At 42.4% G+C, this 116,087-nt stretch overlaps 3 protein-coding genes and 3 long non-coding RNA genes across 14 annotated transcripts; 3 read left to right on the top strand and 3 right to left on the bottom strand.

Annotated features, from left to right (window-relative positions):
* The first annotated feature begins 704 nt into the window (after window positions 1–704).
* Window positions 705–31,791, top strand: SLC22A16 (solute carrier family 22 member 16). Of its 4 annotated transcripts, XM_068184242.1 has the most exons (9): window positions 15,169–15,223; window positions 16,246–16,323; window positions 17,905–18,381; window positions 20,945–21,062; window positions 22,954–23,503; window positions 25,350–25,477; window positions 25,872–25,981; window positions 26,497–26,596; window positions 31,520–31,791. In XM_068184242.1, exons 3-9 carry the CDS (start codon window positions 17,945–17,947, stop codon window positions 31,730–31,732), a joined length of 1,656 nt encoding a protein of 551 aa, XP_068040343.1. In that variant the 5' UTR covers window positions 15,169–15,223; window positions 16,246–16,323; window positions 17,905–17,944; the 3' UTR covers window positions 31,733–31,791. The 4 variants fall into 4 exon arrangements, with proteins under 4 accessions (XP_068040342.1, XP_068040345.1, XP_068040344.1 ...); XM_068184241.1 differs by lacking the exons at window positions 15,169–15,223; window positions 16,246–16,323 and adding an exon at window positions 705–863; XM_068184244.1 differs by lacking the exons at window positions 15,169–15,223; window positions 16,246–16,323 and adding an exon at window positions 2,082–2,195.
* Window positions 30,186–31,626, bottom strand: LOC137470663 (uncharacterized). Its single transcript, XR_010997186.1, has 2 exons — window positions 31,492–31,626; window positions 30,186–31,166 (listed from the first exon to the last, which is right to left on the bottom strand). It is a non-coding gene; the product is annotated as an uncharacterized lncRNA (long non-coding RNA).
* Window positions 31,792–34,581: 2,790 nt separating the features above from the next.
* On the bottom strand, window positions 34,582–39,695 carry LOC137470671 (uncharacterized). The gene is made up of 2 exons (XR_010997193.1): window positions 38,459–39,695; window positions 34,582–36,136 (listed from the first exon to the last, which is right to left on the bottom strand). It is a non-coding gene; the product is annotated as an uncharacterized lncRNA (long non-coding RNA).
* Window positions 39,696–43,581: 3,886 nt separating this feature from the next.
* On the top strand, window positions 43,582–49,502 carry DDO (D-aspartate oxidase). Its single transcript, XM_068184255.1, has 4 exons — window positions 43,582–43,789; window positions 43,984–44,092; window positions 44,902–45,078; window positions 47,603–49,502. The coding sequence occupies exons 1-4, from the start codon at window positions 43,618–43,620 to the stop codon at window positions 48,141–48,143; spliced, it is 999 nt and encodes a 332-aa protein (XP_068040356.1). The 5' UTR covers window positions 43,582–43,617; the 3' UTR covers window positions 48,144–49,502.
* Window positions 49,503–49,820: 318 nt separating this feature from the next.
* LOC137470670 (uncharacterized) lies at window positions 49,821–62,565 on the bottom strand. Of its 2 annotated transcripts, XR_010997191.1 has the most exons (4): window positions 60,495–62,565; window positions 60,284–60,408; window positions 51,232–51,383; window positions 49,821–50,582 (listed from the first exon to the last, which is right to left on the bottom strand). It is a non-coding gene; the product is annotated as an uncharacterized lncRNA (long non-coding RNA). The 2 variants fall into 2 exon arrangements; XR_010997192.1 differs by lacking the exons at window positions 60,284–60,408; window positions 60,495–62,565 and adding an exon at window positions 51,812–53,331.
* Window positions 62,566–64,997: 2,432 nt separating this feature from the next.
* On the top strand, window positions 64,998–109,486 carry METTL24 (methyltransferase like 24). 5 transcript variants are annotated; one of them, XM_068184236.1, is made up of 5 exons: window positions 64,998–65,390; window positions 85,004–85,102; window positions 88,905–89,044; window positions 94,579–94,807; window positions 109,162–109,486. In XM_068184236.1, exons 1-5 carry the CDS (start codon window positions 65,094–65,096, stop codon window positions 109,474–109,476), a joined length of 1,080 nt encoding a protein of 359 aa, XP_068040337.1. In that variant the 5' UTR covers window positions 64,998–65,093; the 3' UTR covers window positions 109,477–109,486. The 5 variants fall into 5 exon arrangements, with proteins under 5 accessions (XP_068040337.1, XP_068040338.1, XP_068040339.1 ...); XM_068184237.1 differs by lacking the exon at window positions 64,998–65,390 and adding an exon at window positions 65,792–65,821; XM_068184238.1 differs by lacking the exons at window positions 64,998–65,390; window positions 85,004–85,102; window positions 88,905–89,044 and adding an exon at window positions 92,235–92,762.
* The last annotated feature ends 6,601 nt before the right edge of the window (window positions 109,487–116,087 follow it).

The raw sequence follows: 116,087 nt of genomic DNA, 5'->3' as shown, positions 1-116,087 counted from the left end.
AACTCGCTTTGCTAATCCTCAAACAAATTCAAAGTGATTATCTTGGCCTCCTATGGGCAAGGCACAAAAGTAAGTCCAAATGCTTCGTTACAAATTTGAGAACTAATGACGGTCAAGCAGATATGGGACATGTTACATATTTTACTTTTATTAAATGATAATTCTATTTTACATTGTGTGCTAAAACTTTGGGGGCAGGGGAGAAAGGTGATGTATCCAAATAGCAGTGCAGATTGTAAGGCTACTAAAAATTATTCTGATATTGCCCTGCGGAAAAAAGAAATGGTTTTACCCTCCTTTAATTCAAAACGTCCATATGAAATACACTCCAGCCTAAATATATTGGATTATTGGATTGTAACAGGAGGATGGTAAGCACATAACTGCCTCCTTTAGTTTCGTTTTAACATGAAAAACATGAAGGGGCTGAGGCGCTCGGTCATGCGGGAGGTCGAACCGCTCGCCCGGGAGCCAAGGCTCCACAGTGGCGACACGGGGGCTGGCACTGGCCCGGAGCCAGCCCGGGGCGCGCAGGGCCGCCACCAAGGGAGTTGCCAGGTCCGGCTCCCGGGTCCCGCTGCCGGGGCCGGCTCCCGGTTCCAGCGGGGAGCTGCTGGGCACGCCCGTTATTCCCGCCCGCCCGCCCGCCCATTCCCCTCGCGGCGGGCGGGGCGCTGGGGCCGGGCGGGCGCTGGGGGCGGGCTGGGGACGGACGGGACGGGACGGGACGGGACGGGACGGGACGGGACAGCGCCTCTTCCCCGCACCGCCGGGACAGCGACGCGGAGGCTCCCGGCTTGCAGCCGCCCCGCCATGGCTCTCAGCTCCGAGCGGCTCTTCGACTCCCTGGGACATTTCGGCAGGTACTGCGGGTGCCCCGCGCACGCGGCTGTCGCACCCGGACATCCCCGTGCGGGGACCGATGGCTGCCCGCGCTGGCCGGGTGTCACGGCTGCCCCACGGGGAGACAGCACCGTGCGCCCGTGCGCTCCCGGCATCGCGCAGGCTGCGGGGCGCTCGCCCAGACACGCCGCGGCCGCCGCACGGGGACCGTCACACGCACGCAGAAAATGACACACGGCACCGCGCTGTATGAGCACACGCGAAACTGACAGGACTGCTGCTTGTATTTGCAGCACTCGACACTCCCCCGCAATGCACTTTTCCACACAGCGCAGCGCTCCACGCGTGTGCTCACTCACACCGCGCAGCACATCCCCGTGTGTGCCGCGCTCGCACAGGCACCACACAGCACCGATCCCACATGGCCTCACAGACCTGCCGGCACCACGTGCGTGCAGCCACCCCGTCACGGCCATGCACTCCTAGACACTTAAAACTCACCCATTTCTTGCACACACACACAGACACACAGACACACAGACACACAGACACACAGACACAGAGCCCCAGGTCTGGAACAGCCTGCACACTTGAGGGGTGACAGAAGGACAGAAGGGCGGGCACAAGCAGTATGCAGGGGAGCACTGTGTGACACTCAGGCTGTTTCTGCTTAGGGACGCAGGGTTGCTGAGTGCAAGAGATGATGTGTTTTTTATTGAGGCTGGGTTTGTTGTCTGTGTTACAGGCATATGGAGCATGTGCATGCATCCTTATCAGCAAGGGTTTACCTGTATGGTAAATGATGTGTGCCTGGTGGCGAGTTTCCTTGATGTGCCTTGTGGCTGTGGGGGGTGTGTGTGTACAGAGGCCTGGGTTTGTTGGATGGATACACAGACATGGCATGTGTGCGTGTTTGTGCTTCTGTAGCTCTGGATGCAAGGCTGGTATCTGAGACTGCTTATAGCAGGTAAAGGAGAAGAAATGTTAGGCAAGGAAATTAAGTTTTAGAGGATATGAATTTTAAGGCTTATGGGTGCACATCCTCACAGTGAGCTCTCTCCTGCACTTCCATGATGTGCTGATCATCACGGGGTTTGCAGGCACACGCTCCTCAGAGCAGATGGCTGGAATAGACCCATGTGCCACAATTTGGCTATGAGTTCAAGCTGTTGAACTGCAGTGTTGTGCTTTCTAACTCGGTGACCAGTGAGCCAGCCTAACCCACAATGTTGGTCTTCTCTCAGGGGCAGGCAGGAGCAGCATTTTGGACAAAGCCTGGGAGCTCCTTGTAATGGTTGAAGTGCCTGAACTGCAGCAGGAGAGGCTCTTGATATCATGTGCAAGCAGTAGTGGTGGGTATCAATAGCCTCTTCAGATGGTTAGGATGGAAAGACGTTTTCTTGCTTAAGTGGCACCTGTGCTTAAATTAGATATTTGGCTAGGCTGTGACTTACAGGCATGCGTATCTGAACAAATCTCATTTGTTATCAATTCTGGGTCAGCCGCAAAAATACCTTCTTCTGTGTGAACTAGGAGAGAAATCCTAGCAAGCAGTTGATTTTGCTGCTGCTGTTGTTTTTCTATTTTGTGCTCTCTGCGGAAAGCAAGCACTTGACACTGAATACTGAAATAACACAAAAGTAGGTATTTTTAAAAGTAGGTATTTTAAAAACTACTCCTTGCAATTAAAAGGAGACCAATTCTACAGCAATTACCTGACATCTAGGGACCAAATTGTTTTGAGATGCAGTTCAATAAGAGCTGCTTTAAGTTTAGGAGCTTTGAGATGAGATGCAGGCTACCAAAATTTGCATAGTCCTGTTAGACTTATGGCTGCTTGAGATTTCAAAGGCCACACTTGTGGTATAGTATAACAGTAATTATAATAGCAGCTTATGGTGGGTGGAGCTATTTAAAAATATCGTAAAAACTTTTTAAAATCCCTTGATAGTGCTAGATAAATTATCCTATTTCATATGAAAAGTTGTTAATAACGGTGACCATTGGGTTAGTTCTGTTCAGTTTGCAGCATCCTGGCACTGAGAGATAATCAGTGATTCATTTCTTCAGTTCAAGCAATTCCCATAAGGCCCATATAACCTATGCACTATATATAGATTCTATAGATTTGACACAGGCAGCTTCTGAGCAATCCAAGCATGACTGTTAGTATTTTGATACTGTTTTGATTTTCTTAAAATCTGAAAGATGCAGTAGAGAATGAGCAGCTGTTCATACATATATAAATACAGAGATAGTGTGCATGCATTTTATATACATGTAATATATAATACCTAGCTGTATATAAGTTATTAATATACAGATAATATAGCTGTATTTATATATAAAATACAGCTATAGCTGTATGTATAGCTGATAATATAGCTGTATTATATATATTATGCCTATATATAAGTTATTAATAGGCAGATAATATTAATAATATTCATTGATTAAGGTTGTGAATTTTACAGAATTGACATTCACATGGATGCTGACAATATTTTGCTTTCCGTTTGGGCTCTCTTTCACAAGCCTCAGTGATGCCATTGTTCTTAATAGGGTCTTGAGACATGCATGAGCAACCATAAACATGCCATGGCTCCTGTGGCCTATGCCATTGGAGGAAGACTTTATGCCTCTGTTTGAATTTGGGCATGGGTAGCATCTGTGGCCTATAAATTCAAGCAGGTTGTTTTAAACATTGTTCTTGAGTCTGTGGAGCATGAGATCACTGGTCACTATTGCAGAGATTGGGTGACAGACAAATAGTGCTGTCTGACTCAGATGGCCTCATCACTAAAGGGTTGCCAAGCCTTAAAGCTCCCAATGTATCTGCAGTGAACTGCACCCTTCTCCCATGCAGCAGATCCTGCCAGACTGCACCTATGGGCTCTCCCTCTCAACCCCCTGCCTCAGCCCCTCTCTGCCCACCCACTCCAAGTCCAAAAACCCTCTCAGGGGCCCATCAGGTAAAGTCAGGTGCAGTCAGACACTGGCTGTCCCTTGCAGGCCCTGTGCTGGGAAAGGAGAGACACGACCAGTGGGCATAAGGCTGGTAGCACAGTGTAGGCATAGTGGGTGGGTGAGCCTTGGGAGATGGCTCACACTGCCTGCACGCTGAATTCCCAGGTAAACTAAAAGACTTCTGATAACTTCAGTGCCTTTAATCTACCAGCAGGACACAAAATGTACGTATGTGGTTGCTGGTGAGAAACAGGCTATGTATTCTGTCACTCTCATCTGCAGCACGGCAGTGTGCTGAGTGGAGACATGATCTAACCAGGAATGACTGTCTAAAGAGAGATCTGGTAAGTGTGGATGAGCGTAAGGATTTGATTTCCCAGCTGGAACGTCTGGTAGCTCTGAGATGCAGCTTACATGGTACGCAGCGTTTTCCTTGTGATTAACAGTTTTCAAATCTTGGCTTATACTTTAGCTAAAAGCAGGTGGTGAAAATTGTCGGGGAGAGAGAGGAAGATTGGGTGTCACTGACACTATTTCCAGATTTTGTAATGAAGTATTTCCAGAATCTTTTAAAATATTGCCTCTTCTTTTGAAATATTCTGTCTTTTACAAAGTTGAGTATGTTACCTAGATTTTCAAATGTTGGTTTTATAAAGAATACATTTTACTAGCAGCTAGACTATCTAATAAATTAAAAATTACTGCTATTTATCTTTACTGAGATATTTATGCATTTATTCAGGTTTTGACATCTTTGCACTGTTGTCTTCTATGAACTTTTTGCTGGAGTTGTGGAGTTGCTACTGCTTGGACTTTAGAAGCAAGCAAACCAAAGATTAGCAATGGCTATTGTGAGGAGGAGGGAAGCAGGGCAGGCTGCCTGTTTGGATAGAGCAGTCACCTGTTCCAGCTAAACATGGGATTTAGTAGACATTAATACACACAGAAACAGTTTCAATGTCTCTTTATTACCCTGGAACTTTTCTAGTGTTTATAAATATATGAGAGAGTCTACTTAGCTAAAAAACTTGCTTGACTTTTGTAGAAATTCTTTGTATTGGACTTCTGCTGACTGCTGCTCAGTGCCATGGTAGCAATATTTGAGTGGCCAGTGCTAACACTGTTTTTCTTCTCCCTACTTTGCAGAGCTTTGGTTCGCTTCTAAAGCTCTCCACCGAACAGTCTGTCTTCTTTTCACATCTTGGAACTTTTCCAGGCTCCTCTTTTCATGCTGTTGCCCTTATCCTCTCTCTTGTTTCACAGCTCAAAGCTTTTGTGATCAGATTACATCTGCAAATTGTGCTGTGTACATTTTACTTCCAGAAATTCTTGGTTTGTGTCAATTAAGAAGGAGTCCCAAGTATCTCAAAGATTGTGCTCACCTCTTCTTTTCACAAAAAGAACACTTTCAAGCAATGATTTTTCACACTCATGTGTTTTACAGATACCTTGAAAGGCTCTTACCCAGCAAAAATATATTTTTCAAGCGAAGAAGTGTGCTTGTTAGATATGGAAAGAAATGGGGTTTTCTTTTTCAAGTTAGTATGGAGAAGCAGGCCATAGTATTAATATTCAGCATTTGAACAGTCAAGTTTAAATTTAAAAAGTGGAAGCATTACAAATTTTTCTCAACTACTAATACATTTAATACTTAGTATAGTCTACGCAAAATTAATATTTTTAAATTATATAATGTGAATTTCTGCTTAACCTTTGAGTAGTTTGCTGAAGATGAACAAAGTGCCGTGGTTTGGAGATTGTTTTCAAAAAAAAAATCCTTTTTTTCCCCCATGTGCTACCTTATACAGTGGAGAAATTCATTGCAACATATCTGTCATTCTGTTTTCAAAATGTACCAGTGGACAGCTGTCGGTCAGAAGAATCTCATATCTAGGTCCTCATTTGGCTCCTAGTCAGGGGTGATGTTTGACAGAAATGTTTGATATGCATTCTTACAACTATGCTATATTATAACATCTGAGTCAGCCTGTACTCATTTCAGATGTTCATAGGATGAAACAGGGGGACTTGGCAGCATTTCTTTTTTCCTCTTTTTTTTTTTTTTTTTTTTTTGTCTGTGTAGGGGGGATATTTTGCTAATAGTACTTAACCTTGTTGGTTGGAAGGCATCGTAATAGCTTTGGAGAACCGAGACAGCCCATGTGTTTTCAGAGAGCAAACTCTAGCAGCCTAAACAAAGGCCTTATTATCTATGCCTGACTAGGCAAAAGTAGAAATATTCTCAAGACTCAGAACCAAAGCTGGATACTGGCAAGTGCTGCAGGACAATGGTGGCAATGTACCAGCAGCATGGTCGGCAGGAGGTTCTAACAGCATTTGCTGGGATCCAGGTCATACTGGGGGCAGTCTAAAGCAAGATCTGCATAGATAAAAGTGTTCTGCCACAGAGCATGCTGGCATCCTCACCCTGGATGTGCTTGCCTGTTTCTGGCTTGAAAAAGTAGATTATAGTAAGAGAAGCAGATGAAAAAGTTGATTGCCATAATAAAAAGATGACTAAATAAAAAGTGGGGTGAAATTGCACCTTTGCTATCCATTTCTTCTCTAAGGCTAGAACCTGCAGTGCAGGCAACACTGAAACTTAAAGCTGGTAAATCAATTATGATTAGTAAACCAGACAGCTGAGATTCACCTCTAAAATGTTGCCAACACCCTAGGGTGGCTTCTAAACCAAGTTGTAGCATAGACACAGTTATGGCAGCATAAGGCAGTTATCACACACATCAAGGAGGTGATGATGAACTCTTTCATCCTAAAATATTATGGTGTGAATGAATATGAAATATGTAGGGCACTGGACAGTGTGTTCCCTGTATTACAATGTCTAGGACAGGGATACCATTCCTATAAAAGCTGTATCAGTAATTTTCTTGCCATACTAAGATATCGCTAAGTTGGAAGGAAATTTTTATTAAAGGCCTTACTCATGGAAAGTTTGAATTTCTTGCAGAAAGTAAAATCATGCAAGCTGAAAACACCTTTAAATTTAGGGAATTTTTGGAAGGCCCCAGGAGCCTTTAGCACATTCTGTGACAATTTCTGTGCCGCCATTTTGCTATACACAACAAGGATGGTACTGAGATACATACACTGCTGATGTTTTATTTATTATAACTTGAGGCACAAAACTCTAGCAGCGGAACAAGAACATGAGACCCTCAACTTATGAGGAAGTTATGTAAATATGGAAAAAAATAGCAAGCCAGAGAAGATATCAGCTGAGGTAGCTATATCTTGGTTACAATTGCAAGACTGGAAAAAGTGTGATGAAAAATTGTAGAAGACGGAGATTTACAAGTCCTAATAATGATAGTTTGTCCGTCAATGTACCATATTAAGATATACATTAGCAGATTAGCTAATGCAGAGCAGATGTTCTTTGAAAATCACATGTGGTGAAAATGTGGTTTGAGGAATCTAGAAGCACCATCCATTGGATGAACCCTTTCCTCAGGAAAATGTTTTCATCAAGAGCTGAAGTTAGGTTTCCTCTTCCTATTATCTGGAGGCATTTCCATTAGGTAGCTGCATCAAAGGTGCAGCTGCAGCAGTGGTGCTGAGACAAGAATACAGGACAAGCCCTGAAGGATAGATGGAAAAGGCCAATAAGGCAGCAAGAAGTAGAAAAGAAGTGCTGAAAAGGTGCTTCAAAGAACTGGGAATAATTTGCTGCTCTATAAAGAGCAATCAGCACCACACTTTGGATGGAGTTCAGTGCCATTTAAATGAGTTATATCCATGATGGCCTGAACTTTTCCAGCTGTGTTGTGACTTTGTTCTCCTCTCTAAGTTGTGAAAGAGATATGGAAGCATCTAAATTCCTACCTGATACATCTGTAAAAGTCTGTTCTAGCTGTGTGCGGAATCAGCTGTCCAAATCAAAGCACTAGAGAGCTCACCTCAGCATCTTTACAGGCTTGTAGTGTAAACTTCAGACGCCTGTAAAGTCACCTTGTCCAGAGGGAGAATTGGACTGTTAAGGGCATGACCCCTCTATCTTGTTTTCACTATGTGGTTTAGGACAAGGTAAATCCTGGATTGTGTGTGATTCCCCACCAAGTGGAAAGGGGATCTAGAGAAATAGTATAGATGTATATGGATTGCATACTGTATACATTATATTGCATCTACATGAACTGTGAACTGCAAGCATGGTAAAATTATACTGATTTCATTTAAATAATTTATAATTTATATTTAGGTATCATATTTCAGAACAAATTGTTGTTTGATCTTTTTTCCTGTGTCTTTAGAACTGGTGTGTGTCAGCAGAGCTGGGAATACCATAAAGTTGATACAGCTCCACCTTTCTGAGAGAGATAATACATGTTAGTTCCAGGTTCAGAGAAACTGGAACCTCATCTCATTTACATCTGTATTTTAGGCTTCTCAAAGGACTGACATCCTTTGTAGATCATGTAGCCAACCTTGGTTCTGTCTCACTCATTGAGAATAGAGGGGGCAGTTAGTACAAAAGTAGATTTATGTAGAAGAATCCTGGTAGGTCTGAGCAGAATTTGGCTTCTTTATTTTTGTGGAGAGTGGGACCTCTCAATTGCTTGTAAATATTAATGTGCAGTTAGAATATAGGATTATTCCAGATCATTCCCTTGGATGAGATACCTTAAGGAAAAGACTCAAGGAAAGAACCTGACAGTACTGTGGAAGTAAAGAATGGGTTATGCATTTACAGTGAAGAGGAACAGTTTGGAGGGAAGATGAGGCACAAACCTGCAAAAGAAGCTGAAAGTCCTCTCGCTGTCCGTAGCTGTGGACCCATCTTTTCTGTGGGTTTAGAAATAACTTTCCTTGTCTTGGGGAAGATGTGCTGTCAGGGCTATTAACCTGAGCCCTCCCAAGAGCTCCTGAACCATTGGAGGGTCATCAGCATAGACTCCTGAAGAGAGAGGAAGAAAGGAGATACATTTTACTCCTCTTCCTATCCAAACTGAGTTTTAACAAAGCCTGTAGAAGACTTTGTTACAGAGAGGGAGAAGAGCTGTCTATGTGGAGGCCATTTTATTTCTCATGTACTACATAGCCACTAAGTACAGGTGTGCTTAAACAATTCCAGAAGCTAAAGCATGCTTAACAGAAGAAAATAATTTGACCATACAAGACCCTGCATTAAATTGAATCTCTTTATTCAAGCTGTAGAGATACAGAATTGAAAATGTAGGATTCCATATAGGTAGGATTGCAACTGGCAGTATTCTCTTCAACAGAAAAGAATCTGTGGCTGACACTGAGTTGCCTTTTCTGAAGTGATGCCTTGATTTACATGTTGACTTTGTCCCAAATTTTAGAAGACAGAGTTATCTGACACTTAATTCCTTTAATGTAATGTCTTGTTATGTGATATTTTTTTTTAAATGAAATATTCAAAAAAAGCTAATAAAGCAAAGGTATCTACTTCAGCTTTTCGATTTTTCTTTTGATGAAGAGTCACTATAGTGAATGCCAGAATTAACAAAGAACATTGTGAGAGTTGCAAATGGAGCCAGAGAGAATAAAATGACACATTATCTAGTATAAACTGCTTTATGTAGCTCATAGAAATAGACTAAATTACCTTAACCGTATTCAAGGCTGCAAAAGTAATGCTATGGATAAAATCACTGCTTATATTAAGGAAGATTTACAGAATGGAGCAACCCAAAATTCCATTATATTTCTCTCAAGTATTTATAGAAATGATTCAAACATACTTTGATCCATGGAGCTAATATTCCATATTATTTCTGACTGAAAACTCAGAAGATACTCATAGGTACAGGAACAGCTACAAACATTCCCTAGGAAAGTGATGTCCAGTGTTCTTAAATTAATTACACAGACTCCTCACTTGTTTTACATTTTTCCAGAGAACTTCCAAAAATCTGTAAGAATAAGTAATTTTGCAATCATTTTCCAGGAAGGAATAAAATTTCAAATACAGAAATTTAAAACATTGGGTAGTATGCTTAACAATGTGTGGCAGGATGTGAAGGGAATTTATGTAGAATTTTTACCAAAAATGAGCGGTCTGTTTCCAGATCTTCTTGGGTTTGACTATAAATAGGAAACAACAACAACAAAAAAAGAGTGCTTAAAAGGCATAATAGACCTATGAGAACTGTAAGGCTTAATTACTCTGTAAATTAATTTTTAAAAAATAGATTGCTCATAGCTTCAGAATAGGCAGTTTTCACCACTCTGAAGTAGATATTCAGCTCATGTGTTTGTACTGTCAGCTGCAAGAGATTCAAGGTTTTGCAGAATAAATATGTAAATAGAATAACAGAGGAGTAAGAATGTAATTAGTATTACAACCAGTTAGTTTTATTTCAGGATTATAGAAAGAAAAACAAAGGTAAAATAAATATAATCTAGTTTGAGCACAGTTAGTCCATTGTGTCAGCAATGCAACCAGCAGAAAGCATCCTATTTCCTAAACAGGAAAGGAAGAATGAAATATAACTGTCTATACATTAAATACTACCTATGTCTATAGTTAGATGGAATCTCAATAAAAACACTGAAATTCTTTTAGACACTTTACAGATTATGATGGGAAATGATTTGCTTACATAAGCTGATGGAAACTATACAGTGTGGAAGGGAATGAAATACCTAATTTGGATTTGTCCATGAAAAACAGGCTGACCAAAAGAAAACAGTGTTACCAGAGAAAAACTGGAATTGAGTTTTCCCTGTGGCAAGTAATGATAGTGATACATCATGCAGAGTACATGCTAATTTTCTAAATGGTAGATGTTTATAGAAATGCCATTCCTGGAATAGAAACTTCCAAGTACAGAGCCTGAAGTGTTACTACTGTTGAAGTGTAACCACTCTGCTGTGTGTAACACTAGTCCAAATTATTCCAAAACAAAGCTAAATCACTTACAAACTGCATGGTCATGCTCTTTCTTAATTAAATTACCTGGCATATGTCCTTAACCCGTGTATAGCAGAAAGGACAAGTGGGTAACGAGAATAGAATTGTTGGAATTGCTGTTGCTCCTAGTGGTGTGCTCTCCCTTAATCAGAAGTTGCTTTCCCAGGAAAGTCGAGTGGAATGTTTATGTGTACCTTGGTTGTTGAGTGCAAATCCAAAGCCTCTGTGTCTTTCCCAGGTTCACTGCCATTGAATGAGAAGGTTGGGCATTGGGCTGGAGTGGCTGAGCCATGATCACACCATTTTCCTGGCTGGCTCTTCCCTGGGGCAGCCACCCTTGGCAGGGGGGCAGCAAGAAACTCTGGGGCACCTTTAGCAGCAGCTCCCTTTCAGCTGTGCGTGGCTGTCCATAGGTGAAAGCTGTGCTACTCAACTGTTGAAACCCAGCAATATTTATTATTTTGGCACAGGTGATGACAGGAACCTTATGTGCCTGACCTAAATAGTCAAAATGAAGAACTGTAGAACTGTTCTATTAAGTTTCAATATATATATATATATATATAAGTATAGCCCTTAATTCTGTAGCACTGTTTCTTTATTTTCATGCTGATGTGATTTCCTTCATCTGTCATACCAAATGCAGAGTAGTCAGCAGCCAATGTATTTTTCTTCTTGACTCTGGTGAACAAATGCTGAACTTGTCTTAATCAAAGGCAAATGTGCATAAGTTTAATGGGATAGAAGTGAATTCTTGAGAGAATCAGTTTTAAATGTAAGAATGATTTGGTGTCTGATGTTTGGTGACTGCACATTGGTGCACACATTGTTGTCAATGATGGTAACATTTAATTCCTGAGGTCTTCCTGATCTCCACAGTTTCCTTTATTCGTGTTTCATCTGTGCTGTTGATAGGTTTAAACTGGACATCAAACACAGCATCTTCTGCCTCTGAAAACAAATTCTGGCAATAACCATGTGGGCTGAGACTCTCAGCATAGTTCAAACTGACTTAGGAGGGAAGGAGTTTAGTTAGGAGGGAAGGAAGTTTATTCTTGACACCATTAGTCAAATAAGGTTGTGCATGTTGTATATTTAAGGCTGCTTCCAAATCTGCATCTCTGCACCATAGCAAAAATACTCTTGAGTCACATTCAGTTTCTTTCCTCTCAAAAGATAAATGTGGAAATGCATCATAGCTTTTTGGTTTAGAGTGGAAAGAATGCTGAATGGCTTTTCTCACATGAAAAAAACCAAACAAAAATCCGATCAACCCAGGATGGAATACAGAGGTTAAAGTGGTTACTGAACACAAATTCTTTCAGTAATAGTAAATATCTGGAAATTTCTTTCCACTGAATCTATCCTGTTGAGTGTACACTGCACAACAAAAACGTACTGTGTTTTCTGACTTAAGCAACTTACAGATGAGGTCGTTGACAAGACAAGCAGTAAAAAATAGTTCTTATAAAGCCTGTGGAGTAGTACGAATATTTTGCTAATCACAGAACAGTTTTGTGAGTCTATTCTACACCAAAATTATTTAAAATGTTTGTATTAGATTTTGATGAGTATCTGGTAATTTCTCCTCATCTCTTTTTGATGGACAAACAAGGAAATCAGAATCATATTTTATTTAACATAAAATTAGTGTCCAATAGCAAGTCTTGTCCCTGCTGTACACTGCAATAACTGACAATGCTAAAAGTACTCTGAGGCTGGGGATTTATTCTCTAACATATATGTGGCAATGTGCACTTCAAGTACTTTTTGTGTGCGAGATAGATGACTTTCCAAATAGACTGGTGTGGATAATTTGCATGGATGTAATATAAATTAGACTGAAAAACTAGTCTAGCTTATTGGTTTTGTGTTTCATTTAAAAAAAAATTAAATATCTATTTTGACTTTTTTATTCAAGTCAGATCAGTTTGCCAAACAAAGTTCACAGATTGTCCACAAAAGAAATACCACCACAGCTGAGGCTGGAGTGAACTGGGTCTCAAGGGGGGAATAAACAGTGGCAAAAGAGAAGGGAGAAAATATCTTGCAGTGACAGTGCCACAGAGATGTTGTACCATGAGATTACAGCCAGAGCAACAGTGGTCTGAGATCCAGTTCATTGTCTTTATGGAACAGTATTTCTCATATTCAGGTAGTGACATGATATTACCAGTTGCTTTTCTTCCTGATCTTTGAATTTGTGCAGAAGAAGTAGAAAATGCAAAAAACTTTTTTTACTATAAGCTACAGAGTGAAAAAAAAAATACTGTGGAGAAATATCACAAATATTTTGAGAGGGACTGGAATGTTTTCATGTTGTGTCTTGCTTTTGTGAAGACAATTTTAGGCTCATTTGACTTCTGGCATTCATTAGGCTTCTCTATACTGGAGCAGTAACCTATAAAGGCTTCTTGACTTCTATATTTGACACTCCTGGCAAGAGTGACAAAATGTACTTGCCAAATAATTATCTCCCATGGCAAGTCACTGAAGAGATGGAAAAACACTGAGAGAAATTATCATACCTTTTAGGACAAGTCATCATGTTCACAGAACTTTTTTTAAAATGGCAAAAAGTGGGTTTTTTAAAAAGGAAAACATATCTGTAAAATAGGTTAGATTATTTGCAACAATATATGTTTTATAATCTGTTATGTGTATGTGAAGATGACTGGTATCTAAAATCCTACTGGTAAAATCTGCACTTTTTGAGATCAGTCCTGGAAAATAAATCACAGAATTCACTTTCTTTTGTTGAATTTCAATAGTGTTTTCTGCTCCTGCAATGGTATTTTCTTACCATTTTGATGCATGAACAAAAGTATTTCTTTATTGAGGGAAATTTAACTTTTAACATTGAGTTTGGTGTGGTTAATAAAGGGATTATAGTATATATTTGTCTGCAACAGAGAGCTTTAAGCTCAGTAATAAAGGACTCCCTTATCAGTTTGGTGTTCTTAAATTAAGAGTTCGTGAAGAAGTTAATAATTTACAGTGGGGAGCAAGGACAGCCTAGACTTTACCCTGTACCAGTACAGGTCAGTGAAGTGCATGACCTGTAGATGTTGTGCCGTGACCTCCTGGCCCCGCACAGCATCCGGGGAGCTGCTCCGGGCTCCCGCAAATGCCGGAGGCTGCTGGGCCACGGCATGACCATGAGCCAAGGACCTGTCCCAGGGCTCTGAGATGGGGGCAGGGCATTCACATGGCCACAGCACAGGGTCTGAGATGCAACTCATGTACCCAGGGGTTCAAAGGGAGGCATCCCAGGTGGCAACAGAGGAGGCAGCAGCTCTATGCTCCTCCTCGCTCAGCACTCTGTCACCCCAGTCCAGCAACCCTCTGTCTCCCCTGATGCTGGACCTGTGTCTTTGTTCCTTTTCAATCTCCAGCTGGTCTGGAAAGCAAAATTCCATGAACCTGTAGTATTCTCCCGTCACCTCCTATCCCTACATACTTACATTCCTACATCCCTACACACTGACCTCCCTACACACTTTTTATTCTTTCCCTATGTTGTCTCTAATGGTCCAATTCATTCCTCTTTGGTAACTATACAGGTTAAGGAATTTCCTGACATTTATACCACTGGTCTTTCTGGAAGAAAAGCTCTTCCTACCCATGGGAGATTGCCAGAAGCTCATAAGGTGGGGCTTTTCAATCTAGGACCAGTGGGAATGCTGTTAAAACACTGCTCTAGTCAGCAGTGGGTTTTTCCTTCACAGCAAAACAGGGCTTTCAGGATCGTTTTTCTGTGTTTTGTATATACAAAAATATGCACATACAGAGTATATACAGAGAAGGGCTTAGCCAGCCCAGTGTGGAATTTTACAGGAGACAGCAGTAAATAGTTTTTGCAGGCAGGGACGCAGCCTGTTAGTGTGGTACAGAGTGCCTTCATACCCTGGTGTTTCCAAATGCTTTTCTAACTTCACATCAGGCCTTATTCCTCCCTATCCCAGCTCCCCCTGCCTGCTCATTGGCTCTTTTATTGAGCAGGTAGAGGTTAAAATCTGCAGTGCAATCCTGCCTGCAAAATTCTGATCAACATGGTCATTTTGCTGTAAAAACCCATTTTCCTATTTTTAAATGAAGTCATATTCAGCATAAATTATCTCTGTTCATGTATATCTGGTATTCTGACTTATTGTGTTTGCTTAACATTGATGCTGCAAATTAGGTAAGAAAAATAATGATGCTACAGAGTGGATTTCTTTGTTGAAACTGATTAAGATTTTCATAACATTGGAAACGGAAGGATGTTTTTACAAGAATAAGCTATATCTAATTGTAAGTGAAACTCTTGAAAGATGGGTGAAATATTGTATGACAGATATTTCTTTAAAATGAATCCTGTATTGCTTTTTACAGAGGTGGATAGAAAGGACACAAAGAAAAGGAAAGGGTAACAGACTGCAGTTAGTATGGTCATAGGCAATAACAGGAGGAGGAGGAGAACTGAGAATTCTGTACAATGAAGTGATAAAAGAAAAGGAAGATTTATTCAAGGTTGTACCAGGGTGTTTTATAAGCTAATAATAGTCTTATATTTGAAAAGGGGACATAGAGATTAGATTTAATGAGAAACTTTCCAACAGAAAGATTTGACAGTGGAGCGGTCTATCAAAATGGTCATTGAAGTATGATCACAAGAAATGTTCAGGAAGAGATAAAACTCTCAAGTGAGTAGTGAGAGCAGAGATTAACTAGACCTGCTCATAGCCTTGGTGATACTGTTGGGCTTTGAATTTGTAAAAATTTCTGTAGTGGATTGTTTCATGCCATCTTCTCAGACTGTATCCTTGATAAAGTTGTTATCTCCCTTAAGCCTCTCTGACAAAAAAAGGCATAAATATATTTTTCCTACTCACTCTTACTGAGATGAAGATAAATGATGATCCTGATATTTCTTGTATTGAAAGAACTGATTAGGAAACTTAGGAGGTGTGTATGAAAGTTTGAAATTACTTCATTCTCCCTCTCTCTCAGAAATACCAATTGGATTATTTGACACTGCAATTTTCTAATGCATAATGACAGATATTGCAAGTACTGGGGACCCTGATTCCAAGTATGCCACTTTTCACTAGCTAGTAGAAGATGCAAGTGACAGCTTCTAGGGGTTAAATTCACTATTATCTCTTTCTAGCATTCTGCATACTGCAACAGTAGCCCAGGTTGTTGAATTTGGTCATGCTCTGCTATTTTTAAAATGAATTTGTGTCTTTTGATGGGGACAGTTTGAAATGAAACTAGAGAAGAGGAACTAAAAAAACATTGTGACCATATTTGTCGGCATCAATAGGGTCTCAAGGGTTACATTTCAAAATAACCTTTGTTTTTTTTTATGGTCCAAGATAGCTCAAACACCTTTCAGCGCAGTTTCGGCCTTGCTTTGATCTATGGCTAGCTACTTAATCCCCCAAGAAGCTGTTCTCTCTCGAGAGAATTGATAGACTTAAAGGGTTGCTGTGGTTATGTTGGTTATGGTCAGTTTCTCCTGACCATATCTTTCGGTTTTGTTCGGGAAGGAGCAGCACAGCACCTGTGTGAGGATTGCCTTGCAGAATCCTCCAGAGGGAAGTGGAGCCAGATTTTGAGCTGCCACCGTGGGTTTAGCAATACAACTCACTCCTCAGACTTCTGTAGAAAAGTCAATAGAGCTGTTAGTCAAGAGAAAGGGGGATAAAAAGCACTGCAGCAGAAGGACAGCAATGTCAAATGCCATTGGAAGGACAGGATAGGCCACGGGGTTTGCATTTACCAATGAAATAAGAATCAAGCTAAAAGGCACAGGAGAATGAGGATGGTGAATGGAGGTGTGTTTCACAAGAGAACTGTTTTATTGGAAAGGTTAATTGGGTACTAAGACAATGTAGCCAGTAAATTCTGCTTCAATACTTTGTTTATAGATAGTTTCAAAATTATTTAGAAATTTTGATGATAGATTTAAAAGTCCTAGGGTATGTACTGTTGAGATCTATATTATGGGAATTCATGGCTAGATTAGAAAGATTTTGGAGAAGGAGTATCTAGAGTCTGGATTTGTTACAGGGATTGGAATTGGTCTGACTTTTCCCAAAAGACATTTCAAGGCAATAGGTTTTAGACATTATTTCCTGTAACTTCAGTAGATACCACACTGCCAAGGCCTGCTGTGTCCTGCAGTAAGAATGTATGTATAGAAGCTCATTGAATACTTCTTCAAATTATTGCAATTGATTGGCCTTCAGGAAATAAAAAAGGGAGGAGAACAAAAGCTTTTTTGTTTTTTCTGAACAGATGTTGTAATAATTATATGCATAATTTAAACATTTAATTGAGAAAATGACTCCTCATGCTTAAATTATCAGAAATTGTCTACAATTTGCATACAGTGACACTAGAGTTCATTGCAAGTCTTTTGAAATTCTGAACACGTGCAATTATTTTTACTAAGATTTACTTGCATCTCAAGCAAGTTTTAAAAGTTGTTCAAATGCCAAAATTCAGGTTATGCATAAAACATTCTTTTACTTGGTTTGCTTTATGATACAATCTTTAATGGATAACTGCACACCCTGTTTAAGCCAAAACCCAACCCAGTTCAGAGCTCTGTTTTGCTACAGAACATTTCACATTGTTCAGATTCTATCTTCTACGTGTGTCTACATGTATTCTCTCTTTGTCTTCTGGCTGCAATAAAGAGAGATGGAAAATAGATGGAATTCAGCTATAGAGATACAATTAGGTGGAATGAGGGTCATAATGTGTTTGGTTTTTTTACTTGATGCACATATTTCTATCCCCAAGAACCTGAGGTTGCAATATTTTGGTTTTTCTATGTATTCAAGTAATTTAAGGCCTTATTTTAAGGGGATGTGCTACAGAGAATTGAAGGGTGGAAGGCTGCTTAAAACTAAGTGCTTAAGGTCAGAACTGTTTCATTTTAAATTGTTTTCTCTGTATGACTGAACACATAACTAAGAGCAGCACTCATTTTTTAACAATAGATTCCTAACTGTGGATCTTTTTCTCATCTTTCTCATCTCTCTTGTAGAGATTAGCTAATACTGAAGCAGCACCACACAACAAAACACTAGACATGTTAATGATAACTCCATTTACTGATCTACCCAAACAATTATGCTGAATATTTTTTCATATATAGAGGGCTTTTCCTCAGTAAAATGTTTTCTTTCCCTTCACAGATTTCAAGCATGTGTTTACTTTGCATCTGTCTTTCAAGCTATGTCATGTGGTATCCATTACTTAGCATCTGTGTTCATGGCTGTTACTCCTAACTTTGTATGTGGGTTCCCTGGAAATGTGAGTAGTGTTCTTTTCCACAACTCCTCTGCATCGAGTATAGAGGACATCTGGACACTATGGACATCCACAGAAAACTACATTGTAGTCCAGCTGGAAAATGGAGAAATTTGGGAACTTGATCAATGCAGCAGGTCCAAACGAGAAGTCAGTTTGGATCTGGCATACGAATACAAAGGCAACAAGTCTGTATTTCCTTGTTCTGATGGATTTCTCTATGATGATACAAAGTGGAAGAGCACTGTTGTTACGCAGTGGGATCTGGTCTGTGACCGAGAATGGCTTGCAAAATTAATCCAGCCGATGTTCATGCTTGGAGTCTTGATTGGAGCAGTGATTTTTGGTGACATCGCTGACAGGTAAAGTGCCGTCCTCTGAAAATTGTTGCTTCAGACTTTAGCAACTCCATGTGTATCTACGTGTTTTTGTTGTTTCCATTCATTGTGTATTCATAACTACATATGAATACTATATTCAGGAGGTTTGGATATTGCTTTATTCACAGATCTGTTTAACTTGGTTTCTTTTTCCTACAACAAGTCCTAATTTTAAAATGTATTCTCAAGTCATTTGCTTTTAAAACTTTTTCACACTTTCTCATCCATTGTTCCAGGCCTTGATCCCTGAAATTGCCCTGTGTAGCTAGTATTTGCCTTTAAATTTTTATTTATTTGTTTGTTTGTTTACTTATTTTGACAGGAATAGCAACAGCTCATTGTAATAGCAATGGTAAAACCTGGGAGTAGATTTTTACCTCATTTTTCATGAGAAAAGGTTCCTCGTGGAAATGCAGATTTTTTTTTTTTTTTTTTTTTTGTAATATGACAAACAGCTGAAGGGCTACTAGAAGGTTAAATATCATGTATTTGAAAATCACCTTTCCTAACTTCTGTCATGAGTACAGCTCAATGGAGCTGATGCAAAGGCTTTGAAGGTTTAATCAAGTATATTCTTCTTAAAATAAATACCCATATACTATTGTTCCTTGCTGTCCAGTTGTAGGTTTTCCCTGAAAAATTAGCTTAAACTTCAGTCTCTTGAAAGCTTGTGAACATACAAGGCAAAATGGGTGTGGGTGAGCTGTGCTGTAGCTTCACTCATTTACTAGCATGTACAAAGTTCTGTTTGAGCACGAGGAGCATCAGTCCTGGAGGGACTCAACGCCAGCAGTCTCTTGCTCACAGTTCCAAGGCCCATTCCTGTCCAATGCTTCCTCCCTGAGTGTTATCTCAGACCATGCACTGAAATCCAGCATCAGAGCTGGACTGAGAAGCAACAGCGAGCCTCAGGGTGTACATCTGTGGCCTCCTGCCTCAGCTGGTTTTCTCTCTCAACACGAACAGGCATATTCCTGCCTCAGAGAGCACCCAGCCATGCCCGCCTGTCCATATGAGAATCAAATATCCAAGTTATGTTGAACTTAGCTTTGTATTGGGCACCTTCTGTACCTGTGCTTTGCTTTGAAGGCAGGTTTAGAGTTATTTATGTCCTTCTATAAAGGAGCTTGTTGACTGACAGTTCTGTTGGGTGGAGAGTGACATTTCGTCCCACATCTAAGAGTGTGAGCAGAACAAGGAGATCAGACGTGCCGTTTTCTGATTTTCCTTCATTAGCACAACACTACAGTGTGACAGTCACAACATGGGAATACAAACGCAATGATGAATTTTTCTTTTTTGGCTTTTAGAACACATGGAATCAATCTGCCTCCCAATCCCAGGCTTTGTAAAACTGTATTTAATACAAAACCAGAATATAATGCCAACATCTGGTTTTAGTCCATTTAAATAATTCATAACTTTATTAGTTAAAACTTGGATATGATTTATAAGGTTAGGATTGTATTGTTCTCATTTCCATTAATTCAACCCATGGACAACCAGTTAAGATAATACACACATTCTGAGTTACAGATTTACAGCTGCAGAATTTACAGCTGCGAGTTATTATTTTCTGACACATCCTGGCTCATGGGAAATAAGCTTGTGTATCCCTCCCATTACCAATTAACAGATTTCCCAACAGAAGAGCTCAGATAGCTAAGACTTACTGGGATCTTTCCTGGCGGGGATCAAAGACTAAATCATGACTTCAGGTCAAGGTTGGGAAAAAACAGGAGGCATTTTACTGGAGTACAAAATACTCACATAAAAAAACAGTCCAAAAGTCCTCAAACTCTCTGTCTAAAAGTAATATCCCCATTTGTGAAAAGCTGTTTGCAATGGAGGAGGAAATAAGAACCAAGGAATTATTATCAGGGAAGAAAAATAATTCCACGCAGTTTGTGTTACAAAGCATTTGTAGTTAGAATGTAGTGAATTCCCAATGAAGTCTTGTATATCTACTGCTGCAGCTAGTATTTAACATGATTTTTTTGCCATTAGTTTACTTTCCTCCTGAATTTCTGTGGTTTTATATACATGTATATGTGATGTCAGAAATCAGAAAATGATGGAGAACTGTGTGATTGTCATTTGTAAGAGAATTCAATTTTAAAGAACTGAACAAAGGTACAGAGACCTTTTATTATTATCCAAATTGGTCGTTTCTTTGACAAAAGATGGCATATGTTATCACAGCTAACTTTTGTCAGAAATTATTAACATGATGCTACTTAATATATCTGAAAAACTGATTTATGTCCTCATAAATAAGTGTAAAATTACCAATCAGTTATGTAGAAGTTAAAACTGGAGGTGAACATATGTAATCCTTACTGCACATTGCTTCCAGCCAAGAATTGTGGAATGGAAGTTCCATTTATCCTTTTTCTTGGAAGCTGGAATTATTGACAATACAGGTAACTAAACCAAAATTTCTGTGGTGAGTTATTAACTTCCATCTAGACTCTCTGGAGCTGCAGGTGTATTTTAATAGAATGCTTGTGGTTATTGATGATTTTATTACTGCTGTGATTTGCAGACTGGGAAGACAACGTGTTATATGGTTCACAAGTGCTGGTCAGTTTGTATTTGGCATTGCAGTGGCCTTCACGTTTGACTACTACAGTTTTGTGACTGTGCGCTTTCTCCTCGCTATGGTAAGAAAGGAAGTTCACCCTGGCCCTTTTCCATGTCATTTCTTACCCCTTCTCAGGAAAACCTCCCTTTTGTTATTATTTCCTCTCCTACTTCATTATTCTAAAGCCCCGTCTGTTGCACTTATTTCAGCAGAGCAGGGAGAGTCTGAATGTTCTTGGACCACAGCAGTTTTCCTCTTTGAATTAATAGAAAGCGTCTGTATGAAGCAGTGTTTGGTACTTCCTCCATCCCAACCTCTGCTGGACTGGTAATTAAATACCAAGTGTGAGCAGCAAACTCTGGATTCTGCATTGCAGCTGCTGTTGCATTTCTCCTTATTGTTAGAAATGGATTATATTTTTTCTTAAACTAGCAAATCTATAATAAGTATTATTTTTATCTCTACCATTTTGAGTGATGGAGGAGAGATGCACATCTTCTCTTCCATGCATCTCTTTGGTCTTTTAAGCTGTTTCTGGAATACTAAATACTTAGGCAGATATGTTTAACACCTAGATGTTTTATATTGCACTTAAGGGTATTTCAGTATATGTGTTTATGCAGACCCACACACACAAGTTTATCTATGTGTGGTATACATCCAATATCTGACACATATTCAATATTTATACATAATAACCAAATTTAAATAACTATTTTACAGCCCAAAGTACATTCTTGAGCTTTTCACTACATAATGCATAAAGAAATTAGAATGCCAACACAAAAAAAATCATCTAACTTATTGAACATGGGTTATTTATTTGAAAATATTCCCATAATTAATTTTGTTCCTACTGACAGTGCATTAGTCAAGACAGGACCTTGTATCTGGAGCTCCCTTTGCCTGAATTTCCTAGCAGGAAAAACTGCATCACGTCAGCCTTGAACAGTGAGATCTACAGGAGTCCCTGTGCCAACTCCCTTGGCTTTTGATGCCAAGTCCTGTGGTAGTTTAGAAAAGCAAAAAGCTCTGACCAGACTGATGCTGTAGGTTTTATCTGGCCACTGGGACTGATGTGCAAGGTGCAGTCCTAAACTCTAGCCCCATGCCACTGTGGTCAGTGCAGCTTTCCTATCAGTGGGCTCAGAATTGGAGACTATTAACTGGAATATTTTTTTAACGGGAAAATTGATTAATCAAAGCAATATACTGAAATATTTTCTAGTCTATATTCTCTAGCTGTGTTTTGCAATGTTTTAAGACACCAGGAATTTGATGTTGAGATATTTGAGAAATTGAAATATATATATATATATTCAATAATATATATATATATTCAATGAAGAAATACTATTATGCAGAACATGCCAGTAATTGCATTCACTTGATACCACATGAGAACCTGTAATTGTGTATATATTATGTATATATTCCAATATTGTAAAAAAATTTGATTTAATGAGATCATTTACAAGAGTGTGGAAGGTAATTGTTCATAAATGTGCAGTTTTTTGACATGCAGGTTATTAACGGTCTGCTTAAAAGCTGAGATCAAGATTTTCAGAAGTGACTTCAGGGGACCTCTCTTTCCCAAGTATCCAGTTTGTGATGTCATTAAGGGACCTGATTTTTGGAGGAGAAGGGCTTAATGACATCAGCAAATTAAGTTTCTTCACAGGTGTCTCTTGCTGGCTGTCCCCCACTACAGACAAGCATCCTAATTATTTTTAAATAGTGTCCAGGCAGGCTGAAGGTTTGAGTGATTTTTTTTCTCCAGCTGACTCGTTTTCATGGTTGCCTTTTCTTCTGTCAGTGTAAGACAGGCCAGTGCAGTGACAATTTAGCATACACAAATGTAGAACATTGTTAGCTGTTTCTTTTTACTGCTGGTGCACAGGGATAGTAGAAACAAACCTCACTCTGTTGTTTGTTTTTTTTTTTTTCTTTTCTCTCTCCCACCCTCCCAGGTTTCAAGTGGCTATCTGGTTGTGGCTTTTGTTTATGTGACTGAATTTGTTGGCATTAAAGCACGAACCTGGGCTTCTATGCATGTCCATGCTTTTTTTGCTATGGGAATTATGATTGTGGCACTCGTGGGATTTTTGGCTCGGACCTGGTGGGTCTATCAGATATTTCTCTCCATAGCAACTCTTCCCTTTGTCTTGTGCTGCTGGATGCTCCCAGAAACACCTTTTTGGCTGCTGTCAGAGGAAAGATATGAAGATGCACAAAAAGTGATTGATACAATGGCAAGATGGAATAAAGTCAGCACTCCCTGCAAAGTTTCTGAACTGTTCTCAGTCCAACAAGACAATCTAGCCAGTGGCAGAATGGGTGATGATGATACGTCCTCAGCAAAGAAGCACAACATCTTAGACCTGTTTTGTAACTGGCAAATTGCAAGAAGGACCATCACAGTCTGGCTGATCTGGTTCACTGGGAGCTTGGGGTACTACGTCTTCTCCCTCAGTTCTGTCAGTCTAGGAGGCAATGAATATTTAAATCTCTTTCTCATAGGTAAATATTCTTGTACCTTATTCTGTTAATGACAGAACTGGAACACAGCATTTAAAAATGTCTATAGATTTGACAGCCAGTTTTTTACTTTGTTCATTCAATTGTGAACTGTGTTTGAAAAGTTTCTTGCTAACTCTTCATAAAGTTGACTAACACAGTATCATTCACTCCAAATTTCACTGTATCTGAGAAAAAAAATAGAATTTGTTGGTGCACAGAATTCTTCTCTGTTTGTCTTTCTGAATGTAAAACCATATTCTGGCTTGTCTTCTTTTTGCCTTGGAAGCTTACAATAGATCCACACAAACACCAGGGGAAGCAGGCAGACAAGCAACACAAAATTCACACAGCTCTGTTAAAGGCACAAACTAGGAAAATGGGAGGAAAAAAATTCCTTTTATCACTTACAGTCATTATATATTGAGTTTGTCTGTGTGGAAAACATAGTCATAATTGGCAGAAGGAAGAGTCAGTTTTCTCAGAAGTGTATTTTTAATTAAGTTGTAATACTCCTTTAATTTTATCATTCTGGCTGTAATCTTTCTCTGGCGTGTAAGTTGTTTATAAAGGCAGCTCAGTGCATTCAAGGCCTGATCCAAAGTTTGTTAACATCAGTGGAAATATTCCACTGACTTCAGAAGACTCTAGATCAGACTTGCAGCTCTGAGCCAGTGAAGAATTAAATAATGTGCTTTACTTTGTGCAGCTGAGTACTCTGAGTGAAGTGAATGTGACTGATCATGTACACAGGCTCACAGAAGGACTGGGGTTCTCATTATTCCAGTTTGTTTTGTCACATATTGTTAGACTGATGTGTTGAAGAGTGGGTGCTGGTGTTGCCCAGATAACTAAACTGCTATTGTGGAGTACACTGTACTCACCTCTTCCAAAAGTGTTTTAGCAGACTAACAGACACCGAAGAATTACAACCTGCTTTTTCCAACACAACCCCAAAAGATTGCTTCCGGATATTACAGGTTTATTGACATACTATATGTACTTAATAAAGGAATCCAGGCTGTTCAGGGCTGTATCTTATGTTCTTCCTTGGACATAGCAGCATTCTTCCTGAGCAAATTCGCTTAAAACATGTCCAAACTGGCTTTGGCTCGGTATTGTTTGTCTAGGGGCAAATTACGTTTACACAGTGCAAACAGGTCTAGCCAAATGCCAGGTCCTTAGAGCAGCAGAAGTTTTTCTCTGGAAAGAAATATTAGGACAGGATAATCTGTATTACGAGTGGGATACTGTAAGCCCTCTTTTTTTATGAAGAAGGGAGAAAGCTGTATATTAGTGGGGCTTACTCAGAAAACTGGATGTGGACAGACCTTTCTTGCCTTTTACTTTGAGATGATTTTGAACTGATGCTGGGAGAGGCACCTGTGGCTACCATTCCCTGTCCAGGTGGAAGCTGGCAGATCCTGAGAGGTGTGTAGGTGTGACAGCAGCAATATTAACTCTGGGCACACTTGAGCTTTAATGTGAAAATACCTGAAGGAGAAGAGCAGCAAATGTAGAGCTTTCAGGAAGTGTCAGTGTCATAGAAACAGAACTGTGGCCTTGCTCTCTTCTGTAATTTTCCACCCCAAAGTGAACTGGAGCTGCTCTGTGCTGTGAAACCTGTTTCCCTTGTCCTTCTCCACTCCCACTTCTGTATTTTAGGCTGTTCTCTGCCTTCTGTCACACTTTCTGTAACCAAATGAACTAGCCCAACACACTGGTTATCTTTAGATTTTACTTGTTTACCACCCCCTAGATCAGATAAATTCCTCATAAAGAGGAAGTTACAGTTATGAGATGAATATGTGTAATCATGGCTTAAACTGAGATAATTTCATACTGACAGGTGCTGTGGAGTTGCCTTGCTATATCATTGCTTGCGTTGCGATGGACAAACTGGGAAGGAGAAACACACTCATTCCGTTCCTTATTTTAAGTGCACTGATCTGTGTTTTAATTATGTTCATACCTCAGGTTAGTCACGTATGGTTGGAAGTGTTCCTATAGCAGAAATTGATTTTAAAGGCTCTAAAGTCGGTAGATGCAGCTGCTCTTTCTAAATCATAGAATAGTTAATTAAAGGCTGGTTTTAAGTTGCAGCTGCCAGTCTAAGATAGATTTTTTGTGTTTTCAGTACAAATTTCAATCTCATTGCTGGAGTCACACATAAAACGCTCCCAGGGCTTCAGTGAACCAGGACTGGTAAAAAGTGATATGGAAAATAGTAACTTACTGAGCAATTTTTAAAAAGCAAGCAATGAGTATTTCTTATGTTTTAAAGAAGACTCACAACTTTTGAGGAATGTAAATTATGTTTGGAAGGGTGTAATTTTCTGGTGATATATTTATTTGTGCTCTCTTTCAATAGGATTTCAATATATTAATTATCTTAGCAAATATGGCTGGAAAATTTTCCATAGGTGTGGCATTTGGCCTTATATATCTCTACACAGCAGAACTGTACCCAACAATAGTAAGGTAAGAACTTTTGCCAGTTATGTATTTTTTATTAATTAATTAAATTTCATTAATTAATTTTCATTAATCATTTTGTTATTCTACACAAAATCCAGCAGCTCTTGGCATCAGTGGTGGTGATCTGAGAGACTTGGGATGGGACGAGTTCCTCAGCTGCCTCAGAGCTGTCTGGAGTTTGGCTGTACCATAGTTTTTTATTTATTTTGCATTCCATGTGCATTGATAGGTTCTATTGGGGAATTAGAAGAATACTCAATACTTTCTTAAACATTTTTTATGCCTTTCTTATAAGTCCTGGTTATTCATCCCATGATCTGTGCTGAATGATAATTATTTTTAATCTTAATTACAGAAGCAGCTGAATTTCACTACAATATAAATTTACATTGGCATAGCAACAGCTTCTTAGTATAATTGCTTAAAGACACAAATCTTACTGATGTTTTAAGTGTCTGTGCATTTCTAATTGTTTCCTTTAACTGCCAGAATTCTTACTCAAATTCTTTTCTGTGTAGATCACTTGCTGTTGGAAGTGGAAGCATGATGTGCCGTGTAGGAAGTGTGGTTGCTCCTTTCTGTGTATATCTGAGAAGTGTCTGGATTTTCATGCCACTTGTAGGTATTTATTTCAATGGTGAATGTTTTTTGAAAAGGCGTATGTGTCACTTTTTTTTCTCTTTAGTAACTTACTAAGTATTTTTTTCATGCGACAAAGGTACCAAAAGCTGAACATTTATTTCAAAAAGAAAATTGAGTAAACCATTCTAGTTCGATATTTTCAAGTCCCAAATTCTAGTAGCCTCATATTGTTAAAAATATGCTGCTAAAGCAAAAGGGAGACTTTGAATCACTGAAATATTCAGGAAAGTTTTTTATGACAGAAGACAGAAAAATATTTATGCTCTGAATCCTAGCATAACATTGATAAAAATATTCTGTATTTACCATGTAACATTTAGGAAGTGTTGTAGTCTAGATTTTTTTGCAGGCCTAGCAATTTTTGACCATGTTCCTGATTTAGTTTGACTTTTTTTTAAAGGCATAGTTCTTCCATTCCTGAAGTCACTGCAGGTGGCTGGATGTTCTTACATTGTGCCTTAACATTTTCCACAGCTTCTTTGGGACATTGCATCTTTGGAATAGCCTCCCAAAAGATCAAGAATGTTTTGTGCTTACTATATTTGGTCTCCACAACTGTCCCAAAGCTCCTGTTCTGTGTTTTTCACCAGAAGCATTTCATGAGATAGAAAAAGAAATGGTATATTGATCAGCTTCCTGGTGACTTTGACAAGCAACAGAACCAGGTCAGGTTACCATTAGGTTTTGTCTTTTACCACTAGTTGCCCCAGAAAAGAGAAGTGGGACCATTCCTTTGTGTACTTTGGGCATTATGTAGTAGATCCACTACCACAAAATATTTTATATGTTCCCTGCTCCCACATGAATGACATTTCTTCATTGCATTTCTGTTACAAAGCATTTGCTGCTTAGAAATCCTGCAGCAATTCAATCCATTTTTTCTCCTGAAGGATAAATTATGCCTATATATGTAAAACCAGATGGAATTACAAAATTTGTATTAAAGTTTTAAAGAATTTAAATTGTTTAAATTATTTCAAAAACCCCTTAGAATTCACTGTGACTAGGGCACTGCTGTTACATGTGTTTTATACATGTCAGAAAGTGAAAGTGTAATGGGATGTGTCTTTAACCTGGATTCCTAGTCAAATTTTATCCACCATACTGGAGTTTTGTAGCCGAGGGCATTGTGTCCTTTTGATTTGGTAACTAAAAAATCTTTAGTTTAGATTGTTTCAGAGAATTCTTCTGAGCTCATTTCATTATTTAAATTAATTACTTTTGGTTGTTTTTGATGAAAACTAAGAGGATGAAGGAGACTGCAAATGAATTTATTTTTTCAAGTTCCTAAAAATGTTTTCTTTCTTAACAATGTCTCCACATAAACCAAGATATGATCCCAGGAAAGACAAAGAAATATTTGCACAGCAGACTGGTCATGTGAGAACATTTCTCTTTTCCTCTTGTCAGCATTTTGCCTTTACTGTCTGAAATAAGATTTATCTGTGCAGAAGTGCTGCAGTTAAACCACAGATGGGGGAGTGCTCAAACATTTTGGAGAGTGGTGCAAATGTCAGTATAAACACAGGAATTATTTCAGCTGTGAACAACTCTCAGGGTACAAAAGCTATCCAGAATTTTTGTAGAGTTGAGTAGTAGTTCACAGTGAACATGTTTCCATTATTAGCTCCTGTTATAGAGCACTTGTCAATTTATTAAATAGGCTGGTCTTGAGTTGGAGCATAGCGTGCCAAGTCTCAGGTCAAGTAAGTGTTTTGGCATGGAAGTGAAATCAAATGGATTACATTTGTAAGTAAACTGATACGCATCACCCTGATCTATTGCAAACACCACACACTGTTGAACAGTTACTATTGCTATTTGTTTGGCACTCTGCCTCATGCACAGTTATGCCACCTGTGAGAACTGCAAGCATCTTGAGTGGCTATAAATCTTCAATAAGTCTATAAATTGAATAACTTGCCAAGTACGTTTTTCATGTGACAACTTTATAGAAAATGTGCAGTAAAACAACTGCTCCAACTTTATAGAAAATGTGCAGTAAAACAACTGCTCGTTATCTAACCTATTTCTGTTTCTCAGCTGTTAAGAATTATGTTGCAATAGCCCTTTAACAGGCTTGATTTTTCTCTCAGAAAAAAGATAAATTAGAAATTTAAAAAGCCCACACTGATGTTAATAATTGAATACAAACTCTCTGTCAAGTACTATCAGTTTTTCATGTCGAAATATAACCTTTTTTGTTGAAATAGGAATTTTGTAGGGATATTTAATTCAAATAATCTTTTACTCTGGAGTATGTATATCAAGTCCTAGTCTTAGGCCACTGCAGAATTATAAATGTTGCTCCAGAAAGGGAAGAGGACATAAGAAAAATTATGGTAAATATTTTCTGAAGGTTTCTTTGGTATCTGTTAGAAGCTGCTGGTTGTACTGAAGTGTTGGGAACACTCTAAGAGTTTGACTAAGCAAAAAGTCAGATTTCAAATTAACACCCTGAAAACACAATGCATTTAAGCGTATATGCCTGTCAATTTAACTTCAACATTCTTAATACCTTGTACAATAACACAAATACACTTTATTTGTACACATAAGCATTTGACCATATCAGGAGAACATTTTCTGATACTGAATTATGTATTTAAAATAGCAAATACATACATACAAAATGCACACATTTGTAGTGCGCAAGCAAAGGATTTAATTATGTCAGATGCCTTATGAAGAAGTGTGCCAAGACTGCAAGGGTTGCTTTTACTAAATGTGAGTCCCTTCATTGATAACTGTGGCTACTGCCCCTGAAAAGGTAGATCACATTTGAGAAGTCCTTGAATTAATACACTGTGACTTAATTGTTTCATACTCTGTCTGTTGTAGGAAATATTGGAAAAGGGTTTGTGGGTCAGGGAGAAGGGAAATGTACTGAATTACTCAGCATGCAGCAGCTTTCACATAGAGGGAAAAAAAAGGGAAACTAACACGGGATGAAATAGAGTTATGAGAGCTGAGATGAAAAGGCAGGAAAGGTGGCGGTGTGTACACTTACAGAATAGTGAGTGTTCTCAGGGGAATGAGAGGTAGGTTCATGACGCGGGAAAACGTGAGAAGAATGCCAAGTGTCTAAAAAGAATAACGAAAAAAGACACATATTCAAAGCACACAGTGCTCCTTTAAGCTTGTTCTTTTGAGTATCACTAGTGACCCAGTTCTCATACACTCCAAATTTATGGATGTCTATAAGATTCAATATCCTTTAAAGGCCCCAGTATCCTCAGTTATAAACTTCTGACTAAGGGTGGTGTACATAAAAGAGGATATTGTGGAATAGCTGCCATGTGTCAATTTATCCTGTCTTTCCATGGCAGAAAATCATGTCTGAATTGTAGAGAAGAAATTTGACACTCAGAGATGAGATTTTAATATTTTGGAATATATTTTTAAATATCACTCCTGCCACATACATGTCTAAAAGGATCTCGCTCAGTTTGTGCCATTTCCTCTAGTCCTATTACTGCTAGGATTATTTTTTTTTTTAACTTTCATGGTAAGACCGTGACTTATATTTTCACTGTAGTTTGTAGTATTTAACAGTATTTTGATCTTTTTTTGTCTGCCTCTATATTTATTGCAAATGCAAAAAGGAGGGTATGCAACAGTGCATTTTGCTTCTCAAAACAATACATGAAACAAACTGTCCTCTTTTCTTTGCAAGGGAAGAGAAGCAAAACCAGCATGGTACATGGGCAGGCAAATAGCACTGTTCAAGGTTACAGTAGGGAATTCGGATTTTAAAGAACCTTTCTGACTTAAAGTCTGGCTTAGCTGCAGACAGTAGCTGGGCAGTTCTTGTCTCAAGCTCTGTGTGAGAGACGTAGGCACAGTGATTCCAAATGTTCTCTCTCACCCTTGGAAAGAATGCATTAAACAAAGGACAGACTTCAGAATCAGCACAGGGCAAGATAAGGATAATACAGCATCAAAGTTCACAGTCACAGAATGGAAAAACACTGAGACCAGGCATGATGTTCTGTGTGAAAGCTTTTTATGAAGAGACAATTAGGTCATTTATAACCTAGTGTTGGAGGACTGTCAGGGGTTTAATGCTGTTCTGTACTCAGAGGACCAAAGCAGGAATTGGTGTCATTGAACAGGACATAGAAATGTCTGTGTGAAGGGAACGTGAAAAGAAAGAGTAGATATTCCTGGAACAAGTGAGTGTTTCTCTACCGACCCCACATTATCCTGATCCTTGCACCACTTATGCTGTTGCTGTGGAATTGTGTACACCATGGACAAACCCAAAATATGATCCCAGTGCATATGTCAGTAGATGCCTACACTCCTAACAGCTCTTTGAAACTGATTTTAGCAAAATACTCCTGTTGACAGCTAGCTCATCATCTGCTGAAGAGCTCTCCTGAGCACAGATGTGCACTTTCGTGGCTCTGGGCCAATGAGCCATATTGATAAATTCCAATCTGGTTGTGTAGAGCAGGAACAAGCACACAGGTACAGGTACATAGGAGCTGGAGTGTGAACTGAGATTACAGGCGGTAGGGAAATTGTAGCTCTGTGAAGATGCCTGTAAAAATAAATGTATACAATCCTAGAATCAGTTCTTAAATACACGCCTGAGACTGAAATACCGAATGAAGGTAATATGTGTTGTTTAATCAAACAGAATTATTCCTGCTTGCACTGTATTGATCTCTTGTGAACAGAACACTTCACTTGCTCATTCATTAATTCTGCTGCAAAATCTTTTCATTTATGCAACAAAAAAGGTAGATCTTTTATACAGGCAACATTTAAGACTTAAGATCTTTGCCTTACAGTTCCTTGTGCTTTATTTTAGATTTACTCTCAAGCAAGATCAAAACTATGGTTAGCTTGAAAGACTTATCTACCTTTACAGCTGCTGTTTATTTCTTCCAGTTGCTTGTTGGAATCATGGCTCTTCTGAGTGGAATATTAACCATAATGCTTCCAGAAACACTGGGAAAACCATTGACTAATACTTTGGTGGAAGCTACAGAAATGGGAAGAAACAAGAAAAGCTCTTCACAAAAGTCTCCTCCAGCACATAGTGGTGCAGAATTAGAAAAGATAGAGATGTTTGGTCAAGAAAAAGTCAGCACTGACAAATAAAGCAGCAGCAAAATGTCTGTTCCCAATTTTAATCACTATCTAATTTATAAGATCTCTGTGTTTAAGAAATGTGACTGTTATATAACATCCGTGCCTTTTACTTTGTATTTTGCCTTCCCTTTTCAATAGAGCAATTGTATGAAACCTTTTCAAAGTATTGAGTTACTGCAGAAAATTTGATAGGATTTCTAGATCCCTTGTCAAAATTACCCAGACTTTAAAACACTTGTCTGACTTGGAGTGACCAGTTGGAATGATTAGTCTAAATGTTGGAACCTATCTGAATACATGTATGTAAAAAAATATGCCAATTCTTTGCTTCACATTTTCTGCAGTTAGATTTGTCAACCTACAACAAAGTGCCCTGCCTGATCTCGTCCTCTCGCAGCTGCCAGTTACAGGCTTGAGACTTCAGAACACAGTTACAATTCAAGAGAGAAGCCTTAACATTGCATCAGGTCTTATCAATAATTTTAAACTGATTTATTATTTTCTTTCAAGTTTTCTACTAGAAGTGGTGCCATTGCTAACAAAGGAAAGTATTCTATGGCACAGCTTCTGACTGAAAAAATAATACTAAGTTTGCAAAATGTGCAAATAGTTTGTATATTCATTCTGTTGAATGGCAAATGTATTTTTATTAGGGGTTTAGGAAAAATAAAAGTTCACTGGATCTACTGCTGTTTTACTTTAGGTAAAACTAAACTGTCTGATCCCATTTAAAGTCATATTCATTCCAGACCATAATTTCAGTGCACCCTTTCTCACTTATTTCAGCTTAGATCTAGCATCAGATTTTTCATAACTTCTAAGAGTAGGCCAGCAACTTTGCCAAATGCCTCCAGCAAGGTCTTCATAGCCCTCAGTGGAAAAGAATAAATGGCATATGGCTCTTATTCAGGCTCTCTGCACAGAAGTGGATTTACTTATTAATTTTTGGTAGAAACGGTTTCCACTCACCATTTTTTCTCATAGATCAGCTGTCTGTAACTCATTTTTTCCTTATATAACACAAAACCAGTTAGAAAAACAGAATTTAAAAGATGGTAGCTGGAGGACACTGATCACTAGAAGAGTTACTAGTAGTAGTTTTAGTCAAAGTGTCAAAACATCCCACTGCTGCTACACCTTGTATGCATCAACACTTACTGTTGGTGCAGTGGTTCTGCCTTATGACTCGGGACCACAGAAAACTGATAGATAGGAATGCATCATTCTGGCTGCTTCTTTTATGGCTTTCTCCCACCTCCTCTTTTTCAGTCTGTCTCTAGACCTGGGGATTTCTTCCTTGTCTGAGGATCTGCATCTCCTTTGCTTGACCACCCTTGGTTTGAAGGGAGCAGCACAGGCACATCTGCGTGTTGAGGTTCAGACAGCCCTCTCTTGCCTGGGTTGTGTGAATTCAGTCCTCCCTGGTTTGAAATCAGTGTTTTCCCCTCTTAAGCCCCTATTCTCATGGCATGGTCTCATCAAAAAAAGTCTTCCTTGATCTTTGCCATGTACCCACCTCAAAAGATAGCTATATTACTGTAGATATTCTATATACTGTAGAAATTAATGACCACATTTTTCAATTATATCTGCACACTTTTATTTGTTTCAATGACTTCTGAAACCAGAACAATGGTTTATATCCCCTTACAAAAGATTTTATTCTTCACTGCACTGTCCTAGAATTTGGTCCTGCTATTAGGAGAAAATAACACCCTATATGAGGATTAAGATGCTTTGAAGAAAGCAAAAATCAGTTTAGGGAGTTTCTCTGAGATAATTACACAGAAAGTAGAAAGGAGTCTTCATGCTTCTTACAATTCTGTGGGTGTTCCAGTGTTTGCAGGGAAACCTCCAGAAAGACCTGCATAGAATACTGTGGCTTCTTTCCAGATATATGTGTTCAGCAAAAACACTTAACCTTCCCCCTGTGAGTAATCCCATCATTATTCTGAGAATGACTTGAATACATACTTTGATAACTGAAGATCAGATTACTCACATGCTGTGGTATTTTATTTTGCTGAAGAGCAAACCTAGTATTCTTCCACTGCTTTCAGGTTCCCTTCCACTTCCCAGAGCAGAGCAGCTCTCTTTATCTGCAAGATCTACTGCCAAATTCTGCCTGCCCTGCCTTAAATAAGGGTTTAATCATGCTAAAAACCCACCATCATGCAATACACCTAACAAGGAATTAAACTGGTACTGTCTTGCCTTACAACCACCCTCCCCACACACAGAGCTCCAAATTCCTTATTTTGTGGTTCTTTCACACTGATACTCCCTCTTCTAATATCTTAAAACTCTATCTAACTCCATCTGACTCAAAACTCATTAGTCATAACTTTTAGGAACAGTATAGTCTATTTCTAACAAGGTACTAAAGAATATTTACAATTAATTTTTCTATTTCCTTACCTCCTGAGTAACTTGATTTCGGTCTTAGAACTGAAATCAGCCAATGCATATTCTGTGTTCCTTTGGCTTGAGGGATTCAGAACCCGGTCATGTGTAATCAGTACACATAAGGTGAAGAAAAGAACAAGAAGAAAGTTAAATACACAGTGATACTGATACTGCTTACAACTAGAATTTAATTATGATTCTAGTCCACAATGTAGCTTGATGGCTTAACCCCAAAAGCCATTTCCTCCTGTCACTGAAGTCAGTTGGTATTTGATCTTTGATTCAAATGACCCCTGAATTTCCCTGAACTAATGATGTTACTGTTTTTCCTTGGAAATAAAATATTTGTTGATTTACAGGTACATCTTTTGTGATTTTATGCATCAATAGCTTAGAGATTGCCTTGGGGTATCCTATTCTTTAACCTGAAGAAGGCTATTACTTAAAAAAAAAAAAAAAGAAAATAGCATGTATCTCTATGTCTCCTGCATTTCTTTTTGCTTGTTTTTTCCATATGGGCAAAAATATGTTTAACACTAGTCATGCATTATAAATGTAGGAAAATCAGGGTGAGTTGATTTCTTTCTCTTAAACATTCATAGATTTTTTTAAATCCTCTTGCAAGACAGCACTGAATTTGAGAAGAAATACTTCTCTTCCTATGGGGCATATTTTCATTTCAATGTTCATAAAAAGAAAGAATTTTCATAGGTTCTCATTTCGGTTCACAAGTCCTTTCATGTTTGTATTTGTCATCCTTAGTGCAAATTTTCTGTGCTCATCAATATCTCTGGAGTTACACAACAGTTCTATGAGATAATGAATTAGAATCCTTATCTGTCTTAATTGCTGGTCACTATTGCATAATACCAGATGTTTTTGTCCGAAATTTGATATCTAGTTTTATTAGACAGTCTTGCAATTTGTTAAGGACATACCTTTCTGGGTTAAATATAAGAATAAGAGCAACTATTATTAGTTTAATGATAACTAAGGAAAAAAAAATAATACATGTGTTTGGTATTTCAAAATTGTATTTTTAAGCTATACGAAAAGATGTATTTTCTACTTTACCAGCTTCATTCAATTTCTCTGTGCAAAATTCTGTAATTTAAGCAACCATGTAGAAAAAAAATGCTATGCAAATCATGTTCGGTTATCATATGCTTTGGGTGGTACCCTGAACGTCTGAACAAGGGGTGAAGCCTCCTTGAAGGCTGAGGGCTTTTGTGTAGTGGCTCTGTGGAAAGATAAAATAGCCTGACATCCCAGCTCTGGGATGGAGTGAAGGACTTATTGGCGTTCTCTTGTGTCTTCTACAGGTTTATTTTACCAAACCCTTAGGTACAATCACTTAGGAAGTCTCTGTGGCATCAGGCTCAGCAGTGTGCATGGCCTGTGAGTGCCTTTTGGAAAGGCTTAGGAAAAGGTAAGCTCACTTGTGCCATGGTCTCTTGGTCCAGAAGGGCATTTATGACTGCAAAAAGGAGGCTCTTAATTCATCCAGTGCCCTTTACAAACATCTGAAAAATGTTTGTCTGAATCTTAGAACAGATTCCTAGGGGAGAAATTAGACACAAGGGCTAAAAAGAAAATAGACTGTTGACAAAAACTGAGTTTATTTTATCAGGGAAAATTCTAGTCAATGCTGACAATTAGTTACCTCTCACAGGAAGAAAGACTAAAACACATCTATGTTCTGACAGCCTAATAATTTTATACAAGATTCTCTACTACATGGAGTGCGTCTTTTGGTTACATGGGGGGAAGTACGTACTTGTAGGAAAGTTTGTTAACCCAGAATTTGTGGATTTAATACAATATATTTTAATGGGGTTTTTTTTAATGTGTATTTATTATCTGCAATTATGTGCAAGAATAAAGTCAGACACACATTTTTTAATCTTTACACCTTTACCTGATTTAATGAACTTCTACCACCAACTCTTCATTAGATTCACACTCCTTTAAAAAGTGTGGCTGGTGTTTTGGCATTCCAAGGAGATCCTACAGTTTAGGATAGCAGATATCACGTGTGTGTCTTTTCCCTGTTTGTCTTTGCAGGTGTAAGCCAAGATTTGGGTAATGTGTTTAGTGGTGACTATGACAAAAGGTGCACTAAAAATGTGACATCTTTTGCATTTCAGTTGCAGGACAAACATGATTCTTTCTTGCCTTTGTTTGTATAAGCTGACTGGAGCAGTAGTCCCTCAGACACATTCAGTAGTGACAAAAATAGCTGCAGATACTGAGGAATGGGTATGTGTTACCAGAAGAGAGAGTAGGTGACCACAGGAATGACAGAACAATGTACTTGTAAGCACGTGGTGTTCAGTGCATGTGAAGACTAACTATATCTTCCTCATGCGGGATCTGGAGTGGGCTGACAGCGCAAGGAAAGTAAGAATTGCAGCAATTTATAGCTCTATTGTTATTTTTCCCCCTAGAGCAATTCAGGAACCTATTTATTCTTCAGTTTCCTTAAATCTCTAATTAGGGCATATGACCCAACTTTCCATGCATATTTTATTAATCTTGTGTTTTCTGATCAAGTTACACCCATTGCTTTGCTTCATCATTTGCGTTTTGAAGGCTTAATGCATCCTTGCCAGGTGATTTACGTTCCTCTCTGAAAGTAACTGGAGTGAATGGTCCAAATAGTTGCTGCTAAAGCTGAGAAATTTGAATCAAGCCTGATAGACTGATTTCAAGAGCACTGAGTTCAATCAAGCTGAGTTCAATCAAGCCTAAGAAATATATACTTCATAAGGCAAAATATCTTTTTTAGTATGACTGGTATATAAACAGTGATTACAGATTCCAGTTTCTGGACAAAACAACACTTTCCAAAAAAATTACTAACCTAAATTTATGAATAATCAGAAGTAATGGGGAATATCTCATTTAGTGACAAACCCACTGTTCTGTCTCTGCATTCCTGGCTAACATACAAGCCATGATACTGCTTGGGTATTTGTTGCAGGTAAGTAGGATCCAACTATGGAATGCTCATAGGCATTTAGTTATTAACCTTGCCTCATAATCTTCCATGTGGAGATGAACAGACTTGCATAGGAATAAGAACAAAACAGCATCAAGGGGTGATTCTTGTAAAGATTGTCTCCACAGTCTTACTGCCAGTGATGAGATTAAAAAATGGTTTTGACTGAGGTAATCAGGAACATGGCGAAACAATCAGGGATAAATGGGCTATCTCTCAGTAGGTATTTTCACAAAGCTTTTCAATAGGAATGTCATCACTGCTGGTTTCTTCCACGTGGAGAGAGAATTCCCCCCAGAAATAAGTAAATAACATGGGACAACAGCAAAATGAGGCACAGCTGAAACTCTTTGCTGAAATAGTAACTTGCTATGGACACTGATGCTTGACTTGAACTGGTTAAAGAAGTGGCAGATAAATGATGCATATCATTCACAAGATGTGAAATAGGTCAGCACTGCTGTGTTCAGAGAGGTCATTTCTGCCCGTTGTTATGGCTCTGTTCAGGATAGCACACAAATGCTAAGGTAAAAGGAAACACTTCTTCAGGACTCCTTGAGCTGGGTTGGTGGTGTGCTGGGATGCCACTGCCAGTCATGGTTCAGGAAGAGCTCCAAGTACAATCAGGGCTGTGTTTGTTCTGTGCCAGAAGGCTGGCAGTCTCTTCCCAAATGCACAAATCATGAGCTGCCCTTTGCCAAACACAGTGGGTTTGTTCACCTTTGCAAAGTACTTTAGCCCATAGAAGATTATTTTCAATGATATTATTATTAGATTTGGTATCCCAAACCAGCTTGAATTTCCTGCATCTTATTCTCAGGAAAAAACACACTGAGAATTCCCTGAAATCTTCAGACTTGCACAAACATCTGTCACAGAACATTTTGATCCAAATAATTCCAATTCGGCAAAGTTCTAAGCAATAAGCAGTAGAATCTCAGGAGGAGAAGTAGCAGGCAGTTTTCATCTTAGGTGGAACTGCAACCTCTGTTTATATTTGTAGATTTCCATATGTGAAAGGATCCTCTCCAAATCTATTGCAGATACCCTGCAATGACTTAGAATAGTGCTCATTTTACAATACAGCAAGCTTATCAAAACTTTAACTTCTAAACAAGCAAACCTCTCTTCGTCTGCTGCCTTCCCTGTCTTAATCCCCTATTTTCAGAACATTCAGAAAAATTAAACTATACTATAATTTGGGAGAATTCTGCCTTGTTGAAGGGAAAACCCTTTAAAAAATATGTATCTTAAAGGTCAGTGATGTGTAATGTATCATGGCTTTAGTTTTAAGAGCACAGCTAGATTGGGAGGCAAGAACAATCCACCGTGTGTGGCACACGCTGTTGCTGTTCATACAGTTACCCTTTGGATGGCTGCTGGTCTGAATTCAAATGGCTACAGAGAAAAGGCACCTGCTTGGAAGACCCCTTGCAAATGCTGTTCGACAGGGCTGGAGGGGAGCGGTGGGCAAACACTGTCCTGATGAGTGTTCAGGGACGAATGCTCAGGCTGTCAAATATTAGCCAAAATATCCTGCCAACGGCTAATGCCCCGGAGGCAATAAACCGGGGTATATGGCATGCGATTTCATCCCAGAGCTCCTGCAGAGAGGTTTGGTTTTGACAAACTCATGTTTTTCTGCTGAAAACAGCCCTGCCTGGCAGCGCTCATTAGGGATTCGCGGTCTGGCAGGAGCCCGCTCGTTCCTCACCGACCTGCGGTGGCTGGAGTTCCCGTCCTGGCCGCTCGCGCGATTGCTCAAGCGCTGTGGCAATCCTCAGGCAGCTCCGGCAACACTCGGAACATGACTGCCTGTGAGGGAGGAAAAAGGACACTGTATTCCCTGCAGCACAGCGGGTCCCGCTGGGCCTCCCCCGGAGGGAATATCAGGGGGAAAAGTTCTGGCAGGCGGCGGAGGGCCCGGCCCCGGCAGAGGCCGCCGGGCGCTCCGGGAGCGCTGCCAGCGCCGGAGGCGGCTGAGCCTAGGCCTGGGCACAAACAGCTCCTTCATCCAGCGGGGCGCGGAGCCGAGCCCCGGGAGCGCCCCGGGACAGGGGTGCGGCGGCCCCTGCGCTGCCCCGCGCTTCCCGGGACGCCGGCTCTTCCAGGCGGGACCGGGGGCCTCCTCCTCACCAGGTATCGCCTGCTCTCCCCGCTTGGGTTGTTTCCAGACCGTACTTCTAGGTGAAAAAGTAAATGTTGGATGCCGGAGCCCTTTTGCTGCCGAGGGCCGGGGAAGAGCCCGCAGTGGCTGCGTGGGGGATTCCGGCGGGCAGATGCCATCTCCCGGAGCCGGAGCCGGAGCAGGGAGGGCTCAGCCCACACACCGGGGCGGGAGGGGTGAACCGCAGGGCTTAGCTGGGGGGGAGGTCCGGGATCACAGCTGCTCCCTGTTCCCTTCTTCCCCTCCCAGAGCGGCGACATGCCGGCCCTGGGGGAGCGAGGGTCGCAGAGAGGATTGCTTTCCTCTCCCGTTTGGGAGGAAAGCAAGAGCATCGCTCGGTGTGTAGGTGCTCTCGGTGAAGGCTGCCCTTGCAGGTAGCTGGTGGAAGAGTATACCTACCATCCCTTCGAAGGTGTGGCTCACGCTTGCAAACAATCCACCTGAAGGAGGAGCTGAGGCCTCCTGGTAGCCCCGGGGTCCCCTGTGACAGTGGCTTTCTGTGATCGCCTGTGAATCCTGCTTTCTGGCAGCGGTGCTGAGTGTGCAGAAAGGCTGAGGGGATCCCGAGAGGCCTCTAAAGTCCTTTGCTCCGTGAAGAAAGATCATCCTTGCCTTTCTCCTGCAGCACTTCCTAAATGTACATCTCACAGGGCAGCCCAAAGAGCAGAAAGGGGACCTGGCACCTGGCACCTGGCACCTGGCCAGGGTCAAAAGGCCAAAATCAGGAGCTCCTCCGCAGCAAACACCCAAGAATGAAGCAGTCTTTGCCCAGAAAAACCCCTCTCTGGGGTCGTGTGAAGGGAAGTAACACCAAGGGTGCTTGTAAACTGGGGAAGTGATGAAACAAAAGTGATCAACAAAAAAAAAAAAAAAAAAAAAAAGGGGAAGAAGTGTTCCATGGCATGCACTGACAGGGACAGTGGGTACAGCTGCCGTGGTGGATGAGGAGCCCCTCCAGCAGCTCAGAAAGACTTGAGCCTTTGCTCCCCAGTACCACAGGCTTCACACAATTCAAAACAGTGTTTCGGCACTTACTTATGATGAAAGTCAGTTTAAAAAAACCCAACAAACCAAGCCCTCCAAATATAACAGGTTTTGGTTTTCTTTAGTTACTTCCTGTTCTAACTTTTCTGGTCAACAGTTCAGCTGGGCTTTTTCCACTGTTTATTTGAGTGTGTAAATATGCTTATTTTGGTAGGCCAGCAGGATTGCGACACAAGCTAAGTGTCCAGCCTGCTGTGACTGTGGGCTGCAGCTGCAGCTGGCAGTGGATGTGCATGTTCCTCTGTGTGTGTGTGTGCTGGGGAAAAGTGTATTTATCCATACTGGCCATTTTACCCACTGCCAGAATGATGTTAGAGCTGAGGGTTAGTGGCACTTAGTGGTGACATACAGCTATTTGAGGCAGGAAAGAATAAAGACCTCCTTGTGTCACATGAGACTGACATTGTCACCTCAGCTACAGGAGTTGGGAGGTGAAGTCATGTCACAAAGTATCTTAATATTTTTAAAACTAATTCGTTCTGGCCTGGGAGAAGCAGGAGGGTGGCAGGGACATGAAACCCACATCAGGCAACTGGTGTCCTCATTGCTGGGGGATACAGCTCCAGGTGACTCTCTCTGGCTTCTGTCCTGTTCTTCATACACTGTGAAGGGACAGAGAACTAAACAATACCTGACACCATTCACCTCCCTCCCCAAGAGCTACTGCAACTGATCTGCTTTTTAAATGCTGATTTTTGCAAAACGCTCAGGCCTGAGGGGATGAGAAGTGTCAGCCCTGCTGGGACTAAGCTAGGCTGCCACATCAGCTAAAAATAGTTTCTCCTTCTCTGCCCTCCACCCAGCAAGATGCAGGCCGTGCTGCAAGGGCAGAGCCATAGGTGGGCCTTGTACTCAAAGTGGGATCAGTAGCTCTGCAAAGCCTGAGCTGTGCTTGCTCATACAAGGTGCGTGTAGCCTCTGCTTTGCACCCAGTTAGTTTTTGACATGAAGGCTTGTTGTGCTCCTGGACTGCAGCAGTAGGTGCAGGAAAAGTGGTGCATTGAACAGGTGCTTGTCATGCTCTTCTGAGCTGCTCTCACAGGCTCCAGCACTGTCAGAAGCCCCTTCCTGCCCTCGCTGGATTTTGCAGCATAGGGATCAGTTGATATCAAATTGGCTCATCTGCAAAAATCCCATCTGAACTGGGTAGACTTGTGAAACCTGAATCTCCACCAAGCCACAGCTCCCCTTTCTTCCCTGGAGACAGGGAGGTCAGTCAGGAAATTCAATCTCCACCATGGTCCAAGGGCTTCAGTGAAGGAGAGTTGTGAGGGACAACTGAAAGCACATCTCTGGCTTGTGGATAATGTACCCGTTGCATATGTTCCAGGGCAGCTGAAAAAGCAGGGCTGTGCTTGTCTGTGGACTGCTGGGAGGCTCACTGGGCACTCTGAGAGCCACACGCCATTTCCACAGCTGCCAGTTCTGAGTGAGAAGGTTTGTTCATAAAGATGTATTTAGATACATTTCTCAGAACCAGTTTTCCTCAGTAATTACAGAATTATTACCCAGCCCCCCAATTTCTTGTTACTAATATTCTTCCTTACTTTCCCTTTCCACAGCATTTTTCCAGACTGGGTTTCTGGGTGTCAGCTGTGCAGGCCAGCAGTTCTGGTCCAGGGTCCATTTTCCCCCCCTGCCCCCTGTACTGTGTCCTCTTCCTCTGCCGTGCAGGCACTTCTGTAGTCAGCTTATGAAAGAAGATGTGATAATTAGCAGAAAGAAACTTAAGCGTTGCCCAGAGAGGAAGAAGATGGGTTGTAACAACCCTTGGCTGTGATGCAGAAGGAATGCAATGACAGGCAACAGTTCCTGCTGCTCTTTCCCTTCTTACATAGCAGACATCAAATCTTAAGTTGTAAAACCTCAGGGGTAAGTGAGAAGCTGTGTGAACAGTTATGAACAAGGATCTCATAAATAAACCTGACCTATCATAATTCCAGGTTGTCTGTCTTGCCTAAATTTACATCAAAGATGCCAAAAAGCCACAGGAAGATGCTAAATCAGCCTGTCATTTTAAGTGCAGGCACTGGTTTCCAGTAAAAGTTCTCAGAAAGCAATTAGCGAGGCTGGATCTCTACAGTCACTGATAAGCAGGCCCCATAGGAGAAACCAGAACCATCAGGGCACAAAACTGAAGGTCTGTCTCACTCAGCATGCTCTCTGGGAGTGAATATTGTAGCTATTCCAGGAAAAAGTTAGTCATAGGCAGAAAGGATCCTCCCCCTACATCCTTAGTCAGATTTTGGCAGTGACCTATGGAAGGGGTGCCTGACCCAGCAGGAGCATCCCTACTCACCTGTTTAAAGCTGCTAAAGGATTTATCACCTCTGAGGTTGCCCAGTCTCTCTCTTTTGGGCCCATTTAGTCCTGGCTTCAGGCAGTTTGCAGGGTGCACGGAGCTGCCTGGTTCAGTTCTGCTTGGTGCCTTTGCCAGTGGTGCCTGAGCTGGCTATGGCCAGGAACACAGGCTGGCACCTCACTGGGATGGGCAACCAAGTGACTGTCTACCAAGAGCTGTGTGCCACTCCCCAGGACAGGTGCCAGCTCCAAAGCTTGCCCAGGACGGGGGAAAATAGAGACACTGTACTTCCTGGAGTTGCAATCAGCAGATGAGGAGTGGACTGGCGCTGCTCCAGGACATAAAGCAAGTTATAAAGAAATGCAGAAAGAGGCAAAAATACATGCCCTTGGAGCAGCAAGACTGGCTGGCACCTGGGGACTCCATGTGCTGCTGAGAGAGCATGGCAGCCTTGGATGCCCACAAATCTGTCCAAGGTAGTGAGTCATGCTGGCAGGCACAAGGACCAAGAATGGATTGTAGACCTCCAGTGGGATTTGCTTCTGCTGCCCAGGCAGTGATAGCCCTCACTGACGGAGATCACAATATTCAAGTAACCTTTAGGCTTAAAAAGCTTAAAAAAAGCCAATTTCACCAGAGCTCTGTGCCTTTTGTACCTGACACAATAGAATGGGTGCCTCACTCCCTCAGATTTTATTGAGGAAACCTTCCCCAAACCAGCCCATGCACTAGTCGTGCATGTACAGATCACTCACTTGTGCTGAAGATGAGGTATTAGCTGCTTAAAGACTTCTCAAAACTTTTTTGTCATATCAAAGGCTGATTTTTTTTAATCCTAACCACAGTCCTGGGATTATGTTACATTTCATGTGGGTATTTCATCGCCTGATACTCACCCTGGATGACAGTGACGTGTGATATGTTGTTTCCAAATGCAGGTAGGAACCTCTCTCCTCTGGCTCTGCATCCTGGAGATGGCCTCACCCAAGGTTGCAGTGGTGGGTGCAGGAGTCATCGGCCTGTCCACAGCACTGTGCATCACAGAGACTTGTCCCAGCTGCTCTGTGACAGTCCTTTCGGACCAGTTCAGCCCCAACACAACAAGTGATGTGGCAGCTGGGATGCTCATCCCTCACACCTACCCAGGTTCGTTTAATTCAGGGCAGCGCTGCCCATGGCACCTCATGCAGCTGTGTCCAGGTGTGCAGCGGTGCATAGACACTCAGGAAAAAAGTGCCTTGACCTGTGTTCCCTGTCTGTCCCATATCCTTGACACTCATTTGTATGCTTCTCTTCTTTGCATTATTCCTCTCTGCACGTTTGGTTTTGTTCACATGCAGACACACCGATCCACAGGCAGAAGCAGTGGTTCAAAGAGACCTTCACTTACCTTTTTGCCATCAGCAACTCAGCCAAGGCATCAGAGGCTGGCATTCACCTGGTCTCTGGGTAAGAGCAGCCCCTGGGGCAGCCTTTGGTACATTTGTCCTGTGTTCTGGAGCAGGCAGACAGGTTTTCTTTGCTAGAATTCAGGGGTATTCCCTTCAAGGAATAGCTTTTATGTCTGTATTCCCAAGAAACTGCATTGTAGCTGCTCACATACAATGTATTTTTAGGCAAAATTCAGGAACAGGTGTGCACAGAAAACCCACTCAAGTCTGACCAGCACCAACTATCTTTTAATAACCTATGTTTTCCACACTGTCACCCACTAGTTGTTTGCAGCAGGGAAGATCTCCGTAGGGATGGAACTGCAGGATTCTCCAGCTTCAGCAACTAGATACAGGGGTTCAACTGGGGCGTGTGTGTTGGGGGTGTTTTGTGGTGCCTATTATGTACTGAGAAATTCACCTCTTAGGAGTATTGAGACTGAGCACTCTGCAGCTTTATGGATACCCAAGGAATGGTGAACAGGTGTGCAAGTGGTCCCACCAGGTCCAGCCAGGTGTCTGCAGTTGTGATGGGGATACTGTATGAGGGCATTCTCTACATACACTATCACTGGTAGGGCTCTCTGCAGTTTATTTACCCTGGTGTGCCATCCTCACTATCAGCTGTGCTGACCTTCTGCCTGTTTGCCCAGGCAGGTATTGCAGGAGCAGGCAGCAATTTTTCCCCATTGCTGTTAGCCTTGCAGAGCTGCACTCTGCAGGGGAAAGACCTTCTTGGGCTCCTGGGTTTGTGCTAAGATTTCCATGACACATAACATGGCAGAGCAATAGCAGTGAAGTTTTCTAGATTTTTCTCTGTCTTTTTAGTTGGCAGGTCTTTAAAAGCACTCCCAAGGAAGAGTTACCTTTCTGGTCAGATATTGTGCTGGGATTCCGACCAATGTCCAAAGCAGAACTCCAAAAGTTCCCGCAGCACCGATTTGGTCAGGCCTTTACGACCCTGAAATGCGACTGCCCACCCTACCTGCTGTGGCTGGAGAAAAGGTAGGGTTTGCTGCAGGCTGGGCATGCAGAGGGAAACCCTGGCAGGGGGACTGGAGGCAAGATGGGATCTCCTTGAGAGCCTTAGATTTGAACAAAACTGGGAAAAGGCTGTTTCTCATTGCGGAAAATGCAACAAGTTCTTGCTTGGGGAGAAGCACAGAAAATAAATACAGAACTTTTCTGAAATGTGGAAGGTCCTATTTATGCAATGTCCACTTTCTCCCAGTGTATCTGCATAGTGGGACTTAGAGTGTGAGCGACCCTGGGCATAGGGCAAACATAGCCAGAGGGGCCATGCTTGGCCAGCCAGACCTTGAAGGTACATCAGGAACCTGCCATGTCCTGAGAAAACATTTGGCCGCTCCACATTTGCCAAACTTCCCAAATAATATCCCTCTGTTTTTGAAGATATATCCAGATCCTGTGAGAATAAGCACATCTAGGAATGTGTCTTATTGTGAAGACTTTGCTCTTATGAAGTAGCTGGACCAATTAATCTCAAATTTGTTCAACAATTGGAGTAATTTCTTAATCCATTTAGGTGAAAAGAAACCCAAAATGTTAAACAGCATAATCTTGTAACAAATTTTTGAAAATGTTTGCCTGCGTAAGATGGGTGATGTACTCATTCTTATGAGTTGTAGTTTCAGAGTTCATGCCTGCATTGACATCAAAGTTAGAAAATCTGCTGATTTCCAAATTTTTAAGTTTCCCCCCAATACCTCAGTTTTGGAGAACCATAGGAGAGACAGGATGCAGATCTAAAAGGGCTTTGACACCCTGGGACATACTGGGGTAAGTTTTTAATCCAAATAAATACCTCTAAAGTGAGCAAATGGCTGTATCCACTTGAGAGAAAGAGACATGCTGCAAGCTGATTTGGGGTTAAGTAGAGATGTGTACTGACACCAAGGTACAAATTGCCAGCTCAGCTGGTTACTTGGATGCCTTTCATCACACTGCAAAATGTGTAAAAGCAGTTGTGGCAGCCAAGCGAGCTGGGAGTTCTCCTGTGGCACCAGTGCCATGTGAGGTCTGTGCCATCTACTTGGTACACATGATCTGTCATGTTTCATTGCCTAACTGAAGCAAATTTCTGCTGCAGGACAGCTAAGTTGTACAACCCATTTAGTATCTGCCATGTGATTTTCTGCTCCTTCCTTATTCCTGCTGTAGTCTTCTTATTTCTCAAAGGATGTAGTCTAATGAGATGATCAAGCTCTTTTTTTCCTCTTCTCCCTGATGATAAGTGAGAGAATATTAAACATTTAACTAATTCTCAACCCCCTAGCAACCTTAGCAGTATTTATAGACAATTCTCCTGGCAATCCACAAGGAAAATTGTTGCTGTGCCCACCTTGCTTGGCCAAAAATAGACTTCAGGAATTTTTTCCTGCTTACTTGCCTAAATCCAGGAGTTTTCAGCAGTTTTTTTCACTGTGTATTATTTATGGCATGGTGACAGAGTCCTAGTTACAGCTCTTAGGAGCTCTTCCTGCGAGTTGCCCAGCCACTGCTGCTGCATGAGATCTCCCCTGTTCTTCCCAGACAGCTTCAGTGTCCTGCTACTTCAAGCCCCAGAGCATCAGCTATGCCCTTGATTCTTGGCTAACTCACTGCTTTGTGGGAAACCACTGCTTTCAGAGTAGAGTTGATGACTTTGCCAGCTGCTAGAATGTTGCAGAGGATGGGATTTTCCACTTAGTCCATCACAGACCTGTCTCCTGATTTGCTTATGCTAAAACCCCCAGCAAAAACCCCCTGCAAAGGGATCCAGCTGACGGCATGCAAGGACTCCAGTTCATACCAGTGATTTTCCACAGGAAAGGGCTTCAAAATTCAGGCAAGTTCAGGGAAGGATTTGACCTGAAATTGAGCTCAAAAATGAATCTCAAGAAAAGGTATCTTTCACTGAAGAGCAGACATTTATGTATATTGCTCTGAGCCATCCTGGGTGACTCCTGGCTGCTGCTCCAGAAGGTTATGGGCACCCTGGGGGTCCCATGCTACATATGCCCAGCCTTAGTGCAGATCTTAGGGCTTGGCACATGACACTAGATGGCTATGTAGCTCAGGAGGTGAGTTGGGAACGAAGGTGACAGCATATAACAGGCACATTAAAAGGGGTGTAGGACAATAGCTCTGCCACTAGCATGAGCAAGTTGGTAAATAAATCTGTTGTTTCCCAGCTTGCTTGGGCTGTTAAAGCTTGATACTGTTACAGGAATTAATTGGACCATGAAGACCTGACTGTTTGCCTAGGGTCTGATGCCAGACCCTTTTCTAAAACTGCTCAACTTGCTGTACTTTTTTCAGCCCAACCAGGCTAAATACTTCTGATCAAATCAGACAAATCACAAACAGAACCCCCATGGCATTTTCTTTGCTTTTTGTCCTATCTATTGTTTGGTCTTGGTCAGTATGTAAAGGCAGAGGCAATCTATCTCATTTACTTAATGTTCATAATAATTACATAAGGATTTAGGGGTTTCTTTTCTGCCTCACTTCTGGAGTCTTTTTGCAGGTTGAAAGCAGCTGGCACCCAGATGTACACCAGGAAAGTGGCAGACTTGTGGGAGCTGCACAGTGAATATGACATCGTTGTCAACTGCACAGGCATGGGAGCCCAACAGCTGGTGGGGGACAAGCAGCTCTTCCCTGTCAGGGGACAAGTACTCAAGGTTCACGCTCCTTGGGTGAAACAATTCATCCGGGATGGAGATGGCTTAACTTACATCTACCCAGGGATACACAAGGTGACCCTGGGGGGAACCAGGGAAAACGGGAGCTGGAGTCTCTCCCCTGATGCTTACACCACTAGAGACATCTTTGACAGATGCTGCTCCCTTGAGCCCTCACTGCAGGGAGCCCAGGATATCCAGGTGAAGGTGGGCCTGAGGCCATCCAGGCAGTGTGTGAGAGTGCAGAGAGAGGTTTTGAGCCAAGGAGGAGTTAAGCTCCCAGTGGTTCACAACTATGGGCATGGGGCGGGTGGCTTTTCAGTGCACAGGGGCACAGCCAAAGAGGCTGCTCACCTGGTGGAAGAGTGCATTTCTGCTCTGTAAGGCTCCTCATCGAGGGCCAAGCTTTGAATCCCAGAGGCTCCTTTTCCATTTACAGCTAGTGCTGCATCTCCTAGCAGCAGCTTGGACTTTAAGTCCATTAATGTATAGAAGGGAAGTAAGTCAACGTCTTGTTCCAGTGCAGATACTCAGTGGTATCTTTAACCACCTTGGAAAGACATGATGTGTTGATCCAAGTATTAGCTCAGCTGATCATCTCCTCCATCTGCCCTGGGCATTTGTCCTAGTCTCATGTGAAGAAGACAAGATACATAAGTACTCTTCACGTAACAGGGATCAGATTGCTGCAGTATAATACAAATAACATCAATTTAGCATTTCTGCACCTGCATCTAAAGGTTGTCAGATGCAGTAGGCTCAGATTCAGTAAAAGTAAGTTGTCTCCTCTTGTACCAAATCTAGTCTAGAATTGCCCTTGTTTCTGCCACCTTGCTAACAAATTTTTTCATTGTCTATATGATTTAAAAGGAAAAGAAAACTCCATGCATTGCTGCATTACAGTCCTCCAGTCAACTCTTACAGAAAGCAGCATTAGGTCACTGTCACACACAGTGACCAGACAAGTGTGATTTTAAGAGCAGGTCTGTGATACTCATCACTGCATTTGCTCATATTGCACCTCAGGGAACTTGAAGTTTCTGCTTATATTGCCCCACAAAGTACAATTTTGTGGTCTTTTCTCACACTAGTTTGCAAATCTGATTTTTCTTTCAAGGCCCTCAGATTTTGCTCTCAGACACCAATTATTTGCCCCCCAGCCCCTCCCCTCCTCCCCCACACAGCAACATTGATGTGGCCTTTGTTCTACTGAAGAGGATTTTTCAGTGTGGGCTGGAGAATGCAGCATCCCTTTTCTACTTCACAACAACACTGTCTGCTTTCCCTGCAACAGCTGATATGAATAAATTGGAGACAAACCAACAAGGTTTCTAATACCAGCATTAGTTTCATAGAAGAGCCATTTAAGACTAGATAAACACTCTAAGGAAAAATTTGTCTGTAACTGGACATGAGCAAGCTCCTCTGCTGTAAGAAAGCTGAGTCACCAGAGCCCAGATCCTCTCACTCCATGGCAGAGGCTATGTTGGGCTTTACACTCCCCTCAGCAATTCATGCCCTTTGATGTGTCTGAAGATAATCACTACCCAAAACTGGATCTTGCCATCAAAGCACAGGTCTGACTCTTAGTGATTAAATGACTCATTAAATCTTTAATGGCTCACTTGAGGGTGTTATCATCCTTTTTTGTCCATAGAATTACAAATCCATTCAAAAACATACAGTAATTCTAGTGATTAAAATTAACTGATAAATAAAGTTCTAATAATGGAGCAAAGGTCACTTCTGTAGTGTTTCCTTTCATAAGCAAAGGATTTTCTTTCATTTGGGATGGCTTGACAGGGCCAAGAAAGACCACATTCAGCTACCAACTCATGCTGTTCTCAGGGGCGATGAGGACAGTTATCATTTGCAAGGGACAGCTGTCAGAAGAAACATCACCAAATTAATTAAATGATGGGTCAATAAGCACCTGGGACCAGCCTAAGCCAGCACTGCCTTCAGCAGGGCTGAAGAAGAATGAAAAAGAGAATCCTCTTTTTCTCAGCTCTGAAAGCTAATTTTGCACTTCCCCCATTGTCCCCCCCCTCATTTGTCCTTTCCAGTGGTATGAGAGGGCAGAGCTGCTGCTTTTGGCAACAGTGTTGGCTTAGGGCTGGCTTGTCAGACTGCAGCTTTGTCCTCAGCTAGCACAGAACATAAAAATACATGGAAAAAGAATATAAGAATGGGGTCTTTTTCCTAATCTTTATTTTAAGATTTAGAATAGCAACCAGAGTAACTTATCCTGGAGCAAGAAATGCTACTAATGCTAATAGGGTGATCATAGTCCCATAAGAAAGCAAAGCTGTGCTTGTGCATGTCTTCTCTGCAGGGTAACGGGTTTTTTTCTAATCTACTTCTAAAAATTGTCTTGTTTATACAGTGTCAGAACAGGTTTGCCTGCAAAGCTTATCCATCTGATGTCCTAGCTCTGCTCATGGCCAGCAGGGAGGACAGCCACTTCTGGTCTAGGGTCTTCCTCATCTGAAGGGTAGCTTAGTGTTTCAGATTATTTATCTTCCACACAGTTGTTGACTTCTAAAACCATTTATAGTGCTTCTATACTCCCCAACGTCCTGTGAAAACAGGTTCTGTAAAGGAAGAAACTTCTTTCTCCAGGAGCAGAGCTTGTTGCCTTCATCTTTGTCTTCATCTGATGCCCCTTTCTTTCATGTTATGAGAGGCAGTGACTCCATGGCCCATTTGAGTTTATAAAGCTCCACCATACTCTCTCTCAGACTCTCCCACCTTGAAGAATCTTGGTTTACATAATACATAATTGCCTCACTTTCACAAGCCCTGATCCTCATGGGGACATACCTGTTGGAGAAGACAGCACAGTAAAGCATAAGCAATCCAGGAGGTTCCTTCTCCAAGTGATAGAGCAGCCAACAAGGCGAAGTGATATGCTGGACCCTGATCTTGTCAACAAGCCGGGGCTTGTGTTCCAAGTGAAGATATTTCTCAGGGATCAGTATTGGGGCTGGTGCTGTTAAAAATCTTTGTCAGTGACATGGACAGTGGGACTGAGTGCACCCTCACCAAGTTTGCCAATGACACCAGGCTGTGTGATGCAGTGGACACACTGGAGGGAAAGGATGTGATCCAGAGGGACCTTGGCAGGTTTGAAAGATGCGACTGTGCAAACCTTGTCATGTTCAACAAGGCCAAGTGCAAGGTCCTGCACCTGGGTTGGGGCAATCCCAAACACAAATACAGGGTGGGTGGAGAATGGACTGAGAGCAGCCCAGAGGAGAAGGACCTGGGGATGTTGGTTGAGGAGAAGCTCAACATGACCTGACAATGTGTACTCACAGCCCAGGAAGCCAACTGTATGCTTGTCTACAATTGAAGCAGAGTCACCAGCAGGTTGAGGAGGGTGATTCTGCCCCTCTGCTCTGCTCTTGTGAGACCCTACCTCAAGCATTGCATCCAGCTCTGGGGACCCCAACATAAGAGGAACATGCACCTGCTGGAGGGAGTCCAGAGGAGATAATGAAGGTGATCAGAGGGCTGGAGAACCTCTCCTATGTACATAGGCTGAGAGACCTGGGGTTGTTCAGCCTAGAGAGGAGACAGCTCTGGAGAGACCTTACAGCACCTCCCAGTACCTAAATGGGGCTTACAAGAGAGTTGAGGAGAGACTTTTTGCAAGGGCATGTAGTAACAGGACAAGGAGCAATGGCTTTATAGTGAAAGAGGGTGGATTTAGATTAGAAGCCCCCTGATAAGGTGTGCCCGGGGGACCGGACGCTCTCTTGGATCTTCCCCCTGTGACCCTCACCTGGAACCCTTGCTCCCTCTCTCTCCCTGGGCCTGCCATGAGTTGCAGCTGGCAACTCCAAGCAGGGCCTTTCACCCCTTTTCATAAACCACATCTTCTAAGACCTGACTTCAGAGATCTCTCATCCATCCAAACCGTCCTGGAGTCCTGCGCTCCCTACACCTTCCAACCCAAGCCATTCCATAACTCTATGACCCCTCTTCCCTTCCTAATATATTAAAATGCCTTATAGTCATTGATAAGCATTTAAGTGGCAACCAGATACCTGTCCTGAGTAGGACTAGCTGTTTCAGAGGCCATGGCTGTGGCTGGGTAGTGAGGCTGTCTTCCTCCCAGCTCAGCCAGGTGTTTTTCTCTGCTGTTAGCTATACTGATTTTCACCTGCCATTACTTTGTGCAAACTTATTAGATGGTTTTTGCAATTCCTTTCGGCAGTTTGCATTTTACTGCCTTGAACAAACCTGTACCACCAGATCAGTCATTTGCGTGACTGATGGGTCTGTGGATGAACACTGGCCCTACCACGATCCCTCTAAGATGCAATTGGTAGCTTCTCTCCACTGTGAAGAATGGGTGATTTATCCTTACCTTGTCTCTGTGCTGTATGCTGACTCATGAGAGGATCTTCCCTCTTACCCCATGCCAGATTAGCTTCTTAATGGGTCCTTGGTGACAGATGTTGTTAAAAGCTTTCCAGAAGCTGAGCAGATCATAGGGAGCAGATTTCTCTCATCTGCAGCTTCACAGTTTCCTCTGAAGCCATCAGAGGCTGGTGGAGCACAGCTTCATAGGGTCTCACTGCAAAGCTCTGCCAGTTCTCCCCTCTTGGTCTGTGTGCCTCCTTGCAACTATTCTGTTACTACGGCTTTTGCTGTTTGCCTGCCACAGGTGTCAGATTAATGGCTTGCATTTCTCTAGATCACTTACAGCACTTAAAAGAAAATAGTATCATTGCCATCCTTTTTCTTCAGCTGTTTTAAGTAAAAGCTTATACACTGGCTCTTATAGTGCAATAATTTCCATTAGCATTCCTTAACCCACAAGCGAGTAACATCTGCTTTTCATGAATTTGTTACTATCCCTTGCATTTATTTGTTCTAAAGCCTCATCTAACGACCCTGCAATCTGAGCCAGCTTCCCTGCATTATCCCTTTAACAAATGGCTCTGCCATGGGAATTTCATTAAGCTTTTCTGCACCGAACACAGACACAAGTAATCTGTTTAGCTGTTGTGTTAGGACATGTTTCCTCTCAAACTCCTTTGCCACCTTGATCATCTGCTTGACTGCACATCCTGGTCATCTGCAGAACCCTCCAGCAGGCTCCCTGCTCCTGCTAGGATAGAGGAGGCTTTTTGTCTAGTAGCAAGCTTCTTCAAAATATTTTTTTAGTCTTCCTTTCTGTTTCTGCTTTTAATTTGACAGAGTTCGTGTCCTTTTCCTAATTTGGAGGGGATCTATTTTGGTTCTTTCCCATGTAATTTTTATCATGTTATTACAATGACCCAGTAATTACCTTCCTTCTAGAATATGTCTGATATTTCTGACTTGTGATTATAAAGAGGTCAAAGTGGCAACTTTAAACAAATGTCATCATGATTCTCTGCTCCTCTCTTCCTCCTCATTTCCCCAGTTTCTAGCTTGAAATTCTTTTTTAAATCTTACTCCTTCTCACAGAGGTTTTCTCCCTGGTTAAAGTCATGCTGCACAAAGATTGAGAATTCTATTCAGAAACCTCATCTTTTTGTTCCAAAAACTTTCAATTTTCAAAGAATATGCCCTAATATTTTGGAATAACTGAACATCCTTCTGTTTTGCTTGGAAAATTTAAATAATCTAAAATTTATCCTAGATACACAGTGATGCTGCCCTGTGCCAACGATATACCTGCCTACAAAAAGGAGTCACACTATTTCAGTGCCTTCAGGCCAGCTCACTGACACTGACTGCTTTCAGGCAGTTGAAGTTTGTTGAGATGAGTCCTGGCTTGCTTCAGCTGCCCAGCCCCAGGTGTCGGTCTCTGGCAATATCTCATCAGCCGTCCCTGAGTTTCTGCTCCTCACCCAAGACTCGTGCCAGAAGCTGAAGCAAAGCTGTGGCCTCTGTTGCCTCTCCAGCTCCAGCTGAAGCTGAGCTGAGCAGCTGAGGAATTTTCAAAACTCCGTTTTGATCTTAAATCTGTCTGTGCTGCCACATCAGCTCTGTGGATTTCATCTGGAATCACAGAACAAGTGTCAGAGAAACACTCACACATGGGAGAGGATTAACAGTGGAAGGTTCATTAAACCTCCCTGACCTGCTCGTGCTGATGAAAGGTGTCCTGAAAGAAAGACTTAGCTGTCACCTGGGCAAAGCAATTTATCCCTGTGCTGTTCCTTAAGCCCATACATGTCTGGACATAAGTTATCCAAACTGTGCTTGAGTATTTCCTTCTTATCCACTCTTTCTGATCTACATTGAAGAGGCACCCCTGGCAGATGGCAACCAATCTGTCACACTCACATGGAACTTCAAAGGTGTAATTGTGGTATAGAAAGAGAACGATTATATTTTGAGACATTTTTATCAATCCTTGCGATTCCAGAGAGCAGATGACACGTGTGATGGATTTTAGAGCTTGAGCACAAAATAATAGATTTCTGCAACAGAAAATTTTGTTGATTTTCTTCACAGAAACAATGCCACAAAGTCATATTTCTGAATATAGGCTTTTGCTTCTGTTTAAAACAAATTTCTGGAAAATACAGGGAAATTGGCATTCACCATTCATTACTATTCTCTTCCAGTCAAAGATTATTTGAGATAAACTGCAGATTAATTAGGAATAAATGTAGCAATTAGAGATAACATGGACCGAGATTTTTATTGTTTTCACAGCAATCAAGTGACTATTTCATTGTCCGCTGCTCTAGTCTATCCTGCTCTATTCCCTAGTTTCCACCAGAGGGAGATATTGGATCAAGCAGTTGCTGAAAAAAACCTCACACCATCTCAAAGAGCAAATGGAGTGATGCTTAATTCAGTGGAAATCTGGGCGTCTGTCGGGCTCCTACATACCTACAGGGCTTGAGGGATTTGGGTGCTTCAATAGAGCTTTAAAAAAGGATCGTGGATCCTTTATGGATTTATGGAGAACACTTAGAAGAAGTACAATAAAATGTGAAGATAGCAGCATAGCAGAAGTGGTTGCTAACAAAAAACCCAAAGAAAAACAAAAAAAAAAAAACCCAATAATAATAAAATTAATAATAATAATCTAGGTAAAGCTGCTGCTATAGCAGCGTGTCCCAGAGTTTTTCCCCCACCAACAGGCTGGAGAGGAAACCATTGACTTGGATAGCCAAATGTCCTCAGTTCCTCGTGTTGTGGGTTCTTAGGGTCCCCCAGCCCCTCAAGTTATGCCTGGATTGGACATCCTTTGGGACAGTCCCTATGGGGCTGCACCCTGGTCCCTGTGTCCACTGGCTCCTGACCAGGCTCCTGGTGAGCCCAGACACCATTCTGGGTGCTCAGGTATTAGAAATTACTGCTGCTTCAAGATCTGAAATGGACTGGTTTCTTTCTGGGAATTTCCCCTTCATGTCTGTTTTTCTCAATGAAGAAGTAAAAATTACATATTTTGGAGAAGGAGAAGCAGACATGTGTCAAAACCCAGGCTTACTAAGAAAGGGAGGCGCTGGTGGGAAAAGAAGGGGGAAAGAAACTTTTCTGAAAGTGAACAACTTCATATAAATGGTATTTCCAAAAGTAAAAGCAGTTTCGAGAGGATATTTTCCTGTGTTCTGCTTTCATCGTTTGAGACTGTGTTACACCACTGACAGCAGCCAGCACTAGGGGCGCGCTGCCCCACATCACTTTCCTCTGCTCCTGTTAATGTCCACTACCCACCATAAGGCAAATATATTTCTCGCACAGTAAGAGGTATGTACCATGTGCATCACGTGCTGTGCTCCCACCGTTGTCACATCTCCCACTTTTTGATTCAATTTCTCCAATGTCCCTGTCAACCAGCAGATATCTAAGCCTGACATTAGCCTCTCCTTCAATTTGTGAGCCAAACAGAGGAGGGGAGGTTTGTTTATTTTCTGTGTCATTGGGCAATTAAGCAACTGAGCCAGCTGTTGGTGTTTCAGAAGCACCTGTGTGTGAGCCTTCAGTCAGCATTTTGGCTAAAACAAGGTTCTGAAAAACAACCCTTCCCCCAGGGAACACAGTAGAGCTGTGGAGGGAGCTTCTCTGTCACAAAAATTAATGGTTCAGGCTGCTTAAAGGATCACCATCAAATAAATTAGTGAAAACAAACTTTAATACAAATGCAAAAGTCAGGCAAAGCTTGATGGCAAGGCTTACTCTAATACTGCATGGATAATACATATAAAGGATAACCAATTAGAATAAATTTAGAGTGATTTATATGGAGGCCAGGGATGTAAAAAGGGGTAAGGAAGGAAAGGTTGGAGACTCTCTGGTAGGTCATGAGATTCAGAGTGAACTCCCTTGCTTGTTGGACTGCTTCTCAGAGAGATGCCCACACATGACTAGATCCAATCTTAGACTCACACATGGTCAATTGTTTATGTCTAAAGGATCTAGAAGCACTTAAATGTTAGGTTAACCAAGGATCAACTGCAAACAGTAATAACGGTTAAGGACTCAAGATAATAACACACATACTATATTTGCCTACGGAGTGTCTGAGTCAATACACACCCCCAGACACATGTATGCAAATGTACAAAGGTAATACGCACAGAGGCACAGATATGTCATAAATAAGTACAAAGGTATATGTACTAAAACATTTCCCTTAATAATCAGTGAAGCACTCATATCTAATGCCTTTTTGGCATTTCTTAACGGGGGTGAGACGGGGTGTTGAGCCTCAAGTAGTGGGATATCAATCCAGGTTCTGTTGCCAGGTGACACTTCTCTGAATTTCACAAACTTGAGAGTTTGGGCACTCTGAGAGGCATCCCACACAGAGGGAAATACTGATGCAGCCCACTGCAGTCCAGAAGAGCTCTAAGGGTCTGTCTTAGGACCACTGTTTTTAGGGCTGTGAGATGGTTGGCTTAAGCCATTGATATATTTTCATCCTGGCTGCAATCTGGGTTATTACTGGAATTTATGAAATTCCAGTGAGGATGGTACTGTTCCACTTGAGCTACTTTTTAGATAAGGAACATTCCAAGGCTGTCAGGGGTGACTGATATTCCTGCTGTCATCTCCCACCTTGATAAGGCAGCAGGAGTTCCTGGTACGGTCAGTACCGCCCCCCACCTTTGCTTTCCAAGAGTTCCCAGTATGATCAAGAGATGCTTCACCACCAGTCTCTTGTGGAAAGGCCTGAGCAGGCCAGAGGAGATGGGAAGAGGGATGCTCCCCTTGTTCACACTTGCTTTCTTCCTTGCCAAACAAGAATATGGTTGGGCTTCAAGGAGATGAAGCCTCTCCTCTGCACAGACCTTGCAGCCTGGTGAGTCAAATGATTTCTTGGTTGGTGGGACAGCTGGTCTCCTTTGAGCATCTGAAGAACTGGATTTGGTCTTCCCACATCCCATGTTGCTGTGACTACAAGAAGAGTAATCCCACTTTAATGTGTGCTTCCAATAAAAAAAGCTCAATGGGTATTTTTGAAATAAATGACAAGAGGCAGCTGAACTCCAGGGAAAGACTCCGAGAAACAACCCACTTCTCTACAGAGGTAAAGACCCTGAGAAACACTGGCTACCCTGATTCTGAAAATCCTTCCATAATCCTGGGTGGGCGCCTTTTTTTCTGTGTGGTGAGTGTATCTGCACAGTGTCAGCACTCCAGGAATAATCACAGGACGAATCGACACAGAGATTTAGAGCAGGATAATTGGCTCAAACAGAAGGATAAATAGCTTTTTCTGGCATTTAATGGGACTCTTAAGTTAATGGCAATAAACTCTATGCGAACAGCTGTTTTCCCTCTTTTTCGTCCTTTTGCATCTCATCCATAATTATGCACTAAAATGTTCTTGTCTGGGTTGCTGAGAGCAATCTTGTTGCTGTTTGTCTTTGCAGTGTAAGGCTGAGCACTTCAGCACAAAGATTGAGTAAAAAGCCCTGGATTCCTAAAGGCTCCTACCACTATATATCAGTGATCATCTTCTTTGCTTTGTGTTAAGCCTGAGGGAGAAGTGAGAAGTTAAGGGGAAAATTTGTCTCTTCTAGCTGCTGCTCTGCATATCCCAGTGTTGAGGTGTCCCCCTGCAGGTCTTGGTATCCTCGGCTCCAGCTAGGAGGTTCCTTTGCTTGCCTGGCTTCTGGCATTGACCCAGCTACAGTTCAGGAGAAGCCACGGCTTCACTTTTGCCATGCAGGAGAAGTAAGTGTCCTGTGAGACACTCCTCTCCACTCTGTGCTGACTGGACCATGGGGAGATAGCAGAGCAGGCTTTCCTCTGTAGCTGGTGGCTCTGCCTCCAGCCTTGCCGACTGGAGAGTAGGAGGCACAAAGCGAGCCCTGCAAAAAAACCTTTACGCTTTCAGAAACATGTACTTTATCTCCTGATAGAGTACAGAGAAATGACCTTGTTCCTGAGGAAATTCAATACATTCTGGCAAAGGGATCTCCTAACAAGGAGCCTGTGAGCAAGCCAGGAGCTAGGGCACAGGCATAAGCGTTAGCCCAGCTAAGTGTTCCTCACTGGAAGCAATGCCTGTAGAGGTGCCTGCATTGTCACAAACCCACTCTGTCCTTCCCAGCGCATCTTTGAAACATCCGACTGGCCTTTGCTTCCCACATTCAAAGCTGAGGATGGAGGCAGACATGCTGTAGGGAGGCACATGCTGAAAGGATGAGCCCTGTGGTAGCACCTAACCTACATACAAACTCTTGGCTGAGGAGGTTATTCCAGTTCGGATCAATACCGGTGTCTCTGCATCATTGATGCTGCTCCACATGACATTGAGGGCAAACTGCTTGGAAAAGAGCCTGAGGGAAGAACACTGAGTTTTATGCTCACCGTCTGCTCCTAGACAGGCTGTTCAGCTGCAGGGGAGCTGTGGTATCTTTTCTGCTGAAGGCAGACCATTTCTCTCCTCCTTGTTAGGATTGTATCTAAGACTTCAAAATGCAACCAGATGGAGGAGAGGACTGGCTGACCACATGGTAATAGCTCAGAAAAATGACCTTTTTGTTACAGATAAACACTGAATTTTAAAATGTCCTGAAAAAATGAGATGCTTTCCAGACGCGTGGATGGGACCTTTATTAAAGGTGGATGCATATTATTAAATTGGCCTGCATACTGGAAAGCCTCCTATCCTAGCAAAGCTGCTTGTCATCCATCAGGTCTCAAGGATGCTGCCAGCCACTCCCAGCTTTTATTGTTTCCTATTGCCTTTAATTATGCATAAATTGTACGGACACATGTCAGTGTACTGAAAAACATTGAAAGACAGACCATGGAAAAAGTGAATAGTACATTAATTATGGACCTTAATTTGTTTGTGAATCATCTACCTGAAACATTTTGCTACTCTTCTTCTCCCCGTCAGCCCCAGTGCTTTGGCTTGCACCTCATCCCTTCTTGGAGACCCCTTTTCCCTGAGTGCTTGCAGATAAAGGAAGGTTTCTCTCAGTGACATCTGCTCCATTGTTCCAGTGCTGTTGTCATCCCCTACATAAATTCTTTGGCATTTGTACTGTTCTATATAAGCCCATTAAAAACATGTACTAAAAAGGATTATATAATTTCTTAAAGCCATCATTACTACTCCAGCTGTGGTGTTTTGTCAAATTCTGACAATTATAGATTAATGCCTATGCCAAATTACACTTTTTAATGAAAGATATTCATCCTTGAGCTTAGAAGTGAGTCAAATTTATTGCATCCAAAAAAAGGCAGAGAGCTGATGCCAGAATAACACTAAGGTAATCTTTAAAACATACAGAAAATAGGATTTTAATAGAAATGCAGGGTAATTTCTAAGCAAAGCTGGACATCTGCCTAGGATTACAATATAGATACAGGGGAAATACAGATTATGACCTGATATCACAAAAATCTTCGTGCAACAGTATGTACACTGCATGCGAGCAATCACTACTTAATTCCTCTAAACTGGAATGTCTTTTTTTTTTACAATGGCAATACATTTTCGATTTTTATACTAATATCTCTTCAATAAAATTTCCAGCCCTTATTTTAAAAAGCAGGCAGAATTTTGCTTGTTCAGAATGATTAGACAATTTAGTAAAAGGTAGACTGTAAAAGCACTGTTATTCCTGTCTGGGACTGAAACATGGCTTCTGGAGGCAACAGTTGTATTTTGTAGATACCCCAAGGATTAGGGTTAAATAAATAAAGTCGAGGCCCAGGAGTAGCAGAGAGCTGCAGTGCATCTTCTCCCAAAGGGCCATCTCATTCTTATTCTTCCTGCAGCAAATGTGTGTGCGCAGGTACAGGTATGTATGAGTGCGACCACACAAGGGTGTGACTCACAGGTAAACTCTGAGCTATAATCCCCTCTCCAGGCCAATAATTATCAACCATATATCCATCAAATTTGGAGCATGTGGCAAGGCTATGCTGTTCGATTCCCTCTGTTGCTGGAGGGAAAGACAGCTTCTGCCTGTGCCTCGTGCTGTGCTGCTGAACAGCAAGATCAATCTTGTGTTAAGCTGCCTAAATGGCCCACAAGCTTTATGAGAACTAATGGGAGACTGCATGAACATATATTTTTTAGTTGTTATCTTCAAACTTACCAGTGGTGAGCTGAGAAGACATTTTAATGATTCACACAGCTTTGTCTTGACAGTTGTTCAGACACGTATTTCTCAGCAGCGGTAAGTGGGTAATAGACCAATACAGCCAATTTACTTCACTGCTGCTAGCATTTAAAAGATAAGACAAAGAGATTATTTCTTGGTTTTCAGTGGGATTTAAGGCATGGGAAGGAGTAAGGGCTATACCTACCTGGCAGAGCTGTGTGCAGGCTCCACAGAGGTCTGTCGCTTGGTGCATAAAATCCAGGATTTTGAGCTGCAGTTTCAAGGAACAGAACTGAAACCAGGCTTGCACAAAAGCCATCACTGAGAAGACACCCGGGGAACTACAGACTTTTAATTCCATGTTGCTCAGAGCTATGGCAGAGCTTTCACACATAAATGCACAAGGCAATAAACTGGGCCTGGACCAAAGCTTTGACTGCTCCAGACTCAGGATCTGAGGCACACGCATCTTCTGTGGGAAGGACACACAGTGCTTGTGGCAGTTTCTACACAGACATCTCTGTTTTCAAGTGCACAGAACAACGTCACTCCAATTTTTGAGGCATTAGTCAGGAGTGTAGGTGGAAAAAAGGGAAAAAGCTCTTCCTTTGCTCTGTCCTGTAGATTTTGGCAAATGGCTCATATCAAGTCCAGAGCAGAGTCAAAAAGAGTGTTTTTGTTCATTTACTCATTTTACAGGGGGAAGGTTTGACTTGTATTAACAGCTCTTGGAGAATCCTAGGGAATCCTAGTGGGTTTTTTCCTGCCTGGGGTTTAATTTTGCACAGGGATTGGGCAGGCATTTTAACTAACCAGAAGATAAACAGAAGCCCTGACAGTGGGTGGAGGCAGAAGATGAATGGGGTAGGCAAGGTGTTTGAACTGAAAATGGCCATAAGAGAGAGAGAAACATTAAATAACTGCTGCAAAGGAGAGATTTCACTACCAACAATATCCCAGGCAAGAGGTAATTTGTAAGCAGCAAAGATAGCACTGAAGCAATGAGATTTCATTTGTGTTAAACTTTTTCCTTCTAGAGGTTTAGCATTGTGCTCTTACTACCAACAGATTTGTAAATGAGAGAGGAATTTTAACAGTTTAAAGACTTTTCCAGGAGAAGCTGAGGGAACTGTAGCTCTGTGGTACCTACATAAAAAGTAGATACTGCAAGACCAATGTCTGATTTTGGTTATCAGGGCACGAAGCTCACTGTTCTCAGCAGAAATTGCATGCTCACATTCAGAGTCACTGCTCCAGTTCCTCCTTGCATTTCATGGCAGCAGTTTGTGCTCAGCTGGATCCAGCTTGATGAATGTTCCTCTAACACCATCCATCTTGCTTTAGGAGAGCAAGGAAGGGAGGTTATTTGCTGCCTGACTCAATGAGAGAGCATGTTTTGCGAAAGATATGAAACTTTGCAGAAGCTGTATTTCCCAGCAATCACCTCAAAAAGGCCCATCCTCCAGCTGGACTGGAGTTTCATACATTATGCTAAAATTTTAATTTGCTCTACTTCTCAACAGGCTTTGCTCACACACGTATCTTTGCAGCCAATTCCTGGGGGAGGATTTGATTTATAATACACTTGTTAAAATGAAGTGAGACTGTTTAAGGGGCTTTCTTAATTCCCACTGATTCTCATGCTAACCCTGATAGGATTTCTCATTGTCCCTGAGATTTCCTGAGATCATTTTCTACCACTGTTCTTTTATTCTCTATCTTTAGAAACCCTCTGTTGTGTTTTTAACAGGCAGACTTACATTCATAAGAAATTGCAAGGGCAGTGGGGAGGAACCACGAGAAATTAAACTGTTTGTTAAAACACAAAAGGAAAATGAAAACACAGAGTTAAATTAGTGAACTGTTCTTTATCAGGACCACTCCTAGCATACCCCCAAACTGGGCCTTATCAGCTTTCTAAGGAAGGGAATATTTTGTATAAGGTCAGCACTTACAGTTACAGCTCAGTGATGACAAGAAGAGTGCCTGGATTCAAGTATTTCAGCTTTTTGCTGAAACTACTCAATGAGAGAAGAACAACAAATGAAACTCTGATGCTAAAACCAAGAAAGACCTTGTGGTTTCTATTCTGTTCAGGTAGACCTTTTTTGTATGAGTATGCATTGTTCAAGCTTTTAGGAAAGCTTTGATTTCTCAAGGATTAAATTTCAAGTGAGAGTTTTAAAATGCATTTCTGTACTTTATACTTCTGGAGTCAACCTGCCTTCAGGTTTTCCTTCATAACCATACAGACACAAACTTATATTTTAATAGGACCTTCATGTACCATCATGTATTGACTAGTTGCTGATAGCTTAAAACAACATTTTGTTGTTAAACTATGTTGTTGTTGTTTGTGCTAATAATTTTGTGAAAAAATACCCCTGCATTTAATGTTCCTGGGGTATGTCTAAAATCTTTCTTCCCTGAACAGCAACATTACTTTTGTCCTCCATATGAATGTTGCCATTTCACAGAGGAGCAAAGTGATGCACAGGCAGTGCTGTAACAGCCCAAGTGACCTTCTGCTGCTGAACTCCAGGTGATGCTCACAAATGGAGCCAGGTACATGTCTCTTAAGTTGATGTCAGTCATGACTGGTGCAGTTACACTCTTCCTTTGCCCTCATAAAAGTTTTCCTTCCTTACATGAGCATCAGGACTTGTCTGAACCATTCGTGAGCCACCTAAGTGGGGTGGAAACAGGAAAAGTGTGTGGTTGTCAGAAGGATCCACTTCCAGAGCCAACTTGCTTCCCTGTGGCAAACGTCTGAGGCTGTCCCATGTTGTCTGTAAGCTGATCAAAAGATAGGATGTTATCAACAAATATGTCCAGGTCTATTAGGAAACTACTCCAGATAGGGTTTCTTTGAGTTAGTTTTCATCTGTGCCAGGCCCTGTTTTGACTTAGTTGATGACCAAGGAGCCATGCTCCTTCTACAGGAAAGGCAGGTAGGACTGACACACCCTTCCAAGAGGGGCCTACATTTATGGTGTTTTAAAACAACAATTTTGGAATTGCTTTAACTTAATCCAGAAAGACAGTTTGCCTAAAAAATTGAGAATAGCAGTGTTTAAATGGCAGGGATCATGCACTTCACCTGCCAGTACATCTGTGCTTGAAGCCGCACTGAAATCCCACTTTTCCAGACAGATCGTTGCTCCCTCCCTTATCTTCCTACATGCAGATCCTCCATCTTGCTGCCAGCAGGTTAGGTTGCTTGGCTGCTGGCACGCTCCACTTCTGCCAGCAGTCCTCTCTGACCTGCTCTCCCAGCAGCAGCCAGCTCTGGCTCTGCTCCAGTCTGTGAAGAGACAGGAGAGGTCAGAGAGGAGCAGTGCAGCCTGCTGCTGAAGAGAGGACACCAGAAGGAGCTTGGTGCAGCAAGCCTCTCCCTTGCCAGCAGACAAGGCAGGGACACTGGAAGCACAGAACTACTCACAGGAGACAAGAGTCACAGCCCTTCTTCCCTATTGTCAAAGAAATGGGGAGTAGTCATGTATCCGAGTCCTGCATATCCCATCTGGAAATATATTTATTACTCACTGAGCTGCAAATTGGTTGCCATCACCTGGTCCCTGTTCCTGCAGAGCTTGCCTCCTGTCCTTGACCCTGCTTCCCACCTGTGCTCCTGCTTCAGAAAATCCCACTAGCCACTGCTCCCTGCTCATGCCTTAGCCATGGGTTAGTGTTGTACCTTAGGACAAAAGCCCCCCTGAGCACTTCACAGTTCTTCATAGTGTGTCCCCACTGCAAAAGAAATGCAGGGCCTCCTGTGCTCCCACTGAGATGAGCAGGACCTGTCCCCTGCACTGCCTCTCAGCTCATGCAGATCTATTCCTTCACACATGAAACCAAGGCTGTGTCATGAAAACCATCAGGATGGTGTAACTACCCAGGAGAGAGGCTAGGAGGCAAAGTATAAACTTAAAAGAGTTACTCATAAGCACGAGGTGCTGCAGTGAAATTAGGGCATTACAACTGATGTTTCACACAGGCTTCTCACACCCTTCAAAAGTTCAGGACCTACATGATATAACAGGTCACTAACAGCCACACCACTGGCTACTAATCATAGTAAAACTTTCCAAAGCAGGTCTATTTTTGCAGCATTCTTGCTGCTTGTCTCTTGATCTAGATATCCCTGGAGTCAACCTCGCTAGAGTTAGTTATCTATACTGCCAGAGATACTGGTGGGAGAAGTGGGGGTTTTCAAAGACATGTCAGAGGAGCTAGGATTTTGGTGTTATCTTGGCTGTCCAAAATCCTTTATCCTTCACAGGCAGCTCTAACCTTACAAGAAGGAAAGTCCTTACTTCCATGGCCGGGCTGTCCTTTTGTTTGACTTCAACATAAACAATCCCTAAGTCTCCAGTAAAATTTCACTACCTCGTGACATCACAGTGTATAATCTGAACTAATTACATACCTTAGCAAGTCAGCACACTTCCATTCTATAGAGACGGGCTGATACAATAGTTAGGGTGGGGGGTTGTGTCTTCTCTCAGGCCCGCTGACACGCACCTGTGGCTACACAGCGGCGCGGCCCCTTGGGTTCGTACCGGGCACTGCCTCTGCCGAGGCGCGGAGCATCCCTCGGGCCGCCTGCGGGCGAGCACCGCTGCGTCCCGCAGCCCCCGCCGGGCCGGGACAGGGGCATCCCGGCCCCTCCCCGGCCGGCCCCGCTCGGGGCGGGGACTCCCAAGTTTCGGCGGCGGGGGCCGCGGGGCCCGGCCCGCCGGCGGCATGAGCCCTGCGGCGGGGCGGGGGGGTGGCAGCGCCGGGCAGGGCAGCCCCCGACGCCATGCCCAAGGAGCGGCCGTTCTGGCGGGGCGCCGCTTTCCGCCTCTGCCTGCTCTCCGCCGCGCTCTTCCTCTGCCTGCAGCTGGGCATGAGGCGATCCTGGTGTCCGGAGGAGAAGTCCCGGGACCCGGCGGCGGCGCGGGCGCCCGCCCCGTCCCGCGGCGCGGAGCAGCGCCCGGGCGCGGTGGCGGTGGCGGGCGGTGGCCGTCGGAGGGTCACCTACGTGCGGAGCGGCCGGCGGGGCAGCACCGCGCCCGCCTGCTGCGCCCCGCAGCCCCCGGGCAGCCGCCGCAGGAAGGTAGGGCGAGCTCGGGGGAAGCGGCTGCCGTGTCGCGACAGGCGACCTCGGCTCCCTGCGAGGGGCTGAGGGTGAGCGAGCAGCCGGGGCGGAGATGGGGCTGAGAAGAGGCGGCCGGGAGGGCGGTGGTGAAGCGACAGAGTGTGGTGAGATGTCGACTTCTTGGGAAGTGGTCAAGCGACTTTTTGAGCAGTGCTGCTCAGCTGCAGGGAAGCGGGGGTGTGCTGGAGCGGGGCTGGACAAGGACAGAGCTCGGTCTGAGAAGGTGACAGTGACCCCGAGTCAGGGTGCACTCCGCAGGCTGACGCATCCCCAGCAGGATCAGACATGGGCAAAGACCGCGGCCCTTGGCGTTCTTGGCATCCGAGTGCCATTGCATTCGCAGAAGGCCATCAAGAAACGGTTCTAAGACCTGGTCTGCGTGAGAATTGGTGAGTTAGTGAACGAGCTGCTAAATGAACCCGTGACAAGGCTCCTAGGTGGCAGTGACTGTAAAGACTTTTGGGGGAGTGAGGACTATCATTAGGATTTGGAGATCAGCAAGAATGAGGAGTTCCTGTGCTACCTCCACCCCCAAGTCAGCTGCGTGTGTGGCCAGCAGCGGGATGTTGCCTTCTTCAATCATCTTCGTGTCATCCTTGTTTTTTGCAGATTCCACGCTCTCAGGAACTGCTTAGAGATTCAGATAATTATTTTGTGGAGTTTTCTTTGCAGTCTTTCAGGGGCAGAGGAGCCAGCTTTGAGGGTGGTGAAGGAGTAGTTTGTCATGTACTTTGAGGTCCTGCTATCAGGGTGCAGTAGTTATGGTCCATGCAGAGATGTGCAGGTTCTTAAAGAAGCTGGAATGATCATGAGGAGGGGCACGTGGGATTTTGCTAGAGATGAGACCACCTTTGTGATCATATCTGATCTTTGCCCCAACGAGAATAAAACCAGTTTTCTGTGGAATGGCTAAAGCTTGTCCTTACTGCCTTCATGAAAAGACTACTTGCTAACATCCAGACAACCATCTGTCCAGATGTCCTGTGATCTCTCACAGGTCATGCATGTGGTCACAGCTGCAAATCTGCTTTCTCTTCTTTGCCTGTTCCACCCCAGTAATTATTTTTTTATTTCATGAGGAGATGGACAATGAACTCATATATAGATTGACTTCCAGGTTCAGCTCATCTTCTGTGGGAAACTGTGATGTAAAAAATAAACTGCTACTTTCTGCCTCTGGTTTCCTGAAAAGTTTAGAAGAAATTAGATAATCCTTCACCATTCTTCTTTCACCACTGACAGTGATGAGGACAACATTGCCACATATTTGTTCAGGATAATAACTATGTGGTGTTCTTTTGTGCTGTGGTATTTGATACCACTTTGAGGTACCTAGGTCTTGCAGTGTCAGTTTTTGTGACTTTTGTTGTTGATGCTCTGTTACTTTGCATTATCCTAAAGCACAGCTTTTAAGTTATTCTAATTATGGAAGGATTTCAGCATTAATGGAGGAAAAAAGCCTGTAATCCATTGGATCCAGAGAGTTTCTTGAAAATATACTAAGAATGGTGTCAAAAAAAAAACAAGAAGCAAAACACATCCTAATTTAGTTAATGAGTTTTGGGGAAATCCTAGTGGGGAAGTAGAGGAGAGGCTGCTTATTTTACCTGAGAACTGGCAGCACCTTGTGGTGTTGGAGAGCTCGAGGCTCTGGAAAGCCCAAGTGTATTTTGGTGCACCTCCAGGTGAAATGTGTGAAAGAGACATCACTGCTCTGGTTTGTGGTGTTGGGCATGTTGCTGCTGAGGTCTCATTTGAATCCCTCTAGTTAAGTCAAGGGAAAAATATTAGTATATATAACAGAGGGTGGAGTTGTTGCCAGGTTAGGTTTGAGACAATCAAGTGCCTTCTGTGTTCAGCTATTTGACTCGAACTTGTTGATTCAGGCTAAAAAAAATCGACTTAAAGATAAGGTTTGAGGGATAGCAGAACTGAACTTTGGAATAAAGTTGTTAAATAAAAATATAGGGGAAAAAGCAATGGTAAAATAAAGTGTAAGTCGTCTGTGCTCTGACATTTTTTCATGAGAAGAATCACAATAGCTAAAAAAATTAATGGGTGATTTGTAAATTTTTTTTTTAAATCAGGAAACATGCTATTTCACATCAGACTATTGTATGTATATATGGGGGCATTTACCAAAAAAGGCTGCTTAAATTGATGGTCCATAGCTTCTACCAGCAGCTCTGGAGAAAGGCAGCAGGGTGCAACGGCTGCCACTGTGCTGTACTGCTGAGTGTAAATGCTGCCTGGAGGAGAGGGACAGGCTCCTTGCACAGATCTGTGCTACACTGGGTTGGAATTGCTTTTTGCCGTGTCTTTTATGTGTATTCAGTGTCTCTGTCTGTCCATAAATTATTATCAGTCCATTCTTAAAGCCTGCAGAGGCTTTCAGGTATGGGAGTTTTTTCTCTTCGTTGTTTATGAGGATGGGGTTGGACTATGTTGGGATGTGTGAGCCAGCAGGATGGCAGCAAGGAAAAATCAGTGAGGCCAGACTTTGCTCTGTTTTCCTAGTGCCTCTAGGTTATAGCTCTGCTAGAATTACGTCACTGAATTAATGCAGAAGACTGATGAACAGAGTGTTTCCATAGATGAAGTTGAATGTCCTACTTTGTGGCTGTATAAAAAAAATGCAAAAGCACACAAGGAAATTATTTGGTGCTTGCTTTGAATCACTTTAAAGTTTCTTGAGCAGGGCTGTTTTATTAATTTCCCAAGCACAACTGCAGTCATCAACCAACACCAACACTACCAAAAGAGAAAAAAAGAAGACACAGGATGGAAAAGATGGAGACTTGTCCATAAATGGTCCCTAAGTCTTCAGGAAACTGCCTGTGCTTTTCCTGACCACTGGTGAGGTTCTGTCAGCAGAGACCATGGCTGTGCAGCATATGGGAGGGTTTGACCACCAAGGTTCCAAGTGTCTGTTTGTGCCTTAAGATGCATACATATAAAATGTTAACTGAAAGGGGCAGGGAATAAAGTAATTTAGCTATGTAACATCTCTGGGAGCTGCTGGAGCTGCCTGTTGTGGTGCTTAAGGGAACTGTGCTGCTCCCAGCTGTTTTGCTTCCAGTTGAGCCTATCAAAGAGCAGAAGCTGCAGCTCTTGCTGACAAATAACAAGCAAGACTTGGCATTGACAGCATATGATGGTCATCTGAAGAATCAGAAGAGTTTTGTTGTGCTGCAAAAGTAAAGCAAATAGAAGTTCATAGTCCCACTTATATTAAGTGGAAGTTCATAATCCTACTTAAAACTGCATTGTTGCTAATAAAATCATGTTTTTGAACTGTGATTCTAAGATCTGGTTGTGCTAAGCACTGACCTGGTAACATATGCTGCAGACACTAACTCCAGCTACCTGGAAACACAGATTCTGCCAGATGTACCTGCTCCTGCAAATAGGTACTAGCAGGTTGTGCCCACAGAGCACTGCAGACATGTGAGGTGTGTTTTAAAAGATTATTCCAGGGTGCCATGGCAAAAGAAAAAAAAAATATTGCATTTGGAATTTGAAGTAACAGCAAATTCCTGTCACAATAATTGCAATAACAAGGTTATGTTGACTCTTGTGCACTGAATTTGGGAGGAGCCCTCTTCAAGAGTCTGGTTGAGAAAAGCTTGAATTCTTGCCTTCTGGGCAGATTTATTTCCATGGAGGTGGGGAGTGTGGTATGCTGCCAAACTTAACCTGATGTTATTTTGGATGATCTTTCATGTCATATCTAGGAATATAAAAGTATTTACCTTCAGTGATTAAAAGCAAAGAATAAGATTTTGCTATTGGGCCCATGTATACTTTGTCTGGGATTATAATGTAATTTGAAACATGATGAATTATTGCCTAAAACCAAAAACTCTTTTTGAGATTATATTTTTTAGGTGTTACTTTCACTTGCATACATTTGTCTTTTGGTTCCTTATAAATGCAGACTAATTATCTTTTGCTGTTTCTTGTTGGATTGAAAGCTGTGGTTTCCTTTAAATAGGAACTATTTCCAAGATGTTACTGCTTCTCTGCAGTGATGACTGATAACAATTTAATTTTTAATTGTCTGCAAATTATTTTGGAGTGATAACTTTGAGATTATGTGGAAAAACACATTTGGCACTTAGTAATACAGCAGGCTCATAAAAACCTCATTTGATATAGTGTTACACTATTGCTAAGATTTTACTTAAATTTACATCTAGGTTTTAACTTTAGAATGGCAATGCCATTTACATTGGTGTCAGTGATGTGTAGGGCTTATGCCAAGACTCCTTTCTAGTTCTTCTAGAAATTTGGTTTAAAAAATGTATTGGATGTTTTCATTGCCTAATTGCATGCACAGTGTTTTCAAGCTAGCTGCACATCTTTAATAGTACAGGAAGTTTTGGGTACGGCTTTTATAGGAAGTTACTCTGACTCTTCATGAGGAAGAGCCAAAATTCTTGGAGAAAACTTGGTTATTCTGAAGTTAAATTGATCCATCTGGTTTTCTGAAGTTAAATTTATCCATCTGTCTTTCCACATCCCATGGTGTAATAGCTTGTCTGTTTTGGATTGGAATTTAACTTTTGTAAGTTTATTAATTCTGTGTGCCTGGAGCAACAATTTAAAATTACACCAGAGTTTGACACGGCATGGCTTTGGGAGCTGTGCAGGGACTCCCACCAGGCTGCATCTGCAGGAGAAGATTTGCCCTGGCTGAGCCAAACCCAAGAAGCTGCAGGGGCTAAAGCAGCCTCTTGGAACTCCAAAGATTATGCCAGCCTCTCCACCTGTGTCCCAGCGTGATGAGCTTTACAGAGTGCAGTGCTGTTCCCTAAGTGCTGTGTTGAGGAGTGAATAACATCCTGGCTTTGATGGATGGCAGTGGCATGTGGGATGCTGCTGCAGAGGAGTGAAGAGCTGAAGAGCTGGATATTGGTTATTCCTTGGTGTGCTACTTCTGGGCACCTTCTTTAATAACAGGTGGACAAACTGAAAAGAGAAAAAGGTGTTAAGGTGTTTCATTCAGAGGAAAAGGTGTTAAGAGCTGCAGGAAGGCAAGCCTGCAGGGAAAGCCTGAAGTACTGGTACTTGTTTTGAATAGGGAAAAGTAGGTTTTGAGAGAATGTGCCAAGACTCTTCAAACTAAAAAAAATAATTTTTTTGAACGACATAATGACTGATTGTTCCCTAGGTCCACTGGAAGTAGGACAAGAAGTAACTGGCTTCATTTTCAGGCAAGATATTAGGAAAATCTTTTAACTCTGTAGCTGGTAAGGAATGGAAAGACTCTTTAGAAAAATGTGAACTGTGGGTATCCGCACAGGGAAGGTCTAGGAATGTTTTCCTTTGTGCTTCAGGGCAACCTCTTGATGTCCCTCTGGCTACATTTACCTGCTCTGAAATTAGAAAAGCAATCTGGCAGATACAATGTGATTAGCCAAACTGGAGTTTAGCCTGAACAGTGATCTAACATCAGTGAATAAAAAGAGGTAATGGGATAATAAGCAATCTTCGCCCTGGCTTAATACCTCACTAGAGACCAGACCCCCCCATAATTGTTCTGTGTGATGACTTAGTGGACCCTAGAGGAAGGGACACTAGTTGACAACTTCTTTCCCTCCAGCACTTGGAGGTCTCTTAGCAAATATAAACCAACCCAAAGTTGCTTATCTAGTAAGATTAGCACAAGATAGGAACTTGTGGCTTCAATCTGTTAGTACCTGGGGAGCAGCCTTGGTCTGTTTTTACTCAAATATTCAGGCTAATAGCACAGACTGAGTGAGGTTATTGTCTTTGGAAGAAAAGAATAAACTTTTATTGAAAGCAGTTTTCATCAGCTGATAACCAAATCTGGGAAGCATCAGCCAGCTCTGCCCATAAACAAGGGCAGCTGAGGTACCAGAAAGTACTCAAACACAGGAATCCTTCTCCAAGTAGTCAGGCAATGGCAATACTGGGCTTTTATTGTATTTTAACTGCAGATGAAATGTGTTTATAGTATACCATAAAGAGGAAATGGTAATGTTTTTTTCTGACAATGATGTCACTTGCAAGCTTGGGAGGTAAATGATTACTAAGAATAACATTGATTCTTAAACACTTTTTATTACCTGAAATAGCTCTTCCTTCATGAATTTTTGAGAAGCAGATGTGGAATATTATTCTTCAGAAAGTCATTACAGTGTTATGAGACTTTATGTCCAATGGCACAGACTTCTTTCAAAATCTTTCAAATACCAGCTTAAGGCTTTATTTTGGCATATAAAGTCAAGAGATGTTTTTCTGGGTAGCTACGGCACAGAAGAAAATAAATCTAGGTGTCTAAGCCTTCTCTTCTAAGGGACCCAAGGATCAAGGTGGTAATTTATTCTGCCGATGCCTTGTTCTGTGGGGCCATTAGAGTTGTGCCATCATTTCCTTGAACCCAGAGACACAGTTCACAGGCCTTGTATAAAATGTGAATCCTTTATAACTGCTGTAGCAGATCAGAAAAAAAAGCGTTTCTGTTTGCTGTGTTCAGCTCAAACTGTTTCATGGGACTACTCTGGGGGCCAAGTGACCTGAACTGCCCAGTAGCAGTGGCATGGTTAGTGCCAAAAATGATCTTTTGTCAGATTTCATGTTTTGAAATAAGAAGTGAGGACAGTTGTGAGGACACAGAGCATTCCTTGCTCAAGCAGCTCTCAAGGTAGCCAATCTTTCTACATTCTTTTCTAAAATTTCCTTCTGTGGAGAGAGAAGAATCCAGAAAGAGAGATTTGGACAGGTAGAAATTCTGCTGGATAGCCCTAGGGTTTTTACTTTACATCTCCAACCTTTATCTGCCTTCTTATGAGACAAGTGTTTAACTTCATTGCTAGTAAGGTTTTCATCCCAGTTAGTTCAGTCAGTTGCCAGCAACATTTACTCAGCCAGCCAGGCAGTTAACAGCGATGTGTCTGCTCATGGTCGGTGCCAGCATGCCAGATATCTCTCTCATGCCACTTTCACTGGGCTGTCTGAACCACAGTTCAGACCGAGGTGCAGCTGGGGGATCTTTGGTGTGAGCAAAACTCCAGCAGCCCCTGACAAGTGGTGCAGCACTGAAATCCTGTGGTGAAGAACAAAACCCTCTCACAGCTGCCCGTGCAGATTTGCGCAGACAGCATGATGAGTGCATCATCACTTCTTACAAAACAGATGTAGAATTTGGAGATTTAGGTAGCATTAGGGAGGGACCTCCGGCCTTTGCTCAAGCAGTCTGCTTTGGTTGTGGTAGATCAGGCTGTCCTGCAGCCTGGAAGTGATGGCTGCCACCTGTGGCACAGATTAGATAAAAGATTTGACATGTAAGTGAGAGAGTTTGTGTGAACCACCACTAATCTTTGATGGCATCTGCAACACAGCCCACTCTTATCGCTTGTTCTAATATTAACTTTGAGCTGAGTTTGTCTTGGATGGCTGCTCAGTGCTCCAGAGCTGTGTGCAGTGGATGTGAGTAATTTAATCAACGTGTTTTTGTAGATAGAAGATATGCACCAAGATACTTCTGTGCATGATGCGATGTTGTCCAGAGCCCTTCCATGTTTGTAAGTCTAAGATAAAGTGACCTGCAGTTCAGTGGAACAACTAAAAGAGGGAAAAAAAGGTGTGATTCAATTTTTCTTTCAGTTGTGGTATATAGCATATGTGTCATGCAATCTATATGCATTCACTCACCCTAATGCTGTTTTTTTTTTTTTTTTTAGCGTTTTTGCCTACAAGAGTGACATGGTGACGCGTTGCCCTATTTTGAGTTAGCCAGTCTCTCAGGGTAATAGAAACCATGTGCACAAATGGACTAATGCCTAGGGTAACAGATGAAAGACATGATTTTGAACTCACTTTTGTGGCAACAACTGGGTCAATTTCAGCAGGAGATGGTGGAAATGTTCCCAGATGTTTATGCTAAGTAGGAGGGCTTGGATTTTCAATGACATATTGTTTCCCCATCTGATCTACTCTTCCATCTTTTGAATGTGCCGTCAAGCTCAGGTGCCCCCATGAAAGGCTCTGGCTGCAAATGCTCATGAACTGCACTGTCAGAGAATGGGTGGATGGGGTTGTTGCTGATCCCTTGAAAAGCACAAGTCCTGGGTGTGGTTCTGGGGGAACCCCTTGGTGATTATTTTGCTCTCTTATTGATTTTTTGCAACATTTAAAAACTAGTGCTGTAATTTATGTCCACCCTGATACATGTATAAATAAAATAAAGAAACCTTTCCTTGTGTCTTTGTGTAATGATAAATGTAGTGGTTCCAGCAGCTGTTAGAGGACAGAAATCTTTCTTCTCACCAAAGTCTTCTCCATTTGCTTTGCAGACTGGAACAAAATGGCTTTGCAGAGTTCTTCAAAAGTCAGAACAGAGTTGTCACATTGTAAATCCCAAATCTGGGATACTTGTGAGAAACATCATTCCTGCTGCCACCTCTCCCCATCATGCAATGGGGCTTCTCTCGTCTCTGGCAATGTAGGACCAGGAGGACTATGCAGTGGGCCATTGGCTTTTGGAGTCTCTTGGGACTGTCAGATCAAGCCAGCTGCTTCAGATTTTGTGTAGGGAACCTCTGGGTTTACGTGCTTGTGGAAGAAAGAGCTAACCAACAGTTCATTTAATAAGTGACCCAATTAAGTTTACTTTGGGTTCCACTTTCTGATAGGTTTCAGATGCAGCTTCAGGTGCAGTGCTGTGAGTTCTGGAAGAGACAGAATCCTGGTTCTTTCCAGGACTGACCTTGTTGCTTCTGCAAACTGAAGGAATTGAAACCTCTGTCCTTCTTGGCCTGTGGAAGACAAATCTGTGGGCCTTGAGAACTTAGCAAGGAAACACCTACAAGACACTGATAGGCAACTTGTCTGTCTTAGGGATATTGCTAAAAATACATTCTTGCTATTAGTTTTGATGAGGTAGGGTCACTTTTTGAGCGTGTGTGTCTGTGTGTGTGTGACAAATTGGTCTGCTGGCCAAAATTATGGCAGAGAAGCAAATATCAGTGATGTGCCAGGGGCTGGACCTGGTTGGGAAAGCTGTGCATTTGAAAATGATGTTAGAACCAGCAGACATTAACATCACAGAGTTGCTGTTGCTGCTTTGTCCTCCCTGTCTTGGCCTCATCCATCCCTAGCCCTCTTCCTCATTCCTCTCCTAGCAGCTAGCTAAGTCAAATAATCAACTGGGCGCTTCAAAGTCAGTGCCCTTTTTTTAGCATCCTCTTTCATATTTTACAAAGAGACACTGTTTGAAATGTTAAGGGGAACAGATGGTAATGTCTATTGATATGGCATGTAATGTTAGAAAATATCTGCCACTTAGAAGCCTAGAAATGATAGGAATCAGCTCCATATCTTTCCTGCTCCCCGCAGAGTGGACGGCAGTAGTGGAGGAGTGAGATTTATCCAACAGATAAACACCTCAGGGTAGGAGCTGTCTGAAAAAAACCCAAAATTTTTAGTACTAGTGCCCCGTCTCTTTTGGGCTCTTTTTGGGCTTTCCAAATGGCTGTTCTGCAGTACTGAAATTTTCAAAGAAGTGAACTTTGTTTCATCTTGAATAGGGCAAAGCACCAACACTGTGTTCCTTTTCCCTCCCTCTTTTGAGAAAATTAAACAAGAAGCAATTATGTGTCAATTGGTTGCTGCTGAGCTGATGTGTTTCTTCTTCATTAGATGCCTTGATTAATGGTTTGATCTTGAAATTATTATTCATTATGAAATCTGTGGGAATTATGGGTGCATCATGAGTTCAGGGTCAAACCATGTAGTTTTTCAGTACTTCATCTGTATAATGCTCAGAATTAGTGATAAAACATTGGAAAATATCCTTGATTAAAGAGGATGGTACATGTTTGCCCAAGCCCATCCTCCATGGGATTATGATGCTTGGTTCTATACTTGTCTTGACCAAAAAATATTTCAAATTTGTGTGCTTTGAAATGAGCTAGATTTTTTTTATAAACTGGAAAATAAATGTATCATTTTGTACTTAAAATCCTAACAATTTGTAAGCCAGCTGTTGTTCCCTTTCTGGACAGAGGTAACTACTTGCCCAACACAGTTTTATTTTATTTGGAAGACTTTTATATAGCTCTAGACCAAGGACACTAATCCATAATCATATTTAAAAAAGAAGGGAATATGTTTAAAGCTAGAATACATTTCATTCAGTGGAATTCTATTATCTAATGCTTTTATAAAATAAGGAGTTAAAGAAGAAAAAAGCAAAGTTTGGCTTTTTGAGTTTTCCCTGGCTACCCGGTAAAACCCAGTTCAACCAAGTGAACTGATGGTGGGTTGAAGGAACAGTACTCTCGGTACCTGTTGTAAATACTGTCTATCTTGACTTAGGGTTTTACACTCTGAAATCCAAATACCTGTAGAAGTTACTCAGCCTTTTGGTTTACCCATGGATAAGAGTTGGAATTTACTTGCTTTAAGAGATTGTAGACGTATAGTGACAAATACTGCCCTCTCCTGCTCCTTGGGCACAGAGGATTGTCCTGGTACTTACCCAGGAGGGGAAGGTGAAGAGGAAGGAGTTTTCTGATGCTTCTATCTCCCTTTAGTCTAGAAGGCGTGGTGGGCCGTTTCTGTTTAGACATTTGCATTCCACTTGGATGAAAGAGAAGGCTGCACAAGTGTGAAATGCTCTTATTTGTGTGAAAGCATTGGTTTTACTCTAAAGCACCTTCTTTTTCCCCAGTTCTTAGCCTCAGGCAGAGTCTCTGAAGTCAGAGGATAGGCTGCCAGAGGCATCCCTATGTGTAAATCACAGTTAGAGTGCTGGAACTTCCACAAAATAAACTCAGCTTATCTGGCTAGCTGAGTATTTACTGATGAGTTCTGTTTTTTTTTTTTTTTTTTTTTTTGTATTCTATGGTTTAAATACTGCAGTGAAGTCAACCTAGAGGAAAATAGTTTTTTTCCCCTATTATATGGATTATGACATCTCCATATTTCTCAGCCAGAGCACTTCAACTAAAGCAGTTATGAATACAGGCTGAAACCATGGTCTTGCCTCTGCTTAGCAGAAACTGAATTTGACAAGCAGTGACTGGTAGTTGCTGTATCTGTTTCTTGCTATTATCCTTAAGTGTTGGCAAAGGCATTCGGGCACTGGAAGGAATTCAGCTGATTGAGCTGCTTAAGCAGTTTTGAGAATTTACTTCCATAAATTTCAATCTGTTTTGGCTCCCAGTTTTATCTCCATTAGATATATTATCATGCTGTCAGCCTCTGGATAGTGCAGGAATGCTGCTGCCCGATTTATTTATTTTATTTTAGAACCATAGCAAAGAACTCTCACTTGGCCATTTTCAAAGCTGTATGTCTCTTAGAGTAAAATCAATCTCTCTTTTAATAAATGTGCATTTCTCCCATATGTTGCTGGGATTTGCAGTGGCAGAGCTGTTAGTCTCTGGTAACCTTTGAATGTCTGAGGAGAAGTTCCCCAGTGCAGCCCCCCAGATCCTTTGGCTGCAGTGGATTTATTCCTCAGAGGTAGTGAGGAGTGGTAGTTATGCTGTGTAAATTATGAATTAGATGCAATGCGTTCTGAATTCATAAGTACCTACAAATTAATATTTGGCATGTCTTCTGAAACCTTGCTTCCTCTAAGTCCCAATCCTGCACTCAAGGTGATGGTGAATTTACAGGGGTGTCCACAGTGGCTAATGTAAACCTGGCAAGTGAATTCTGAATACCCCAATATCCCAATACCTTTCCTGGGGAATTCAGTGTTATTATTTGAATTCATTGGAGCATTTGCCACCTAAATTCCTCTACAGATCTGGCTTCCTCATGTTAATTTTGGAAGTTGCTCTTTATTTCACCAAATCCATTTCTTGAATCTCAAAGTGATGTAAATTCTGTCACTTGAAGTCAATGGAAGGCATCCTTTTTTTTCTGTGCATGCTTTTCTTTTGAGATACTTATTTAGGGGAAAAGACACAAACCTCAAAATAGAGTTGGAGAGAGCTTGAGTGTGGGCTTTGTGTGTGAAACACAGAATCTCCCAGGGCATCGAAGCTGTTGGTGTTTTGCAAGGAGGTCGATAGCTCGCCTGCAGGTAAGGGCGCAGCAGTTCCCCCCAGAGCAGTAATTTGTATGGGTGTGGCTCCGTTTCACACCTTCAGATGGGAAATGAGAAGCAAAAGGAGCAGAAAATAAACGTCAATATTAACAAAAGGAAAGCAGAGGTGAAATGCTTGGTGATTGCTGCCTTTTCAGGGGTTGTTATGTATTCAGTTCAGACTGATTTGCTCTACAAGAGTAAAGACTCTTGGTTTCAATTACCATGCAGTGACTCAAAGCTTTTCTAATGAGAATTGAAGTCAGAAAATAGTTTTCTTAATTTCAATGCAAAACTTTGCTTTTTTTTCCTTTTCCCTGCTAAGTCTAAGAGTTTTACTTACTAGTGCAAACTGCAGCCTTATGAAGCAAGTGCTGATAAACTGCTTTTAAGTGGAGCCCTGTGGGCGATGTTTGGAGCTTCCTAGGTTGACCCTTGCAGCACTCACATCCCGCTTCCAGGCAGACAAATATGTGCTGCACTGCAGACACTTGGAAAAGATGATGATGCACAGAGAGCGAGGAGCTAGGGGAGACTTAAGTGCATCCTAGACATTCCCTTTTCCACAAAATTAAACACACATGTCCAGACATAGAATTCTCCATATACAGATCGTGTTGGAAACCCATTTAAATTTAAGACACACACTCATTAATACAGAAAGCACTATTATCATGGGACTGCTTTCCACAGGCAGGATTTACTTTCCTGAGCAGCCTTCCTGCATGGGAAAGCTGGACTGTAAGTGTGACACGTTGCTTGCTTATCTTGGCACAAAGCTATTGTTTCTCAGCCTGTTGTTCCAACATCAAATCTTTGGGTAAGATCATGGAGTGGATCCTCCTGGAAGACACGTTAAAACGTGCTGAGGACAGGGAGCTGTTTAGACACAGCCAACATGGCTACCTCTGAATTGGAAAGATATTGATTTGATGGATGGACTGGTGGATAAGGAGGTGGTTATAGTCAGTGGCTCAATGTCTAAATGACAAACCAGTAACGAGTGGTGTCCATCAAGGGTCTGTACTGGGCACGATACTGTTTATTTTGGGCAACCTGACCTGGTGGAATGTGTGCCCATGAAAGTGGGTTGTTCTGGGTGATATTTAAATGCGCTTTCTAACCCAGACCATTCTGTGGTTCTGTAACACACTGCAGATTTTTTAGCTCTGGAGTTCGCCTGTGGGAAGGACTCCCTTTGTGGCCTGCTCATTGCACTGCACCAATGTGGTGCCTGCAGAGGACAGAGCAATCTGGTGGTGGCTGGGTATGGAGAAGGCTGTGTGCATGTGTACAGTGGTGTCAGAGGTGTCTCTTCCTTACATAAACTCAGAAAAGTAGAAACATGGAGAAATAGAAAGATTTCCCATGTTAATTCTTTTGTTTTTTGTTTTTTTTTTCCCGTTCATCATGGACTTTGCGCAATGAGTGGAAATTTGACTGTTGGAATGGAAATTCTTAGTTTAGGTGGCTGCAGGACTAGGTGTCAGCTGCTTTTCCCTGTGATTCCCTCAATGCCTGATACCTCAGAGGGAACCCACTTGCTTTTCTCTCAATACAGGCACACACATGCAGAGGAGGAGTATATTAGCAAGTTTTGCTCTATGATTTCTTAAGAGAAAATCTTATATGTTTAAGAAAGACATACTGCAAAGAAAAAAAGAAAATAATAGTAATATGAAAGAGAAAAGGAAGGAAAGAAACAGTTCAGACATGCAGAGATGGAATATCTATAAAGCCAGTTGTGTTGGAAATTAATTCACTCAAAGCTTTAAATATAAAGGCTCATTCACTTTGTAAGCCTGTGTTTTAAATTACAGCTTACTGAGCCTCTGTGTGTCCCTGCTGCTCCTACATTAAGGATGTGAGGTAGCAGGTTTTTATGAGTGTGCGTCTTGTGAGCCCTGGTGGTGCTGGTTGCATTTAGCTAAAGGGGTCTGTATGAATTGACCTTTCTCAAGGAGGTCTGTGCCAAGGCTGAAGGCATACTTGTTCTTTCCTACTGATACTTCTGCTTTTAGGTTGAGTTTGTTTTACTTGTGCCACATACCGCTGCTCCAAACATAAAACATTTGGAATTACTCAACCCTGCTGAAGAATAAAATGCAGCTAAATGTTGCTTTAGGCTCACAGCTAAATAACAGGCTCGGCCCTCTAAAATGCATTTTTTTTTCTGCAGCATGGGGAGTGTGCATGTCTGTTCTGGGGTTTCTCTTCTGTGATGCTGAGGGTCTGTGGTGTGAGCTCATCCTTCAGGCTTCCTTTGCAGGTCATGGAGAGACATGAGAGACTGGACTTTTCCAGTGCTTGACTCACCTTACATATTTTATATGTAGTGAGATGAATCATTCCCTTAAAGATCTTGTCTGCCTCATCTGTCCTGTCAAATAATTTAACTCCCAGCCCACTGTGGGAGCTTCGCTGACGGCTGTCTGCATGCACAGTGTTTCTATCCCCCTGGCTCTCCCTGGGAGTCACCCAGCTAGTTGCCTCTGAAACTACACGTGGGTGTTCACGAGGGATTCTCTGCTGCTGGAGCTGCTCTGTGCTGTCAGCAAGAGGAGCAGTGTGCCAGGCTGGGCTGCCCTCACCCTCAGCAGCCTTCCCACTCCCCTTAACAGGCTTTGCGCAGGTCGCGTGTCCCTCGTGGGGCGTTGGCGTGTCCTGCAAAGCCAGGGCTTGCGTGGGCTGCAGCACACAGCTCTCGCTAGTCAGGGTGCTTTTGAATTGAGGGGAAAACCCCAAACAGTAAGACCACAACAAACTAATATGCTTAAGGCCACAGGTGCTTGAGAGGGACCACAATTAAAATTATGTCCAAGCTCTGTAAATCGTATCTGGGGACAATCTGTTCTCACAAGGGCAAGCCTTCAGGAATGCAGTCTAATAAATTTGCCATGTAGATGTCTGGAGTTTTGCAGCCTGAATCTGAATCCCATGCATTGCCTTTCAAAGTGATAGCACCCCTGCAAAATTTCACCCATGAGCAGGTTCTGTTCTGCTGAGCGTGGTTGTACACAGGGTACAGGCAGAATAATTGGAGATATGTATTTCATTTGTTTCTATGGCTGGCAAACATTTATGGTTCTTAATGGAATTATTGCCACAAATGATTTCCACTCACATTTGGTCCTGCCTCAGATGTAAGAAATTAAATTGTTGCATGATTTAATCAGAGGATTTATTTAAGGCATCTCTGTATATATGGACAAATCTTTTGTTTCTTCTTTGTAAGCAACAGATTGCTTGGCAGGGCAATGGGATTCCTGAATTTTTGTTTACAAAAATGGCTAATATGTTTCTACATTTTAATTGGCTGCTAAAAGAGAAGGAGATTAAAACGGGGTTGGGGGAAACAGCTACTGAGCTAAAAAAGATGGAAATATGGAAAACTTACTAATTCCCTTTCAAATGTAAGCAGAAGGGAAGGAAGGGGTTGGGCTTTTTAAATTAGTGCACTCAAACTAGGATTGGTCTGGAAAGAATTTAACAATTTGTGTGTAAGTTTAGGCTGGAAAAGTCAAACATTTGGCAGACCTACAATTTTAGACCTGCTGGTTTGTGAGCGCTTTGCACATTTTGATTTAAATTTTATATTATGATTTCAGATTTTTAGGACAGATTTTAAATGTCAGTCCTTTAAAAGTATATCACATATATACTACAGGTTATTAAGGGATTATCAAATGACTATCACAGATGTCTATGAGGGGGGAAAAAAATCTAGGAAAAAGTGGTCTCCAGAGAGAAGTCTCTGCAGATTACTGTGAGATTGGTCTGAAGGAAACATCAGTCCTTTTGCTTAAGTGTGAAATACCTAGAAGAAAAATCAGACCTTCAAATGCATCCTAGTTTTCCTAACAAAGCAATGGCATTGCTTTAAGATTTTCTTTTCTCTGTGGTTATGTCACATGGTGAAGATTTAGACACCAGTCTGAATAACAGTTTCTGAATATTCATTACCCTTCAGGAGTAGCTGAAGTCAGTGCCTGATCAGTGCTTGTAATAAAGTCTTGCTGAAGATTGATTTTTCTTACAATGCTAATTTCAATTGATGTGTTTATAAGTGAAGCTATATACAGAGGGATACTTTAAGATATTTTTTAAGTGGCATTGTAACTTCCCAGGTACTGTCATGTCTTTATATTGTGGAATATGGATATGTTGATGTTTGGGAAACACAGTCATGGTGTCTGATTGGATGAACCCTTACCTAGGGAGTGAGCACAGCCATGGTGATAGGCAAAAATGCAGATTGTCTGCACCCATTTTCTGGCTCCGCCTGGGCAGCCTTTGGGGAGGTCTGTCTGAATTTCATATCCAGGGCTGTATAATCTGGGCTGTAATAGCGCCTCTGCTCCTCTTGCTGTACTGCCCTCTGTGAAAGGAGCTGATCCTCAGCCTGTTTGTTCAGCAGCCACAGGGATCTGTTCTCAGTCATTCTAGAGATTTCCACGATACAGTTGAGAAAATCCAAACCATGATGCCACAGTCAGGTTTGGTCTGAGTAAACAGAATTGCAAAGTCAAGACAGGGGGAAGACTACTAAAATAAGGATTGTTTTTTATCAGGGATAAACCTGATTTTCACAAAGCATCTGTAGAGTTTATTTGAGAAGGCTTACATGGAAACACTATGAACCAAGCTGAAAATTACCGGGAAAACTATAAACAAAGGCTACGAATGCACCTATGGAACAGCTCCTTCAGGAGGATATTTTGTATTCCTGAACATACCAAAAACTCATCACCGACATTTGTGAGTTACCCTCTGGGGGGCTGCACCCGATCCCAGAGATGTGTTGGATTTTCATCCCATCCATTGTCTGTGAATCTTATTGTAAGGCAGCTATTGAGGCACCCTGTAGGGGTGTCAGGAGGCGTAAGGAACAGGACTCTCCTGTGTGTTCATTAGTGAATGGAAATAGGCTTCCTAAGGAGCCAGGGACCAAGTGTGAAGTTTGAGAAGCTATTTGAAAGCATTGCCATCAAACAGGAGCTTCAGGTCTGATCTCTGTCACAAAGGTAGCATTTATGTATTGCTCCTAAATTTAAAGAACTATACAAAAGCTTGATCTCTTTCTGGTTTTCCTTCCCTTCCCCCCCTTATTTTTTTAGTGAAACTGCATTAGTAAGTCACTGGGGTTTATATTTAATTTCCGTGTGTTTATCAATAGTTTGGAGTCAGTGGGAAGGCAGTTTATTGTCTTTAAGATTTTAAGAACCTGAGTGTAAGCTGCAGTGGCTCTTGGACATTGGACTCTGCTGAAAAAGAACCTCATTCATGTGGTTCATTATAGAGATTTTTTTTTCTTCCTTGTCAACTCTGTGCAGAAGGAATTCTTGCTGAATAGTCCACAATGGTCACCCTGCAATGCCTCTATTTAATGAGCTACTTCTCACACAAATGGATTTCAGAATAACTGGGCACAGATGTCTAGGTATCTGGGTGGTTGGTGGTTTTATTTGGTTTGGGTTGGGTTTTTTGTTTGTTTGGTTTTTTGTTTGGTTGATTTTTTTTTCCTCTGAAAACAATTGTCAGTCTTCATTTTCATTTCAGCTTTCAAGCCTGTTGAAACAGCAGCATTCCTGTCATTGCAAACGTTATTCAGCCGTGTGAACTGTGACTCATTCTGAAAGATTACACGAATTTCCCTCCCTGGTGTGCACCTATCCTCCTGCTGTTTGCAGGCTGCCTGCTGCAAGCAGAGGTCAGGGGGACATGCAGCTGCAGAGCTGGCTTGCTAGCTTGCTTCCAGGCTCATGCTGTGCAGAGTATAGGAGTCCAAGTTTGCTGCAGGCAGGAAGTTTCAGGGTGAGAAATGCTACTTTTGTCTGCTTCTGGGGGAGAAAAAAAAAATCTCAATATCCTTTTCAGCATCTCTTTACAGTTAAAAAAAAAAAAAAAAAAACAAAAAACCAAAAAAAACCTCCAAAAACCCCAAAATCTCAAAAAAAAAAAAAAAAAAAACCCTCCAAACAACCCAAAACCCTCAACAAATCTGAAAAATAACCCCTAAAGGAACAGCAAACCTCGTACAGACTCCCTGGCTCACGTTCACTGTAGACTATGTTTACTTAGGCTGCAGAGATATCAATTCGTGATACCAACTCAAGGCAAATGCCATCTGGTCTGGTGGTGCTCTTTAATAATCTTTTCTAATTTTACCTTCTCTTTCCTGCATTCTTCTCTGGTATCAGAGGATCCCTGCTGTCACTCTGCTGGCTCTTCTCCTGGTGCCACAGACCAATCCTGTTTGGGGGCTCAGTGCCCCACCTCACCTGTCTGCCTCCATCCTCTGCAGCTAATTGCTCTCTCCTACATGTTTTCCAGGGCTTTGTCTGAAATACAGTCCTGTGGGAATCCCGAGTGGGGTTTCTGATTGTATTTTATTGAATGCCAGCATGAGCCTTTGAGGGAGAAACCCCATCCTCTCCATTATGGGAGCTCAGTTAATTGAGGATGATTAAAGGGAAGCTTGATAGTACCTGCCCAACCATAGGAGTGAGTTATGGCACCTGAAGATGAAAGGCCATGAGGAATCAATCTTGATTTAGTACAGTTTAACACCATGCTTGTATTTTTATCTACTTGAGGGCAAGAGATGACAAGTCTAAACTTCCCAGCATGACAGCGGGCAGAATTTGGAGAAGGTGGTGCAGATGGGAGCACAGAGCCCTGTTGCTCTGCAAGCATGTGTCTGAAAGGCCTTTTCTGTCCATGTGGGAAGTGTTTCTAGAAAAGCTGACAGGATCCCCAAGGTTCAGAGCTGAGGGAGCACAGAAAGCACCCACTAAAGCTACTTCCTTGGGGCTATGTAAATGAGGAGTGGTAGGGCTACAGGCAGCCACACTTATATTTTTTCAGGGAATTCTGATAAATTCTGGTAAATTCTGGTAAATCTGTCAGGCAAATGTGGGAAAGAAAGAGAACTTTTCTCAAAGCCCACAAGATGCTTGTTTTTTTCAATAAAATCTAGATCTTAGAAAAGAAAACAGGTTGCTTGCAGAGATTTCCTTTGTTGATTAGTGTTTGCAATCCAAGTTCTTCTTTCAGTGGACATTCATACCTGGTAGATATGAAATTAAAATGATATCACTGTGTTCAGATGTTTTGCTGTAGGATTTGGTTATTTAGATCTTGGTTTCCTTCATGCATTTCTCCCAGCTTACTTGGGTGTCCTAGAATAACTGGGTTAACACATGTATTCTGGATGAGGAGCACGTTCTTTTTGAATTACCTACATCTGCTTTCAAAGCTGATCATTATGAATCATAGTTAGATGCTTTTTCACTGTAATTGAAACCCTGCTTTGTTCTGAAATGTTTTTCATGTATTGACAAGCCCCCAGGAAACTCTTTTAGTTTGAAATTAAATCTCCTTAGTTTATTAGCCCACACAATTTTTGCTTGTATTGCCTTTAAGGTTTGTTTTTTTTTTGTTTTTTTTTTTTTTTTTTTTTTTTTTTTTTTTTTTTTTTTTTTTTTTTTGCTTTGTTTTACAGACTGTAAGATGGCACATTGAACTACAACCATGGGCAAGTCCAACCCCTTCCCTCAACTATGAGGCCTCAAGGTTCCTAAAGTACATTAGCACTTCTCAGGTAGGTTTTTCGTTTCAGTCTCCATTTAGAAAACACTTTGCCTGGCACAGATTGTTCCCTTGTATCTAAGGAATTAACCTCACAACAAACTTTTTTGAAACTGATTTATTTCTAAAGTTGCTTAACCTAGCACTGATGGTCAACATGAATATAAAGGTCAAAATACAGGTTTGAAAGAATGCTTTATTTCCATGTTATTTATTTCCAAATGGGTTTGTGTCCTGACAGGAGTATGGTATGACTGAAATTCTAGATGTGATGTTTCTCTCTCTCTCCCCTCTCTCCCTCTCAGATGGAAAAATACAGAGCACTCTGTATCAAGAGAGTGTATTCAACCTCTCCACCTCTCAATAATAATATGATAACCAGGCTCATTTTACTTCAAAAGGAGGCAGTTGAGGTTCCCAGTAAAATGAGAACAAGGCATCAGACCCTAACTCAGACAAGTTGTTTCAATGATACCAATAGAATCTTGATATTTTCAGGACAAAAAAAAACAGACATGGAAATTAGTTGGTTTATGTGCTTTTTAAAATGGCATTTCCAAATCCAGATTGTGTTTATGGATGCTTCTAGCCTTCAGTATACATGGAAATTCATGGGCCATCATGTCTTAACAGAGGCATCACTTATGCACAACAGCATTTGCGTGTGCATTTCCTGTAAGAAAAAAATGGAAAAGGTGCTGGATGCTCACAATTCCAACAGAGCAGCTGTTTTTGGTACCCAGGTCTATCAGCAATTGACCCTTGAATACAGAGTTGACAGCATCATTACTTACTCTGAAGAACAGCAAAAAGCCCCAGGTGCCAACATCACTGAAATGTCATTCACGTATGAAATTCTTTGTTAATGCAGTGCTTTTGAGGCTGAGATAATTTGAAACACCTCTAAAAAAGAGGATAGCAGGGTGTTCATGTATTCTCCAGCATGTGGGTACCTGTGGCTAAATTCTCAGTAAAATGACATCTCTGCCAGCACTGAGAGGGCAGGAGGCAAGATGATTCGTGTGGGACAGCAAGAGACGTGTGTAAAACTGCTTGTTTTGTTGTACAGAAGTTTAGACTGTGGCAGACATATTAAGTTTGAAAACATCCTTCATCTCAGCAACTTAATAAACGGTGGCAGATGCTGCTAAACTCCACTAGTTGGGTCAAAGCCTACAAGGACATCAATTAACAGAGAGTTTATTGCTTTTGACACACTCAGCAAGAAGTTTCATTCCAGGAGTAACTGACCCTAGTTGGGGGAATAAGCATAAGTGAAAACAAAAAAATGGGATGAATCCCTATTCCTGGCCTGGCAGATGTTACAAGATGAATAACTGATGGGATAACACCATGACTGGTATGAACACTTCTGAAAATGGCAGCCTGCTTATGTAGATAAGCATGGGATGTCATTTTCCTTGTTTGCTGAGCAAGTTTCTACTAATTACTGTGCCAAAGTTCAGCCCCATGCCATTATTGTAGAATGGCTCAAACTGCTGGAGCAGGAAGGTGCCATGTCAGCAGGGTCAAGGTGTGGCCAGAAAAAACATTTTCAGTGCTGGTATTTCATGATCTTGAAGCATCTTTCTTGTCCTGTTGTTTATATGACAAGAGTGAGCAGAAGCCCAGAACAGGATGTGAGCTCAGTGCACCAATAAATCATGCAACAGACTGATGATGGTGCTAAAGGCAGATTCAGGGCTTGATTTTTGTTTTTTTGTTTTTTTTTTTTTAATATACCTTTGTTGTTTTTTTGGGTTTTTTTGTTGTTGTTTTTTGTTGGTTTTTTTTATAGCAAGAGCTGTTCCGTAGCAAGAGCTGTTAAAATTGCTTCAAACTCTGACTGTTGTAATTGCTCATAATGCCATGAGTCAATTAAGTGGCAGCATTACAGAATCTTAGTTTTCTGTAGAGCGTACATTTTTCTTCTGTGTCTTAAATTAGTGCTTATTATTGCAGTGCCATTTATTCCTTGATTGTTATGTGACTGAAGGGAAAGGGGTATGGAGTGCAGTGCAAATCATTGCTTAAAAATTAGTGAATCCTGGGAACAGCATGAAGAGACGCTATATTTGCTTTTATGAATTTTCCATGGGGATTATGAGCCAAGCAGGAGCAGGGAGCTGGTGATGCAGTGTGCAGCTCTTTGAATGTAAAGCTCCAGGTAATGATCTTTTAGAGCATACACTTCTTAAAGAATGAGAGTTTTATTTACTTACTATAAGGTACGTAGTGGAGAGTGCTATATTAAAGGTTGGGTTACAGGTTTTGCTCTTACCTCATGTGTAAAATTGTTTCAATTCTGTGGTTCCAGGTGGGACCAGAGCTGTGCTTTTTAGTTTGGCTAAGACTGAGAACTGAGCCTCTGCAGTCTGCTGTAGGAGAAGGAAAGGAGCAAGATGAGAGCAGTCTGCTCAGGACTGATATTTAACCTGGTTTTGTCCTTTCCACCATTTTAGTTGTTGCCTTTCTGACAGTGCCAGCTCCCATTCCTGCAGCCAGGGCTGGTACTGGGCCCAAAGAACAACTCTTCCTCATGAAGGCTCAGCTGGGTTCCTGCAGCTCTTCTCAGTTTTTGCTTTCTTATCTGCATGGTAGCAACCTGTGCCTTGCAACCCCTGACTGATGGCTGGGCTGCATGGGCTGAGAAGCCCTTCAAGAACAAACTGTGGATGCTGATGCTGGTGAAGAGCAATGCAGCCTTTCCTGGACAGAAGCAGCTACAGCTTTGGTGCTTCCTTCTTTTTCCCCTTGCCTCCTTGCCACTGCTATGGTGAGAGCCGTACGAATTGTACCAGCTCTCCATCAACTGCTGTGCTCTGGCTCCTGTGTTCCTCAAAGGGTGCAGCACTCTCCAGCTCTGTGTCTGCCTTTCCCCGAGTGGATGTGGAGGAAGAAGGTGGAGTGGAATGTGGTGGCCCGGGGGTGAAATTCTGGCCTGAGCTGCTGGATGGACAAGCGGAGCTAGTGCTGCAGGCAGGGGCTCCTCTGTAGGGTGTCACTCACAGGGCCATGGCTTTGCTGGCTCAGTCACTGTGGGTTTGGCTGTTCCAGGCTGCTGCTCAGCTGCTGGCAAAGCTGACTTCACCCCTCAGTGATTTTTTGACATGTCCAGGTTTCTGATGAAACCAGTGCATTTTCAGTCTTTGCTTTCTTGGTCTGTACAAGGGCTTTGACTTACAGTGTTCCTCCTTGCAGGGTCTCTATCTCTTCTTTTGCATGGTTTTTATTCTGGCTTATGCTCTAGATGTCCAAGCCAGCTCAGCATGGACACACATGCTATGATTCCTCTGTTTAGTTACGCACTTGCTTAAATCCCTTTGTTGTTGGCCAGGGCGTGTGTTGGGGTAAAGATTAAATCCCTTCTGGAGCTGAGATCCAGGACACTCTGGGTAAGGTACTCGTTGCAGACATGCTGCAACTTTGTAATTACAGTCTCGATTTTAACATTATTCAGGATGCAGAATCCACTCCAAGGTTTGCAAAGAAAAAAAAAAAAGAAATTAAATTTGAATGCTGCAACATCTTTTCCTCGTGGAAAAAAATGAATTTGTGTACAGTACTAATGCTTAATTATTTGCTTTTCAAACTGCATTGCTCTCTGGGAGTTATGCAAGTCTTAAATTTCACCAAGCGGAACAGACAAACAAGGAAAAAAAATCATCAAATCTTTGTAGCCGTGTATCAGATTGAAAATAAGACTTAAATTAAAGAAATGAACATTTTTCATTTTTCCACTTCTCCCCCAGAAGGCAAATTAAAAACAAGTTAAAAGTCCTGTCTTAAAATGAAATAACCTTTGATTTCAACAGATTTCATGTGAACACATGAACATGAACAGCTTGAAAGGGTACTCTGAAACCACAAAAAAGCCCTGGTCAATCTGTCTTGATGAGAGGTTTAGCCTCATCCATCGGATCAGAAGCAAGAAATGCCGTCTCTATTCACTTGGGTAAGTGCTCACTTTAAAAGAAAGGAAATTGTTTCATGGCAAGTAGCTTCAATAAGCCACATAAATACAGCACAGGCTGCAGCAAGGTTATCTTCTAAAATATAAACTTTGTTCAGGTGTGTTTATCATATGTTGATGTGTTTCTGTAAACTTTATTTTTAGGGAAAAAACCTTTCTCCATGAGGGTCTTTATTTTCCTTTGCCTTTCTAATATTGGTATGAAAAAAATTGCTTGCTGGTGAGTTGTGAGTGGTAGCTCATGTAGAAGAAGATGGAAATCAAAGAGGTAAGCTGAGAAGCCTACAGCATCTGCCTTGAGCAGTGGTGACTTGCATAACTGCCAGGAATTTCAGCAGCATTGCTTGCAAAACTTCATTAACCAGCTCTGGGACAAAACAGTACATTTCCATATGAGAGTATGTTTGCTTGACACCTCGGGGGTGACATGTGCCAAAGTGATAGTGGTAAAGGCAGCTGTGGCTTTACTTTGAAATGTTTGCAGTGTTTATGATGTTTATAGCCCTTGAGAGTGAAATTTTCACTCTTCACAGAACAAGTGCTTTTACAGGTAGCAAGACCACACATGCAGCCTGTTTCCCTGCTAGTAAAACATTCTGTTGTCCAGGAGGATGAGGGAGGTCAGTCCTCAGAGTGCATCAGGCCATCAGCACACAGATGCATTAGGAGAACATTCGCTGGGATCTGGAGCTCATTTCACACAGATCACCACGTAGACCTGCCTAATAAAACCGTAGTTGTTGTCCTGAGAAGCAGCTTTAGGTTAGAGGTATATTGAAAGGCTTCATCTCCCTTGAACCAGTGCAGTTTATTCCTGTGATTTTGCTGCTGTGGATTTACAAAGGGTGGATAGCAAGGAACCGTGCCAGGGTGGCATTTCTCATGGCAAATAACACCTGCAGCGAGTGTGGCAGGGAGGCAGGGTGCCCTCTAGTCAAAGGGAGTGGTTTTGCTTAATTTGGGTGGGTTTATACTTTGATTGAGTTTATTTGAGCTGTAAAGACCCAGATCCTCTGAGAGGGAGGTGCTTTCAGGTTTTGTTCAACAGCACTGCTCTGTGGCAGAACAAGAACATGCCCCTTAGAAACAAATCACATATTTCAAATCACATATCTTCAAGAGAAGATTTCTCTTGACTACTGTTGCTTCTTATTTTCTGAATGTTCTTTGCAATATATTTCAAATTATACTTATCTGGCACTGATGCAAGAAAGAGGTTTACAAGATTTTTTTCCTTCTCAGCTTTTCATGTTCCTATAAAAATTAGGAAAGATGCTGTGCATGCTCAGTTCCAGACTTTACTGTCTGACTTAGTACTGAGTTATTGCTTGAGGGCCCTTCTAGTAGTCAGTAGGGAGAGGCAAGCACATTCAGGTGGAAAATCAGCTAAGCTAAATAGCATTTTGGAGGTAGGTACAGCTTTCCTTTGATTATAGTGGAAGTCTGGGATAAGGTGGCTGCCGATTTTAGATGTCTTGGCAAAGTACTCAAAGTTCAGTGGAATTAACCTAGACCTTGCCCTTCAAGCTGCATGATCATTTATATAAGACCTGAGCTCCTATGCTGATGTCCTTTTTCCCTGTTCTTAAGGATGAAATGTGGATTGAGAATGGTATTTTTGTTGAATTGTCCACTAGGCACAACACAGAGTTGATTTAATCTGTGCTAGGAAGTGCAGATTAGGCACAAAGCTGACCAGCACTGAGATATTTTGCTAATGGTTTTGAACAAAACTGAGCTAGTGTGTGCATGCCAGTGCTTTATATGTGGTACTGTTCTGTGTATGGTCCAGGGAGCATGAGTGCCAGATTTTCTGTAGTGATGGAGCACTAGGGTTTAGCAGAGGTCAAAATTGGTGTTGGCTCTCCCATCAATCATCAGATACGCACATGCAGTAAGTAACCAACCAGGATGCATGACATGAAACACCTAAAATATTAAAGGGAAATACTTGAGGTTATGGAGAAGCAGTCTTAAATCCACCAGTTTACTTCGGCAAACTTTGGAGCTCGTTACTATATAATTCTTCCCCTCAGACTCACTTCCTTTAGTTTATGACAGACAGAAAAGTAATTTTGTTCTAAGGCCAAAAATCCCCTTTAAACATTTTTGTTATCTCATATGCTTCATAAAGAGCAAATGGGGAGCAGCTGCTTCTGATGAAGAGCATTCACTGTGGAGAGGATGGGTGGAGGACAAATGTGAAAGTTCAGTGGGAATGTTACTGGGAATCCTGAATTAAATCCATATATCATTAAAACTGGAATAAAACATGCTGCTAAGGCTTTGCCTGCTTGAATGCTATAGAAGAGGTTACTTGTGAATGGGAGTGAGCAGTCTGGAACATCTGGGGATCTTTTTAGATTAGTATTAGTTGCTTCCACTACTGGGAGGCAGCAATGTTTTTGCTTGGGGGACAGGATTTCCCGGTGTGATACATAATTGCAATATGCATTAGTGAGCTCTAGTTATTAGAGCTAAATCTGCTTAGATTAAACGAAGTCAGTTACAAACACCACAGGCAGGCACTCAAGCTGGGGTAACATAAATGACTGGGATTTCAGAAATTGCCAGCAGAGGTTTAAAGAGTCTTGCTGTAATACAGCATAAATGCCATTTCAGGTGCATCCTAAAGTGTATGTAGGAGCTTTAGGATTCACGCAGGGGGTCCATCGTTTTTTCCTGAGCTGCTGAGCTCAGTTGTCTTCCTTTGAAAGAGAAGGGGAGGAGGGGAAACAGAGAGAGGGAAAGCTGGACCTTAACTCGCGTGTGTTTGTGGCTCTGTCCTGTGGTCGCTGTAGGAGCTGGAGTACCTGCAGTTTTCGGGCTGGATCAGTTACAGGTGTCCACCAGAGCCGTGCTGGAGCGGACAAAGCGGCTTTTGTGCCACTGAGCGCTCCCTGTGCCCCCGGGTGGTGCAGGGGCGGTGCGATGCTTCATCCAGCGCAAGCTGCAGCCCAGTGTCTATTCTGAGTGCAAGGCTCTGTGCCCCGTGGCCCCCTGTGAAGCCTGGGAGCAGGGAACAGCCGAGGGACACTGCTGCCCGCTGTGCTGCGCTGTGTGGCGGGTCAGCGTCGCTGCCCTGCCGCCGGCGGGGCGCGGGGCCAGCGAGCCTTCCCTGCGCTCGCACGCAGCCGGGAGAGGCGGGCGCTGTGCGTGCTGCTGGAATGCCCCTCTGCCCCGCCGCAGGGCACTGCGGGGAGCTCTGGCACCGAGCTCCCTTCTCCCTCACGGGAAAAATAGGTCAGTTTCTTCGGCAGGTTTTATTTTGCTGCTGATGGAGGCAGCAGCTGCTCTCTCCTGATGGCGAGGAAAGGCCTCGCCAGTCTTCTATGACCTCCACACCGTCCTTCTAAAATCATGATCCTTTTTTAAGTAACACGTTCTTTCTTTAAGTAACTAAATCTTTGTTAGGAGACCTAATTTTTTTTGTCTTTTCCATGCTTCATTATCCCTTTCCATGTTCACGTGTGGGCCAGGCATTTTTTGAACCATTTCCTTTGGAGAAGACCTGATTTTCTCTCCTATATATTTGGCTGGATCTCTCTTCAGGCATAAATTTCAGCTGTTAACTAGAGTGCCAGAAGATACATCATGCCCGTCTTTACCCTCATCTGTATTTTTTTTTCCCTGTTTTCCGCCACTGTGAAGCTCTCTTTGCAGTCCACATGAGCAGCAATCTGTTTGGAGGCAGCCTGAGGTTTGTCTGCACCAAAAGCATCTGGCCCTCTGCATTGTACCAGCTGGTATGGATAGAAGTGTGTCACGGACACATGTGGTCATCAGTTGCTGGTGGGCTCATCACTAATGCTGTAACTGTCCCCAACAATTCCCATGCTGTTCATTTTTAGCCAGCATCTCATTCCTAAGGGATTACACTGCTCTTTGTCCGTCACTGCCCCTTCTGTAGAAAGCCACATGCAAACAAACATGTTGATTCACTTGGTTCACTTCTGAACTTTTTTCCTAATGTGTGTTGAATATATTAAAAGAAAACTCCTCTCTTTTCCTCCCACACAACTGTATGGGTTGGAATCCTGTGAATTAGGGCTGTTTTTAAAAGCATGCTGGGCTATTTTTGCACACCCTGTCTCCTCCTGTTTTCCCAGGGAAAGGGAAGATGGTTGAGGAGAAGACTGCATCCTAAGGTATTGTTACAGTGTGCTTAGCCAGTATCACAGCAAGTGTCATACGGTGTTGGTAACTTCCAAAACAAATGCTCTTCCACACATTGTTTCATGAGCTGAATTCATTTTCTCTTACCTGTATGTCATCTGTGTAGATTATTTAGTGCTGACCTAACGTTGTACCAGAGTGTGTGACACGATTTAAAATGTGCCACATTTCACATCTTGGTGTAAATAGCCAAAATTATTTCAGACCCACACCATTGCTTAGGATAACTGTGGTGTAGTGCAGCAGGTGCTCTGTTAGTACATCTAAGAGTACTGCCCTGTCATGGTCTGTGCACAACAGATAAATGCTCTGCTGTTAGTACAGAGTGAATAATCTTAGTTGTACAATTTGCAGTACAAGTAATTTGAAAAAAATCTTAATTCTCTTCTCATGACTACATGTGTTTACGTCAAACAGCTTCATTTTGTTTAAGTTTAACGTTTAGTGCATGATTTGAATCACATTTGGAATAAGCTTGCAGGAGTAGGAATGAAGAGAACATCCTGTTTTGCAAAGTAGGGAAGGCCTGTGGTTCAGATGTGTGATTGCAATGGTAAATACCAGATTCTTTTAGTTTTAGTGTACCCAGTGTGAACCACTGGGCTGTAGGAGGTGGGAATATGGCACAGCCTTTTAAAATATATCTTCTCACAGAGGCAGGGACTGAGACAAGACTGCTGTACAATGGGGCTATTAATTTTTCTTCTTCTTTGGAATCTTCACCAAATTAGCAGCAAACTTTCTCTCAAGTTTATGTAACAACTCTGCTACTGTTGAAAAGTGCTTATTTTTAAATATGCTATTTTAAATCCGTGTCTTCCTGTCCACAGAGAAGGAGAGGCATTTCGTTCTTGTGTCTTGTCCGTACTGGTGGTCACTGTGGATCATGTTTGTAACAGGGGACAGATGTGGTGTGAAATATGCCAGATTTGTACGAAGTAGTATTGCATACATTTTAAATGTATTTTCTCTTCTGCTTATGGCTTGTTTATTGGAAGTTTGTGCAGCAGGGACTAAGGAAAGTATTGTAAACTTTGCAAGAAAAAAGCAAATTGAAAATAGAGAAATACATATAAACATAAAATATTCATATGAATAATGACATCACAAAGATTCCAATGTTTAATTTACTTTTGTACAAAATTTTCCAAGTTCTTAATTAAGGAAAAGCTCTTTGGGAAAGTTATCAGCCTGGCTAAAAGTGGTTTAGTTCTTGCCTAGAAAGTTCTAATATTGCATTGAGTTTGAATTTTCTTCAAATTATGTTAATTCATCCTCAGAGCGTCCTACTCAACTTTTTGCTGCATTAATAGTTACTTTTTTTTTTTTTTTTTACACAGGCTAGGCAACGATGACAACCAGTTTGAGCTCAGCATGGCCAACAGTGGATGTGAGGTGCATCGCTTCGACCCCAGCATCAAGTCAGCACACATCCAGGAGGGCCGGCACCTCTGGTACCATCGCCTCTCCATTGACTGGAGGGATCCCAACCCAGCCATTGCAGCTCATAAACTTCGCAGCAACACAAAGAAGCTGGGCACAGTATTGAATGAATTTGGACATCAGAAGGTAAGGAAGAGATTGGGTGTTAGTTTTCTGACTGCAGGGTTAGGTGTTGGGAAAGCTCCAGATCTCCCTTCTTGCTGCCTGAGGAGACCAAGCACTTTCCAAGGTCTTCTCCTGATAGTGGATTTTTCTTCAGCAGTACTTGTAACACATTTCTTCTAGGGGTGCCTTTTCTGTCTTGCTTTCTCTGTGTGCTGATAACAGCCACAATGATTTGAAATCCCTAGCCACATAGCAAATACATTCTTTCTTCTTCTCACTTCCTTTTCCCTTGAACTATCTGGTGACATTGGGTGCTAGCACATTTAGTCCTGTGGAAGTTCTGGTCTTTGCCTGAGTATGAAAACTAAACTACTCACACAGACAAGTTTATAAAGAGAAAACAATATTTGCAACAGTAATTAGAAGAGAAGAGGTAATGGATGGTTTGTTTACATTTTCAAGGTCACTGTTCCTAATTACAGTCCTCAAAAACAAAAACATCCTGTTTTGAAATTGGCAGCAATCAGTGGGGTGTTTTTTTAGCATTTCCCAGTTTGTTTTTAAGGAACTATAAAGACATCAGGAATCATCAAATCTCAAATAAATGTTGCCATAATACATTTCAGGAAGTTCTTAGATTGCTTTTAAGAGAGTTTTTCCTTCAGACGATATACAAGCATGAATTCAAATGCTAATATACTTCATTGCCTGCAGCTAGTTCTGCTTGTCTTTGTTTTTCAAGAAATAGGCAGCCTGGGCTAAGGAGGGCCTCTTCTGTAAGATTTACAAAGCAAGCAGTGCAACATTTGTTTGGTTTGTTATTTAAAAATGCAAGATGTCCTTTTTGGTTTACTTTTTACTTTTAAAAATTGATTTCTTTTGGTTTAGCTCTACTGATTGGAACATTTTGTGGATAAGAGCAGAGAAAATGAGCCTTTTCCTTCTTCTTCCTAGTCATACTGTAACTGTACTAGGCTGTGCATTAGTGAAACATCTGGGGAGCCAGAGATGGCTTTTCTTTGATGTGTGCTTTGCACTGTTTTGATTTTAGAAGAATTAGTCACACAGCAAAAAACTAATGACCTAATCCAGAAAAAGTGTACAAGTCTTGTGACGTACCAGACCTGCTGAGGTCAGTGTCAGGTTATCATGGTAGAAGAGAGTGGTTGTAACACCTTCTGTGAATGAGAAGGAGTAGGGGTGAATTCCGAGTGTGTAACTTTCTGAAAACAGCGGGCTGGATGGCAGCCAAGGAACATAATGCACACATAACACATGCAACCAGGCTTTCCTTTAGCTGTGTACGTATGACATGGGATTTGGTTAAGTGTTTTGGTGCATTATGAATAGTGTATAAACCTCTTGCTCTGGTAGCGTTTGAGGAGCTCCCCTGTGCAAAGCTATGGCTTAGTGAAGTCGGGAGCTTTCTCCCAGTGGGGATAAAGGTGTTACACACTCTGTAACATCAGATTTTCTGGTGTTTTACACTTGTGACATACCTGGATGGGCTGACTGTCCTCACATTTTTTCTGTTTAGGTTTTCTTTAACTTAGAAGGAAGGCAGCCTGGGAAGTTGTATATTGTGTAGAGACACCGTTCTTCTGGTGAATGTGAGTGGAATGTTCCCTCGACTGAATAAATAAGTTAATTCAAAACAGTTTTACAGAATATTTTCCGAAGCACTTTTTTTCAATTAGAAAATTAAAGCATGCTCTTCGTCCCATTTTTAATTTAAAAAACCCTTCTGCCTACCCTCGACGTTGTTCTGTTCCCACTTCAAGGCAGGAATTCCAGGCAGCTGCATTTGAAGTTAATGCCTCATTTTATCCATGCTTTTATTCTTTGAGATTTGGGACTTGATCCAAGACCCTACATGTGACCCTGTTTCCACTGATGTTAGAAAATCAGGCTGAGGAAGACTGCACAAACAAGATCTCCTGGAGTTCTTGCTGTTGTAGTCTTGAGAACAAAACTTGCATTTTGGGGGTTTTGTGTGCAAGAAAATCAAAGAACTTGGATGGACTCATTTGCACCCTGATTCAGATGAGAGCACATCTGCTATTCTGCAGGCAATACTGAGACCTCATCCATACCAGGGAAACCCACCCTGATATTTTGGCAAGAAATAAAAACACTTTTTGGAGTCAGAGTGTATGTGAGAAAAGATTAGAAGAACTTGATCTTTCTAACTGGCTATGTGGCAAAACAGCCCTCAATTCTCTGAGGATTGTAAATAGCCTGGAGGCAGAGGACTTATCTAGTAATGTATTAGGATGTGGCTGACAAAGGAAACATGTAGTCAGAATATTTTTGGGAACCATTAGAGTGTGAAATCTCTTAAGCCCTGGAATAATCTCCAAAGGATGTCATGGGAGCCTTATTTCCTGATATAGAGACCTAAACTGAAAAATTACTGGTGTGTCTTCTGAGAAGAGCAATATTTTATCAGCCACAGGAAGACATAAAGATGTAAAAATTGATCTTGCTCATCTTCCCTTCTTAACCGCCCGTTGCCCTCAACTTTTTTGCTGAACGTGCACAATCTGTAGTGTGGGGAAGAAAGGGAGAAAGCCACTGAGGGCCCACAATTCTTATGGCAACTTTATGAAAACTTTCACTTTCCTATTCTTGACCTACAGCGATGAGGATGCTGCAGTGCTGGTGTTTCCCATGGAATAGTGATGGGTGCATGGAGAGCTTCCTTTCTAGAGAGTTGTTGGGTAATTCAAGTCAGAAGGGATCTTGAATGGCTTGTGGTTCAGCCCTCTGCTCCAAGCAAGGCCAGCTGTGAAGTCAGACCAGGTTGTTCAAGGCTTTATCCACTCTGGTCTTGAAAAACAACGAATTTTCTCCAGAGCAGAGACTTTCCAATTTCTCTGGGTCAGCTGTTGTCCTGCTGGATTGTTCTCTTCATGGAAATGTTTCTCCTTATATCCAGTCTGAACATCCCTGATTTCCATTCATTCTGTTGACTCTTGTCCTGCTTCTATGCACTGCTAACCCTTAACAAGAAATTCAAACCAAGCTATTAAGTGTATTCTGTATTCCAAAGATTGTGCTGGGAAGAACAATTAAAAAACTTTGACAGAAAGGCCCTGAGCAGCAGAAAAAAGCAAGAGTTAATTCTGTCCCAAATGGACAGTGGTTACACATGCAAATTCTTATTTCAGTAGTAGTTTTCTTCCCTCTGGAGCTCTGCAGGAGAAGTCTCTTGTTGTGCCCTCAGTAAGTGCTATGATTTTACATTCATTGGCGGTATGCCTCACCAGTGGATGCAACTGTTTCTTGTAAAAGAAATTAATCTGGAAAGGAGAATCTGAGAATGCTGAGTAAAACCCTAATTTTATCAGAAAGTGCTCATAGCTTTAACTTTCAGGGGAGCTGTGTTCAACTCCTGGCATTCAAGTTATCTCAAACAAATTGTGTAAGAGTCCAAACTGTGTCATTGTTTGTTATGAAAAAAATGCAACTCAATCCTTACATCCTGCTTTCTATTTGAAAGCTTTAATTTACACTCTCTCTTCATGAACATTTTTTTTTTCTGTAACAACTTGGGTAATTTTGCTTCATTTTATTGAATAGGCTTCAATTTAGGATTTCAAAAGGAAAAATCTTTCCTTCACCTGTTATTTAATACTCAACACAACTTCAAAACACTACACCCTGAAGTAATTTTGATTAACAACATCATCTCCTCCTAGGCAAGTAATTTATCACTTGCTCTTCTTCTCAAGTAGATACTATAGAATTTATTTCATGCTGCACTTTCAGCGTTGTGAAGGCTGATGTGAAAGGGCAAGTATTAAAGAAAAGATTAACCATTTTTGCTTAAAATCAGCTCTTTTTGTAGTACACAAATATATATATAAAATGAAAGTCCAGAGAAAATGTGTAACAGCTTAGATGTGCATGGTGATTAAAAAAAAAAATCCAACAAAAAATAAACTCTTTAGATTGGGAAATGTCCATGTTCAAGTTCTGTAGCAATGAAATCCGTGTAATTAGTATTTACTATGCATAACTTAGGGCTGTAGGGGCCAGAACAGGGTTTTGAATTCTTGATCCTGCCTAGACAAAATCATTTAACTTTGGTTATCCTTTGCAAGGCTAGACTTAGGTATTGCCCAGGGAGCCTGGGGGTTGCTTAGTGTGAGTTGCATTCACTGAGGGGCTGCTGTGCCCTAGCTCGGTGTGTGGGTGCCTCCAGTGTTTGCACACTCAGCTCATCTTAACTCCCAGCACCAGCTGATGGGCACCTGCAGACTGGTCCTGATGTGGAATCCTGAGATCAAGATGAGAAGCCAGGAGTTCAGAAGCCCAGAGCTCTTTCAGGGACATGAGTCCTTGTCTCTGGTGCTGCTGCAGCTGCAGAACAGCTCCCATCACCTTGCTGGAGTAGGGGGCAACAAGTTCAGATCTGCTCTGCTACATGTGGCTTAGTGTCAGAAAGAACAAATGAGACCAGGTCTTTTGAATCTTTGCATCACAAATCCTGAAGTAGATGTTTGGAATTCTGAATTCTTGAAAAGGTTTAATTTTTTCTTTGCTTTTTATGCTTATTTGGGGCTTTTCCAAAATCGCAAATCTAGAAGGAAAAAATCCACCCTTCATCTGATTTTTAGCCTAATTATTTTACATCAAATTTTTCTTTTGCAATCAATGGTCTCTAAGCTTAAGTGGCCCTTTTCCTGCAGCTGTTATTTACCATCTATATATAGCAGTGAAGAACAGCCTTTACTTTTGTAGGGTTATCATACTGGCCTTCCTAAGATTTCTCCAACATGAGAGATCCTGTATTTCCCATAACATCTTATTTGTGTTGTGCTGCCCCTCCTGCAGCTGGAGCATCAGCAATCAGTACTATTCAGAAGTCTCAATGGTGTCTCTGCTAGGGCTCAGGCTGTGACTGCCTTCTTCCTGGAAATGTCCTGACTGTCCTTCCCTGGAAATGTCTGCAGTTACTGCTTATCATCTTGTTTGCTTTTTTGTGACTCATCAGACTGTCTCCTTATGGTATCAGTTTCTGAATGGCACAGTAGAAAGAGTTTTGTCCCAGAACACTGATTATTTTTCATAGTCTAAATGGCTGGTCATGACCTATTTGCAGAAGGAGTAACTCTGCTCAGCCAAGTCCATTTTAGTACTGCACCCTTTTGCAATGCAATACCATAGCACTTAGAGCTTATAGTCTAAATAAATGACCTGACACAGGATGGAGGAGCACAAACCTCACCTCCATTAACTTAAATTTCTACATTTGAGATAGCTGTTGAGGTCCTTACAAACTCAAGCTAAACTGTTATGGTGCAGTTTGTCTCATTCACAGGCAGACCTTGCTGCAGTTTGAGCACTAACCAGAGCCATGTGGGAACCCTGTGTTTGGAGGTCTCTCAGAGAGCTGGCAAATCTTACTGCCCTTTCTGAAAAGAGGCAGTCAAGCTGGTGCAGATGTTTCTACCTGCAGTTGGAAAGGTTGCTTTCTGTAGCCTTGTAATAGTTGCCCCTGAGTAATCCATGAGCTCATGGCACACAGTGTTTTTTTCCTGCATGTATGTATTTTTTTCATTTCAGGGATAATGAAATCAAGGTAGTGATAGGTCTGTATTTGCTTAATCAGCTGGGGCTGCTGCTGCCTGAAGTATTTTAATTGTAGGTAGATTGAAGAGTTTGGCTGTAACTAAAAACGGGCTTGACAACCTCATGCTTCTGGAAGCAAAGATCTTTGGATAGTGATTTACTGCTCACCACCTCTTGCTTTTGGTGTTGTGTGCACAAAGTGCCTCATGCACTTTCCTTTACAGGGTTTTCTCTTGGTCCCTTACGTCTCCTTTTGCCTCATTTAAATTCTCTCCACCAGGAGCACTTCTCAAGACATTGTTAAGAATATTGGTATTTCTAGAGGGTGACCTGAAGGTGCTGTTTAGTATGCAATTGTCAGGCATGGAGGAAAGATCTTTTTAATGATACCATTGGCTGAATATGGTGCAATCCATAGCTTTTTCTTCCCCTAGGAAAAGGCCTAGTGCAACACCTGAATTGTAATGAAAGCTTTGAAGTATTGCACTGTTGAAGCAGAACTTATTCAGGTTATCTTTCAAAAAAGAAGTAAAGCATATTATTGTCTGCACTTTCAAAGCATATTATTGTCTGCTAAAAATTAGAAGGGAAGGACAATTCTTTTTAGGGTTTTATTTTCCTTTTTTTTTTTTTTGTTGCCTTTGTTGTGGTTGCTAAGACCCTTCAGAAAAAAAGTCTAGTAGGTAGTAAAAAAGGTAGTAAAAATCCACTTTCCCCCAGCTTTGCTAGAGAGCTGTGCAAACTGTATTCAATTCCACCTTCCTATTTGACTATTTCAGTGTCTAAGAGTTGCGGAGGAGCATGACACTCACTGCAGGCACTGTGGAGTCAGCATAGCTGTGCTGCTGCTGTAGGAAACCAGTCAGTGCTGTTCCCTCCTCCTGCCAAACCTGGAGCTCGGCAGGAGCCTGGGGAGCCTGCCCTGCTTCACAGGTCACCAGATGCAGGTACCTGCTGAGCTGAGACCTGTATGCACGCTCCACAGCTCCTCCTTAAGCCACTAACCCTGGCTTAAACACAGTAATGTGAATTTTACGGTTTTAATTTGGCCGAGGTACTGAATATCTGATCAGGGTGGTGGCCCATGGTGTGGCATGGGTTTAATGAGAATTGAGAGCAATCCCTTTCTATGAGCATCCTGGTTTTTCTCCACTACCCATCTTTCTCATGATTTCCCAGTAGTGTTGACATTAACAAGCACTTCAGATAAATGCCCTATCCAGAGCCTCTAGGAGCTTTCTAAAAAAATGTACCTTTTTTTTTCCTCCCCACATTTGTCCCTCCTCCTGTCATGGTTTACAAGTTCTTGTCGTTGGAATTGGCCATGTCTTTTTTAAAAACTTTCACCTTAGTGTCTGGATCCTTTCTGGTCTCTCTTTTGATCTGACAGCAGTTTAAGGTTTCATTCTCAAAAATTTGAAATCCAGAGGTCAAAGGCTTAGCAGTTCTTCCTGCCCCTCCTGTATGCCTGTCCCAGATGAAATCTGAGTTGTGCAAGCATTTTGTGATGTTTTTTATTCATGTTTTCAGAAATGTACATGCAGCTTTTTTGCTCTCATGGTTGCAAGCAAATAGAAGGGAGGCAGGTTGGCACCTTGGACCAGAAATGGAATGAAACAAATAGATCCCTGTGGAGGGGTGCAGTCTCAAAGGACTTTATTGCTTTGGCAAGTGCAGATGGGAACCAAGTCCTCCACCAGATTTGACTGGAGCTACTTGGATATACCAGGGCTGCTGATTCTCATCCTGCAAGAGATGTTCTTTAAGGTGTGGTGGACATTTTTTGAAGATGGGACTCTGATTCCTTTCTTCAATTACTTACATTTTTAAGGCCCCCATGGGCACTGTGTTAATAAACCATAGAAGGCCAAAACACAGCCAAAATGCTCTTTACTCTGAGCCACTGTTTTGTGGTAGCCTATGCTGTCTGTCCCTTGCACTGCATGCACACACTTGCAGGTCTTGTTCCTCAGGGCTTTGGAATCAATTGTTGCTTCACCATTTGCCTTCTATTGCAAACCTCCTGTGCCAGCAGCCCCCTTGTCCTGCTGCAATGTGCTTGACCTGTTGCTGCTGGCTTTCACTTTCAGCAAGACCAGGATAATGTGGCTTTACGCAAGCATGGAGCTGTGTCCCACCATCCGTGCTTGGTGCTGGGGCAGCACAAACAGACTGCAAATGTTTCTTCCCCTCTAATGAAGAGGCTTGAGGGTCTAGCATACACCACTTATTCTTTTGAGTAAATATCCGTTCCCACAGGCATCCAGCAGTGTTTGACAGAGAAGATCAAAAGAGCAGAAAGGAAAGGGTTTCCCCCCTTTGCTGGGGGAATGGGCAGCAGGACATCTCCTGCAGGATTAGATGGCTGAATGCACATTTTGTAAAGCAACCCATGCGCTCAGCCAGGGCTGCACACAGAGCGGCTGCGCTTCCAGCTCGGCTGCTGGAGCAGTGCATGCAGTATTTAAAATATCTGTTTGCAGCATGGGCATTGGCAAGCAGAGCTTTTGCAGCTGATCAAACTGTTAAATTATTTAAAGTCAGGGTTTCTGCAAACCTCTTATGGGATTTTTCCTACTTGGGCAATCTAGACATTGGATTGAAGGACTAGGTGAGGGGTCTGGGTTGTTTTCATCTTTTAGTGTGCAGCAGGAGAGCCATGCGAACTAGAAAAGGTAACATGTGCAAATGGGAGCTGGAGCAGTGTTTCTGAGCAGAGGCACACACTTGTGAGCTGCTGCCACTCGGAGCAGATGAGGAGGTCAATGTTTGCGGGCTTATGTCCTCATGGTGACTTTTCATCATTTCCTCTGAGAAAGCATCACTTGCAGTCTTCAGCTAGTGAGTGGTGAGGTTCCTGTTGCCTGCTCTGGAGACTAGTCTCAGTTTAAAGAAATGGGGAACAAAGATTTTTGATGCTCATTTTTTCTTGTGGGGGGAAGGTCTTCTCCATCAGCCACGTCCATGTGCAGTGGGTGCCTGCTCCATGGAGAGGGTTTGTAGAATCTGTTCTCTGGGTCACTGTACAGGAACTTTGGTCTTGCTGGGTAGCAAGCTAGACAAGATGTCTGGCTTCAAGATCATTCTAGTTAGAGCTAGCTAAACCCATCAAACCTGCCTGAAAATCAATTCAGGCTTGGGGACCTGTATTATTGTATGACCAGAAGATGATTAACAAGTGACCTGCTGTCTCTGACTAGTCCAGTGTCCAACACAAGATAGGAGAGTTGCCAAGAACTCGTCCCATGACAAAAAAATGATGTTTGTGGTGACAGAATGCTTCAGGTGAAAACCTGTGACCTCCTGACCAAATGCAGCCAGGGAGAAAGGATTTCAGGCCATGATCTTGTAAATTATCGGGGGGTTGTTTGTCCAAAGATTATGTTGTCCATTGGTAAAGTGTCATTAAAAGGACAAAAAGACAAAACAAAGGAAAAAAAGAAGCCTTCTGCCAGCTAAAAGGTCTCTTCTCTGCCTGCCCACTGGAGTAAGATGAGTTGCTGAACTGGTCCAGTTAACTGGACTGGATGGGGTCTATGTATCTTTTATTCTGTAATGGGTCCTCAGAGAGAAATTGCTTCCAGATGGAGAGAGTATATGGGAAATATCTTGGCATGAGACACCAAGGGAAGTGGGGAAGAGATGGGGAGTTAAAGTGCCAGGTTGCCCCAGACCTGGGCTCTGAGGCTGTGGGAAGGAAAGACTTGGGGTGCCAGTATTGATCTGTCCTCGGAACAGTTACCCATGGGAGAGCATGGGCAAAGTGCTCAGAGTGCTCCTGAGCACACAGCTGAGATTGATGCCTCCTGCATGTGCTGGGTGGGCTTTCTGGATGGGTGCATTTGTCTGGGGCCATTACTGCATCTGGCAAGCTGTTGCTGTACTGATAGTTGGCTGTGAGAAAGTTAAATAAGTTTTTAAAATATTATTTTGAAACATTCTCTCTGATTTAAGAGGTAAACATAGTATTACTTAATATCCTGCTTCTGCTGTGTAATGGGTTCATGAAAGTACATCGTCAGAACTGAGAGGACCTGAATTGACCAGGACTGTCACTTGTGAGGCTGTGGAGAATCAGTGGTGAGAGCAGAGGTATGAAGCTTGCCTGCACTCACTGCAGGTTTTCTGTTTTGGTGATGTGTATATTGTATGAGTAACTTCAACTGGACAGTTGCCCTTTACTGTAAAGACCAAAGACCCTGTAAGCACCCAACTGCACAAATCAGCTTTGTGACTTTGATGCCTTAAGCAGATTCTTGAAGATGTGCCTGATCTGTCACACTGAGAGTGTATAATCTCAAATGACACATTTGTTCCAGAGACAATTTGAAACTGGCTGTACAGACCACCAAGAGAGGTGTAAATGTGAGCAGGAAGGAAGGGAAGTAATTTGAAAGAGAAGTGCTGCCGGTTGGAGCTGTACATCACTGCTCAGTGGTGACTGACTTTTCTCCTGATTTCAGCACCCGTGTTGCTCTGGCCAGGCCCCCAGCAGTCCTGGTCTCCCCAGCAGATGGCTCAGAGAGAGACAGGATGTTTCCCCCTCCCACCGCTTGCAGGGAGCATGGGAAGAGACAGCCACAAGCTGCTGGGAGCGTAATTTGCTATTAGGTTATGTGGCATCCTGGCTGCCCTCAATTACAGCCTTCACTCAGAATAAAAGGGAATGAAAGGGACTTTACATCCAAGCCATCTCCTGCTGGTGAGGACAGGCTGTGGATGCATTTTGAGAGGAAAGAAAATGAGGGAAGTATCATGCTGAAAATCTGCATGTGGGAAAAGGATAAGAGGGAAGTTAGAGTTAAATAAAACACACCCAAGCACCTGCTGTTACCTGCAAAGACATGCTATAAAAATGTAAATTAAACTATTTTTTCTAGAGTTTTGTTTTCTGAGAATAGAGAATTATACTTAGGGAGAGAGGGGAAAAACTGATGCACAAGCCAGCAGACTTTTTCTTGCTGTACAGCTGATGTCAAAATGGTAGCCTGGTATCACAGGGAACCAGAGCAGAGGAATATTTTTCTCTTGCACTATGGGAGCAGCCCTGCAGTTCAGGAGGCTGGGGTGGTTCTGAGCTCTGTCCCTGTGCCTGAAAGCTGTAGCCAGCTCTCCTCTCCCTCGTCCCAAGCTTACACTGCCTGCTCCCACAGAACTGGAGGGATCCTCTGTACCTGATTTGCATTTGCTGGTTTTGCCTTTCCTGGCTTCCACTTCCACATGCTGAGCTCATGCTGGAAGTAATACAGCTAAATTGCTTCTTCCAGCTACTCACTCTCAATTGACTCTTCTCCATGGGGAGCTTTAAATGATGCCCACGGGGCAGCACAGAGCCTGAAATCCCCCTTAACCCTGGTATTTCAAAAGCGGTCAAGGTGAACAGAGTTCAGATCTCTGCTTTAGGAAATGATGCACACTTGTCATTACTTAGTCATTACCCTAAAAAGACGAAATGAGCCTTCATACAGTATATGTTGACCTTCACTAAGTAAAACACAATTTTTCAGCTTTTTATATGCCTGCTTGTGCATGAACATGGCCCCCCACCTTTTTTTTTTCCTCCAAGTGTAAGTGGTACAATGCTGCAGTGCTTTTTCAAGGGAGCCAAACTGAGAAAACATTCTGAAATCCACATTTTTTACTTTTCTGTGATAACCTAGTTAGTTTATGGAGGATAAGAGGATTTGTAGAAGATAAGAGGAACCAGCCTTTGTGAGTGCTTGAAACTCACTGCCATACTTTACCTTCAGGCACTGTAGATCTTTGCCCTCCAGGATTTATTCACAGCAGCCATCTCCAGCTGTGCTCCCGGGTGAATTAGAGCTCTGAATTTAAAGATTTGTCCACTATCCTTTCACTGGCACTTTGGATCAAGGCAACTGGAAGGTGGTAGTGCATTTCTTATCGCTAGTGCACTGCTTATCACCGATGGTAAATATCTCCTGAGCTGTCTCATCATCACAAAACTTGCATTTGGTGTTAGCAGGATGCTTGTAATTTGCTCAGATATGCCTAAACAGAGGCGTTCTGCCATTCATTTTACACTATCCATGGCATGCACTGGAGACTCTGGGCAGAGAGGGAACGCCTTGCCTGGAAGGCAGTCATGAAAGTTGATGGGTTGAGACAGGTACCTTCCTCCCTTCAGGTTTCTGAGCAGTGCAGGGCACTAACAGCAACAAAGACTCTCTGGTTTGTGTATGCAGCACATCTCCACTAGCCTCGTGTTTCTTTTCTGGTAATTTCATTATGTGTTCAAGCTGTTATCATGGTAACTCATTTTCTCCTACTGAAACACTGGTTACCAGCCATTTTTCAAATCAATTTTGCAAATATAGCACAGAGCATGCAGAGTGCCTGCTGAGCAGCCAGAGCAGCACTTAGCGTCACAGGAGAAAAACAAACAAACCTGAAGGACTGGAAACATTACCATGGGAAAAAGATGTCCTACTGATGCCATAAAGTAAGATCATGGGAAAACAAAACCAAATGCCTAGAAACATTTCTTCCCCTATCCTTCCACTCCCTCCCCACAAGAAAAAAAAAAAAAAGTTTGAATAATTTGTCTGCTTTCAAAGTTACATAAGTCTCCCAGAGATAACAATCTGTGGTTTCTTAAGTGCGGCAGTGTGGTCCTGTGGCAATTGCACCCGTGTGGAACCAACTGCCTGCAAAACTGCATTACGGGTAGAGATATGAGTTGGTTTTTGCAAAATAAATAACCAGTTTAAATGTATGAAGGAAAACAAGTGAGCTCACCCACCAGCTGAAATGCCATGAGCTGGATCATTTAAATTCAGCCTCCCCTTGAACCCAAAGGAGCGCTGTGTTCAACTGTTTCACTGACCCGCGGATGGACAGACTGACAGGCTCTTTGTTAGAGAGGCAAGTTAGGAAATACCAGAGCTAAGGTTGTCTGTGCAACCTTCCTTTCTGCTCCCCATGCACACATACCACAATATGGGCTTTAATTCCATGGTCCCTCTGTCATTTTCCACTGGCCCCCTGCCTCCTACAGAGTGAAGGAGGCACAATGCCTTCTTAATGAGCAGACAAGTGGTGGCTTGGCTTATTATGATTCACTCTGTGACTGTGGACCTCATTCAAGTCCTGCTCTGAAAATGTGGTGTTTTGTTTCCAGCTGTTTTACAGCTTCTTCCACCCAAGTCTCGCAGCCCTTCACGAGCTCAACCCCTATTTGGTGATTAACACCCTTGTTTTACAGATGAAGAACAGAATGGGCAAGTGCCTTGGAATCTACAGATTCTTGCCATGCCATGGCCATCCATAGTGCTGGGGCACAGCCCCTGAGGAGGGCTGACGTGTCTGTGAGCTCTGCACCCCAGCACCTCAGTCCCTGGCATCTGCCCTCAGCCGTCCATGGAACAAGGGAAGGTGGATATGGCCACCCCTTGCCATGGCCCTGTGGTTTCTTGGCCATGGCCCATGCAAAGCACATCTTGTACTGGAGATGTACAACCAGAGCAGTGCTGAACCAGGGCTGAGGGGTCTGTGAACCCCACAGATGGGGCATGACACCCGCTAGCTGCCCTGGGATGGGGCAGCTTAGGAGAACAGTTGCCTCGGAAGTGCTTTTACATTACCTGCCCAAATCTCTCTCCTCTACCTGCACAGGTGCCTTTTTTGATACTGCCACAAATGGTTAAGGTAGACTGCCAGAGAGAATCTGGGGGTTTTGTTGGTTTTGGGGTATTGTTGGTTTTGTTTTGGGTTTTTTTTCCTTGGTTTGATTTTTGGGTTTTTTCTTTTTTTTTTTTTCCTTTTTTGTTTTAGGAATTCTTGACTAAATAAAGTCTTCAGTTTTTCACTTCAAACACATCTTGAGTCTGAGCAGATGGGTAGAAGCATCAGCTCAGGTGGAACTGGCACAGGCAAACCCTACTCTCACAGTGTAGGACTTTCCCCTGCTGGGCTCTGGAAAACAAGCTGAGCTCTGCAGCTTGTGACCACTGCTGCACTGTGGTCATTGTTTTCTACCAGGTGTGAAATGGTGATGAAATGCTCTTTTTATGTTAAAGCATCAGCTCCCCTCCCCAGCTAATCTCCAAGCAAAGTCAACCCCCAGTTGTGTTGGGCTGTGAGAAGTTGGATTGCTGAATATCTCACTACAAAATTAAATAATGGTCTAAAACTAGAACACAGCACATTTGTGTTAGATCTGTTATTCCTTTCAAACGCCTTCACATCTTTTCTGCTAAGCCTTTTCTTTTGGAGGAGCTGCCCTTAAAATCCTGAAGACTCTGCATGGTTATCCTTTGTTTCTCTAGGCATTGTAGTGATGCCTGTAAAAGCTTCAACCAGCAGCTTGGCCAAGGGCAGCTGATCACTTGAGCTGTTTGCAGCATTCCTTTTTTGCTTTGGTCTTCTCTTGCATTTGTGTGATGCATGTAGCATATGGCTCACGAGCACCCTACTCAACTATGGTGCAGGTAATCACTGCTAGTGGGTTTGGGTCTGTCGTTTGGTTCTGTTTATTTTTTTCATAGCTGTGATGCCACCCAAGGATTGTGAAGGAACCAGCAACATGCTTTGGTTATAGGAGGCACTTGGAATATGCAGCTTTTCCACCATGAATTGGAGGCAGGAGGAAAAGGGCTGTGAACAGTCAAGCATGAAACCCTGTATACTCCCTGTGTTAGTCCTCTAAGTCTTTTTGATTTATTTCTTTTAATACCAAATTAATATCTGTGTATTGAAAAATGGCCAACACTGGCCTCAAATGTTACTATAACTGCAAAGTTTCTCATTTTCACATAGTAATGGTGCTTTTGTTGCAGATTGATGTCCTCAAGGCAGACGTGGAGAGCGCCGAGTGGAAAATTTTGGAAAATCTAATCCTGGAAGATGTTGTTGAGCAGATAGGACAGTTGGTCTTTGAGGTGCACATCCACTGGCCTGGGTTTGAGGTCAGTGGCAATGACAGCGCCGTGGTGCGGTACTGGTACAGTCTGCTCCGAGAACTGGAGCTGAAGGACTTCAGGCTTTTCCATACCTACAAAGACTTATCAAAACCACAGATGTTTCTGAAAAAGGAAGCCTTCAACGCCAGTAGCTGTTACACACTGAGCTGGGTAAATACAAGATGGAAATAGCAGACAGGAATTTATGATGTGTGATTGCGAGCCATCTGGCCCCGTAGCATTATTGAAGAGGATTTTGGTGTCACTGGCTAAAGTTGCTAAATATGCACGCAGTGAGTGCTAACAAAATGAACTGGCTTTTATATGTTATCAAAAGAACTGGCACCAGGAAAAGATACATGGTGCAGATTTGTATAGCAATATATTTGCCAGTGGGTACATTGTCCCAGAGGACAGGGGTTTCTGTAAAGGTTTGTCTGGGGGAGCTCTGGGGGAGCTGCAGCTGTTTGCTGCAGCCCGGCTTTTCCAGGCTGCCCCATGCCTGAGCATGCCAGCAAGGAGGGCATCCCTCTGGGGCTGCCCTGGGAAGCTCTGCTGGCTGAGCTGGACCAGCCATTGGGCAGGAGAGTGCTTGTGATGAGGTGTCTTTTTAAGAAAGTGTCAAGTGTTATTTCTCTGTAAAGTGATCATCTTTGATTTGCACCTTTTTTACTTTGGCCTTGTTTCCTATGAAACAAACTTTAGGCAAGAACATGTATGTTCTTGAACCCACTGGCAAATTTCAGCTGAATTTGGCAGAGACAGAAATCACCACAAAACTAAATTCCTACCTATTTCTTTGAGCAGCTTCTGAATGCCCTGACTTAGGTTTTTTAAGCTAGTCAGGCTGCAGAAAGTGACTCCAACACTTCTGACACAGGAGATGGTTGGACAGAGACACTCAGCTGCTGGATAAGCTGCTGCCAGCGCTCTCCTTCCTCACCCACAGGAGCCTTCAGCCACAGAAGACAGGGCTTCTCTAGTTCATCTGCTCAAAGAGCAACTTGATTGAATTTACTCATGCAATGGCTGCAGCAATTTCTTTTTGATCTAGTGAGATATATATATAAGAGATGAAAGTGCAGCCTGGTTTTTTTGTTTGTTTTGGGGTTTAGTTGAACATTTCCTGGTGCCTTTTCCAGTGCTGTGCCTCACCACCTTGCCTCTCCCTGGCATAAGGAGGCTAGACCCTGGATCTGCACTGATGCTGGCAGAGGTGGCAGCCCAAGCTGGTGCCCTGGACTGCAGCTGTGCTGGGGCTCTGCTGGAATGTGGATTGTCTGCAGTGCCCCTGGGAGCCTTTGACATTCCCCAAAGAGCTAAGGGATGGGGGGAGCTAAAAAATATATAGCAGGTTGGATTTTTTCTTATCTTTAGATGAATTTTGACAGTAAACTTTTCATTAAAATATAAGATGTCACTTTCATGTCTTTGGTATGTGGACTTTTTAACTGCCTTTGGTTTCTGACTTCTCCAAGTCTACAGCTTCATCAAGGGAAGTGGTGGAGGGGGAGATGCTGATTTCCTCTCTCCAGTGACCAGTGTCAGGACATGAAAAAATGGAATGAAACTGTGTCAGGGCAAGTTCAGATGGGTTATGAGGAAAAGGTTCTTTACCGAGAAGGAGGTCAGTCACTGGAACAGGCTTCCCAGGGAAGTGGTAATGGCACCAAGCCTGTCAGAGTTCAGGCAATCTCTGCATGACTCTCTTACTAACCTGGTTTAGTTTTAGGTTCCATGAGGAGCAGCAAGTTGGTCTTTATGATCCTTATAGGGTCTTTTCCAACTTGTGATATTCTATGATTCTATAAAAGTAGCTCCTGTTTCTGCTTCTGCACATCCCACCTGGCCCAGGGCTTTGCAGACACCCAGGGCAGGGCACTGTGGGTGCCCACCATGTCCTCAGCTCTGCATCAAAACCAAGGTGACCTGATGCAGATGTGTTGAATTCCCTATGTCCAAGATGCTGGGCAAAGCACTTTCCTCAGGGCTGAGCTACCTATTGCCATCCCTGAACCAGGTAAAGCCCAATCCAAGAGATTCACAGCTTCTGAAAAATGAGTAAGAAACGCCTTCTCTGTGACAGCCAGCCTTGCTGCACCCCTCATACATTAAGTACTGAAGGTGTTTAACAATGCAGAGCCATGAGGAGATTCATCAAAATGCAAGAGACTGCCAGGGTTTCCTAAACTAGTATTTGGCATGTTGGAATGGCCACACTCACTGCACCACAGAATGGCTCAACTCCCATTTTTCAAATAACGGGGTGGCAAAAGTCCAGCTGCAAGTCCTGATTTATTAATGAAGCATAAAAATATGGGCTCTAGCACTGTGCAGTTTTTTCCTCCCAACTAGTCTTAGAGTAAGTAGCCTAGTAGCTTATTATCATTTGTTTAAGAAACCAATAGATAGAGGTTAAAAAATAAATTACATGACCTCTCTCAGAAAACAGAAGCACGTCTTCCATCATTTATTTCCTTGAAGTAATATGGTGATATGCAAATTACAGAAGTGGAGTAGAGGTCCATCCTGGTTCTTTGGTTAGTAAGGGAGTTTAATAAACCCTTAGGTAATCTCTTGATTGGGATTGCCAGGTAGTGTCAGAAACACTTCAGGATACAGCAAATATATATTTGGTAAAAAAGATTCCAAAAACTATGGTAATTTTAAAGAAAACCTTTTCTCTAATATAGGGTAGATAAAAGCCATTTATCATTCTGGAAGTGGTTATGTGATATTATAGGAGAAAATGAACAGTGCTTATTTAATGCACTCTCTGCTTTTCTACTTCACATCTCTTAGAGCAGAGTTACAGCTTTCCTTTCTGAGGTCTTTCTTTTATGCCCTTACCCCTTCTCTTTTATTGATCTCTTTTACCTAAAGGACAGACCTTCAAATGAATTCAGTTCCTGTCTCCTAATGACTGAGCTGCCGGGTACGTGCCCAGGGACACAAGCCAGTGCTGGCTGACTGCTGCAGTGGACAGGCTGGTGCTGAGGGATGTTGTGTGGGGTCTGTGTCTACCCACTGCCATACCCAGGCACAATTGCCCCTGACCTACTCAGAGATCATCTCCATGCAGTAACCACATGCCAGTGTTGCTCTCCACAACTCTTCCCAGATCACACCTGCACAGAAATCACCATAGCTTCCCCCTTCTCCAAGGGCTAGGTACAGAGAGCACCATTAAAACCAGTGTGGACAGGGCATTCTGCCCTTGTAGCCACAGCCTGGAGGCTGGGAACTTCATGGCCATGAAGGAAGTCAGACTCAGCCCCAGCTCTGCTCAGCTTCACCATTACAGGTATTGCCCAGCTCTGCTGTCCCCCCATTCTCCTGCCTGCTGTCCCCAGGTGCACTGGGCATCTCTCCACACTCCCTGCAGGCACGTGCATCAGCCCTCCAGAGCAGCCAGTCCATTGCTTACAGCCCAGCCGCCTCCTTCCTGCCCAATCCTCAGGCTACTCATGGTGGCCACAGCCAGTGCCAACCCCACCTAACAAAGACATAATGACAGGTCTTGTTCATGATGTGGAGCCATTATTGCATCAGTTGGACAACTCCACCAGGAGATGTTTCAGGTTGGTCTAAAGAGGATCCTTGCAGAGATGACGCAGGGGTAGGGGCAATTCTACTTACACAAATCCTTTTGTGGGGGTGAGGGCATTTCTCTTTCAGACAGGCTCACAGTGATTTATAAACCACACACATTTGTGAATCAGAACTTACAGGTGCTGTCCATATTCTGGTGAAAATGAAAAGAAGCAACAGATATGAATCCCCTCAAACTATCCCAGCTGATACTGCAACATGGGCTTTCTGTGGCAAGCCTATGGCAGCACAGAGGGGAATTTGTTAGAACACTAATACACTCCTCCAGGAAAACTGGGCCCTTTCTGAATGTCACATTGACTTCCTTGGAGGTTCCAAAATTTGCCTAAACAAAGATCTGACCTCCTGCTGCACTCCAAAACCTGTCATTTGTTGCATGTACTTCTGGCCCCAGGCTTTGATCCCATTGTGACTTGTGAAAGGTTGTTCTTCGAGCACCTCTGTGAAAGAACAAAGAAAGCGTAAAGGGAACATATGTCTGGCCTTTCTTGGCAGATGCCAAGAAGACATATCACCCAGTAGCACACCTGAAGAAATGGCACTCATTCTCTCTGGTGAATAATTCAACAGCTGAGACCATCTGGTTCTTTACAAAACTTTGATTTCATGAGCTTCATTAGCCACTCCCTTGTCCTTGACAGGATGCTCAGGGTTATTCAGTAGGAAATCACTCTTGATTTTTTCCTGCTTGTTAACACAATGTGACATTTAATTGCAGTCAGTAGAGACCTGGTTTAGTGGCAGTGGAAGTTCAGAGTTGACCTACATTCAGAGACATATTTAAACCTGCCCCACCTCCACTGGCTTTCAGGGGCAGCATCTGCAGAGCAAGCTTGGCTCTTGAAGGGAACCACCTGCAGTAATGAATGGATCTCTGCCCTTAAATAGAAGTCCCTGTTCACAGTGCACTTTGACCTCATGGAAAGTTTTACCTGCTTCAGAAGGAGACCTTTGCAGAGACAGCCCAAGTTACATCCTTTATCCCAATAGGCAGCACCTTGCACAGGGAGAGCAGGAGCCCGCTTTGCACTGCCTAGAAGGGATGACTCAAATGTGAATACCATCATTGCCACGTCCCTGCTCTTTTTGGTGGATTACCAACATAGATCTTTGAGTTTAAGCAGTTTTCTGAAGGAAAGTGCAGTGGTATACACAATACAAAACTTCTGCAAGTAATGAAGATGCTTCAGTGTCTTAACTGGTATTTCCCCCCCTCTATATTTGAATTCAATTTCTGAATCAATCACAAACAATATGAATCCCAGCCTTGCATCCACCTGTAGATATTGAGTGGAGCCACCACCCAGCGTGCCACTGCCCTTGCAGGGAGGAGGAGACAGGTGCCTGACTGGTGCCAGACCTCTGAGGCAGCAGCAGCAGCAGCTGTGCCTTAAGAGAACCTGTGTCTCTCCACCAATGCCAGCCAGGAGCAGCCAAGACACAGGGGCTAGGACTGCACCAGACAACCCCACGCTGACCTCTCAAACTGACTTACCAGGCAGGAGAGGCCCTGAAGTGACTTCCAACTTCTTTATGAAAGAAAAATTGCTCCAAAAACCAGGAGAATCCAGGATCTGAAGAAATATTCCATAATGTTATTCCACTTATTTAATATTGGAGAAATAATGACAAAAAGCAAACAAAACCCACTTGTCTTGCTACCCCAAGGTACTCCCAAAGCATCAACATCAGGGCAGAGAAAGGAGCTTGCAGCAGGGAAGCTGTTCTGACAAATCAGCAAGGTTATGGAAACTCAGGGAATGAGCCTTCTTTCTTTTTCCTGTACATGTCTGGCCTGACAAATTATTTCAGAGTCTGAGTTCCCTTTTTATCTCCAAGGAATATTGGAAGGGATTATTGTTTGAGAGGGTACATGAGGAGGAGGTGAAAGAGCAGGACTGTATGGGGATGCCAAAGCAAAATAGCAACGGCCCTGAGCAAAGCCTTAGGGGTGCTTGGGGAAATCAGCCTGGAGCAAGCTAAGGTGGGAGGTGAGATTGTTATAACTCTTCTGGGACAGGGCATTTTTCTTTTTTTTTTTCCTCTTAATATCATTTTGCAAGAGTTTAAACTCCACCAAAAAAAAAAAAAAAAAAAAAAAAGAAAGCCTTATTACACAATTAAAGAGTTTAGCTGGGTAATAGGAGCAAGACACTAACGGGGTAATTATGCTGGGAGAATGGGAAAGATTTGCAGCTCCCAGAACTATGTCTGGGTAACTGTCAGTGGTCTTGAAGCTCCATAAAGTTCCTATTACTGAAATGACTCTCCAGAGGATTTGTGTTGCTGTTTTCCTTTCCCAAACCAGAGAAGCAGGCTCAGTTAGCCTTGACATCTTCCAGATTAACAAAAAAAAAACCCCAAGGTCTAGTGAGAACCTCTTACTCCATTGACCAACGCAGCAATGTTTCATTTGAGCAGTCCCCCAGTGGCGTGAAGCACGGCAGGGCAAAAAGAGGTTCAGAAAGGCTCAGTGCATTTAACACATTTCAAATATTCTGTCATAAAAGAGAACAAACAGGTCTGAGGACAAACTTCTAGTATGCCTGGTGAATTTACAGGTCCATGGCCTGCTGAAAGTTACTGCAGCTTGTTTCTGAAAGCAGAAGCCAGCAGCTTCTGTAAACATCACCCTGCCACAAGTAGTTCTCTCTGAGTGATGCAAGACAGCCATGGTGTCTGTTTTGCTTATCAGCAAGCCTAACAGCAAATTATGAGACTTAAAATTTTGAGTGTATGCTAGTTAAGTCAACCTAAAGTAACAAGTCCCTTAAGTAGTCTCCAGAGGAACAACCTCCCTGGCAACTGATTTTTTCTGGTGTATAGGTTATACTGTTTATAGTCTTCCAAGCAAAACTCCCCTCCCTCCTCCGCTCTCCACGTGTTCCCTCTCGTGCAGGCTGCTTGTCATACGGAGTCTTCCTAGCAAATGGGAGCAGGATTCTGTAATAACCAGCTGGTAGAAAGTAGGAAAGTACATCATGTTACTGGGCTGCCAGTGCTGCAAGGCTCCCTGTTTAAATCAGCTGTTAAAGCACAGCGTTAAACAGCGCTACACCACAGTGTTACACCACAGCATTAAACAGTGTACTGAACATCTGCCTGCTGCTAAAAATCGGAGTTTTATAAGACAATCTTGGACTTTTCTGGATGCACAGTAATTTTGATGTTTGTTCTTTGTAATGAGGGCA

The sequence above is a fragment of the Anomalospiza imberbis genome, chromosome 3, assembly GCF_031753505.1.
Source record: "Anomalospiza imberbis isolate Cuckoo-Finch-1a 21T00152 chromosome 3, ASM3175350v1, whole genome shotgun sequence".
Lineage (NCBI taxonomy): Eukaryota > Metazoa > Chordata > Aves > Passeriformes > Viduidae > Anomalospiza > Anomalospiza imberbis.
Note: the sequence above shows the minus strand (reverse complement) of the source record. Positions and strands in the feature narration are given on the sequence as shown.

Excerpts from the sequence above, each read along its gene's own strand:
- SLC22A16 (XM_068184241.1), top strand. The coding sequence starts at position 814 with ATGGCTCTCAGCTCCGAGCGGCTCTTCGACTCCCTGGGACATTTCGGC. Across the intron at positions 25,982-26,496 it reads CTGTACCCAACAATAGTAAG|ATCACTTGCTGTTGGAAGTG; the intron begins GTAAGAACTTTT and ends TTTTCTGTGTAG. Across the intron at positions 26,597-31,519 it reads TCTGGATTTTCATGCCACTT|TTGCTTGTTGGAATCATGGC; the intron begins GTAGGTATTTAT and ends TATTTCTTCCAG.
- DDO (XM_068184255.1), top strand. The coding sequence starts at position 43,618 with ATGGCCTCACCCAAGGTTGCAGTGGTGGGTGCAGGAGTCATCGGCCTG. Across the intron at positions 44,093-44,901 it reads GGCATTCACCTGGTCTCTGG|TTGGCAGGTCTTTAAAAGCA; the intron begins GTAAGAGCAGCC and ends CTGTCTTTTTAG. Across the intron at positions 45,079-47,602 it reads CTGCTGTGGCTGGAGAAAAG|GTTGAAAGCAGCTGGCACCC; the intron begins GTAGGGTTTGCT and ends GTCTTTTTGCAG.
- METTL24 (XM_068184236.1), top strand. The coding sequence starts at position 65,094 with ATGCCCAAGGAGCGGCCGTTCTGGCGGGGCGCCGCTTTCCGCCTCTGC. Across the intron at positions 85,103-88,904 it reads AGTACATTAGCACTTCTCAG|ATTTCATGTGAACACATGAA; the intron begins GTAGGTTTTTCG and ends TGATTTCAACAG. Across the intron at positions 89,045-94,578 it reads TGCCGTCTCTATTCACTTGG|GCTAGGCAACGATGACAACC; the intron begins GTAAGTGCTCAC and ends TTTTTTACACAG.